The sequence below is a fragment of the Pelobates fuscus genome, chromosome 1 (assembly GCF_036172605.1).
Source record: "Pelobates fuscus isolate aPelFus1 chromosome 1, aPelFus1.pri, whole genome shotgun sequence".
Lineage (NCBI taxonomy): Eukaryota > Metazoa > Chordata > Amphibia > Anura > Pelobatidae > Pelobates > Pelobates fuscus.
The window spans coordinates 203,826,355-203,970,533 of record NC_086317.1 but is presented as its reverse complement, the minus strand read 5'-3'; the positions used below and the strand labels follow the sequence as shown (position 1 = coordinate 203,970,533).

The window sequence follows — 144,179 nt, the reverse complement described above, 5'->3', positions numbered from 1 at the left end:
GAAATGCCGACGGGTTATCTCGACAAACTGAACAAGTGATCTGTGGGTACTCCTCCAGACATCCCCAAGCCGATCCGTTGGGATCAGACTGTGTATGCTGGCTTGGTTCTGGGGGAGCATTGTGGCGGCAGCAGCCATTTGTAAAACTGTATTTTTCTTAAACATGTACGTATCACTTTAAGAACCAAGGGTACGCAAGTGTAATGTACTGCATGTCTATCGAGTTCGTATGCTGGCGGTATAAAAACCCGTCGGCATTCAGGTAATCGTTCCACGAACAGTGATTTCCATCTCTGTTCGTGAAACGAACAAACTGCCGGATGGAGACCACCCTCAGAGGGTCATGTGGCTCTCGTTAAAGATTGCAACATTGTTGCAAACGGTAAATTAAAAAGATTCCGGGTGGCCGTCGTTCGGCTACCGACCACGCGGCGGTCGGCCATCTTGGATCCTTTGTTAGCCCAGCGGTATTTGGTCGTCGAGCGCCTGGAACTAAAATCGGCTACTCGGCGGCACGAATGCCGCTGGACTTCCAAGCCGTTCGGGAGCCCCGGTCCTTCTGTGTCAGGTTCTATGGGATCCTTCGGTAGTTTGGGGAGAACTTAGAAAATAAATGTATTGTATGCGGCATTCGGTTATTTAAGCTGGGATCGGGGCGACACTTCCAGGGAATGTGCGCCCCGACCCCAGCTATCTGCCGAACAATATTGCAAATATGTATTTTAATGTAAAAACTTGTTTCTGCTGCACGAGGGGATAATGCACTTAACAGTATATGCTGGTGGGAGGGTCCCTCTCGTGCAGCAGTGTATTATGGGAGAAATGTCTCTCTGGTTTAGTCCCCCACGTAGTCCCCTGTTTCCTCACCCCTGAATTGTCTGTAGGGAAACCCCTTGCAGGGGAATTCCCATAAATACTGTGAGTGTGTGAATAAAACCTCAGTTGACCTCCAAGCTATGTGTCGTCTAGTTCTTGGAGGGAAGGGATTGTAACTACGCTGCCTTTATTGTACCTGTCTTGGATTACCTTTCCTGTCTACCAGCGGAGATACCTTGGATAATACCTCTACTCCGCTACAACCCCTATCTGTCTCTCTGTCTCAGTATATTAACCCCTATCTGTCTCTCTGTCTCAGTATATTAACCCCTATCTGTCTCTCTGTCTCAGTATATTAACCCCTATCTGTCTCAGTATATTAACCTCTATCTGTCTCTCTGTCTCAGTATATTAACCCCTGTCTCTCTGTCTCGGTATATTAACCTCTGTCTCTCTGTCTCAGTATATTAACCCCTATCTGTCTCTCTGTCTCAGTATATTAACCCCTATCTGTCTCTCTGTCTCAGTATATTAACCCCTATCTGTCTCTCTGTCTCAGTATATTAACCCCTGTCTCTCTGTCTCAGTATAGTAACCCCTATCTGTCTCTCTGTCTCAGTATATTAACCCCTATCTGTCTCTCTGTCTCAGTATATTAACCCCTATCTGTCTCTCTGTCTCAGTATATTAACCCCTATCTATGTATCTCCTTGCCCTCCTACTTGTGTCCCCGCATCCCTCACTTACCTGATCTGTTGGCTGATTACAGGCTGGAGCTGAACTTGATGCCTGATAGTGTTCAGAGCTGCTCCCCCGCGGAATCAGAGAGTATAGAGAGGGGGAGGTGATGTCACGTCCTATTCCTGCCTCACTCCATACAGCGCCACCTAGTAGCCGGAGCCGGTATTGCAGTGGAATTTCAATCAGCAGCGTCTGGGAAACCATGGCAACCGTGCTAGGCATCGGCTTCTCGTCACCATAGCAACCAGGGAGGAGGTGAAATGCTGATGTCAACATACGTCAATCAGAGTGCAGAGGCGGAGCTTAGTGGGGTCTGGGAGCTTTGCTGCTTTATATCGGGTATTAACTGATTGCCTTCCAGCAGCACATGAATGCTGCATACTGCAGGGAAGCACTTTTCATGCACTGCCCATCAGCAGGTGAAAGTGATCTGTGTTGGGGAAAACTCCCCATAAAGGGGGAGCTGAACTAGCTGTATTAATCCCCTCCTGCCCTGAAATATTTAGTTATTTATAGACTAAAGCAGGAAATGTGTGGAAGGCCAAACTAGCCGAGCAGGAATACTAGCCGAGAGCGCAAAGTACTAGCCCAGCAGGAATACTAGCTGAGAGCGCAAAGTACTAGCCGAGCAGGAATACTAGCCGAGAGCGCAAAGTACTAGCCCAGCAGGAATACTAGCCGAGCAGGAATACTTCAGAGGCCCCTTTGGAGGTGACCACAAGAAGGTATTTATTTGAGGAGGTTTTTGGAAAGTAATGTCACTTTTATTATAATTTTCATAGAGAAGATATATTATATGCATTGCGAGTATATACATCAGAGCACTATCACTTTAATTATTTAGTTTAGACACTGAATTGAATTGTGTTTAGCACATTATTATTGCATTATATATTCACAATGCTCTTACAACAGATTATTAAAATACACTTTAGCTTATTTAGCACTAGCGCTATTTAATCTGTCTCCACGTTGGAATCAGTATAGGACCCACCGATATTGGGGTACTGTGACGTAGTGGAGGGCTTAACACAGTATGGCAATACGATGGAACTGAATCTCCATATTTGTTCGCTAAGATGATTTTAAGAAGCCTTATAAAATGCTAAACATTATTTTTATGTGTGCGCTGTCCTAAATCTGTAATATAAAAATAATAATAAGAGCTGGAAAAGTAGCTGGTCGAGATTACTAGCAAAGCTGGAGTACTAGCCGAGAGCTGGAATACTAGCCGAGAGCCACATTACTAACTAAGCTGGAATACTACCCGAGAGCTGGAATACTAGCTGAGCAGGGGTACTAGCCTAGCATGAGTACTAGTCAAGAGCCGAATTATTAACCGAGTCGAAATACTAGCCAACAACCAAAGTACTAGCCAAGAACCAGAGTACTACTCGAGATGGAGTGCGAGCCAAAAGAATAAGTACTGGCCAAGAGCCAAAGTACTACTTGATCTGGAGTACTAGCCAAGCAGGAGTACGAACCAAAAATGGAAGTACTACTTGAGCTGGAGTACTAGCCAAGAGCCAAAGTACTAGCCAAACAAAAATACTAGCCAAGCAAAAGTACTAGCCAAGAGCCAGAGTACTAGCCAAGAGCCGAGGTAGTAGCCAAGCTAAGGTACTAGCCAAGCAAAAGTGCAAGCCATGAGCCGGAGTACTAACTAAGAGTCAGAGTACTAGTCAACAACCAAAGTACTAGCCATAATTAAAAGTACTAGGCAAGGAAGAGTACTACCCAAGAGCTGAAGTGCTAGCCAAGCAAAGTACTATCCTAGCAAAAGTACTAGCCAAGAGCCAGAGTACTAGCCAAGAACCGAGGTAGTAGCCAAACTAAGGTACTAGCCAAGAGCCAAAGTACTACCCAAGCAACAGTGCAAGCCATGAGCCAGGAGTACAAGCCAAGAGTAAAAGTACTAGCCAAGCAAAATTACTAGGCGAGCAAAAGTAATTGCCATGAGCCTGAGTACTAGCATAGAGCTAAAGTACTAGCCATGAGCAGAAGTTCTCGCCATGTGCCGAGGTACTAGCCAAGCTAAGGTACTAGTCAAGAACCAAAGTACTAGACAAGAACCAAAGTACTAGCCAAGAGCAAAAGTACAAGCCAAATGCAAAAGTACTAGCCAAGCTGGAGTACTAGCCAAGAGCCAAAGTACTAACCAAAGAAAGTACTACTCAAATTGGAGTACTAGCCATGAGCCAAGATTACTAGCCAAGGGCCAGAGTACTAGCATAGAGCTAAAGTACTACCCATCAGCCAAAGTACTAGCCATGAGCCGAGGTACTAGCCAAGCTAAGGTACTAGTCAAGAACCAAAGTACTAGCCAAGAGCAAAAGTACAAGCCAAACGCAAAAGTACTAGCCAAGCTGGAGTACTAGCCAAGAGCCAAAGTACTAGCCAAAGAAAGTACTACTCAAATTAGAGTACTAGCCAAGAGCCAGAGGACTAACCAAGAGCCAAAGTACTAGCCAAGAGCAAAAGTACAAGCCAAGCGCAAAAGTACTAGCCAAGCTGGAGTACTAGCCAAGAGCCAAAGTACTAACCAAAGAAAGTACTGCTCATATTGGAGTACTAGCCAAGAGCCAGTGTACTAACCAAGAGCCAAAGTACTAGCCAAGCAAAAGTACTATCCATGACTCGAAGCACAAGCCATGAGCCAGAGTACTAGTCAAGAACCAGAGTGCTAGCCAAGAGCTAAAGTACTAGCCAAGAGCAAAGGTTCCATCCAAGCAAAAGTACTAGCCGAGCAAAAGTATTAGCCATGAGCCAAAGTAATAGCCAAGGGCCAGAGTACTAGCCAAGAGCAAATGTACTAGCCATGAGCCAAATTACTAGCTGAGCTACAGTACTAGCCAAGAGCCAGAGATCTAGCCAAAATTAAAAGTACTGAGCAAGTAAGAGTACTAGCAAAGAGCCAAAGTACAAGCCATGAGCCAGAGTACTAGTCAAGAACCAGAGTACTAGCCAAGAGCTAAAGTACTAGCCAAGAGCAAAAGTATTAGCCATGAGCCAAAGTAATAGCCAAGGGCCAGAGTACTAGCCAAGAGCAAATGTACTAGCCATGAGCCAAATTACTAGCTGAGCTAAAGTACTAGCCAAGAGCCACAGATCTAGCCAAAATTAAAAGTACTGGGCAAATAAGAGTACTAGCTAAGAGCCAAAGTACGAGCGAAGAGCCAAAGTACGAGCCAAGAGCAAAAGTAGTGGCCAAGCAAAGTTCTAACCAAGCTAAGGTACTAGACAAGAGCCAAATTTCTAGCCTATAGTAAAAGTAATAACCAAGCAAAAGTACAAGCCATGAGCCATAGTACTAGCCAAAATGAAAAGTACTAGTCAAGCAAGAGTACTAGCCAAGAGCAGAAGTGCTAGCCTAGCAAAGTACTATCCGAGAAAAAGTACCAGCCATGGGCCAAGGTACTAGCCAAAAGCAAAAGTACAAGCCAAGAGCCGAAGTACTAGCCGAGCTGAAGTACTACCAAGAGCCAAAGTGCTAGCCAAGAGCAAAAGTACTAACCACATAAAGTACTACTCAAATTGGAGTACTAGCCAAGCTAAGGTAATATTCAAGAACCAAAGTACAAGCCAAGAGCCGTAGTACTAGCCGAGCTTCAGTACTAGGCAAGAGCCAAAGTACAAGGCAAGAGCCAACGTACTAGCCAAGAGGAAAAGTACTACCCATGAGTCTGAAGTACAAGCCAAGGGCCAGAGTACTAGCCAAGGGCCAGAGTACTAGCCAAGGGCCAGAGTACTAGCCAAGGGCCAGAGTACTAGCAAAGAGCCAAAGTACTACCCATGAGCTGAAGTACTAGCCGTGAGCTGAGGTACTAGCCAAGCTAAGGTACTAGTCAAGAGCCAAAGTGCTAGCCAAGAGCAAAAGTACTAACCAAAGAAAGTACTACTCAAATTGGAGTACTAGCCAAGCTAAGGTACTAGTCAAAAACCAAAGTACTAGCCAAGAGCAAAAGTACAAGCCAAGAGCCGTAGTACTAGCTGAGCTGGAGTACTAGCCAAGAGCAAAAGTACTACCCATGAGCCTGAAGTACAAGCCAAGAGCCAGAATACTAGCCAAGTGCCAGAGTACTAGCCAAGAGCCAAAGTACTAGCCACAGAAAGTACTACTTAAATTGGAGTGCTAGCCAAGAGCCAGAGTACTAACCAAGAGCCAAAGTACTAGCCAAGAGCAAAAGTACAAGCCAAGCGCAAAATTACTAGCCAAGCACCAAAGTACTAACCAAAGAAAGTACTACTCAAATTGGAGTACTAGCCAAGAGCCAGTGTACTAACCAAGAGCCAAAGTACTAGCCGAGCAAAAGTACTATCCATGACCCGAAGCAGAAGCCAAGAGCCAAAGTACAAGCCATGAGCCAGAGCCAGAGTATTAGCCATGAGCCAAAGTAATAGCCAAGGGCCAGAGTACTAGCCAAGAGCAAATGTACAGCCATGAGCCAAATTACTAGCTGAGCTAAAGTACTAACCAAGAGCCACAGACCTAGCCAAAATTAAAAGTACTGGGCAAGTAAGAGTACTAGCCAAGAGCCAAAGTATGAGCAAAGAGCCAAAGTACTAGCCGAGCTGGAGTACTAGCCAAGAGCCAAAGTGCTAGCCAAGAGCAAAAGTACTAACCAAAGAAAGTACTACTCAAATTGGAGTACTAGCCAAGCTAAGGTAATATTCAAGAACCAAAGTACTAGCCAAGAGCAAAAGTACAAGCCAAGAGCTGTAGTACTAGCCGAACTTCAGTACTAGGCAAGAGCCAATGTACAAGCCAAGAGCCAACGTACTAGCCAAGAGCAAAAGTACTACCCATGAGTCTGAAGTACAAGCCAAGAGCCAGAGTACTAGCCAAGGGTCAGAGTACTAGCAAAGAGCCAAAGTACTAGCCAAAAGAAAAAGTACAAGCCATGAGCCAAAGTAGTAGCCAAGGGCCAGAGTACTAGCCAAGAGCAAAAGTACTACCCATGAGCCTGAAGTACATGCCAAGAGCCTGAGTGCTAGGCAAGGGCCTGAGTACTAGCCAAAAGCCAACGTACTAGCCAAGGGCCAGAGTACTAGCCAAGAGCAAAAGTAATACCCATGAGCCGAAGTAGTAGCCAAGCTAAGGTACTAGCCAAGAGCAAAAGTACTAGCAAAGAGCAAAAGTACTAGCCAAGAGCAAAAGTACAAGCCAAGAGCATAAGTACTAGCCGAGCTGGAGTACTAGCCAAGAGCAAATTTACTACCCATGAGCCTGAAGTAAATGCCAAGAGCCTGAGTGCTAGCCAAGAGCCAGAGTACTAGCCAAAAGCAAAAGTACTAGCCAAGGGCCAAAGTACTAGCCAAGGGCCAAAGTACTAGCCAGGGACCAGAGTACTAGCCAAGGGCCAGAGTACTAGACAAGCTAAGGTAGTAGTCAAGAAGCAAAGTACTAGCCAAGAACAAAAGTACTAGCCAAGAGCAAAAGTACAAGCCAAGAGGCGAAGTACTAGCCGATCTGGAGTACTAACCAAGAGCCAAAGTACTAGCCAAGAGCAAATGTACTACCCATGAGCCTGACGTACATGCCAAGAGCCTGAGTGCTAGCCAAGGGCCAGGGTACTAGCTAAGAGCCACAGTACTAGCTAAAAGCCAAAGTACAAGCCATGAGCCAAAGTACTAGCCAAGGGCCAGTGTACTAGCCAAGAGCAAAAGTTCTACCCATAAGCCTGAAGTGCATGCCAAGAGCCTGAGTGCTAGCCAAGGGCCAGAGTACTAGCCAATAGCCAAAGTACTAGCCAAAAGCAAAATTACAAGCCAGAGTACTAGCCAAGAGCAAAAGTACTACCCATGAGCCGAAGTACTAGCCATGAGCCAAGGTACTAGCCAAGCTAAGGTACTAGCCAAGAGCAAAAGTACTAGCCGAGCTGGAGTACTAGCCAAGAGCCAACGTACTAGCCAAGAGCAAAAGTACAATCCAAGAGCCGAAGTTCTAGCCCAGCTAGAGTACTACCATGAGCCTGAAGTACAAGCCAAGAGCCAGAGTACTAGCCAAGGGCCAGAGTACTAGTCAAGAGCCAAAGTACTAGCCAAGGGCCAGAGTACTAGTCAAGAGCCAAAGTACTAGCCAAGAGCAGAAGTACTAGCCAAGAGCAAAAGTAATAGCCAACAGCAAAAGTACAAGCCAAGAGCCGAAGTACTAGCCGAGCTGGAGTATTAGCCAAGAGCCGAAGTACTAGCCAAGAGCAAAAGTACTACCCATGAGCCTGAAGTGCATGCCAATAGCCTGAGTGCTAGCTAAGGGCCAGAGTACTAGCCAAGAGCCAAAGTACTAGCCAAAAGCAAAATTACAAGCCAGAGTACTAGCCAAGAACAAAAGTACTACCCATGAGCCGAAGTACTAGCCGTGAGCCGAGGTACTATCCAAGCTAAGGTACTAGTCAAGAACTAAAGTACTAGCCAAGAACAAAAGTACAAGCCAAGAGCAAAAGTACTAGACGAGCTGGAGTACTAGCCAAGAGCCAAAGTACTCGCCAAGAGCAAAAGTACAATCCAAGAGCCGAAGTTCTAGCCCAGCTGGAGTAGTACCATGAGCCAAGAGCCAGAGTACTAGCCAAGAGCCAAAGTACTAGCCAAAAGTACAAGTCATGAGCCAAATTACTAGCCAAGGGCCAGAGTACTAGCCAAGAGCAAAAGTACAAGCCAAGAGCCGAAGTATTAGCCGAGCTGGAGTACTACCAAGAGCCAAAGTACTAGCCAAGAACAAATGTACAAGCTCAGAGCCGAAGTACTAGTCAAGTTGGAGTACTAGCAAAGAGCCAACATACTAGCCAAGAGCAAAAGTACAAAAGTACAAGCCAAGATGAAGTACTAGCCAAAAGCAAAAGTACAAGCCATGAGCCGAAGTACTAGCGAAGGACCAGAGTACTAGCCAAGAGCAAAAGTACTACCCATGAGCCGAAGTACTAGCTGTGAGCCGAGTTACTAGCCATGCTAAGGTACTAGTCAAGAGCCAAAGTACTAGCCAAGAGCAAAAGTACTAACCAAAGAAAGTACTACTCAAATTTAAGTATTAGCCAACCTAAGGTACTAGTCAAGAACCAAAATACTAGCCAAGAGCAAAAGTACAAGCCAAGAATGAAAGTACAAGCCCAGAGCCGAAGTACTAGTCAAGCTGGAGTACTAGCAAATAGCCAACGTACTAGCCAAGAGCAAAAGTACAAGCCAAGAGCCGAAGTACTAGCCGAGCTGGAGTACAAGCCAAGAGCCAAAGTGCTAGCCAAGAGCAAAAGTACTAACCAAAGAAAGTACTACTCAAATTGGAGTACTTGCCAAGCTAAATTACTAGTCAAGAACCAAAGAACTAGCAAAAAGCAAAAGTACAAGCCAAGAGCCAAAGTACTAGCCGAGCTGGAGTACTACCAAGAGCCAAAGTACTAGCCAAGAACAAATGTACAAGCCCAGAGCCGAAGTACTAGTCAAGTTGGAGTACTAGCAAAGAGCCAACGTACTAGCCAAGAGCAAATGTACAAAAGTACAAGCCAGAGGACTAGACAAAAGCCAAAGTACTACTCAAGGGCCAGAGTACTAGCAAAGAGCAAAAGTAATACCCATGAGCCGAAGTACTAGCCGTGAGCCGATGTACTAGCCAAACATAGTTACTAGCCAAGAGCAAAAGTACTAGCCAAGAGCAAAAGTACAATCCAAGAGCATAATTACTAGCCGAGTTGGAGTACTAGCCGAGCTGGAGTACTAGCCAAGAGCCAGAGTACTAGCCAAGAGCAAATGTACTACCCATGAGCCTGAAGTAAATGCCAAGAGCCTGAGTGCTAGCCAAGAGCCAGAGTACTAGCCAAAAGTACTAGCCAAGTACTAGTACATGAGCCAAAGTACTAGCCAAGGGCCAGAGTACTAGCCAAGGGCCAGAGTACTAGCCAAACTAAGATACTAGCCAAGAGCAAAAGTACAAGCCAAGAGCAAAAGTACTAGCCGAGCTGGAGTACTAGCCAAGAGCCAACGTACTACCCAAGAGCAAAAGTACAAGCCAAGAGCCGAAGTTCTAGCCGAGATGGAGAACTAGCCAAGAGCCAAAGTACTAGCCAAGAGCAAAAGTACTAACCAAAGAATGTACTACTCATATTGGTGTAGAAGCCAAGCTAAGGTACCAATCAAGAACCAAAGTACTAGCAAGGAGCAAAAGTACAAGCCAGGAGCCGAAGTACTAGCCGAGCTGGAGTACTAGCCAACAGCCAAAGTACTAGCCAAGAGCAAATGTACTACCCATGAGCCTGAAGTACATGCCAAGAGCCTGAGTGCTAGCCAAGGGCCAGAGTACTAGCTAAAAGCCAAAGTACTAGCCAAGGGCCAGAGTACTAGCCAAGAGCAAAAGTAATACCCATGAGCCGAAGTATTAGCCATGAGCCGATGTACTAGCCAAGCTAAGGTACTAGCCAAGAGCAAAAGTACTAGCCAAGAGCAAAAGTGCAAGCCAAGAGCATAAGTACTAGCCGAGCTGGAGTACTAGCCGAGCTTGAGTACTAGCCAAGAGCCAACCTACTAGGCAAGAACAAAAGTACAAGCAAAGAGCCGAAGTACTAGCCGAGCTGGAGTACTAGCCAAGAGCCAAAGTACTAGCCAAGAGCAAATGTACTACCCATGAGCCTGAAGTAAATGCCAAGAGCCTGAGTGCTAGCCAAGAGCCAGAGTACTAGCCAAAAGCAAAAGGACAAGCCATGAGCCAAAGCACTAGCCAAGGGCCAAAGTACTAGCTAAGGGCCAGAGTACTAGCCAAGCTAAGGTACTAGCCAAGAGCAAAAGTACTAGCAAAGAGCCTACGTACTAGCCAAGATCAAAAGTACAAGCCAAGAGCCGAAGTTCTAGCCGAGTATAAGAACTAGCCAAGAGCCAAAGTACTAGCCAAGAGCAAAAGTGCTAACCAAAGAAAGTACTACTCATATTGGAGTAGAAGCCAAGCTAAGGTACTAGTCAAGAACCAAAGTACAAGCCAGGACCCGAAGTACTAGCCGAGCTGGAGTATTAGCCAACAGCCAAAGTACTAGCCAAGAGCAAATGTACTACCCATAAGCCTGAAGTACACGCCAAGAGCCTGAGTGCTAGCCAAGGGCCAGAGTACTAGCCAAAAGCCAAAGTACTTGCCAAGAGCCAGAGTACTAGCCAAGAGCAAACGTAATACCCATGAGCTGAAGTACTAGCCGTGAGCTAAGGTACTAGCCAAGAGCAAAAGTACTAGCCAAGGGCCAGAGTACTAGCCAAGAGCAAAAGTAATACCCATGAGCCGAAGTACTAGCCAAGGGCCAGAGTACTAGCCAAGATAAAAAGTAATACCCATGAGCCGAAGTACTAGCCGTGAGCCGATGTACTAGCCAAGCTACTAGCCAAGAGCAAAAGTACTAGCCAAGAGCAAAAGTACAAGCCAAGAGCCGAAGTACTAGCCGAGCTGAAGTACTACCATGAGCCGAAGTACTATCCGAGTTCGAGTACTAGCCAAGAGCCACAGTACTAGCCAAGAGCAAAAGTACTAACCAAAGAAAGTACTACTCAAATTGGAGTACTAGCCAAGCTAAGGTATTAGACAAGAACCAAAGTACTAGCCAAGAGCAAAAGTACAAGCCAAGAGCCGAAGTACCAGCAGAGCTGGAGTAGTAGCCAAGAGCCAAAGTACTAGGCAAGAACAAAAGTACAAGCCAAGAGCCAAAGTACTAGTCGAGCTGGAGTACTAGCAAAGAGCCAGAGTACTAGCCAAGAGCAAAAGTACTAACCAAAGAAAGTATTACTCAAATTGGAGTACTAGCCAAGCTAAGGTACTAGTCAAGAACCAAAATACTAGCCAAGAGCAAAAGTACAAGCCAAGAGCCGTAGTACTAGCCAACTGGAGTACTAGTCAAGCGCAAAAAAACTAGCCAAGAGCAAAAGTACTAGCCTAGAGCAAACGTATTACCCATGAGCCTGAAGTACAAGCCAAGAGCCAGAGTAGTAGCCAAGGGCCAGAGTACTAGCCAAGAGTCAAAGTACAAGCCAAAAGCAAAAGTACAAGCCATGAGCCAAAGTACTAGCCAAGAGCAAAAGTACTACCCATAAGCCGAAGTACTAGCCGTGAGCCGAGTTACTAGTCAAGGTAAGGTACTAGTCAAGAACCAAAGTACTAGCCAAGAGCCAAAGTACTAGCCAAGAAGAAAAGTAGAAGTCAAGAGCCATAGTACTAGTCGAGCTGGAGTACTAGCCAAGAGCCAACGTACTGGCCAAGAGCAAAAGTACAAGCCAAGAGCCGAAGTACTAGCCAAGCTGGAGTACTAGCCAAGAGCCAAAGTGCTAACCAAAGAAAGTACTTCTCAAATTGGAGTACTCGCCAAGCTAAGGTACTAGCCAAGAGCAAAAGTACTAGCTTAGAGCAAAAGTACTACCCATGAGCCTGAAGTACAAGCCAAGAGACAGAGTACTAGCCGAGAGCAAAAGTACTACCCATGAGCCGAAGTACTAGCCATGAGCCGAGGTACTAGTGAAGCTAAGGTACTAGTCAAGAACCAAAGTACTAGCCAAGAGCAAAAGTACTAGCCAAGAGCCAAAGTACTAGCCAAGAAGAAAAGTACAAGACAAGAGCCATAGTACTAGTCAAGCTGGAGTACTAGCCAAAAGCCAACGTACTGGGCAAGAGCAAAAGTACAAGCCAAGAGCTGAATTACTAGCCAAGCTGGAGTACTAGCCAAGAGCCAAAGTAATTACCAAAGAAAGTACTACTCAAATTGGAGTACTAGCCAAGCTAAGGTACTAGTCAAGAACCAAAGTACTAGCCAAGAGCAAAAGTACTAACCAAAGAAAGTACAACTCAAATTGGAGTACTAGCCAAGCTAAGACACTAGTCAAGAATCAAAGTACTAGCCAAGCTGGAATACTAGCCAGGAGCCAAAGTACTAGCCAAGAGCAAATGTACTACCCATGAGCCTGAAGTAAATGCCAAGAGCCTGAGTGCTAGCCAAGAGCCAGAGTACTAGCCAAAAGCAAAAGGACAAGCAATGAGCCAAAGTACTAGCCAAGGGCCAAAGCACTAGCCAAGGGCCAGAGTACTAGGCAAGGGCCAGAGTATTAGCCAAGCTAAGGTACTAGCCAAGAGCAAAAGTACAAGCTAAGAGCAAAAGTACTAGCCAAGAGCCTACGTACTAGCCAAGATCAAAAGTACAACAAAAGACCCGAAGTTCTAGCCAAGCTGGAAAATTAGCCAAGAGCCAAAGTACTAGCCAAGATCAAAAGTACTAACCAAAGAAAGTACTACTCATATTGGAGTAGTAGCCAAGCTAAGGTACTAGTCAAGAACCAAAGTACTAGCAAGGAGAAAAAGTACAAGCCAGGAGCCGAAGTACTAGCCGAGCTGGAGTACTAGCCAACAGCCAAAGTACTAGCCAAGAGCAAATGTACTACCCATAAGCCTGAAGTACACACCAAGAGCCTGAGTGCTAGCCAAGGGCCAGAGTACTAGCCAAAAGCCAAAGTACAAGCCAAGAGCCATAGTACTAGTCGAGCTGGAGTACTAGCCAAAAGCCAACGTTCTGGGCAAGAGCAAAAGTACTAGCCAAGAGCCGAATTACTAGCCAAGCTGGAGTACTAGCCAAGAGCCAAAGTAATTACCAAAGAAAGTACTACTCAAATTGGAGTACTAGCCAAGCTAAGGTACTAGTCAAGAACCAAAGTACTAGCCAAAAGCAAGAGTACTAGCCGTGCTGAAGTACTAGCCAAGAGCCAACGTACTAGCCAAGAGCAAAAGTACAAGCCAAGAGCCGAAGTACTATCCAAGTTCGAGTACTAGCCAAGAGCCACAGTACTAGCCAAGAGCAAAAGTACTAACCAAAGAAAGTACTACTCAAATTGGAGTACTAGCCAAGCTAAGGTATTAGACAAGAACCAAAGTACTAGCCAAAAGCAAAAGTACTAGCCGTGCTGAAGTACTAGCCAAGAGCCAACGTACTAGCCAAGAGCAAAAGTACAAGCCAAGAGCCGAAGTACTATCCAAGTTCGAGTACTAGCCAAGAGCCACAGTACTAGCCAAGAGCAAAAGTGCTAACCAAAGAAAGTACTACTCATATTGGAGTAGAAGCCAAGCTAAGGTACTAGTCAAGAACCAAAGTACAAGCCAGGAGCCGAAGTACTAGCCGAGCTGGAGTATTAGCCAACAGCCAAAGTACTAGCCAAGAGCAAATGTACTACCCATAACGCTGAAGTACACGCCAAGGGCCTGTGTGCTAGCCAATGGTCAGAGTACTAGCCAAAAGCCAAAGTACTAGCCAAGAGCAAACGTAATACCCATGAGCTGAAGTACTAGCCGTGAGCTAAGGTACTAGCCAAGAGCAAAAGTACTAGCCAAGGGCCAGAGTACTAGCCAAGAGCAAAAGTAATACCCATGAGCCGAAGTACTAGCCAAGGGCCAGAGTACTAGCCAAGATAAAAAGTAATACCCATGAGCCGAAGTACTAGCCGTGAGCCGATGTACTAGCCAAGCTACTAGCCAAGAGCAAAAGTACTAGCCAAGAGCAAAAGTACAAGCCAAGAGCCGAAGTACTAGCCGAGCTGAAGTACTACCATGAGCCGAAGTACTATCCGAGTTCGAGTACTAGCCAAGAGCCACAGTACTAGCCAAGAGCAAAAGTACTAACCAAAGAAAGTACTACTCAAATTGGAGTACTAGCCAAGCTAAGGTATTAGACAAGAACCAAAGTACTAGCCAAGAGCCAAAGTACTAGTCGAGCTGGAGTACTAGCAAAGAGCCAGAGTACTAGCCAAGAGCAAAAGTACTAACCAAAGAAAGTATTACTCAAATTGGAGTACTAGCCAAGCTAAGGTACTAGTCAAGAACCAAAATACTAGCCAAGAGCAAAAGTACAAGCCAAGAGCCGTAGTACTAGCCAACTGGAGTACTAGTCAAGCGCAAAAAAACTAGCCAAGAGCAAAAGTACTAGCCCAGAGCAAACGTATTACCCATGAGCCTGAAGTACAAGCCAAGAGCCAGAGTAGTAGCCAAGGGCCAGAGTACTAGCCAAGAGTCAAAGTACAAGCCAAAAGCAAAAGTACAAGCCATGAGCCAAAGTACTAGCCAAGAGCAAAAGTACTACCCATGAGCCGAAGTACTAGCCGTGAGCCGAGTTACTAGTCAAGGTAAGGTACTAGTCAAGAACCAAAGTACTAGCCAAGAGCCAAAGTACTAGCCAAGAAGAAAAGTAGAAGTCAAGAGCCATAGTACTAGTCGAGCTGGAGTACTAGCCAAGAGCCAACGTACTGGCCAAGAGCAAAAGTACAAGCCAAGAGCCGAAGTACTAGCCAAGCTGGAGTACTAGCCAAGAGCCAAAGTGCTAACCAAAGAAAGTACTACTCAAATTGGAGTACTCGCCAAGCTAAGGTACTAGCCAAGAGCAAAAGTACTAGCTTAGAGCAAAAGTACTACCCATGAGCCTGAAGTACAAGCCAAGAGCCAGAGTACTAGCCGAGAGCAAAAGTACTACCCATGAGCCCAAGTACTAGCCATGAGCCGTGGTACTAGTGAAGCTAAGGTACTAGTCAAGAACCAAAGTACTAGCCAAGAGCAAAAGTACTAGCCAAGAGCCAAAGTACTAGCCAAGAAGAAAAGTACAAGACAAGAGCCATAGTACTAGTCAAGCTGGAGTACTAGCCAAAAGCCAACGTACTGGGCAAGAGCAAAAGTACAAGCCAAGAGCCGAATTACTAGCCAAGCTGGAGTACTAGCCAAGAGCCAAAGTAATTACCAAAGAAAGTACTACTCAAATTGGAGTACTAGCCAAGCTAAGGTACTAGTCAAGAACCAAAGTACTAGCCAAGAGCAAAAGTACTAACCAAAGAAAGTACAACTCAAATTGGAGTACTAGCCAAGCTAAGACACTAGTCAAGAATCAAAGTACTAGCCAAGCTGGAATACTAGCCAGGAGCCAAAGTACTAGCCAAGAGCAAATGTACTACCCATGAGCCTGAAGTAAATGCCAAGAGCCTGAGTGCTAGCCAAGAGCCAGAGTACTAGCCAAAAGCAAAAGGACAAGCAATGAGCCAAAGTACTAGCCAAGGGCCAAAGCACTAGCCAAGGGCCAGAGTACTAGGCAAGGGCCAGAGTATTAGCCAAGCTAAGGTACTAGCCAAGAGCAAAAGTACAAGCCAAGAGCAAAAGTACTAGCCAAGAGCCTACGTACTAGCCAAGATCAAAAGTACAACAAAAGACCCGAAGTTCTAGCCAAGCTGGAAAATTAGCCAAGAGCCAAAGTACTAGCCAAGATCAAAAGTACTAACCAAAGAAAGTACTACTCATATTGGAGTAGTAGCCAAGCTAAGGTACTAGTCAAGAACCAAAGTACTAGCAAGGAGAAAAAGTACAAGACAGGAGCCGAAGTACTAGCCGAGCTGGAGTACTAGCCAACAGCCAAAGTACTAGCCAAGAGCAAATGTACTACCCATAAGCCTGAAGTACACACCAAGAGCCTGAGTGCTAGCCAAGGGCCAGAGTACTAGCCAAAAGCCAAAGTACAAGCCAAGAGCCATAGTACTAGTCAAGCTGGAGTACTAGCCAAAAGTAAACGTACTGGGCAAGAGCAAAAGTACTAGCCAAGAGCCGAATTACTAGCCAAGCTGGAGTACTAGCCAAGAGCCAAAGTAATTACCAAAGAAAGTACTACTCAAATTGGAGTACTAGCCAAGCTAAGGTACTAGTCAAGAACCAAAGTACTAGCCAAAAGCAAGAGTACTAGCCGTGCTGAAGTACTAGCCAAGAGCCAACGTACTAGCCAAGAGCAAAAGTACAAGCCAAGAGCCTAAGTACTATCCAAGTTCGAGTACTAGCCAAGAGCCACAGTACTAGCCAAGAGCAAAAGTATTAACCAAAGAAAGTACTACTCAAATTGGAGTACTAGCCAAGCTAAGGTATTAGACAAGAACCAAAGTACTAGCCAAAAGCAAAAGTACTAGCCATGCTGAAGTACTAGCCAAGAGCCAACGTACTAGCCAAGAGCAAAAGTACAAGCCAAGAGCCGAAGTACTATCCAAGTTCGAGTACTAGCCAAGAGCCACAGTACTAGCCAAGAGCAAAAGTACTAACCAAAGAAAGTACTACTCAAATTGGAGTACTAGCCAAGCTAAGGTTTTAGACAAGAACCAAAGTACTAGCCAAGAGCAAAAGTACAAGCCAAGAGCCGAAGTACCAGCCGAGCTGGAGTAGTAGTCAAGAGCCAAAGTACTAGGCAAGAACAAAAGTACAAGCCAAGAGCCAAAGTACTACCCACGAGCCGAAGTACAAGCCATGAGCCAAAGTACTAGCAAAGGACCAGAGTACTAGCCAAGAGCAAGAGTACTACCCATGAGCTGAAGTACAAGCCATGAGCCGAGGTACTAGCCACGCTAAGGTACTAGCCAAGAGCAAAAGTACTAACCAAAGAAAGTACTACTCAAATTGGAATACTAGCCAATCTAAATTACTAGTCAAGAACCAAAGTACTAGCAAAAAGCAAAAGTACAAGCCAAGACCCGAAGTTCTAGCCAAGCTGGAAAATTAGCCAGGAGCCAAAGTACTAGCCAAGATCAAAAGTACTAACCAAAGAAAGTACTACTCATATTGGAGTAGTAGCCAAGCTAAGGTACTAGTCAAGAACCAAAGTACTAGCAAGGAGAAAAAGTACAAGCCAGGAGCGAAAGTACTAGCCGAGCTGGAGTACTAGCCAAAAGCCAAAGTACTTGCCAAGGGCCAGAGTACTAGCCAAGAGCAAACGTAATACCCATGCGCTGAAGTACTAGCCGTGAGCTAAGGTACTAGCCAAGAGCAAAAGTACTAGCCAAGGGCCAGAGTACTAGCCAAGAGCAAAAGTAATACCCATGAGCCGAAGTACTAGCCAAGGGCCAGAGTACTAGCCAAGAGCAAACGTAATACCCATGAGCCGAAGAATTAGCCGTGAGCCGATGTACTAGCCAAGCTAAGGTACTAGCCAAGAGCAAAAGTACTAGCCAAGAGCCAAAGTACAAGCCAAGAGCAAAAGTACTAACCAAAGAAACTACTACTCAAATTGGAGTACTAGCCAAGCTAAGGTACTAGTCAAGAACCAAAATACTAGCCAAGAGCAAAAGTACAAGCCAATAACAAAAGTAAAAGCCAAGAGCCGAAGTACTAGTCGAGCTGGAGTACTAGCCAAGAGCCAACATACAAGCCAAGAACAAAAGTACAAGTCAAGAGCCGTAGTACTAGCAAACTGGAGTACTAGCCAAGAGCAAAAGTACTAGCCAAGAGCAAAAGTACTAGCCTAGAGCAAAAGTATTTCCCATGAGCCTGAAGTACAAGCCAAGAGCTAGAGTACTAGCCAAGGGCCAGAGTACTAGCCAAGGGCCAGAGTACTAGCCAAGAGCCAAAGTACAAGCCAAAAGCAAAAGTACAAGCCAAAGTACTAGCCAAGAGCAAAAGTACTACCCATGAGCCGAAGTACTAGCCGTGAGCTGAGGTACTAGTCAAGGTAAGGTACTAGTCAAGAACCAAAGTACTAGCCAAGATGAAAAGAACAAGTCAAGAGCCGTAGTACTAGCCAAGCTGGAGTACTAGCCAAGAGCCAAAGTAATAACCAAAGAAAGTACTACTCAAATTGGAGTACTAGTCAATCTAAGGTACTAGCCAAGAGCAAAACTACTAGCCTAGAGCAAAAGTACTACCCATGAGCCTGAAGTATAAGCCAAGAGCCCGAGTACTAGCCAAGAGCAAAAGTACTACCCATGAGCCGAAGTACTAGCCGTGAGCCGAGGTACTAGTCATGCTAAGGTACTAGTCAAGAACCAAAGTACTAGCCAAGAGCCAAAGTACTAGCCAATAAGAAAAGTACAAGCCAAGAGCTGTAGTACTAGTCGAGCTGGAGTACTAGCCAAAAGCCAACGTACTGGCCAAGAGCAAAAGTACAAGCCAAGAGCCGAAATACTAGCCAAGCTGGAGTACTAGCCAAGAGCCAAAGTACTAAACAAAGAAAGTACTACTCAAATTGGAGTACTAGCCAAGCTAAGGTACTAGTCAAGAACCAAAGTACTAGCCAAGAGCAAAAGTACTAGTCGAGCTGGAGTACTAGCCAAAAGCCAACATACTGGCCAAGAGCAAAAGTACAAGCCAAGAGCTGAAGTACTAGCCAAGCTGGAGTACTAGCCAAGAGCCAAAGTACTAACCAAAGAAAGTACTACTCAAATTGGAGTACTAGCCAAGCTAAGGTAATAGTCAAGAACCAAAGTACTAGTCAAGAGCAAAAGTACTAGCGGAGCTGGAGTACTAGCCAAGTGCGAACGTACTAACCAAGAGCAAAAGTACAAGCCAAGAGCCGAAGTACTATCCTAGTTTGAGTACCAGCCAAGAGCCACAGTACTGGCCAAGAGCAAAAGTACTAACCAAAGAAAGAACTACTCAAATTGGAGTACTAGCCAAGCTAAGGTATTAGTCAAGAACCAAAGTACTAGCCAAGACCAAAAGTACTACCCACGAGCCGAAGTACAAGCCATGAGCCAAAGTACTAGCAAAGGACCAGAGTACTAGCCAAGAGCAAGAGTACTACCCATGAGCCGAAGTACTAGCCATGAGCCGTGGTACTAGCCCCGCTAAGGTACTAGTCAAGAGTAAGAGTACTAGCAAAGAGCCAGAGTACTAGCCAAGAACAAAAGTACTACCCACGAGCCGAAGTACAAGCCATGAGCCAAAGTACTAGCAAAGGACCAGAGTACTAGCCAAGAGCAAGAGTACTACCCATGAGCCGAAGTACTAGCCGTAAGCCGTGGTACTAGCCACGCTAAGGTACTAGTCAAGAGCCAAAGTACTAGCCAAGAGCAAAAGTGCTAACCAAAGAAAGTCCTACTCAAATTGGAGTACTAGCCAAGCTAAGGTACTAGTTAAGAACCAAAATACTAGCCAAGAGCAAAAGTACAAGCCAAGAGCCAAAGTACTTGCCGAGCTGGAGTACTACCAAGAGCCAAAAAACTAGCCAAGAATAAAAGTACAAGCCCAGAGCCGAAGTACTAGTTGAGCTGGAGTACTAGCAAAGAGCCAACGTACTAGCCAAGAGCAAAAGTACAAGCCAAGAGCCGAAGTTCTAGCCAAGCTGGAGTACTTGCCAAGAGCCAAAGTGCTAGCCAAGAGCAAAAGTACTAACCAAAGAAAGTACTACTCAAATTGGAATACTAGCCAATCTAAATTACTATTCAAGAACCAAAGTACTAGCAAAAAGCAAAAGTACAAGCCAAGAGCCAAAGTACTAGCCGAGCTGGAGTACTAGCCAAGAGCCAAAGTACTAGCCAAGAGCAAAAGTACTAACCAAAGAAAGTACAACTCAAATTGGAGTACTAGCCAAGTTAAGGTATTAGTCAAGAACCTAAGTACTAGCCAAGAGCAAAAGTACAAGCCAAGAGCCGAAGTACCAGCCGAGCTGGAGTAGTAGCCAAGAGCCAAAGTACTAGGCAAGAACAAAAGTACAAGCCAAGAGCCAAAGTACTAGTCGAGCTGGAGTACTAGCAAAGAGCCAGAGTACTAGCCAAGAGCAAAAGTACTAACCATGAGCCGAAGTACAAGCCATGAGTCAAAGTACTAGCAAAGGACCAGAGTACTAGCCAAGAGCAAGAGTACTACCCATGAGCTGAAGTACTAGCCGTGAGCCAAGGTACTATCCAAGCTAAGGTACTAGTCAAGAACTAAAGTACTAGCCAAGAGCAAAAGTACAAGCCAAGAGCAAAAGTACTAGACGAGCTGGAGTACTAGCCAAGAGCCAACGTACTAGCCAAGAGCAAAAGTGTAATCCAAGAGCCGAAGTTCTAGCCCAGCTGGAGTGCTACCATGAGCCTGAAGTATTAGCCAAGAGCCAGAGTACTAGCCAAGGGCCAGAGTACTAGCCAAGAGCCAAAGTACTGGCCAAAAGTACAAGCCATGAGCCAAATTACTAGCCAAGCGCCTGAGTGCTAGCCAAGAGCCAGAGTACTAGTCAAAAGCAAAAGGACAAGCCATGATCCAAAGTACTAGCCAAGGGCAAAAGCACTAGCCAAGGGCCAGAGTACTAGGCAAGGGCCAGAGTATTAGCCAAGCTAAGGTACTATCCAAGAGCAAAAGTACTAGCCAAGAGCCTACGTACTAGCCAAGATCAAAAGTACAAGCCAAGACCCGAAGTTCTAGCCAAGCTGGAGAACTAGCCAAGAGCCAAAGTACTAGCCAAGACCAAAAGTACTAACCAAAGAAAGTACTACTCATATTGGAGTCGTAGCCAAGCTAAGGTACTAGTCAAGAACCAAAGTACTATCAAGGAGAAAAAGTACAAGCCTGGAGCCGAAGTACTAGCCGAGCTAAGGTACTAGCCAAGAGCAAAAGTACTAGCCAAGAGCCAACGTACTGGCCAAGAGCAAAAGTACAAGCCAAGAACCGAAATACTAGCCAAGCTGGAGTACTAGCCAAGAGCCAAAGTACTAACCAAAGAAAGTACTACTCAAATTGGAGTACTAGCCAAGCTAAGGTACTAGTCAAGAACCAAAGTACTAGCCAAGAGCAAAAGTACTAGTCGAGCTGGAGTACTAGCCAAAAGCCAACATACTGGCCAAGAGCAAAAGTACAAGCCAAGAGCTGAAGTACTAGCCAAGCTGGAGTACTAGCCAAGAGCCAAAGTACTAACCAAAGAAAGTACTACTCAAATTGGAGTACTAGCCAAGCTAAGGTACTAGTCAAGAACCAAAGTACTAGTCAAGAGCAAAAGTACTAGCGGAGCTGGAGTACTAGCCAAGAGCCAACGTACTAGCCAAGAGCAAAAGTACATGCCAAAGAAAGAACTACTCAAATTGGAGTACTAGCCAAGCTAAGGTATTAGTCAAGAACCAAAATACTAGCCAAGAGCAAAAGTACAAGCCAAGAGCCGAAGTACTAGCCGAGCTGGAGTACTACCAAGAGCCAAAATACTAACCAAAGAAAGTACTACTCAAATTGGAGTACTAGCCAAGCTAAGGTACTAGTCAAGAACCAAAGTACTAGCCAAGAGCAAATGTACTAGCGGAGCTGCAGTACGAGCCAAGAGCCAACGTACTAGCCAAGAGCAAAAGTACAAGCCAAGAGCCGAAGTGCTATCCGAGCTGGAGTACTAGCCAAGAGCCACAGTACTAGCCAAGAGCAAAAGTACTAACCAAAGAAAGTACTACTCAAATTGGAGTACTAGCCAAGCTAAGGTATTAGTCAAGAACCAAAGTACTAGGCAAGAACAAAAGTACAAGCCAAGAGCCAAAGTACTAGTCGAGCTGGAGTACTAGCCAAGAGCAAAAGTACTACCCATGAGCCGAAGTACAAGCCATAAACCAAAGTACTAGCAAAGGACCAGAGTACTAGCCAAGAGCAAGAGTACTACCCATGACCCGAAGTACTAGCTGTGAGCTGAGGTACTAGCCACGCTAAGTTACTAGTCAAGAGCCAAAGTACTAGCCAAGAGCAAAAGTACTAACCAAAGAAAGTACTACTCAAATTGGAGTACTAGCCAAGAACCAAAATACTAGCCAAGAGCTAAAGTACAAGCCAAGAGCCAAAGTACTAGACGAGGTGGAGTACTACCAAGAGCCAAAGTACTAGCCAAGAATAAAAGTACAAGCCCAGAGCCGAAGTACTAGTCAAGCTGGAGTACTAGCAAAGAGCCAACGTACTAGCCAAGAGCAGATGTACTACCCATGAGCCTAAAGTAAATGCCAAGAGCCTGAGTGCTAGCCAAGAGCCAGAGTACTAGCCAAAAGCAAAAGGACTAGCCAAGGGCCAGAGTAATAGCCAAGGGCCAGGGTACTAGCCAAGCTAAGGTACAAAAGTATTATCCCAGAGCCAATGGAGTATTATCCAAGAGCCAACGTACTAGCAAAGAGCAAAAGTACAAGCCAAGAGCAAAAGTACTAGTCGAGCTGGAGTACTAGCAAAGAGCCAACGTTCTAGCCAAGAGCAAAAGTACAAGCCAAGAGCTGAAGTACTAGCCAAGCTGGAGTACTAGCCAAGCTGGAGTACTAGCCAAGAACTAAAGTGCTAGCCAAGAACTAAAGTGCAAAAGTACTAACCAAAGAAAGTACTACTCAAATTAGAGTACTAGCAAAGCTAAGGTACTAGTCAAGAACCAAAGTACTATCCAAGAGCAAAAGTACAAGCCAAGAGCCAAAGTACTAGCTGAGCTGGAGTACTAGCCAAGAGCCAAAGTACTGGCCAAGAGCAAAAGTACTACCCATGAGCCGAAGTACTAGCCATGAGCCGAGGTACTATTCAAGCTAAGGTACTAGTCAAGAACCAAAGTACTAGCCAAGAGCAAAAGTACAAGCCAAGAGCCAAAGTACTAGCTGAGCTGGAGTACTAGCCAAGAGCCAAAGTACTAGCCAAGAGCAAAAGTACTACCCATGACCCGAAGTACTAGCCGTGAGCCGAGGTACTAGTCAAGCTAAGGTACTACTCAAATTAGAGTACTAGCGAAGCTAAGGTACTAGTCAAGAACCAAAGTACTTGCCAAGAGCAAAAGTACAAGCCAAGAGCCAAAGTACTAGCTGAGCTGGAGTACGAGCAAAAGTACTACCCATGAGCCGAAGTACTAGCCGTGAGCCGAGGTACTAGTCAAGGTAAGGTACTAGTCAAGAACCAAAGTACTAGCCAAGAGCCAAAGTACTAGCCAAGAAGAAAAGTACAAGCCAAGAGCCGTAGTACTAGTCGAGCTGGAGTACTAGCCAAGAGCCAACGTACTGGCCAAGAGCAAAAGTACAAGCCAAGAGCCGAAGAACTAGCCAAGCTGGAGTACTAGCCAAGAGCCAAAGTACTAACCAAAGAAAGTACTACTCAAATTGGAGTACTAGCCAAGCTAAGGTACTAGTCAAGAACTAAAGTACTAGCCAAGAGCAAAAGAACTAGCGGAGCTGAAGTACTAGCCAAGAGCCAACGTACTAGCCAAGAGCAAAAGTACAAGCCTAGAGCCGAAGTACTATGCGAGCTGGAGTACTAGCCAAGAGCAAAAGTTCTAACCACAGAAAGTACTACTCAAATTGGAGTACTAGCCAAGCTAAGGTATTAGTCAAGAACCAAAGTACTAGCTGAGCTGGAGTACGAGCAAAAGTACTACCCATGAGCCGAAGTACTAGCCGTGAGCCGAGGTACTATTCAAGCTAAGGTACTAGTTAAGAACCAAAGTACTAGCCAAGAGCAAAAGTACTAGCCAAGAGCAAAAGTACTAGCCAATAACAAAAGTACAAACCAAGAGCCGTAGTACTAGTCGAGCTGGAGTACTAGCCAAGAGCCAACGTACTGGCCAAGAGCAAAAGTACAAGCCAAGAGCCGAAGAACTAGCCAAGCTGGAGTACTAGCCAAGAGCCAAAGTACTAACCAAAGAAAGTACTACTCAAATTGGAGTACTAGCCAAGCTAAGGTACTAGTCAAGAACCAAAGTACTAGCCAAGAGCAAAAGTACTAGCGGAGCTGAAGTACTAGCCAAGAGCCAACGTACTAGCCAAGAGCAAAAGTACAAGCCTAGAGCCGAAGTACTATGCGAGCTGGAGTACTAGCCATGAGCCACAGTACTAGCCAAGAGCAAAAGTACTAACCAAAGAAAGTACTACTCAAATTGGAGTACTAGCCAAGCTAAGGTATTAGTCAAGAACCAAAGTACCAGCCAAGAGCAAATGTACAAGCCAAGAGCCGAAGTACCAGCCGAGCTGGAGTACTTGCCAAGAGCCAAAGTACTAGGCAAGAACAAAGGTACAAGCCAATAGCCAAAGTACTAGTCGAGCTAGAGTACTAGCAAAGAGCCAGAGTACTAGCCAAGAGCAAAAGTACTACCCATGAGCCGAAGTACTAGCCGTGAGCCGAGGTACTAGTCAATCAAAAGTACTAGCCAAGCAGGAGTATTAGACAAAAGCTGAAGTACTACTCGAGCTTGACTAGTAGCTTAGAGCCAAAGTACTAGCCAAGACCAAAAGTGCAACTCAAGCTGAAGAACTAGCCAAGAGTCAAAATACTAGCCAAGAGCAAAAGTACAAGCCAAGAGCTCAAGCATAGAACAAACGTGCACTGCCTTACCCAGGTAACAAAACTGGGGAAGTCCCACAACCCGGTCTGCAGGTACACCGTATGCATGGTTTGCATGGAAAGACCAGAGTCCCCGGTCGATTTTTGGGGTCCCTGGTCGTTAACAATCGTGGGATAGAGGGCAGGTCTACCTCTACTCTTCTGAGAACATATCTGGGGAACATGATTCGGATATGGGGGGCCCTCCTACTGTGCACTTATTCCTCACGGGAACCCTCTTGGTTTTGGTTTCCGCTAAACCACCAATTCAACTACTGTCAAGAGACATACTTGGCGACACACAGGGTTCCCCCGTAGAGCCCAAGTCCAACACAGATGTCACAAAGCCGGGACACAACCTACCGCTGGAGTACTGCTCAGGATCTGTAGCAGGCTTGGATATGACTGCCGCCGCTCTCAAACTAGATAGCCCCTGCTTCTGGAATCACCTGTCATTAGTGAATGGACTTTACGTCTTACCGACTTATTGGAGAACACTATGAGTTTGCGGGACTCCAGGCTAAGAAGGGAGGTATTCCTCTATAGGGATACCTTGACTTCGGTTCTTGAATTCACATTCCTGGGTCCCTTGGCTTGGGACCTACTCTTGGAGATATGTGCCCGGACAGTCAGGCATACAGGGACCTAAAGGCCTCACTATATTATACCCTATCTGGAATGTGGCGTGCAGATCATGAGTTCCTCCACGAATTTTGACAGGTCGGGCATGGAACTGGATCGTACAGTTGATTAATAGGATTATTCACTCTCTCCCTAATCAGTCGCCAGTCTCACGGATGGATGTCCTGCTCCAGACCCACTCACCAGGGCCGACTCATTTTTTTTTCGTCAGCCAGCCTACACTTTGAACCGCTTTCGAAGCCTTTGTGGTCCACCGCGCAAATACAGCATGTGAGGACTCTTCTTCATCCATTCAGGGCCCTATTACCCTTGGATCCGGACCACTTATCACTACTTGACGAGGATATATTTGGATGGAAATCTCAACCTCTAGTTTCGTTTCCCTCTTTGGGGTATATCCAGGATTCACAGTCCCCAGAGTAGTCGATCACCGTTTCGCTACACAAGCTCAGTGTTGGGACTTTGATTGGACGTCCCTTAAGAATACCTTGTTCTACCACAGTTGCGGGTTACGCAGTCCCTTTGGGGTACTGTAAATATTCTTGCCTGCATAATAGATTCATTCTCAGACGAGTTCACTCACCGGGCAGGTTATGAGGGAACGATAAGGCCCTATTCGGTTCGGTTACGGAATTGGTGGTAGACTCGAACGCATTACCTGAGGTTTGAATTTTGCCTACAAGGCCACATCACCTGGTGATTCTGGCACGATTGAAGAAGCCACCTTCCACACCAAAGGTCGAGACCTGGTGGCAGTTTTTTGCGCGATCCTAAATCCACGGATGACCTTCGGTATTTTACACCTACAGGAAAATGACTAATAGGTCGACTTTGCAGTTCATGGACGTCTGCTAGGAAACAGGTCGCAACCCCACGTACAGTGGATCTAACAGCAGATTAAGTGTTTCCCGTATTTTGGGGTACATCGACAGCTGGCATCTTCATTGATCCGCCTACTGTTAATTCTCGTAGTTGGAAGGTCCATTACCTGGGGATTACTCTGTCACCTCCCGGAGTAGGTACCAGCGAAACAAACAGCGTTGGATTTGTTGGCTGAGCGTTAAAACAGCAAATACGAAGCTTCCTGTCATGTTATAAAATTGTAGATTATGCTAGCTTTAGTGTACCTATAATCTTAATTTTATTAATGACAGGAGGCAAATATTTCCCGCCCATTCTTATCTCTCTCTTGTTTAATTTTATAGTTTGGGTTCATCAGGTACATATGCAACTCTGCGTGTTGTCTCTGCTACCTGCCACTTGTTCTAAGTCTATTTTTCATAAGTAGGGTTGGGATATCTACATACTAGGGTATTTTGGGTTGCTACATTGGGTACCTACATGTTTGTTCAGAGTACATTTCATTGGCTAACCAACCTGTTCGATTCTGTTTTTTCTCTTGTTTCAGTTTACAGTCCATCAACGCTATCTGGTTTGGCAATCTAATCTATAAAGGATTTTCCCAACTTGAAGCCTCATTCGGTGCATAGCCCTTGTGGGGTGAAGTTGAGCTTATTTTTTTTCCATTGCAGTTTTTCATTTCTCCGACTTTTTATTTTAATTTTTTTTTGCAATCTGTTTTTTTATTTTTATTTATTTTTTAATTTTTGCAGTGCATATAAATGTTACAAGCAGGCTTGAGGTGCCCCGAAAGCAGTCCTCAGGCAGATCCCTCGCTGAACATGCGGGGTATACGATAAGCAAGCACAATTTTCTGGTATTTTCAAACTTAGGTTAGATCAGTATAGCTTTGCCTTTAAGTGAAGGTATATAACACAAACAGGCTATGTCAATGCACATTCTAGTCTAGCAATAGCACAGGTATTTTAACATTACTAATGTGTCTCCTTTAAGAGTATGGTTATCGCTCAGTTTAGGTAGTCACACTTAACCCACGGTAGTGCAATAGATAAGACAAATGGGAACACATAAATATTTAAGAAAAACAGGCTGGTATTAGAAGCTAAAAGTAGAGCACAGAATCACACTTTACGCTGCCAAATGTCATATATTATACGAAAGTGTGTCCATCTAGTGTGGGTCTGTGGGAACTGGCCAGGCATATCGGGCTGTGCTAACCCGTGTTTTGCGTTACGGTCTGGAGCTTCGAGAGAGAGTCACCAAAAGCCTCAGGATGTATTGCCTCTCGAAAGTGTGTCCACATGTCTGTGTGATATGTCCATGGGTGCGAGTAGCGGAGCACCAGAGACCCGGGATGGTACGTGAGCAGCTGCCCCTTTCAGCCCACTCCTTCTGCTGGGATGCACTTAGAGTCCGCCGGTGGGCCTTGGAGTGCCGCAGCTGTACGGTGTGGGTGTCCCTCCAGCCCTGGGCCGGTAAGAAGACCTGCATCTCGATGCCACTAACTCGGTTCCTCTTAGAGTCCAAGTTACCTCCACTTGCAGACGCTGGGGGGCCTGATGGTCTGCCGCCGTTTGCGGCGCCGGCACCTCCATGGATGTGGATGATGCTTCCGGGTCCGAATCCGTGTGACCTTCAGCCCGGGAGGGCCGTGAAGAGTGAGGGTGGTCGTTGATACAAGCGCTGCGCCCGAGGGTGACACCTTCCTTCCCCGCTGCAGGCGGCCACGCTCACCCCCGTCAGTCGGAAATTGCGGTTTAATCTCGGCACTCTCTTCGCGCTCCCAGAGTTTCTCCCAAAAGCGTAGAAAAATTGCCCCAAGCGCTGCAGGTCTGTTGTCTCCTCGTGTGTAGGGCCTTGGCTGTGGAGCAGGCTGTGTGTGCTAGTTGAGTCGGCAGTCGCCATCTTGAGTCGCATGCGTTGCGTGTGCAGCTGAGGACTCGATCCAAGCAGGTTCTCCAGACGCTTTATGGTAGACCGGGATAACCCCCACCGGTCCAAAGGAGGGGTGGGGGGGGGGGGGTAGGATGCAAGGAGGCTGAGGTACCTCTGCACGATCCCGTGAGCGGGGAGAGCGTCCATCTCACCCCGGCTCTGAGAACGGTGGGCCTCAGGAGGGTATTTTGGATCCCCAGGTGGTGATTAAGGCAAATCGGGTAGCGATGGGTTCGCCCTGGTGTCCCTTTCTTGCTGGTAGCCCTCCAGAAGGCAGACGGGTCAGGTTTTGGGGGTTATTTTGCCCTTATGTCACAAGTTTTCCAGGAGCTCAGTCCATGCACGTCTGCTCTGTCTGGCTGCTAGTGCACCCCTCTTGCAATCTGTTTTTAATGGATTTTTATTTTAACTTTTTTGGGTACTGATGATAAGAAGATTTAGGAAAAACTTCTAAAAGACTTAAGATGGTGATTCTTGAAATTATAATTTATTTTTTTTCAAGGTGTTAGTTAAATACCCCAATCTCATTAGTATGGGAATTAGTTTATTTAAGGATGCCAAGTCAGGGAGTCATCCACTAAACAGCTGAAAGATCAAAGTTTATAAAAAAAAAACCTTTCTTAATTTTTCTCTTTCACATGTTTAGTAGATGACTTTCTAATTTTCTATCCTTATGTGGGCTTGCCATATTTACAGATACCAAATTAGGGACCTATCTATTAAACAGCTCAAAGATCAAAATTAAGAAAACTTTTTCTTTATTTTGCTCTTTTAGTTGTTTAGTAGATATCTTCTAACTACTAATAGGAAAATATATTTACTATATTTAGGGAAGCAAGAGAGGACTAGGAGGGCTAGATGGTGGCTTTAACACTATAGGGTCAGAAATATGTTTGTGTTCCCGACCCTATAGTGCACCTTTAACTTATCAAATTAGTTTCATTTGTCTGCAAAATATCAAACTTGTGGAGTCTCAAGGTACTAGTGTGTGTGGCCTCCACGTGCCTGTATGACCTCCCTACAACGCCTGTGCATGCTCCTGATGAGGTGGCGGATGGTCTCCTGAGGGATCTCCTCCCAGACCTGGACTAAAGCATCTGCCAACTCCTGGACAGTCTGTGGTGCAACGTGACGTTAGAGGATGTCCCATATGTGCTCAATTGGATTCAGGTCTGGGGAACGGGCGGGCCAGTCCATAGCATCAATGCCTTCGTCTTGCAGGAACTGCTGACACACTCCAGCCACATGAGGTCTTGCATTAGGAGGAACCCAGGGCCAACCGCACCAGCATATGGTCTCACAAGGGGTCTGAGGATCTCATCTCAGTACCTAATGGCAGTCAGGCTACCTCTGGCAAGCACATGGATGGCTGTGCGGCCCCCCAAAGAAATGCCACCGCACACCATTACTGACCCACTGCCAAACCAGTGATGCTGGAGGATGTTGCAGGCAGCAGAACATTCTCCACGGCGTCTCCAGACTCTGTCACGTCTGTCACATGTGCTCAGTGTGATCCTGCTTTCATCTGTGAAGAACACAGGGCGCCAGTGGCGAATTTGACAATCTTGGTGTTCTCTGGCAAATGCCAAACGTCCTGCACGGTGTTGGGCTGTAAGCACAACCCCCACCTGTGGACGTCTGGCCCTCATACCACCCTCATGGAGTCTGTTTCTGACACATGCACATTTGTGGCCTGCTGGAGGTCATTTTGCAGGGCTCTGGCAGTGCTCCTCCTGTTCCTCCTTGCACAAAGGCGGAGGTAGCGGTCCTGCTGCCTGGTTGTTGCCCTCCTACGGCCTTTTAGTTATGGATGCTGTGTTAACACCGAGGGGCGGAAGGCAGGTTGGTGATGTAGCGAAAACACACACACTTAGCAAAGGAAGGTTTGATTTTTAGGAGGAAAACGATTTCTATCTTTAGGACACATTTCTATTGAAAACTCATTTAAACAGTAAGAATATTAATGAGTTGTTAATAGGATCATTAGGGTCCCTAGGGCCACCTCTCCATTAAATGCTTCTCAATGCTCACATCTTGGAAGATCTGTTTAAGATTCATGCTGTTTTAATGAGGATAATACTCTAATTCTCTGTCAAGGAAGTAAAATGTATCTGGGAAGCTAGTGTTCTAAGAGTGTGTATAGAGATGCATGTAGCTGTGTGACTGTCTCTACCTCCACCTTCCTGTGTGATATCACATTTTCTCCTTTTGTAAGTGAATAAAGAGATGATGATAATGGGTTAAAGGTGAGAAAGAGAACGAGAAACGAGAGGGGGAGAGGGAGAGCAAAATCGATTGAATTCCTGATAAATAACAAGGCAAACAAGAAAAAATGCAGAGACCGCCATCTTGTGGAGAAAAGTGGCAGCCTGCCACCATTACGTTCCCTGTTTAATCATAAAATGTCTATTAAATTATAATGGAGACAAAAAAAAAATAGAGTAAAATACAAAACAGGAGCCCTAGCATGATAGTGCCAATACCGAAATTATTTTTTTAATGCAGTGATTCCGGATAAAAAAATAATGAAGGTATCACAGAATAGACATATGTGGATCAATTGCTGCCTCTGTCATTTTAATATCTGCAAATTATTCAAAGAAATTCTAAAGGGAATTTGTTTTAAACTCATTTAGTTATAAATCCTTTTTTTTTTTTTTTTTAATGATCTAGAGACTAATTCTATCCATATGGCCATATCTACCTTCTGCATTGTCACATGGAAGTCTCTTTACCTAGACTGAAAAACTCATGCTAAAATGTAAAGATGGACATGAAAACAAACTACCTCCTATACCTCCTTATAGGGTTCCTTGAGGCTACACCATTATGACACATACAAGCAATCTGCTTCAACCAGCACATCCCAAAGCACTGTGCCTTCACAGTTCACCAACTGAGCTCTGATTCATATGCCAGCTTCAAAAGAGACTTTAAGAATCAAAATTCCTGCAGCTCATTGTAATGGTTATGGTTTATCTCTTTTTTTCCTGCTCCTTGCTGCCCCTTGCAGACCCTTCCTGCTCCTTGCTGACACTTCCTGCTCATTTCTGTTCCTTCTCCTTAACTTTGTGCTCCTTCTGTCCCTTCCTGCTCCTTGCTGCGCTTTCCAGCTCTTTGCTGACCCTTTCTGCACCTTCTACTTTACCTTTGTGCTGCTTTACCTTCAAGCTCCTTGATGATCCTTCCTGCTCCTTGCTGACCCTTCGTGCTCCTTGCTGACCCTTCCTGCTTTTTGCTGCCCCTTCCTGCTTATTTCTGTTCCTTTGTGCTCCTTCTCCTACTTTACCTTTTGTGCTCCTCACTGTCCCTGCCAACTCCTTGCTGCCCCTTTCTGCTCCTTGATGTCTATTCCTGCTCATTTCTGTTCCTTCTCCTTTCTGCTCCTTCTCTTACTTTACCTTCCTGCTCCTTGCTGACCCTTCCTGTAGGCTGTCTCCCCCATCCCCCACTTCCCTGATCTATAGGCTGTCTCCCCCCACCCACTATCCCTCACTTCCCTGATCTATAGGCTGTCCCCCCATGCCTCACTTCCCTGATCTATAGGCTGCCCCCCATGCCTCACTTCCCTTATCTATAGGCTGCCCCCCATGCCTCACTTCCCTTATCTATAGGCTGCCCCCCATGCCTCACTTCCCTAATATGTAGGCTGCCCCCCCAATGCCTCACTTCCCTAAACTATAGGCTATCTCACCCCCGATGCCTCACTTACCTGATCTGTAGGTTGCCCCCCCATCCCTCATTTACCTGATCTGTCTCTGCAGTCTAGGAGTTGCTGGCTGCACTCTGTGCTGCTCCCCTGTGGATTCAGTGAGGAGAGAGAAGCAGGGATAAGCTGTAGCTTCCTATCCCTGTCTCTCTCCATACACAGCGTCACCTACTGGCCGGCGCCGGTATTGCACTGCATTTTCAATCTCACACGAAAAATAGCAGAACAAGCTGAAAAATCCAGGGGGGGCAAGTGCCCCCCCTTAACCCCCCTGCGGACGCCCCTGACTAGGAGGTGGGCAGATGGATCTGGGGGGTATTTAAGGGAAGTATAATAGGGTTGGCCTATAGCCATATAAATATTGGCCATTTTAGATAAATACCCTTTCTAACTTAATCCAGACTTGCCTGTTGTTGCATCACGTGGGTGTGGAGCTCTCTCTTTTGTTTTGCAGGTCCCATGGATGCAGAATTTGAAAGGTTGAGACCTTCATTGTTGGCGTCCAGGTGGTCGTAGTGGACCACGGCGTGGCATGGACACAGGACCGTTGGAGGACAATGATGGAAGCAACAGGACCGGCGCAGACCCAGGCACGATGGACTGCCAAGGAGAAGACCGACTGCCATGCCGCAGAGCTCCTTCCAGAGTGAACCCTGCATCCAGGATAGAGAGTGGAGCCACCCGGGTAAATCCTTGCCGACCTCGTGGACGAAACGAAAGTGAGGCTTGCGGCCTGGATCAAGCGAGACACCACAATTTCCGGCAGTCGCAAAATAGGACTGCAATGCGGCTACCGGACGGGGGGGGGTGCTCCAGGAAGGTTGAAGAGGATATTGAAGCGGTCAGTGGGCAGAAAGGGAAGCGGACAGCAGAAATCACAGTGAGAAGGGGTGATGAGTTGGGGACAGGTAATGAGAGCGAGTATTTAGCATCTTCATCAGCATCAGTTTTAGCAGACACAGCAGCCAAAGGGGTGTTGCTGGTAAGAGATATTCCTGTGGCGGTGCGCCAGAATGTGCATGTTTCTTTTGCGGGTCATTTGGGCTGCCACCTGAAGCCCAAAATAAAAGATTTGGAAAGGGGAGTTTGTGGAATTTTTTTCCCTCCTCCCCCTAGAGGAATATTTAGATTTGAAGGAGGAGGATAAGAGGGACGCCAGGAAGGAGAAGGAAGAGAAGATGCGTAAGTATAGAAAGATTCTGAAAATATTCGGAAACTGGTTGAGGGCTTTCAGCATCTTGGCTAGCGTGTTGGGAGAGAAATCACCAGAGAAATGCTCTGGATGAAATGAATGATGGCGCAGAAAGCTGCTCCCTTTCAATCAGGAGCTGGCGCCGGTTCCTCTTCCACCTCGTCGGTTATCCATAGGAAGGGATTCTGTTGGCTCTTCAACGAGGGACAGTAAGTGGGGGGCAACATGCCATTTTAAACCCGAATGTTCAGGTTGTGGTGGTGGGCACGCCTTTACTTGTTACTTCAAACGAGGAAAGAACGCATAAGCAGGAGTCACTGGAGGTGCCACGGCACCATCCATTGCCACTGGGGTTCTCGCTGGTGAGGGTTGCTGCGATGCTCCCATGGCTAAATAAATATGTTAACCGCAAGGATGCGGTGCTTCTTAGGGACGGGTTCACTATGGGGTTTGTGATTCCATTCCAAAAGCGTTTAGTGTTTAGTCAAATACATAATCTGCGTTCGGTGGAGGACTTCCCAGAAGTTGCGTGCAACAAATTTAGGAAGGAGGTGCAATTGGGACAGATGGCGGGGCCTTATGGGGAACCGCCAATCCAGGATTTACGTATTTCACCCTTGGGCGTGGTGCCCAAGAAGGAAGCAGGGAAGTTCTGCATTATTCACCACCTTTCTTATCCTAAAGGGTCGTTATTGAATGACGATATCAATGGGGCGCTCTGCTCTGTTTCCTATGCGTCGTTTGACCAAGTGGTTGAGCTGGTTAAGAAGGCGGGTCCGGGGGCACTGATAGCTAAAGCGAATGTTGAATAGGCATTCTGCCTGTTGCCCATTCATCCTGCATGTCACCATTTACTAGGTTGTTTCTTGGAAGGCAAAAACTACATTGATCTTTGTCTGCCCATGGGTTGTTCCATCTCATGTGCCTACTTTGAACAATTTAATACCTTCCTAGAATGGGTGGTTAAGAGGGAGACGGGCACAAAATTCTTGGTCCATTATTTGGATTACTTTTTATGTGTCGGACCATCAAATTCCGACACCTGCAGAATCGGTTTAAGAATGCTGGGCAATGGGTGGCAAACGTCTGCAGGGTACCATTGGCGATCGAAAAAACAGTGGGGCCTTCGACGTGCCTGAGTTTCTTGGGGCTCAAGATCAACACTGTGGCAGGCGAATGCCGTCTACCCCAAGAAAAGTTGGTTGCTCTCCGGGAATTAATTGCGAAAGTTCGGGATTATAAGAAAGTGACCTTACGCACACTTCATTTGCTGATTGGGCACTTGAATTTCACATGTCGGGTGATCCCGGTAGGGAGGGTGTTCAATAGGTTCTTGGCTAAAGCCACCGGTGGTATACGGGTGAGTGATCACTTTATCAGGGTGTCGAGGCCCATGAAGGCGGCGTTTGGGAATGTTTCTTACGCGATCTTTTTCTGGATAAGGCAGTCTCGTCAACGGAATAGGAGCTGTTCACGGATGCGTCTGGCAGTGTTGGCATTGGCGCCTACTTTGCCGGACGATGGTGTGCGGAATGGTGTCCTTCACCTTGGGCGTTTAGCACGCTCATTAGGAACTTTACATTTTTGGAGCGGTTTCCATTAGTGGTGGCCCTGTCGCTATGGGGGCCCATATTGCGGAACAATAAAGTTGTCTTCTTCACTGATAACATGTCAGTAGTGGACGCGGTAAATAACTTGACGGCCTCATCAGTACCAGTGGTACGGCTGCTTTGTTGTTTTATCCTACAGTGTATGCAGTTTAATATTGTTTTTTGTGCAGGTCACGTGCCTGGCTTCTTGAACGTTATCGCTGATTCGCTTTCTCGTTTCCAGAGGGCAAAATTCTGCGTGGAAGCTCCAGAAGCACAGGCAGAAGGTTTATCTTGGCCGAGCGAACTGTGGCATCTCGGGACTTCATGCTTGGAGGACTAATCAGAGACTCATTGGCACCAAGTACATGGATGGCGAACAGTAAAGTATGGAATTCATTGGATGCGGCGTGCGCCTGTATTGATGAAAATCAATTATGTTATGGTTTCTGTGTCGATTGTTTACGATTGGTGCTTCCACGGTGGTGGTGGATCGTAATCTAGCTGCACTGGCATTCGTCTTCAAATTAAATGACTGACAGGATTGGACAAAGCACTTTCTGATCTGTCAAGCCCTTAAAGGTCACAAAAAAGGTAAAAAAGCTCCCGACACAAGGAGAACGGTCTCCCTTAAGTTACTCCTCCGGCTGCTTGAGGCACCGCAGGGACTTTTTATTTCTCAATACAAAGTTTTGTTGTTTTCCACGGCACTTGTTTGGGGATTTTTGCGATAGTGAACTGGTGAGTAACAGCCGGTATCAGACGGGGGGCATTCTGATTTCGGATGTGGAGGTATGGGGAGATAAGGTCTCCGCCGATTGAAAACGGATGTGTTCACTAAGGAATGCTTGGTTAAATTGTCTTATTTGCCCAGCTCAAGAGCATGTCCAGTGGATTGTGCTTCCCGTTATATGGCAGTTCGCTCGCGGGTTGGTACCTCATTTTATATCCACAAGGATTGGTCATCTCTGTCCAAATATCAGTTTTCGCATGTCTTTCACTTAAGCTTGGGTCATCTGGGCCTGATTTCGTCACAGTTTGGGATACATTCTTTTCGGATTGGGGCTGCAACAGAAGCGGTACGGCTGGGTTTGTCTGATGAGCTAGTTAATAAGATTGGACGGTGGGAATCGTGAGGTTCCCACCGTTCGACCTGATTGGTAAGTGTAAGGCGGTAAGGGGGAAAAAAAGGGGTGAAAAAAGTGCTTATGTATTGGTGCTATCTGTTTATTTTCTATTTGATGTCGAGTTTCTTGGATAATAGGACATTCGTTTGTCTACTGGGCGGGACAGAGAGTTCGACCAAAAAGCATACACCTGGGGTTTTCGCGGGATGTACTCGATATACATTGGTTTGGTTACCGTGGTTTTCCTTGGGGTGACATCTGCACCGAATTGTTTAAGAGAATAGGGCAGGGTATTTCTCCAGATGTTATTTTAATACATGCCGGGGGTAACGACGTAGGTCAGGTACCCCAAAGGGAATTGATCCGGATGATGAGGAGGGATGTGGATAGGATGAGAACTATGGTCCCAGATGTACTTATTGTGTGGTCAGAAATGGTGCCGCGTATGCACTGGCATTTTGCAATAGCGGTCTACGTTAAGAGATTAGGGGGTGTTGTGATTTGGCACAAGGAATTGGAAGACCTGCTTCATGGCTATTACAGATATGATGGAGTGCATCTTTCGGACGTGGGTGCGGACTTCTTGAACTTGGGTTTTCAGGAAGGACTAAGGCAGGCTCTTTGTAGGCATGTGGTGCGCCCCAGGTAGCTTGAGGGGTCAATCTCTGAGCTGTGGCGGGGGATGGAGAGGATGATTGGCTTATGTTGACTTAGTAAGGTGGGAAAGTTCAGGAACAACAGTTACGTTTTCATTTGTTTTGGTAGGTTCGAGCTCATCGGTAGCTCCAAGCCTGGGTATGTAGCGGTATCTCGGTATACCTCTACAAGGGGTTGGACAAGGCCTTTGGTGGCTGTGAATAAGATGCCCTTGGTGGCTGGGTTAACTTGTGTGTTTTATGATAAATGTTGTGTTAAGATTGCTGTAATTTATGTGGGGGTCAGTGTCTAGGTGTTAAAGTATTGGGCTTCGATGTCTCTAAGTGTGCTTGACTCTGACCCCCTTATTTTTTACAATTATGTGTGAACATTTGTATACTAATAAAAGCTGTGATGTTTTTCTAAGAAATATATTGTCCGGATTTTATTGGTGGGATGGTGGTTTTATTAGGAATATGCTTAGGGGACGACTATGCGCATGTCATGAAGCCCAGGGAACAGTGAAGTAAGTGGAGTGGGCCTTGACCTAGCTAGGAGGCAGGCAGATGGATCTGGGGGAGTATTTTAGGGAATTTTAGGTAAACCCGCATTTTAGGTAAATCCCCTTTATAAATTTAATCCACACTAACCTAATGTTGCCCACTCTCCCTCCCTAGTTATAGGTGTTGTCCGGTAGGTCTATCCCTTCTTTTTTCACGGCAGCGAGGGATGGAGAGGGTTATTGGTTTACGTTGGCTTAGTAAGGTGGGGAAGTTCAGGAACAATAGTTACGTTTGTATTTGGTAGGTTCGAGCTCGTCGGTAGCTCTGAGCCTGGGTGTGTAGCGGTATCTCGGTATAGCTCTACAAGTGGTGGACGATGCCCTTGGTGGCTGTGAATAAGATGCCGTTGGTGGCTGGGTTAACTTGTGTCTTATATGATAAATGTTGTGTTAAGATTGCTGTCATTTATGTGGGGGTCAGTGTCTAGGTGTTAACATTATAAAGTATTGGGCTTCAATATATCTAAGTGTGCTTGACTCTGACCCCCTTCTTTTTTACAATTATGTGTGAACATTTTTATACTAATAAAAGCTGTGATATTTTCCCAAGTAAAATTGCGTCCGGATTTTATTGGGGGGATGGTTTTATGGTGGTATTATTAGGAATATGCTTAGGGGTCAGGAAGTACCTCTAGTACTTCTAGAATATGCGCATGTCAGGAAGTACCTCTAGTAGCCATCTGAGGAGTGGCCAGTGGAGTCATTCTTAGGCTGCAATGTAAACACTGCATTTTATCTGAATAGAAGGGAATGATTATACTCACCAGAACAAATACAATTAGCTGTTGTTGTTCTGGTGATTATAGTTTCCCTTTACATTTCTCTCTCTCTTTCTTTGATTTTGCTCCATAAGTCCACCTGTCCTTACCCATGACCTGCAATGTTTGCCTTTTTTTGTCCAATAATTTAGCTATATGTGACATTTAGAAATATAGAAACATTACCTTCAAGGCTTCGCAACAGGAGTTTGTGCAAGATGTTTTGAAGAAGTCAGCCTTGATTGAAAACTGTACAGTTTGCAATTACCTTCAGTTATATTTAAGCTGAATACAGTCTGTGCTTCAATTACTATAACCCTCTGATATTCCCATACAATGCAGTGCTTGAGTCACTTCTAGCGCCAAATGTTTAAGCACGTATCACTATGGTGTAAGCTCACTGATATCTCACTACAGAAGCTAATTAATAGCAAAAAGTACTTCTGTTTTATCACGTTTTAAATACATATATATTACTTTATGTATCTATATTGCACATATCGCATGCAGAACCTATAGAAATCGTAGAATGGGAAGGATGCATTAAGCTCTCTGTACCTTATTACTCTGGAGCAGTTAAATTGGCAGGACCCTTCTCATAATTATAACCATTGGGGTCCATCAACAAATTATGCAGTGTTTGTTGCACCACTGTCTGTCATTGAAACTTTCTGTACTACTGTTTTTCGTGTAAACCCTTCAAAGTAGGAAACGAGTCTTGAGCAGTTTGCGGTCATGTAACTAATGCCAGAATAATTTCTCTGCCAGGATTCTACAGAAATTGGCAGTGCATTAATTCCCTGCTAAAGAATAAGGGCTACGCAAAATGTGGTTTTAGAGAGTCGCATGCCAGCGTAAGCAATTCCCAGTGAGAGTGCTTCAGGTAGTCATGTCTCAGTGACGGTAAAAAAATGAGAAGTAATTTAACCCTGGACTGTCCAAGCAAAAATCTCTATCAATGTAAAAGAAAGACAGCAATCCAATACATTTACCCAAACTCTCTTTTATTACCTTATAGTCACATCGATATCAGAAATAATTTTGACTATTGTATTTTATTACAATCATTTATTTTGCAGGACCATGAAAAAGCAGATGATGTCACATAATTGTGAGTTAGGATAAAGCTTTAACTATAAATGTAAATGCATGCATTATTATACGAGAGCCAAGAGTAAGTAGGTAATGTTTTCCTGGAGAGATTGAAGTGAATAAGAAAGGGCATGATAAAGAATCATAAGTAGAACACTGAGATAAGAAACGTGAATCAAGGGGTAACACTAAAAGCCTGTTCCTTGAGATACAGTATGTCACAGTATAGCATTTAGTAGCTAATGCTGGAAGTCATGGATCAGCAGAACTGCAAAACAAAGAGAAATAGAGGTCAGAGTCAGTGTAAATAGAACAAAGGTTTGAGATTGATCACAAAAGCGAGAGTGGGGATAATTAAAAAGCAGCTGTCAAATTAAAGTATGAAAGGACTGTAGGCAAAGCTGAAAGCTCTCAAGGACAATGTAATTCCCATTTACCAGGATTTTATAGTAAATATCCAGGCTCATAGCTAGACGTCATGGTCTTCTAACACTCATAAGTACATTATATATAGTAACTAAAATGCACACTCCAACTTATGAGATTTGCCATGTTGCAAGCCACTGGCACAGCCACACACACGGCTTGAAAGGTTTAATTGCAGGTCATGATACTGATCCTGATCCCATTTGGCATCCCATTTGAGATGCCAAGGTCAGTATTCCTAAGTTGTCAACTTAACCTGGTTCTTTCACAACAGTCTTTAGACTAAACAGTAAGTGCTCTTTATAGGCCAAGGAAGCTGTTCAATATAATGTGTCTGGTGTGATGGCAACCCTCTCCTCATCAGAAGCAAGATGGTTTTAATCTAAATGTCTCACAATAATACTTTGAACTGTAGGGACTTTAGGTACATTAGTTACTGCTGCTTATGGTTTATATATGCTGAAGCCACTATTGTCTCCTATCATGAACAATGAAGATAGTTGATAGATTATATTATTATAGAGTCTAGATTATTCTCAAGTCCTCCTGTATTTCTTTGTCAATTTTTGCTTTGTATTTTAGATGTATCCTACCAATTGTGGAATGTATAAAAAGATATAAATACCCTTAATCTCTAACTATGATATCTGCCAATACAATAATTGATAGTGTTACTCCATAGTATCAGTTGTATACATAAAAAGATACAAAGAAATAATTAATAAACCTTGTAGTGACACATATTCATAAGATGCAATCCAAAGTGTGGTTTGTTTTCATAATTTGTATTTAATTTTATCACAATTTTTAACATGGAAAGTGAATACTATCTTCATCAATGTAAAAAGAAAATACCTAAAGGGAAGGCAGCTGCACAGACCATTATTGGACTTTATTATTTAGTCTATTGCATTCAGTATATGGTACTTGCCATTCATTTTTAATTTGATTTTAATTTTTTCAATTGTTACTTAAAGCATTTTTATTGTTTGGCTATCCTGCAGTGATATCCTTATCTGAATTATTGTATTGGCAGATATCATAGTTAGAGATTAGGGTATTTATATCTTTTTATGTATTATAGTGAATAGATTGTTAGGTTTCCTATTATATATACCCTCCTCTTAATCTCACACACTTATTTAGTGCTCCACTTCTCAAGTATTTTAATTGTGGAATGTGTTTGCACTTTATAAATTAAATACAAGACTATTATCTAATGGTTCATACGGTTAGTAGTTTCACCAACTGAAAATTACTAGCTTTTCAATGCTTAGAAGATAGTGTGAAGACAAAATAGAGTTGGAAAAAGGGGGATAAAATTTCTTATCGAATAAAAGAACAATTATTTGAATGTACTGAGATCCTGAAATAAACCACAGATTGAAAGCAAGACAAACAGAAGGTGCTAGCCAAAGGAGAAAGGAAATAAAATAAATTGCAGACAGCAGAATTACAGGAGAGCAAACAATGGGTTATTTTACCTTCCAACGATTACCACACTCATTACACAAAACAAATGTTGTCATTGGCTCATCAGCACTGCGGGTCTGCACCTGTGGAGATTACAGGAAAGATAATTACTAAAAATAACAAGGCTTGTGCATGGCGAAACCACCCATAAAAATTAAATCTGCAGAATTTTGTGTATGCAGTGAGTTGGGACTTCAGAATTTTGTCCACCAACAAAGATTCAGTGAAATGAATCAGACAAACCAAAAGGGTGAGAAAATGGGCCAACCAATGTACTGCAAACTATGTACATAATATAAATAGTATGTATATAATTTGTAGTACAATAATAGGATAATTTTCCCCACCAACTGGTTTCGAAATCAAGTGAACAAAAATAGAAACAGTAATAAATCTACATTTTTATATATAACATTCAAGATCCAGCCCACTCACGTATTCACTAAACAGCAACTTCAAAGCTCACAGATTGTAATAGTTTTTCGAAAACACCCAATCTATGCAAAACCGGTGGGGTTCAGCTACAGTACATTATCAGAAACCTCATAAGCCTGACACAAAACTAATGCACATAATTTTTGCCAGGTCCTATCCTATTGCCTGCTCTTATGAAATTAACCCACTTACTTTGGAAAAACATACTTCTGGCGCTCTTTGCAGTGCAAGGTTAAATAGGTCCCTGGAATTAGTCATCTGTGACAGGGAAGGGTGCTAAACCAGAGAGTTGGCCTGAACTCCTAAATATATTTACATATGAAACCAATTCTACAGGGGTGTATATATATATACTGAGCAGCCACAGCATTAAGACCATCTTCCTAATATCGTGTAGGTTCCCCTCATGCTGCCATAACAGTTCTGATGCATTGAGGCTTGGACTCCTCAAGACTGAATGTGTCCGGGACATTTGCAGCAGATTCTTTAAGACATGCAGGTTGTTGCAAGGTGCAGCCCCAATGGATTGAATTTGTTATTCCAGCACATCCCACAGATGCTCAATCGGATTGAGATCTGGGGAATTTGAAGGCCAAGGCAACACCATGAACTCTTTGTCAAGTTCCTCAAACCATTCTTGAGCATTTTTTGCGGTGTGGCAGTGTGCATTATCTTGCTGAGAGAGGCCACTGCCATTAGGCAACACCATTGCCATGAAGGGGTGTACTTGGTATGCAATAAACCCTAGGTAGGTGGTACGTGACAAAATAACATACACGTGAATGCCAAGACCAAAGGTTTACCACCAGACCATTGACAAGAGCATAACAAACAAACACCTGGCTATCTACCTGACCTAAAAGAAAACAACGTCGTGATTTGATGTTGGGTCATCAGTTGTCCTTTCTTGCACCACATTTGGTAGGTACTAACCACTTCATAGCAGGAACACTCCATAAGAATTGCTGTTTTGGAGATGATCTGACCCAGTTATCTAGCCATCACTATATGGCCATGACTAAAGTTACTCAGATATTTTTGCTTACCCATTTTTCTGCTTCCAGCACATAAAACTGATTGTTCTGCTTCCAACACATGAATTGATTGTCCACTTGCTGCCTTATATATCCCACCACTTGACAGGTACCATTGTAAAGATTTAATCAATGTTATTCACTTCACCTGCAGCACTTTTAATGTTGTGGCTGATCAGAGTATATAGCCCCTAATCACCAATCATTTCCTTTTTTTTTTGGGCTCTCCAAATCACAAATCAAATGAACATGCTCGTCCATTGTGTGAGTCGTTTGTTTTCGTAATTTAGTCTGCATGGTGGCTGGGAAATCGTGAATTTTGATGATCACCCTATCATTTCAAATTCAGATTAATTGCAGTTCATAATGACATGAATCTCTAAGTCTATATATAAAATATCTGTAAACATCTGTAACCTGCTGTTATGAATGCTGGTATATCAGATACCCATTCATAGTCGGTTCCTCCTGAACTGCTAAGAGCTGAGTGGTTAGAACTTGCAGTTCAGGTATAAAGACGAATATTCTCCAGCTAGAATGTAGCATACAAGAAGTCTTCCCCAGCAGTCAGTCATATACCCAAACATCAGCCTGAACTAGATGAAGGGTACAACAGGAATGATTTTATTCAAGCCAGCTGGCCGACGTTTTATGCAAGTCTTCAGGAATGGGATTTATAATTACATATTCCAGGGGCATTCCCCACTGGACCTGAGAGGACACAGGGACAAAGTACATACTAAAGTTACATTGGCTCTCAGGTCCAGGACACCCCCACATAGAATACAACAAATCCTTCCCCTTTACTTAGGAGATACTTGAGTCAAGTATTGTACTAAACTCAAATATCTCCAAACACAAAAAAACACATTTTCACATAACCCCGAAAGGGCCTTGAACCCCATGGGAACCCCACAAAAGTCACATTCTCTGATAGCCCCGATCTGGGGGACCAACATATCCCAAAATCACCCAGAACGGTTCAGGGGTTTGAGAGTTCCATGGAAGTCATAATTTGACCGACCGCACACGAGGCTCCTGCCCAGAAAGAGTTCCATGAAATCAGGCTGTGCAGTCGGTCTCTTTTGGGAAGTCTAAAAACCGAACAAATCCACGAACGGTTCCCCTGACTCATAGGTAGCGTTTGTCTTCCTAGTTCGTGGGAACAAACCTACCGAACAGCGCCCTCCTGGCTGGTCAGGGAACAGAAGCAGGCTTTCGCAACGTTTGACCAGCGTTCAGGAAGTAGTGTCCGATTTTAGTTCCAGACATTCGACGACCAAGTCCCACTGCCTATGTTCATGCGACAAGATGGCCGCCATTTTCTCCAACACATGGCATTCAGTTATGCGAACAGCGGCCACACAGAGAGAGCCCTTAATTCACAGTTTTCTTTGATGTTAATGAGCCATAGGTTGGTCGGTGTTCGGTAGTTTTAACTAACGAACTGGGAAAATCCAAAATACCGAACCAAACAGGGTAGATTCTTCACACCTGCCTAATGTAGAAGGTGGTTAATAACAATGGTGCATCTAGGGTACATGGCACTTGGGGTGTAATTGTCTGTTGGAATCACATCCAAATTAATATTCAATTCATGAGACAAGTGAAGGAGCCACTCTGGTGGTTTGGTTATATTTAGTAATAAAGAAACATGTTTAGTAATAAAGAAAGAGGCAGCAGAGATGTTAAGTACTTTGCAAGCCAAGGTCAGTAGTTTAACTTGTTTTAAAGTTGTAAAGTCAATAAAGGGTGGAGTGGTAGATGAAAAATGATGAATGAGGAAGATGAATCAGTCAGGAGCATTTTTGTTTATATGGAATTGAGATATCAATTTGTAAATAATGACAATTAGAAGAAGGATGCAATACATGAGACAGAATCAATCAGCTTGCTTTGTTTTGACCTATAGGTGGTTGGGTTCAAGCAATGCTTTACTTAAAGGGAGGCAGCTGTACCAGTGTTATTATATGTAAGTGATGAAAGAGTGAATTGAATAATTTATTGTGACAAACGCTCTTTTCTACGGACGTTTGCCACGAACTCCTGGAGAAGTGTGGAAGCTGGCCTCCTGCACAGCGACTATGATCCAGGTCAGAGACCCCATTCGGAAGTTACCCGGCCCAGCCACCACTAGCAGCTTTCCCTTGGTGCCCCTGGTTCAGCACTTTCCCTTTATTCGATGTTTGGGTATGTATGACATATGGGGTTATTATATGTTTTTATGATGTTTTGAGGTACTTTTATGATTGTATGTTTTGTGTTTGGCTTCTGTTCCTGGGAGATAATCAGCTTACCGGTCTTTAACTCAATTATATCCCACACCTAGAGATTCTAGGGAGGGGTTTGTATTGTATTGTTTTGAGAGCCCCTGCTGGGGTCTGTGCATAAAAGGCAGAGTTTGGCTCATTAAAATCAATTCTACTCCCAGAACTATGTGTTATCTAGTTACTGGGAGTGGAATGGGCTATTCACTACTCAGCATCTGGTTCCAGCTCGTGGAAGATTCAGCGAGAAAAGTCCTTGTGGACTACAGCTCCCAGGACTGTGTGTTGTCCAGTCTCTGGGAGGAAATAGAGCTAGTCCTCTATCCTGTTTCAGGACAGAGAGGCTCCAGGAGGTCCCCAATCAAGCCATGGCGACTCGGGCAGAAGCACTGAGGTTTTTCCTGGTTCCAGCTAGGACTCTATCCTTGGCGGTGGTATCCAGGGAGCTCTGCTACATACATGACTAAAACTTGGATAGTCATCAAAATAGTAATGCCATCAATGATACAAATGAAATTTGGAGCCTGGTGGAAAGGAATGCATGAAAAATAGTAATGCAATAAGTAAGATTTTCATGTTAGAGAGTGTAATGAAGGACAATGGATCCCTAAAGGCGGAACAACTGGATAGGTATGATGTTAGTAATCAAGATCTATCATAAATACACGTCACAGCACAGCTGGTTTTCTGTAGTTTTAAAAAGCAGCATAGAAGCAGGTCACTGGTTATCTTCGTTAAGGTTCTGTACAATATCAGAATTGAACACCAAAATGAAGGTTTTCAGGAATATCTTTAGATGAAAGTAATTTTACCAAGATGTTATAGAGCTTTTCAAAAAGTAATTGTAATTAAAATGAAGAATTGGCCAATAGCTTTATGGGATAATTTAATTATGTTGGGTTATGTTGGGTTATGTTGGGTTGAGACTGAGTTAACCAAATTGGGTCAAGGTGAAGGTTGGTGTGTATGATAAGGATTGAGGGCAGATACCACTTTGTCAGCGAAAAAGGCAAAGCAGTGGAGTCTGGTTTGTCATAGAAAAGCTGACAGAACTGTCTTTGTTTTATGAAATTTGGTTCTGGAATCAGTGACCTTCATATATATGACATGATCTTGGCCCCTAAAGGAGGAGTAGAGCAAAGGTGTGAGTGGATGAAGAAGAGTTTATTCTTATTGGAATTCAAGTTTCATATTCATTTACTAGCAATACTCGCTATAGTGTGACTTGCTGACACACGTTTTCAATTCTACTACATGACAGGAAGCTTCATAACATGCTTAAGTGTCTCTTTACTGTACTCCACAGCAGCAAGCAAAACAACAGCATATTAACCAATCAGAAAGGAGGATATAAGGCCCTAACAGCAAAGACACAACTTCTTTATGTGCTGCTCCTGGACATCAGCACAGGTCAAAGTAATACTGTGTTTGCACTATTTTTGACCCATCCTCTCTACTGCGTTTTTTTTTTTTTTTTTTTTTCATTCTTTATTTTGTAAAATTTTGTTGTAGGGGGAGGGGTACAAAAGAGAAGTGGGGGGTCAACGTTTGTCATCCAACTTTCATCACATATACATGAGCTAGTGATTCATCTCGTGATAGGCATTAAACATCGGCCTAAAGGTGTACATAGCAGGTCGCATGGCAGCATTGGCCAATTCAATAAAGTATACATTTTGCTGTAATCTACGGGTGCGTACAGTGTGCATTATAGGTCGTGCAGAATGCATTTCTTGCTGTGTGTAGCATTCCCGTACTCTACTGCGTTTTATGTCATCTTATCATACTCTTACTGTTACTCTTACTGTTCACTACCTTATTTTGGCATCTTCATTTTTTTCCCTTCTTTTTGTCACAGTTCTAGGTCCCTTTCTTTCCCTTTCTTCACACCGTGATTGTCTCTGCAGCTACTGTAATGATTATTGGGAATTCACCATCACAGATCAGGACTTTCAAGTCAAGACTTTCAAGTACCGGTTGCAGATTCTGTGGAGAATGCACTCTTCAAAGTTCTAACTCAGTTTCCTGCAAAAGCCCCAAAAGAGGAGGAAGAATCAGTGGGTTCCATTACTCTCCCAAGGGAGCAAACAAAGTCAGCCAAGCTGTTTTAGAAGGGCTCTGTTCTGGCTCCTCGCATTTTGAAAGTCAAGGCTCTGGCTAAGTGTTCCAGAGGTTTAGGCAACCAGAACAAACTCGCCTTTCCAGTCATATCCTCCACCTCTGTAACCCAACTATTTTGCCTCTGAGGAATGATTGAACAAGGACCATCACAGAGAGACCCAATATATCAAGGAGTCAGTTGTGGTTGAACACCAACTTCCCGATGAATATCAAACTCCCTTTCCTTCCACGGATGATGAGGTGTTCTTGGATTCCAGTGATAATCTGCTCTTCTACCACAGGAACATATAACACCCTTGATGCTTTGAGTGGTCTTTTCCTAAACATTCAGCAAAATGTAAAAAAATAATTCAACTTAAGTTTTTGGGTACAGAAAGGAAGAGGGGAGGGGCATCTTTTCACAGAAACGGCATATACATCACCATAACTGATACTGACATAAGAGTGAAGCATCATAGGTTGTCACCGCCCTTTCTGCAGAGATACAACACATGTTTATGTTCATGTCTGATGGACTAACATATATTACATAATGTCCACCACATTCAGAAGTTGCTAACAGTACCAATATATCTACATGTATTACAATATGGTATGGCATGTACATGGATCTGAGGAGTTGGGCTTGTGGTGATGTGTATAATCGCTGTCTTCTGGTCTTACCGATGCGGAAGGTTGTAACCGTCCGCGCTTTGGATGCTGGCTTTGTGGCAATAGGCCACTGGGGAAGGGGCGGGGGGATTACAATAATTAGTAGATCAGCTTGTGAATTGATGTAGGTAATTATATATATATTTATTTATTTATTTTTTTCCCCGTGACCAAAAACAGGACAAAGAAACTCAATATAGCAGAGTAATAAACAAGAAGCCAGAAGGGGTATTCTCCCCTGTCTTAATTATCTGTAGGTTTCTGTGAGCAGTAGTAGTCCTCCCATATATTTCTGGCCTCTGTGGTGGTCCTGTTAGGTTTCATATGTGTGTGACATGGTTTAGTAGTCCCAGTTCGTGGTAACCTGGGTATGTAGTATCTTCCTGTCTGGTGCTTGTGGTGCTTTCAATGCACACGCTATGAGAGTATTTGCTTCAATTAGGAATTAAACGTGACATTTGAGTGTACACGGGACATATGTTCTAAACCTGTGAACAGTAAACATAGTTCTCGTGCAAGGTGTTGTGGGATCTGGAGGAGGTCAGAGAGATCTTGTTCGACCATATCACAGAATGGTTTTATAGACGGGCATGACCACCATATGTGGAGCATTGTGCCAACTCCTCCAGCAAGTGTTAAGGGTGTTTGGGTATATGCGAGACAATCTGTCTGGTACATAGTACCATCTATAGTGCAGTTTCCTAACTAGTTCCAGGTGTGCTGTGCAGGTTGTGTTGCGCCTGTGTGCCACACAAGCCCCCTCCCATTGTTTGTTTGTGAGTTTGTACCCCAGTTCTTTGTGACATGCGTCCATACATTCCCTTCTCCCACACGGGGAAGAAAGTATGAGTAGGTTGTAGATGGTGGATAGGGTTTTCCTTGGTGGGGAGAACAGGCACAACTTTTCAAACTTTGAGATGTGACCCGCAGTAGGCGCCAATTTGCAGTTACTATGTATGTAGCATTTCAGTTGGATATAAGAAAAAAAATTCTGGGTGGCAGATTGAATGTGGTCTACGTATGGTCTTATCCTATTCTTACCCCACAATTTATAGAGCTGTGTGCAGCCATGCGTAACCCACAGTGTACTGTAAAAAGTCGGTATGTGGCTGTCAAGGCCAGATATTGGAGTAGCTAGTGAGATTGGCCAACCATGTACATGGTTAGATCCCATATTTTAAATATAAGTTTTGTCGTAGGAAGAAGTGTCTGAGAGACTGGTCGATGTGTCCTTGGGAGCCAGTAGAGCATTTTTAGATCATGGGTTGACTCTGTATCTACCACTGGGGTCAGTTCACAGTCGCTTGCACTGTTACAACTGCCAATGCTATTGCTGTCTTTGTAGTATAGCTTGACATTTGGTACCCCAAACCCGCCCTCCATCATAGCCCTATTTAGTGTGGAAGTATTTATTCTAGTTTTGGGATTATTCCATATGAATCGTCACTAATCCTCTGTAGTCTGGCTAGGAATATTTTGGGTAGGTGAATTGGCAGAGATTGTAATAGGTATTGATATTTGGGGACTGTAGCGGATTGGTACCGGGCTGTCCCACGACATGTATGAGAATAAGTGTATTTGGTCATATGGCTGGTTTAATGTGTATGTACATGTATAGAAAGCATGGTATCCGGGTATAATGACAGTTAAATGTATGTAAAGAATTGTATTCCTCTAGTTGTTCGATAGAATCATTCAAATAAAACAAGGGAATGAAACTACCGAACAACCAGACCACCCAGGAATGAGTGTGCCTCCAATTACCGTTTGCAACAATGTTGCAAACAGGTAATTGGCAATCAGTGCAGTGTGGTCTTTGTCCTCTGGGTGGCCGCCATTCGGGAAACAAAAACGTGGCGGCGGCCATCTTAAACTACCGAACAGCGGTGTTTTGCCGTCGAGTGTCTGGAACTAAAATCGGACACTTGACTAGGCAAACACCGCTGAGACCTCCATACTTCCAGAAATTTGTATGGAAACTACCGAATGACCCGCCGTTCGGTAGAAAGAGCCCCATAAACAAGGGAATTCATTCAAACCCTCTCCAGGCTCTATAACACAGGCAATTCGCCTGTTTTCATTCCCTTGTTTGTGACCGACCGCAGGGCCAAAATGCATGGAACTGTTTTCGGATACTTTACCCATGCGGTCGGTCAAATCTTTGGAACCCCATATCTCACGAACCATTCATCCGAATGGGCTAATTTTTAAGTATGTTGGTCCCCCAGAATAGAGCTATCTGGGGATGTTGGATTTGTGGATGTACCCCAAGTATTTAGGGTACATCCAAAACTCGGGGAAAACTGTGTACACAATAAGGGGATTATGATGCTAGAGGAGGGGAGGAGATCTGTGGGAGGTTACTACTTAGAGATTGGATAATGTCTTAAGTGTTAGAACCTCCTCCCTTGCATGGGAGAGGGCTTTATAAGGAACTGTGGAATAAAGCTTGTCAGTCTACTCCTGAAACTGTGTGTCGTCCAGTTATTGGGATTGCGATGGGGATACTGCTGTATTACTTTACCTGCTGGAAACCTTGCCTATGGACTTAACATCACCTTGTTCCTGAGCCTCACTGGAATCTCTAGTGGAGAATAGCTGTGCAAGATCGGCTCTCCGCTACAGGGACCAATACCATTTTCTCCTCCCACTGCCGGTCATAATTATATTTGAATAAATCGAAGAGTTTTTTTTAAAATGTAATCCCTAGAAACGTTAGGTAATCCTCTCTCCTGTCGAATGGGAAAGATGGGAGCATGGCTTCCAACTGAGCAGCCGGAATGCCAATGCTCATATTTATTTGATAGTATGATTGTTTCCCATATTTTCTATGGTGGCCAGAAGGTTAGGGAGGGAAACCTGAGGCTGTGACAAAGTTATTAAAACATTGTCGGCAAATAGATTGGTGGTGTACGCTCGTTCCCCCACCTGTACTCCAAGTATAGAGCTGTGTTGTATTAGCACTGCTAATGGTTCCAGCGCCATGACATAAAGCAGTGGCGACAGCGGGCACCCCTGCCTCGTGCCATTGGTTATGTGGTAGGGGTCCAAAAGAAACCCAGCGCTAAGGACCTATGCTGATGGTCTGTGGTATAGCGCCTCGACCGCTGCCATGAAACACCGTGGGACCAGAATATTCCTAAGACTCCCGCAAGAAACCCCTAGTGCAGATGGTCAAATGCCTTCTCTGCGTCTAGCGAGAGTAACAGCTTGCCTTGATTTGGAGAGATTGTGACTGTATAAGATGTTGAGGACTTTTCCAGTGTTATCTCCACCCTGTCTTCCCTTAATGAAGCCCACTTGATCTGCATGTATAATGTGGGGTAGTATATGACTAGTCTTGTCACTAGGACTTTGACGAACAATTTAGCATCAGTATTCAGGAGCGGGCAAAAATTTTGCAAGTGTGTAGGTTATTTCCCTGAATTCGGGAGGGTAACTATATGTGCTAGAAGGGTCTCAGGTGTCATTGTGCATGAGAGGATGGCTTTGTTGAAGGTAGCTATTAAGTGCGGAGCTAACAAGCTACTAAACCGCTTGTAGTAGCAATTCGAAAAGCCATCTGGGCCTGATGCTTTATTTCTTGGTAAGGAATGGATAGCTAAATTGACTTCCTCCTCAGTTATTGGGAAGGATAGGTCTCGCTGTTGGGTCATTGTCAGTGTGGGCAGGGGAATTGAGTCTAGGTAGGTAAGTATGTCAGATTTTGTCAGTTCATAGATAGAGGTGTCTTCTTGGAGGTTGTATAATTTGGAGAAGTATTGGGCAAATGCATTGCTAATATCCCTCGGGGCTATCATTTTGTTCCCGAGGTATGAATTTTTTTGGTTACTTTGTCGTTTCTGAAGTTGGGAAGCCAATACTTTGCCCTTTTGTTGCCTTGCAGGTAGTGTGTAGCCTTAAGTCGTTTGAGAGTATAGCCTGTCTTTTCGAGCGCCTGCTGATTGAGCAGTCAAGTGACTTGGGTCTGCAGTGCATCGGTCGGGGATATTTGGTTTGTCCCGCCAGGTAATAAAGGCTTTTCTGCCATTCTGTGATTTTGGATTGGGAGCGTTTCTTAAGATATGATGCCTGTAACGGATCATGTGTACTCCCACCGAGTACCTTCCGTTGACGGACGCTTCCTAGCTTGCGCCGAGGACCACAAGCACCGCACCGGAGACCACAGCCACCGCAGACTCAACAACCGTCGTAGCGTAACTGGAGTCTCGCCATCTTCCTTCCACCCTGGATCAGCTTCTGTCCTCCAGGACCGTGTGGGAAAGGCCTCTTCTCCAGGTGAGCGTATCAGGAACAGCTCTTAAAAGAGCTAAGTGATTAGAGCTCAGGGGAGTATACAAAGTATAGCAATCCCCAGTGTGAATATAGCAGTTCCCTACAATAACGAGACAAGGCTACGTATTGTGGGTTAAGCAGATCTGAACAGAACAGACTGAACTGGGGCTTTATTGCTTCTTATATACAACTTTTCCCACAAGGTTACCACCCACGTGGACCTTGTTGGGCACTGAAAACACAAACTCAACAACCTATAGTTTACAGTCACACAGTTAAACACTCCCACTCATTACAGTAAATTCCTCCCCTCTGCTTTGGAGATAATTGAGTTAATTGCTGTATCAACTCAATTATCTCCAAGCGAAAAATATACTTTTTACACAATTTTTATAACTTTAAAACTATATATGCAATTCCAATAAAAGTTACATTTTCTGAACCAGCATAATTAGGGAACCAACATATCCAAAAATCATACGAATTGGTTCAGTGATTCAGGAGATAGCTGGAAGTCTCATTTGACCGACCACACGCACATTTTCATGCCCAAAACAGTTCCACAGATTTGAGCTGTGCGGCTGGTCTATTCACCATAGTTCAAATACTGTTCAAATTCACGAACAGCGACCATTGCAAATAGGCAATGCTAATGTGGCGTTCGTATTGTCGACTGCTGTTCGACTGCTGTCCAAGAGTCGAAGTTCCAGAGAAGGTAAAAGTTCAGCGGTATTCTGCGCATTCGGCTAAATTAAGATGGCCGGTGCCACATGCATGAACGGTGGCCCCTTCGACTACTTCGGCACTTTGGCTGCATCCGAAGTGCCACTTCAAGAGTGCAGAACTGTACCAGTACCATTTAAAGAGCCAGAAACAGTGCTCCAAAATACAATAAATACAATAAGGGCACAATGCCCTACGTATTAATATACCTCTTGCAGCTGCCTTGTGTGCCTGCCATAGGGTGGCATAAGAGGTGTCCTGTGTCAGGTTTTCTGAGAAATATTGCATCGTTTGGGTCAGTAGGTTATGGGTGTACTCAGGATCTCATAATAGAGGCTCATTGAATCTCCAGGGACCGCGATGGCGAGTGTCAAAAAGGTCTTTAGCGTTAGCATCAACGGTGCGTGATTGAACCATCCGGCCAACCCAATCTCACATTGCATTATTTGATCTAAGTCTGCCACACACAGCAGGAATCCATCTATTCTTGAATATGAATTGTGGACAGAGGAGAAATAAGTGTCTTCTCGATCGCTTCTCTGTTGGACTCTCCAAGCATCTTATAGGTGGTGTTCATGAAGCAGTTTTTGCACTGCCGTTTTAGGGGATGAACTCTAGTTGTATTGTGGGACAGAGTTGTGTCTAGTGAAGGATCCATTATGTGGTTGAAGTCTCTGCATATGATCGTTATACCCGTCTGCATGGTAGATAGTTTGTGTAGAATTGTGCAGGAAGTTTCTTTGTTCTTTGTTTGGGGCAAATATTGTCAGGGTATTTATATCGGCAGACATTTTGCGCTATGATAGAAATACAAAGTGTATATTCTGAAGTCACTTTGAACAGACCAGACTCCATTTTGTTATTTTCAAGTTAACAAAAGACACAACATTTCTATCCTTTCTCTAAAGCTTGGCCAGAGCTAATGGAATGTATAGTATAAACAAACCAAGTGATAAGAGACTGTCTAAAATGCTAATGGAATAGAATAAATTCTAAACCCAGACATAGGTGACAGAGAAGATTAAATAATTTAATTTTACTTTCTATATCTAACAGATTCCCATTGTATTGAAGGGGTCAGAAATAGTTCACAAACTGTCATATTAGAAAATACTACAGAAAATGGAGACACATAGTCTGAAGAAAATTCAAGAAACCATTTGATCTGACGAGTAAAGTTGAGTTATGGCAACATATAGATAAGCCAAAATGAAGTCAAAATAGCTACCAGGAAAAGTTAACTCTTTCCTGGATAGGTATGTTTAGTGGGATGAGACTGCCCTCTAGAGTTCAAATACTAAAATGGTTATTTAGAAGGAGCCACACCCCTAGTGTTGTGATTGGTTCATAAACTAGTGTGAATAGAGAATCTCTTCCTTTAAAAGTTAAGACAAAGGGAAGAGAGGGGGATTCAAAGAAATTCAATCAGCAATAAGGCAATCAAAGATCAAGAGCTGAGAAAGCAGTCGGGGGCAAAAGAGTCGGAAGCAGGCTAAGAGAGAAAGACAGAAAAACATTCCTGGACACTTAGCTACTTGAGAACATCTGGTGAGAATATATATTAACTGGTAAATATACTGGCTTCCTTTAATTAATTTAAATTAATTAAGATTTTCTAATAGCATGATATATGACTGGATAAATCACGATTATATTTCGATATTTAGAAATCTTAGTAATAAGAAATACATTATTAAACTTTTATTCTGCAGATAAAACACTAATTCTGTATTTATGTGACATATCACATGTTAGCATATCATGATATTTATCCAGCTGTATTGATTTGCTTTAAATAAGATAAAATATCTGTTAGGCAAATTAAAATATCAGCTTATAGAACATGTTAGATTTCTTCTCATTGGATGAATCCAGGAAATGGTTAATGACTGGTTAAATGTTATGTTAATTAAAATTACATAAGAGTAGATCTTAATTACTTAGGAGGTCTAGCCAGCATTGAAAGGGTTACTCTGTCAGCTAAGTTGTTATGGCTTTACGCTGCAGCTCTGTCTCTATGTGAAACTTTCTTTGTCTCTGTGAAGCCCATCATAAATCTTCTTGACGGCTAATGCTGTAGATTCTAAACTATGTTAACCATTAGGAAGTTTATATTACCATATTGTATTGCATACTCATGTTATACTGAATTTCCATTGATTATTGTCATGCATGTTACTCATTATTATTATTGAAATTGTTAAAAATAAATGTATCTATTTTTATAACAAATTGTGATTTTATTATATGGAATACATTTCACTTATAATGATAACGATCTTTGGATCTGAGAATTAAAATAGTGGGTAATTTTTTTACTATTATGTAATGTTTACTATTATTATCCCATAAATATCCCCACAATATATTGGCCACGGTATACTGTATTTTGTTAAAAGTGCCTGTTATGATAGTGTATCTGATCTCCCCGTCGAGGAGTTGGGAATGGTGCCTAAAGGCTTGGTTTTTGTGGGGGCAGTGGCGTGTAATTGGTGTGGATAGTCCAATATACATCACATGACCTATTCTAATTTTTAGTGGTCTAATTGTTCTGTCTTGTACTGGAGGCCGCATGGGCATTCAAATAGATATATAGTATTTTTCTAAAAATGTTTATGTTATATACTTTGTTTGAATGTGACGGACCAACTGCACCCCAACCGGGTACCTCTGTCAATCGCTGCTTCCTAGTACTGGTGAGTACAATAAGCACTGCACTGGAACACCATAACCACCGTAAACCCCATGAACCGCCGCAGCTTGGTTGGGGTCTCGACGTCTCATTCCCACCCTGAACCTACGACAAAGCTCCAGGTTCCAGTGGGTGAACCTCTCTCGCTCCAGAGAGTCAAGCAGGAACAGCTCTTACTAGAGCTTAGTGATTATACTAAGGGGAGTATAGTGATTTAGTGATTATAGCAATCCCAAGAGTGTAGTTCTCCAATCCCCCAAACATGACCCGAAACTTCATGAAGGTGCAAGATGATCTGAGTGTTTAATTGTAAAGGTCGGATTTTTATACAACTTTTCAAGCCAGAGGAACACCCACTGGACCTGATGGGGCACAAGGCACAAATTGTACAGACCAATAGAAACAATATAACAATGCTTAATTCACTAGATAATGAATTAACATAATTATCCCCAAGCATAAAAAAACACATATTTTACAAAACCCAAAAGTACCCCAAAACACAACATCCCCATAAATGACATCCCTGATGGCCCTCATCTAGGTGAACAACTTATCTAAAAATCACCCAGGTCAGAGCAGGGGTTCAGGAATTTCCGGGAAGTCTTATTTTGACCCACCGTGCACATGGTCCCATGCCCAACACAGTTCCAAAGAATTAGGGCTAACGGTCGGTCTCTCTGTCCGGAGTACAAAAGTACATACTTCACATGAACAGAGCCTTTTAAAGTGCATTGGGCAAGGTATATTGCAGGGCCCATAGTCCTGAGGCAATAGGCTGTCCAGCAGGCCCCTCAAAGAACCCTTGACGAAGTTCAGTTTGTCACAGGGCCATAATCAGGGCCATAATCACAGGGTAGGAGGCTAGCAAACAGGCCCCTCCAAAAGCCAGTGACGAGGTTACTTTCGTCACAGTATTGTTTGATTTAAAACTTAGATTGTGCTTTTCTATTTTCTTTGTTTTTTTACAAGCTACACAACAATTGATATAGATGCCTTAAATATCGTTAAAAAAAGATTTTTGTGTTGTACATTTAGTATGTGTATAATTTTTGTTAATTTCATTTTTACATTTGGCAACTTTGGAATTTTTACTTAAAATGTTGTCTTCTTTTAAAATATGCCAGAGTTTTTTGAGGATTTGTTTAATATATACATTTTCATTATTATAGTCCAGAACTATTGGTAAATTAAAATAATTTCCAACTTTTTTATTAAATTTTTTGGTTTAAAAAGGTTTCTTCTGGGGGGCGGAGCTAGCAGCGCAACGGAGCAGACACGCTTTTGTGAGCTCTTACTCTCAAACAATCTACAGTAACACTTTTCATGGTGGAACCAGACCCAAAAGAGCCCACACAGCTGCCTAAACCTCACTGCAGACCATGGGCCGAAAAACTAAAAAGGAAAAGGCAGAAAAAGGCACTCACGGCAGAGACATCGGCGACATGCTGAGAAACACTCAACAGGCCGCGTGGTCCAAAATGGCGGACGACCTAGCCTCATATTCCTCAGAGGAGTTTGACACAGACCTCATGGAGGGAGCGAGCGTTGGCCCCGTACCGGACCGTAACACTGCACCTAATGCGTCTGGGGATCCGGTCACAGCAGACCAACTAAAGAGTATGCTGGCAGACCTGCACAGGGACCTGGCGGTGGACATGGCCCACTATAGACCGGTCTCTTTCTACCGGCTGAGCCCACCCTGAAGCACACACATATAGCCATCCTGTAGGGGGGACCCCCCAAAGTGTCCACCATGACCCTAGAGTCACACTTAACTCACCCAGGTGAGGCACAAGAGCTCTATGCAGCTCGTGTATATAATCCTGCAACCTAAACCATATACATGTGCAATATACACTGAAGCCCAATATTGTCTTGAAATGTTGACACTCTGGCTGGTACATGCTGTTGCGACATCACTTGCAATTACGTATCCTATGAGTACAATAAAACAGAGAACTAGAAGGGGAGGGAGGGAAAGACAAAAAGCTAGATGTACAATGTGATGGGTTCACATCCCATGCCTGATGTACTAATCCTGTGAATGCTCAATTTACTCACTAAATATCTGTTATATCTGAGATTTTTCAGCTGCATGCGGGCTTATGATATGAACACTAGACAGCATTTTAAAACCTTGAGGTGAGCTTGGGGTTAACCAGTTGCTAATTACTACCAAACACATTAGTTTCCAGGACACAGCACCACAGAATGATACAAACACGTATGCCATATCATGAGATTACTTCTTATGTTCAATTCTGAGTGCCAATATTGTTAGGATGTTGCAAACATGATCTTTCTCAAATAGACTTTTACATTTTAGGCATTGCTGCCTACCTTGTTATGTTCTCAATACAAAAAAATTGCAATTTTCTATGCCACTGTTTACCCTATCTATGCATGAATATGATTGTACGCCGTTGTGGCGTATGGCTGTGATTTGTATTACCCTGCACAATAAAAATAAAGAATTAAAAAAAAAAAAGGTTTCTTCTTTCTGTCTTTACAGTTTCTTCTATAATTGCATCCTTTTTGTATAATCTTTTCTTTTATATTAAGTGCTTGTTTTTGGAACATAGATAGTTCCGAGCAATTTCTCCTCAACCTTAAAATTTGACTTTTGGGGATGCTGTCAAGCCATAGTTTGTGTTTGTTATGGCAGCTTTTTACATCTAGAAAATTATTAGAATTAACTTTTTAAAAATGGGTCTTAGTATGATTCTTCTTATCTTTTATATATATATATATATATATATATATATATATATATATATATATCTAAAAAAAGGATTTCTGTATTATTAAAATTAGCTGTGAGATTAATGCCATTATTATTGTTGTTAAGAGAACTTATAAAATCTTGTGCTTCTAAAATAGTGCTGTTCCATATAAAAATATATATCTAAAATAGGACACCAGGTTGTCCACCCAGCCATGCCCCCTCCAGACAGACAGCTCTCCCCATTCTGCCATGAAGAGATTGGCATAGCTGGGTGCAAACCTGGTGCCCATCATTGTACCAGTATTCTGGAGATAAAAAGATTCTCCAAACCAAAAATAATTGTTCTATAGCCTCTATAATAAAATTTATTTGTATTTGGTGTATGTCATTGTGTCTCTCTAAGATATTTTTAACAGCGGTACAGCCCTTATCACGTGGAATGATGGTATAAAGTGACTGCACATTGCATGTAATGTGGCAATAATTATTATTTCATCTTATATTGTTAAATGTATTTATAAGATCTATTGTATCTCTCAGATATGATCTGACTTTTTTGACATATAGTTGTAGTATTATGTCTACGTACTCCGAGAGGTTACGTAAAATAGACCCAATGCCGGAGACGATAGGTAAAAAATATATAACTGGTGTTTTTGGATATTAATTGAATTCCTATTGATCTAAAATATTTAATTGTTTTCCTTTATCAAGGAGTTTGGTTAGTTTGATTTTAATATTGGAGATATGATCTTTATCTAATTTTATATAGGTGTTAGTATTATCAGGCTGTCTATATGCTTAATTTTTATAAGATTATTTAGATAAAATAACTAATCCACCGCCTTTATCGGCCGGTTTGATTATTATAGTCTCGTCATTTTGTAAAGTTTTTATAGCTTCTCTTTCTCTTCTATTGAAATTATAGTTATTGTGAATTTTTTTTCTATTTATCAATATCTTTAAGAACTTTTTTTTCAAAAAATTCCAAAGCTCTAGATTTAAAATAGGATGGATAAAAAGTAGATTTCCTTTTTTTTAAAAAAAAACAACCTTTTTTTTATATTTAGTTCTTCTTTAGTATTATGTATAATTTCTCTCGTATATTTGTTATTTTTACTTATAAAGTAACGTTTTAAAGTGGCAGTTCTCACAAACTTATTTATGTCAGTGTATGCTAAAAAAGGATTAAAAGGTTTAGTTGGGGCAAATTTTAGCCCTTTTCTAAAAACATTCAGTTCTGTTTCATTTAAAACTCTTTTTGATAGATTAAAAATGCCGGTATTTTCTTGATTAGTATTTTCAGTATTATTTAAAACCTTCCTTTTTTGATTTCTTCTTCCCGATCTTCTACATCTAAAATTATTTTTTTAGCTCTTTATTGGAGTGAGGGATAGAGGATCCAATTGTCTCTCTCTGTTCGGTGGGATCTCTAAAAAAGAGGTCTCGTCAAACTGTTCTGAAAAAGACAATACATGATATCTGTTATTTCTAACTGGATCTTCTGATGTACTGGATTTTTCATTATCTTGTCTGCCTAATGTTTTAATATGTGTTCTCTCCTTTTCGTTTCTCCCATGCATAATTGCTATCATGATTATCTCTTAATTTTGGATAGACTTGATTGTAAGTGTGTTTGTAGGTCTTACAACAAGAGGTGAATCGACTTAATTTGCATGACAACTGACTTTTTCTATTGTTTTGGGGTTTTCGTAATTGTGTGATCTATTTACTCTAGTAGTTTCGTGTGTGGTAAAGTGTATTTTATCGTTTGGGAATACAACCTTTCTTTGTCTCTCATAGGGATTCTACCTATTATCCAAATGTTTGGGGGACTTGATGGTGTACTTATTATTTGGTGAATAATGTCTACGTGGTTAATGTCTTTTTGATGAATATGTTTTTGGTGAAAAGTGTTTGTGGTTTATGTATCATGGAGGACGTCCCACTCTCGTGAAGCAATCTTTTCTCTGTTGAAAATTTTGGCTAAGTAAACGTTAATGGAAAAAAGTGTGTGACAGTGTATTGGCATCATAAGTTTTTTTGTGATCAAATCTGTTCGTGGTTTGAACATTTATCCAATCTTTTAAATATTTTCTTTTGTGTGTTTTGTTAGTGTCATAAGATTGTACCTGGTTGTAAGCCTGGTCATACTTGTCCCTATTATATTTATTAACTTTAATTTTTTTGGTTTAAATCTAAATTTTTTCCAACTGTTTTCTTTATATTTGATGTTGAATCCAAAAATGATTTAGTGTCTCCATATGGGGTGAGTTGTTCCTTTAGTGAATTAATCTTCCTATCAAGGATAGTAAAAATTTCAGTTTTTACTTTAACAAGACTTCTCTTTAGGCCAATGTACAATTTTCTAGGTGATCATACCATTCACTCATAAAGTTGGTATTGTCAGTATCTGATGTTGGCATTTTGAAAAGTCTAAGGCCTCTTGGTGTTATGTTGTCATCAATATATTTAGTAAGGATGGCTATCTCCCATCTCAATTTAATTTATTTTGTTAATGCTATTTCTAGTTCTTTTAATAGCTCTTGTAAATTGTCAACGATAATTAATTCTATATTGTAAAAAATCATTTACATCAAAGTTGTTAAAGACATCATTAATATCTATAGTGTATTTCTCTCTAAAAACAAATAGCGCCATCTTTAAGAAAATAGGGCAACCTAGTGGGGAAAAAAGGATGGAAATAAACAAATATAGGGTATAGGTGCTCACTATAATTTAAGAGATGGGTGGGGGCAGCAGATTATCACACAAGATTTCACCAACCTTGTGATGACACAGATAGAACAAAACGGAAGAAAAAAAGAGATAATCCGCGCCTGTGGTTTACAGAAATATACATACATGGCTACAACAGAATCTTGTTGATAGGGGAATCTCTTGGAGATAACACACAATCTAAATGTAATAATTTTTTATTTTCGTTAATTTTAAAACATGTAGGGTGGTAAATCGAAATGAAAGTTTGACTATAAGGTTGAATGACTGCATGCCTTGCGAAATACCATCTATTTTACTTGAAAATGCTTGTGTATCTGTAGCTATGAAAAATATAATACAGTGTTTATGCTCTACCGTATCATTTCAGGAAAATTACAATATTGCATTAAGAACCTGTTATTGTTCATAACACTATTTTCATATTAAGCCAGGGCCCCTATGAAGTTCTCTTCTGACTGTTATGAATAGTTTTTTCTCCTTGCTTTCCACATGGTGGAATACTTTTTTTATGTACTACAGGGATTGCTTTCTATTTTGTGACATACTGAAACAGACAGAGACAGATGGTATGAACAGTCCTTGCTAGAACTTACAATCAAAACTACGGGACAGGCAAGAGCAGATGGTATAGATCGTCCTGTTGCAATTTACAGTCAAGAGCCAGGATAAGGAAAAGGTATCTCTATAACTGTTCTGAACTGCAACTCAAAAGACCTTTAGCCAGCTTCTGGTTTTCAAAAAAATTAGCTTGTAAACATGGAAATGAAAAACTGCAGCTAAAGAGCTTCCCTCAATCTAGGAGGTATAGCTGAAAACCCCAGTAAATTAAGAGAATAAAAAGGGGAATATGATTGAAAAAAAAGAAACATTGTGTAAACCTAAATTCTATTCTACAATCTCTAGAATCTGAAATTAAGAATAAGGATGAGTATATAAAATTGGGAATGGGAATATGAGCTAATCGGTTCCTATCTTTGAGCTGAGCAAAATGATGAAGGGAGACAGGCAGATGGAAAATACAAACAGCGGGAGAAGGGTGTGATGGGCAAAGCAGCAAATAGAATAGACAACCGAATGATAAGGGAGCCAGGAGCAGCAGGAGAGAAAGAGCGACACTGAACAGGCGGAGTGACAGCTGCAGGAAAGGCAGAGTAACACGGGGATGAGAGAAAGATATAGATAACACAGAAGGAAAGAAATGATGACTTGCTTGTGCTATAAAGTATACAGTGACAGGACTGAGTGACATTACAGACAGTTGGCAAAGGCCATTTCACATGCTGTCATTCATGACATAAAAATTATACAGGCAAAACAAGACTGACACAGAGAGATACGTACAATTAAATAATAAACAAATAAAAGGCATTAATGTGGCGGAACCAACCTCGCCACTGGCCACTGGAGGAGCCTGGTTGCTCGCCTGCTCCCTTTAGACTATGGCCCTGCATTAAAAACCTTTTATTTTCCCTATATGAGCAGTGTTACCCCAGATAGCTATGCCATGGAGCCCAGCCGTATACTGAAAGACTGTATGAAAGACTTTGGCTCCATGGCGATTGAACTGTATGTATGTGATCTGAGCGCCATCCGGTAATAATGTGCGCTCAGATCTAAGCTATCTGGGGATAGGTAGAATGTATATGTTCTATGTGATAAATGTAACAGTATGTATTTTTATGTCTTTTATTGTCCTTTGTCTGCCATGTGGTTAATGGAGTTTTGCCTCTGTCCTTGGAGATAATTGGATTACTTCCCAATTATCTCCAGGACAGAGAGGAGGGATTGTGATGCATTGTGGGATTGTAAGCTTGTGATTGGTCAATGTCCAATATGTTTCCCAGTCTTCCATCTGGTCCCCTAGGGGAGTGTCCACCAGGTCGGAGACCTGCATAAAAGCCGGGCAGCTATCCCCAGTAAATCAGTTCTGCTTGACCCTCAAATGAAGTGTCGTCTTGTTCTTGTGAGGAATTGGATTGTGTGCTGTTACAGTGCGACTGCCAGGAGTGTAAACTGTTCGTATGCTTTTTCCTGTTCGGCTGTTTACAGCATTCGTGTGTTTCCTGTTCGGGGTTTGGAGCATTCCCCTGGTTCCAGTTCGGGAAATTGGTGAATTCATGTGTGTGCAGTTCGGGAGATTAGTGAATTCATGTGTTTGCAGTTCGGGAGATTGGTGATTGCAGTAGCTGTCTGTGCATCTGAAAAGGGGAATATCGCCTAAACGGTTTTTAACCTCTTGTGTGCAAAACGGTCCGTTACAATTAATGTGGTTATTTACTAAACTAGGACATATGGAGGATTATCTGGCCAATTACACAAGCATTTTAGGAGTTTAATATATTTCAGTTTTTATTTTAACCAAAAATGTTGGAATCGTTTTAAATTCTCTCCTGTTCAGTGAATACCCCCATATTGTAAAGTCAAATGCATTGGACACTTCTTTCTGCATTAGGATCATCATCCAGTGCTTCTGAATGGCCATGCCTTGCATAATGTTCTTTTAGCGTGTCACATTTTGCACCGTTCTTGCTTTTTTAAGGGTTGGAAAATACAGAGAGTATGCATACGATACATGCTGAGACAGTATACCTTTGTTGCCATAGCAGCAAAAATAAAAGCTTTTAAACCCCCAAAGAAGAAAATGCGTTAGGACAATATAATGATAATATGAGTCTTCATAATCATGAAAGGGTTCGAAATTTCTCGGTTTATATTTGTGAATTAAAACAAAACAATTTTTTATCTTAATAAAACTAGTGACTACAATATATATTTACATATTTCCTTTATACACAAGAGAACTCAGTTACTGTTTTGTGTAGGTGGCAAAGCACCTTTAGAGTACAGATTACAGTGGCATGATTATAAAATTATCATATTTGTTTGTAATTTCCTGAAACGTTACACAGAAATACACAGTCAAGGCTTTCTGAACATTTATATCTGGCCCAGCCTCAATCAATAATTATTAGACTTTATTTTGGGCAATTGTGAAGAAAACATGTTTCTTAAATAAAATAAAATGAGGCTCAATGACCCTTTTATGCCCGATCAATCACAGGTTGATGAACTTTACATTAAATGTGAATGTTTGACGCAATTTTCTATAATTGCTATGTGCTCTTTCTATGAGTGGTATTAACTCTGTGGTCTAATAGATGGTGTTCATTGACCTTTGGCATAAGTAACCACATGGAGTTACATTATTACACCACTGATTATCACATAGGGGACTTACTCTGTCTGTTAATAGCTGATGCTTGAGTATATAAGTAAGCAAAGCCTTATTTTATAACAATACTGCAAATTGTAGAAATAATAGATGCATCCTTGCCAAATACAACTGATCTAGTTCTACAATACCTGTCATTCTTAGTGAAATGTAAACTGAATTGCAATAGCTAGAGATATATAGAGGCAGACACACACACACACACAGACACAGGCAGACAGTCACACACACAGAGGCAAACAGTCACACACATACACAATCCCGCCCCAATGGTATTTGCCCCCACACCCACAGCATGGTAATCCCCGCCCCAGCTGCAATGTTTTTTTTTTTTTTTTAATAATCCCGGGTGGAGAATAATGAAGTCCTCCACCTGGGTAGCTGGACCTGTGTGAGATGTGCTCGCACACTCCTTTATACATTTGGCCCTGCATTTGGGTCCTATGTCCCGACCCTAGCAGAGAATCCTGCCTTCCACATTAGAGTGGAAAGGAAACAGGCAGGGGATGCCTGCAAGATGCCGCTGCAACACAAATCAAATCAGAATTTTATTCATTCAAATTAAATTTCGAACCGAACAAAATGCGAGTTACATCATCTCTCAAAGGGATCACACAGTGTTCCAACCATATAGAAAATCACCACAAAATTAAATACCAATGGAAACTGGCACCTTCAAGACGCAAAATATTCAGATAGGCGTTGAAGGGGTTGTGGAGGCCTTGGTACTCTTTCACATATATGGTGGCATTGTGCAAAAAACATTCTCTCCAGAGGTGGGTTTATTAAAAATGTTCCCTAAGACATCAAGTAAATTAAATAGAATCATGGTAGACCACATTCTTATTGCGGCGACATCGATCATACGTTGTTATTGGAAGTCTACTACTTTACCATCAATTAAGGAAGCACTGATTTTAGTGCTTGATAACATAAGGTATGAACTGGTGTTGCGGCAACCCTGATCTTAAAAAGTGAATTTGCAGTTTCATTGGGACGCCTGGGAAAGTGATATAAGTAAAGAATTTCTCCTGTAGATAATTCCACACGCCCTGTTACATATTGATATACAATATTTCATGGCTAATCATGGCAGCATATACACAGCTTAATCTCTTTTCAAATTTTTTTATTGAAAAGTATTTTAAAAAACATATTTCACATTAATTTGGTATATAAAGAAATCAACATTTAACAATAGAAACGAGTAGAAATAAGAAGGGAAGGTGAAAAACTAATGATCAAAATGAAATAAAAAAAAGGGGGGAGGGAGGGTACTATTCAAATGTATAATAATACAATAGTGTATTTGCATCTGTTAAAATATAATACAGAGATTAATATAACCAATTCTATGTCTAAATAGTGGAAAATGTATTCATACTTACCGCCTTGGCGTGTGCCGCTAGTTAACCTCGGTGATCTCGAAACTGCCGAAAGAACTAACGAACAGCAGACCACCCCGCTACAGGAGTATGCCGACAATTAACCGCCCGGGAGTTGAGGTTTGTGGTTAATCACAACCTAGTTGGCTGTCATCAGGGTGGTCACCGTTCGCGCACAGTTGCCCGAACGGAATACCGAACCATGCACGAAAGAACTGTCGAACGACGACCACCTAGACCCTGGCGTGTGTCACCAATTAAGTGTCTGTCCTCCAGTACTAGGAGCCTTATTTTTCTGATCAGACATACATGGGCTCGTCAAATTCTGGAGACTTGGGTGGTATCCATAGTCCAGATTGATATAGACTGGAGTTTTTCTTCAGACACAGGAGTCTCTATACCTACAAGAGAATTCAGACAGATGAATCAAAAGGTATAGCACTGAAGGAATATGTAACAAGCCTTCTGGACACAGGTGGTTCCATAACAAGAGCGGTTCCAGGGACAATATTCGCCCCTCTCTTCTGGTGCTAAAAGAAAAGGCACATGGAAGCCTAAACTGGACCTAAGAAGGGCCAACAAAAGGCTGAATGACAGAGCCTTCTGAGACAATCAGATCCATATCTCAAGCAATTTGGAAGGATAATTTCCTTATCGCTAGATTTCCCATGGATGCTTACTATCACATTCCAATAGCCCTAGATTTTCAGCATTATCTCAGAAGAGAACTTCCAATTGAGTGCCCTATCATTTGGCCTCACTGCAGCCCCAAGAACCTTATATATGCTTATAGTGATATTGAGAGTCCAGAACACCACCTGGTTCCATTATCTGGATGATCTACTTCTGGTAGCCTCAGACCCACAGAAGGCAGGCACACAGAGGGATACAGTTATTTTAGAATGCCTGAAGTTTAGCTGCTTGATGAATATCAAGAAAAGCAGTTTCACACCAGCTCAGAGGTTGACATTTCTGGGTGAAAAATGCTATGCTGTGCTTTTTCCCTATCTCAGGAACAGTTCCACAGATTGTGTAAGTTTTCTCTTCCAGTTTCTTCATTTTCGATTGGTAACTGCAAGAAAGTATATGCAACTACTAGGAATCCTGGCTTCCACCATCAGACTTGTCAGATGGGCCCAATGGCATCTCAGGTTTCCTCAAAGGTCCTTCCTATCTTGTCTCAACAAGAGAAAGATGAATTGGAGCCAGCCACTGATGATGTCACCATCAGTGGAGTTGCACCTTACCTGGTAGCTGAAAAGGGTTTCTCTGGGTTTCTCTGGGTGTCCAGTGAACAGAACCTCATTGGTCAATTATAAGCTCGAATTCCTATTTTCAAATATTGGTTGCACAGTGTTTGGATCATGTTACACAAGGGCTGTGGATAAGGGAAGGCACAATATTACCATTCAATTGTATGGAATTACAAGTAATTTTCAGGGCTCTTCGTCATTTTAGAGGAATGCTGAAGAACAAGTGGGTCCAATTTTGTTTAAATATCAATGCAACTGTATCCTATATGAATCATCAAGGTGGGTCTCACAGCCACTTATTGATGAGGGAATTACAGCCCATGATGATCAGGGCACAGAAGAACAATCAGGAGCTCAGAATACAATGACTGATTACCTGAACCGAATAACTGTGGGCAAGGTGGAATGGCAACTATGTCCCGACATATCCTCAGGCTTGAATTACCCTCCCTACATAGACCTGATGACCATTTCTCCGAGCTACAAGGTCCAGAAGTATTTTTCTAGATTTTAGGACCAGAATGCTCAAGGTCAGGATACGCTTACTCAAATTTGGAATTTTAATCTGTTGTACATATTTTTCCTGTTTTCAACTTTCCTAAAAGGTAATTCAAAAGTAGACAGTGGAAGGCCACGAAGACTCTAAATTCCTATGATGAGTAAGATGAATCTGGAACCTCCGAGGGAAATTCCAGTACGTCTAGACCGATTAAAAGGTCCATTGACACACCGAGATCCTCAAGTTCTGGTGTTGATGCGGGAGTCTCTATGTATAGGCATCCCTGAGACGGTCATTGAGATGACGGTCATTGAGATCCTCTTACAGTCCTAAAAATACTTTACAAAACTTGGCATGCACTTGTCTGTTGGTCTCAAGATTAGAGGTTGGAATTACTCCTCAATCAGGCCTAGAAAGGGTCTGAGTTATAACAGTCTAGAGAAGCACATATCTGCACTTTCCACATCGATAGGTACCCATTGAACATTGGAGCCCCTGGTGCTTTGCTTCATGTAAGCAGTGATTAAACTAAGCCTCCACTGAGGTCTCACGTGCTCTGACTAAACCATCATTCGAACCTCTAGCAGGAGCTTCCATGGTGGTAGCACAGAAAGTGCTGTTGCTGGTGACTGGTACCTCAGCAATTTGAATGTGTGAACTCCAGGCTTGGTCCTGTGAACCCCCATTCACTAATTTTCAACAGGATATGGTTGTCTTGCATTTAGCACCAGAGATCCTGCCTAAAGGGAAAGCTTATTAATGCCATTCTCTAACTGTGCCGAAAGGAATCAGGGCACTCTTCACTCTGGGATTTCATATTGGACGTAAAAGCAATCAATGATGCGCAATTGGACGTCAAGTACTTAACTCAGTTCAATCTTCTAATCTATGTTGAATTGTTCTAATTATTTGATTGGCAGTTATTTAAGTTTCTGTGCCTCCCTTTGTTAGCTTGGGTATTCCCATGATGTATATGCTGCCATGATTAGCCAGGAAAGTGGAAAATGTATTTACTTACCGTAATTTTCTTTTCCTGGCTATTATTCATGGCAGCATATACTACCCACCCATCAATGTCTCTATTTATCTACTGTAGAGCTTGTTACTGACTGAGGACCTTAGGAATGGAGCCTCCTTTTAAAGTCTTTGGTGTTTTTCCTGTCCTATCGGCTGTAAGGGGCGGAGCTAACACATTATGTATATGCTGCATGAATAATATTCAGGAAAAGAAAATTACGGTAAGTATGAATACATTTTCCACTATTTAGACATAGAATTGGTTATATTAATCTCTGTATTATATTTTAACAGATGCAAATACACTATTTTATTATTATACATTTGAATAGTACCCTCCCTCCCCCTTTTTTTATTTCATTTTGATCATTAGTTTTTCACCTTCCCTTCTTACTTCTACTCGTTTCTATTGTTAAATGTTGATTTCTTTATATACCAAATTAATGTGAAATATGTTTTTTAAAATACTTTTCAGGGGGGGGCGGGGCGGCCCGCCATGCTGACCGGTCGCATGCAGGAGAGGCTCTGGAGCAATCTGGCCTCTCAGGCTACTAACACAGCCCGGACACTCGCAAAGAGCCCAGGAGACCTGCCCACGGCTGTGGACGGGGTGGCGGACCCCGAGATCGGGAGCTTCAGGACCCCAGAAGGGGGTAAGAGGCTTTGGGGGCCGCGGCCTACTCGGGTGGGATGCAGGGTAGACGGCCGCTGCCCTGTCTCCCTTCCCGGACACCGCAAGCCGACATCTTGAGACGCCTGCCGGCCCCGTTTCCCCCCCCCCCTTGGACCGGGGGGGTCATCCCGGTCCCCACTACAAGGGGCCTGAGAGGTATGGAGGATGGACAACGGAGCGCACCAGAGGCCTACCCCTTAAGATGGCGGCCCCGCTGAGACCGGCTCCACCAGCTCCTACGCGACGGGGCTCCAGAGGAGAGCAATCAAGCCGTTCACCGAAACGAACAACCACGCGGGGAAGACATCAGCGTGATGGGAGCAGCAGATCTAGGAAGAAAATAAACAAGCGGCACGAGCAAAGCAAGGCCTGTCGACTAACAGCCCTGCAGCAGCCACACAGAGGCACCCCTGAAATGGCGGCAGAGGGCTCACATCAACTTCCCACCTCGGTGTCTGCTGTACCAACTCTAAGTCCCCAGAGACTCCCTTAGCATTCTGATCTGGCAACCCCGACTGCACCGACACAGGGCATGGGCTGACTCACGATACCAGGGGCCCGTAGCCCACTTTCCACGAGGACTTACGCCACTTCACAGCTGCTGTCACCGCTGAACATATCATCTGCTGCGGACTGCTTGAATTAAATAAGTTTTCTTTTTATGCCTAATGCTGACAACCTAGTACGCTCCACTCTGCCTGGTTGTACCTTACCTGCACACTTACCTTAGCTAAGCTTGCTACCCTATCGCTCCACAAAATGTCAGTAAGTAAATCTGCAGTTACACCTCATGTACCACAATGCTAACCTGACACATACGATTAACTCTAGACTACACTACTCTACTGATGGTTTGTACAAACAGTTAAACATACATCCCAATACTCGCTTAAGTAATCCTATGGAGATCCTGAACCACTACATAAACAAAATGTGCAAGTTAGATCTCACCTGAAATCTACATTATACAAAAAAAAAAATGTGCTACATACTTAAATGCCTTCTAAATGTTACGCTATGTCTAATAATCACTTGTTTGTCACTGCTGTTGGGGCATTGACAGAATGTCTGTGAATCATATGCACGCAAAAATAAAGAATTAAAAAAAAAAAAAAAAAAAAATACTTTTCAATAAAAATCGTTTGAAAAGAGATTAAGCTGTGACCTGAAATAACTATGTATAAAACAGCAAACTGACTTTAATTTACCTTCAGATTTGTACAGTAGCTGGGTTTTTCACTAAATATTTTTATGGAATTATATCTGAATGGCAAACTTTAGGCAAAAATAACTGCACTATTTCCACCATTAAAATTCTATATTTAGTGAATATTCCTGTAGGAGATACAATTTGACTGTGAAAGAGCACAAATTCCAGAAAGTGCATAAAGGCTGCACAGTCACTTGACAAAGGAAGAATAAATGAACAAATAAATGTGTGTTCTTTGTATTCTTTTTTCTTTCATTCCATAGGATGCAATGTGAGAACTAGTAAAAAGATTGAAACCACTCGCAAATGATGCTTATCCTCTTGGCTGTGTAGTTAAACAAAGAAGAAGACTAGTATGCATACAGAGGGACTTGGTCAGTGGCCCCCCTCCCCTATATTGAGCATTAGTGATGTCCCGAACTGTTCGCTGGCGAATAGTTCCTGGCGATTGGCGAACATCGCTTGTTCGCGTTGAGTAAACTTTGAGTAAACTTTGTCATCATTGAGTAAACTTTGACCCTGCCTGTACCTCACAGTCAGCAGACACATTCCAGCCAATCAGCAGCAGACCCTCCCTCTCAGACCCTCCCACCTCCTGGACAGCATCCATTTTACATTCATTGTGAAGCTGCATTCTTAGTGAGAGTAGGGACAGTGTAGCTGCTGCTGATTTGATAGGGAAATTGATAGCTAGGCTAGTGTATTCAGTGTCCACTACAGTCCTGAAGGACTCATCTGATCTCTGCTGTAAGGACAGCACCCCAAAAAGCCCTTTTTAGGGCTAGAACATCAGTCTGCTTTTTTTTTTGTGTAATGTAATTGCAGTTGCCTGCCTGCCAGCCTGTGTGTCAGGCTCACAGCATATACTGTGCCCACTTGCCCAGTGCCACCACTCACTCACTGGTGTCACAATAGCTTGCATTTAAAAAAAAAACAAAAAACTTTTTTGACTGTAATATAATAGCAGTCAGTTTCCTTCACTAGTGTGCGTTTCAGGGCCTGCCCAGTGCCACCACTCACTCACTGGTGTCACAATAGCTTGCATTTAATAAAAAAAACTTTTTGGAATGTAATATAATAGCAGTCAGTTTCCTTCACGAGTGTGCGTTTCAGGGCCTGCCAGGGCACAGTGTCACACCAGTGCCACTCATATCTGTTGTCACAGTAGCTTGCACGCATAGTACCACTAACCAAAAAAAAAATGACAGCTAAAAGCAGGCCACCCCGCAGGGGCCGTCGTGGTCATGGTGCTGTGATTCCCTTTGGCCCTAGAATAATGCCCAGTGTTCAGAGGCCACGTACCCTGAACTTGAAAATTTCTGAGGACATAGTTGACTGGCTAACACAGGACACCCAATCTTCTACAGCTTCCGCTCGGAACCTTAACGCACCATCCTCCTCCAGCTTAGCTACGGGCACCTCTCAAGTTACCACTCGCCCGCCTGCCGCCACCACCAACACTAGCACCACAGCCGCTTCACTTGATCTGTCAGAGGAGTTATTTACACATCAGTTGGAAGAAATGAGTGATGCCCAACCATTATTGCCAGAGGATGTAGATAACAGGGATATGTCTCAGTCAGGCAGCATTACACACGTACGGTGTGATGATGATGATGTTGTACCCGCTGCTGCTTCCTTTGCTGAGTTGTCACGTGGGTGCCCGCTAGAAGAGAAGAAGAACAGGGGGAAAGTTCAGATGGGGAGACAGAGAGGAGGAGGAGGAGACGAGTTGGAAGCAGAGGGAGGTCGTCGCAAGGAGCTAGTGGCACAGTCAGACAGCATGCATCGGCACCCGGGGTCAGCCAGACAGCACGCCAATCAACACATGCTGTTGCCACCACCAGAATGCCGTCATTGCAGAGCTCAGCAGTGTGGCATTTTTTTTGTGTGTCTGCCTCTGACAACAGCGATGCCATTTGCAACCTGTGCCAGAAGAAACTGAGACGTGGGAAGTCCAACACCCACCTAGGTACAACTGCTTTGCGAAGGCACATGATCGCACATCACAAACGCCTATGGGATCAACACATGAGTACAAGCAGCACACAAAATCAAAGCCGCCATCCTCCTCCTGGTCCAGCATCTTCAGCCACGTTAACCACTGCAGTCCTCCTTGCCCCCTCTCAACCATCTGCCCCTCCGTCTCTCGCCTTGAGCAGTTCCTGCTCATCTGCCCACAGTCAGGTGTCTGTTAAGGACATGTTTGAGCGTAAGAAGCCAATGTCACAAAGTCACCCCCTTGCCCGGCGTCTGACAGCGGGCTTGACTGAACTCTTAGCCCGCCAGCTTTTACCATACAAGCTGGTGGCGTCTGAGGCGTTCAAAAAATTTGTAGCTATTGTGACACCGCAGTGGAAGGTACCCGGACAAAATTTCTTTGCACAAAAGGCAATCCCCAACCTGTACTCGATTGTGCAAAAGGAAGTAATGGCATGTCTGGCACACAGTGTTGGGGCAAGGGTCCATCAGACCACTGATACCTGGTCTGCAAAGCATGGTCAGGGCAGGTATATCACCTACACTGCGCATTGGGTAAACCTGCTGACGGCTGCCAAGCATTGAATGCGTGGCTCTGCAGAGGAGTTGGTGACACCGCCACGACTTGCAGGCAGGCCTGCTGCCACCTCCTCTACTCCTCCTACTCCATCCTCTTCCATAACCTCCTCGGCTGAGTCCTCTTCTTCTGCTGCGTCTTGCTCCACATCAACGGCACCTCCCCAGCTCCCCAGGTACTGTTCCACATCCCGAATATGGCAATGTCACGCCGTCTTGGGTTGACTTGCCTGAAAGCAGAGAGTCACACTGGACCAGCACTCCTGTCCGCCCTGAACGCACAGGTGGATCAGTGGCTGACTCCGCACCAACAAGAGATCGGCAAAGTGGTTTGTGACAACGGAAGAAATTTATTGGCGGCATTGCATTTAGGCAAGTTGACACATGTGCCGTGCAGGGCACATGTGTGTAATCTGATCGTACAACGCTTTGTGCATTAGTACCCAGGCTTACAGGACGTCCTTAACCCCTTAAGGACACATGACATGTGTGACATGTCATGATTCCCTTTTATTCCAGAAGTTTGGTCCTTAAGGGGTTAAGCAGGCCAGGAAGGTGTGTGGCCATTTCAGGCGTTCCTACACGTCCATGGCGCACTTTTCTGATATCCAGCGGCAAAACAACATACCAGTGAGGCGCTTGATTTGCGACAGCCCGACACGTTTGAATTCAAAACTCCTAATGTTCGACCGCCTGCTCCAACAAGAAAAAGACGTTAACGAGTATTTGTATGACCGGGGTGCTAGGACAGCCTCTGCGGAGCTGGGATTTTTTTTTCCACGTTACTGGACGCTCATGCACAATGCCTGTAGGCTCATGCATCCTTTTGAGGAGGTGACAAACCTAGTCAGTCGCACCGAAGGCAGCATCAGCGACATCATACCATTTGTTTTCTTCCTGGAGTGTGTCCTACGAAGAGTGCTGGATCAGGTCGTAGATGAGCGTGAAGAGGAAGAGTTTTGGTCACCATCACCACCAGAAACAGCCTTATCAGCATCGCTTGCTGGACCTGCGGCAACGCTGGAAGAGGACTGTGAGGAAGAGGAGCCAGAGGAGGAATGTGGCTTTGAGGAGGAGGAGGAAGACCAACCACAACAGGCATCCCAGGGTGCTCGTTGTCACCTATCTGGTACCCGTGGTGTTGTATGTGGCTGGGGGGACGAACATACCTTCAGAGAGATCACTGAGGACGAGGAACAGGACATGAGTAGCTCGGCATCCAACCTTGTGCAAATGGGGTCTTTCATGCTGTCGTGCCTGTTGAGGGACCCTCGTATAAAAAGGCTGAAGGAGATCGACCTGTACTGGGTGTCCACGCTACTTGACCCCCTGGTATAAGCAGAAAGTGCCTGAAATGTTACCGAATTACGGCAAGTCGGAAAGGATGCAGCAGTTCCAAAATCAATTAAAAAGTATGCTTTACACAGCGTATAAGGGTGATGTCACAGCACAACGGGAATCTAACAGGGGAAGAGGTGAAAGTAATCCTCCTCCTCCTCCCACGACCACGCCAGCAAGGACAGGACGCTTTACAGACATGTTGTTGATGGAGGGCTCCACCCTCAGAGAACGACTCGACCGACAGGTAGCAGACTACCTCGCCTTAACTGCAGATATCGACACTCTGAGGAGCGATGAACCCTTTGACTACTGGGTGTGCAGGCTTGACCTGTTGCCTGAGCTATCCCAATTTGCGATAGAACTTCTGGCCTGCCCCGCTTCATGTGTCCTGTCGGAAAGGACCTTCAGTGCAGCAGGAGGTATTGTCACTGAGAAGAGAAGTCGCCTAGGTCAAAAAAGTCTAGATTACCTCACCTTTATTAAGATGAATGAGGGATGGATCCCGAAGGGACTAACAGTGGGCGATACATTCGACTAAAAAAGGCCTGATGAGGGGGACTACTTAACACACCACTCCTATCTGGTGGCACATTAGATTGCACGCGCAGTGCCCCAAATTTGAAGTAGGAGGACCGACCAAGCATCTTTTTCCATCTCCCGCTTCCTAAAACCGATGCCTTATATACACGTCCCCTGATAGGGGACGTAACAGGCATTAAACTGATAAGAATAGTTCTACTTAACACACTACTCCTATCTGGTGGCACATTAGATTGCACGCGCAGTGCCCCAAATTTGAAGTAGGAGGACCGACCAAGCATCTTTTTCCATCTCCCGCTTCCTAAAATCGATTCCTCATATACACGTCCCCTGATAGGGGACGTAACAGGGATTAAACTGATAAGAATAGTACTGGGAATTAAAAGCAGCCCTGGAAAAAAATTATTTACCAGCCCCATAATGCGTCACGCCAGCATAGTGTGCAAATACAGCGTTAGAAAAGATAATTTAAGATTAAAAATTATTACTCCAACGTGAAAAACAGCACATATAGGCTTCAAAAAAACCAAGAGTGCAGATTTATTTTAAGCAGAAGTGCCTTTGCAAATAACCAATGTTTCAGTCCAACTACGTTGACATATTAAGAAATGCTTGGTGATGGGACGGAAATGGTGAATGTATGTAGGGCACAACTGTAAAAAATGACGGTATCTTGTTTATTTTGAAGTCCTGTGGGTGCGCTCTTCACTTTAAATATGTTATTGTGCTGTAGTATGCACCTAGCAACAAGACTGGGCCAATATCTGCTCATTACATATGGTACATATCAATTACATTTCTCTGTGTATTACGTATATATATATATATATATATATATATATATGTACATTAATATATGTGTAAATATAATAGGCATAATTATATATATATATATATATATATATATACACACACACACCCACACCAGTGGCGGATCCAGAGCCTGATCTCGGGAGGGGCACTTATAGATTTAAAGAAATAATCCATGCACAATAACCACTACTGCTCTGTGTAGTGGTTATGGTGCCAGGAGTGCCGGGACCCGCTCCCAGAGTAATTAGTCAAACCGTTTAAGAACAGTTTGACAACTTACCTGGGGTCTGCTGGGATATGGGGCTGTAGTAGGGTATAGGAGCAGTGGTGCAATGTGTGAGGGGTGCAGTTTGCGTGAAAGGTTCAGTGTGTAGGGTGTGTGGGGCAATTTGTGTTTGGGTGCCTGTGTGTGTGTGTGGGGCTAGAGGTCGCAGTGGTGAGAGTGAACTCTAGCCCGTTGCTCCAGCGCTAGAGTTCACTCTCGCGAGAGCTGGAGCGTTGCCACTGTAACCGCGGCATCGCTCTGTACTCGCGCAAGAAGGACCCGGAGGAGCTGCAGGCTGAGCTCCTGGGTCCTCTCTTCCTCCCTCCCCTGCCGGCTGCCTGCATGGTGCCTCCAGAACAGGGAGGGAGACCTCTGATCTCCCCTCCGGTCCGTGAAGGCACATGGTGCTTGGACAGTGCCAGCCTGGGGGGGAAAGGGCAATTGCCCGTTGCCCCCCCCTGGATCCACTATATATATATGTATATATATATATATATATATATATATATATTTCTTTCTCCCCCTCACTGCTCCTCTGTGTCCATGTCTCCCCTCTCCTTCCCAGTCACTCTCTTCCCCCTCTGCCTCTTTCCCCCCTCCCCTTGTGTATCTCTCTCTTCCCCTCTGTTTCTTTTTCCCCCTTTTCCCTGTCTCTCTCTCCCTCTCTAACATCTCTCTATCCCCCTCTTTCTCCCCTTGTGTCTCACTCTCCCTCCCTCTCTGTCTCTCTCTATTCTCCCACTGTCTCTTTCTTCCCTATCTCTGTTTTATTTCCCCCCTCCCCTTGTGTCTCTATATTACAACCCTTGTGTCTCTATATTACACCCCCTTTGTGTCTCTATATTACCCACCCCTTGTGTCTCTATATTACCCCCCTTGTGTCTCTATATTACATCCCCCCTTGTGTCTCTATATTACACCCCCCTTGTGTCTCTATATTACCCCCTTTGTGTCTCTATATTACCCACCCCTTGTGTCTCTATATTACCCACCCCTTGTGTCTCTATATTACCCACCCTTGTGTCTCTATATTACCCCCTTGTGTCTCTATATTACATCCCCCCTTGTGTCTCTATATTACACCCCCCCTTGTGTCTCTATATTACCCACCCCTTGTGTCTCTATATTACCCACCCCTTGTGTCTCTATATTACCCCCCCTTGTGCCCCTATATTACCCCCCCTTGTGCCCCTATATTACCCCCCTTGTGCCCCTATATTACCCCCCCTTGTGCCCCTATATTACCCCCCTTGTGCCCCTATATTACCCCCCTTGTGCCCCTATATTACCCCCCCTTGTGCCCCTATATTACCCCCCCCCCTTGTGCCCCTATATTACCCCCCCCCTTGTGCCCCGTCCCCTCCATTTACCTGAAATTAGTCAGAGGGGGCCGGCCGCTTTCCAGGCTGGTGCCGTCGGGCCGGGTGGCAGCCTCGCCGGTCCGGCGGCACTTCTAATGCTGAGGACGGAGGAGCATGAAGGAGGAGGGAGGAGCATGTCTCTGTACCATGCTCCCTCACGGTTCATGTGCTGGGAATTGTGGGAACCGCGAGGGAGCATAGTACAGAGACATGCTCCTCCCTCCTCCTTCATGCTCCTCCGTCCTCAGCATTAGAAGTGCCGCCGGACCGGCGAGGCTGGCACCCGGCCCGACGGCACCAGCGTGGAAAGCGGCCGGCCCCCTCTGAGTGTGCCACCGGACCGGCCACCCGGTGGCACATACCTCTGCAGCCCCCAGGTGCCGCGGCCCACCGGGAAATTTCCCGGTATCCCGGTGGGCCAGTCCGACCCTGCTACTTAACACACTACTCCTATCTGGTGGCACATTATATTGCACGCGCAGTGCCCCAAATTTGAAGTAGGAGGACCGACCAAGCATCTTTTTCCATCTCCCGCTTCCTAAAATTGATGCCTTATATACACGTCCCCTCATAGGGGACGTAACAGGGATTAAACTGATAAGAATAGTATTACTTAACACACTACTCCTATCTGGTGGCACATTAGATTGCATGCGCAGTGCCCCAAATTTGAAGTAGGAGGACCGACCAAGCATCTTTTTCCATCTCCTGATTCCTAAAATCGATGCCTTATATACACGTCCACTGATAGGGGACGTAACAGGGATTAAACTGATAAGAATAGTACTACTTAACACACTACTCCTATCTGGTGGCACATTAGATTGCACGCGCAGTGCCCCAAATTTGAAGTAGGAGGACCCACCAAGCATCTTTTTCCATCTCCCGCTTCCTAAAATCGATGCCTCATATACACGTCCCCTGATAGGGGACGTAACAGGGATTAAACTGATAAGAATAGTACTACTTAACACGCTACTCCTATCTGGTGGCACATTAGATTGCACGTGCAGAGCCCCAAATTTGAAGTAGGAGGACCGACCAAGCATCGTTTTCCATCTCCCGCTTCCTAAAATCGATGCCTTATATACACGTCCCCTGATAGGGGACGTAACAGGGATTAAACTGATAAGAATAGTACTACTTAACACACTACTCCTATTTGGTGGCACATTAGATTGCACGCGCAGTGCCCCAAATTTGAAGTAGGAGGACCGACCAAGCATCTTTTTCCATCTCCCGCTTCCTAAAATCGATGCCTTATATACACGTCCCCTGATAGGGGACGTAACAGGGATTAAACTGATAAGAATAGTACTACTTAACACACTACTCCTATCTGGTGGCACATTAGATTGCACGCGCAGTGCCCCAAATTTGAAGTAGGAGGACCGACCAAGCATCTTTTTCCATCTCCCGCTTCCTAAAATCGATGCCTTATATACACGTCCCCTGATAGGGGACATAACAGGGATTAAACTGATAAGAATAGTACTACTTAACACACCACTCCTATCTGGTGACACATTAGATTGCACGCGCAGTGCCCCAAATTTGAAGTAGGAGGACCAACCAAGCATCTTTTTTCATCTCCCACTTCCTAAAATCGATGCCTTATATACACGTCCCCTGATAGGGGACGTAACAGGGATTAAACTGATAGGAATAGTACTACTTAACACACCACTCCTATCTGGTGGCACATTAGATTGCACGCGCAGTGCCCCAAATTTGAAGTAGGAGGACCGACCAAGCATCTTTTTCCATCTCCCGCTTCCTAAAATTGATGCCTTATATACACGTCCCCTGATAGGGGACGTAACAGGGATTAAACTGATAGGAATAGTACTACACCACTCCTATCTGGTGGCACATTAGATTGCACGCGCAGTGCCCCAATTTTTTTCATCTCCCACTTCCTAAAATCGATGCCTTATATACACGTCCCCTGATAGGGGACATAACAGGGATTAAACTGATAGGAATAGTAGTACTTAACACACCACTCCTATCTGGTGGCACATTAGATTGCACGCACAGTGCCCCAAATTTGAAGTAGGAGGACCGACCAAGCATCTTTTTCCATCTCCCGCTTCCTGGGTGGAGGAAGAGAGACCTTCAATGACATCAGTGAGGACAAGGAACGGGACATGGCTAGCTTGGTATCCAACCTTGTGCAAATGGGGAGTTTGCGGTTGTGCAAATGGACTGTTTGCGGTTGTTTGCGGTGCGTTAAACGAGGAGTTTGGTCTGTCACTGTGAAGCGGGCGTAACCCTTACACTACCTGATCGATACAACATCATACCTGATGTTTTAAAGCACGTTATTCCAAACAATTTAGGAATGTTAGGTGATTTATGCCCTTTATGGATTAAAACCAGACTCTGCATCAACTATGTAATTTTCCATGGGGGTTTTGCCATGGATCCCCCTCCGGCATGCCACAGTCCAGGTGTTAGTCCCCTTGAAACAACTTTTCCATCACCATTGTGGCCAGAAAGAGTCCCTGTGGGTTTTAAAATTCGCCTGCCCATTGAAGTCTATGGCAGTTCGCCCAGTTCGCCCGTTCGCGAACATTTGCGGAAGTTTGCATTCGCTGTTCGCGAACCGAAAATGTTATGTTCGCGACATCACTATTGAGCATGTGATTGGATACTTGTCGAAGCACTGGATAAGTGGCACAAGGACTCTTTAAAGGGATGACAGGACATTGCCAGCTGGGATCAGTGCTCTATATCTGTTGCATTTTTACTCAACTGGCTACCAGCCAAGGTGGGGTGATCAATTTCCAAGGGCAGTAGAAGTGGCCAGCTGTATAGGTTGCAGTTGCCAAAGACACTACTGACAAAGACAGACTGAGCACTTTAGCTAATTGGTCATGGACCGAGGCCCTGAGGCCCCTGTGGGCCAGACTGTCTCTTCTGGACAACAATACATTCCTATTAGCAAACAAACAGTTCATTTAATATCCATATGTCATACTACAAGCAAGCCTTTAAGTCCCACAATACTAGTCAGGCCTTACAAGTTACTGTCCTAACACTCTGGCGTTCTGTTTGAGATGTTAAACTGTCGGAGGGCAACATGATACACATTTGGTGGGAATATTGGGGAATCAGACTGCATGGGAGGAAGTGTGCACGCTCATACCTGCACTGAATATTAAAGATATTCCCCATGACACACTTACATACCTATTTTTCTTGTTCCGCCAGGGTTTAGTCAAAACCTCTAAACAGGTGGTGACAATAATTGCCTTGGCAGCGAGAAACGTAATAGCAGTCCATTGTAAACAAACACTATGTCCCTCTAAGATCAACAATTTTTAGATTTACGAAAGTATGACCACTAACTTACTCACAAAAAACAACCTCTTCACAGACACCTGGAAACCATGCCTACCCCCATCAGACTCTCCCCTAGTCTTCAATCCTTTAAGAAGTGCCTTAAAACCCCATCTCTTTAGGAAAGCTTATGGCCTCCCAAAGTAACCTCTACCTCACACACCTGTCTCTTGCTCTCTCCTATAGAGCAGCGCTTTACTCTCTCCTCCAGCCCTGCTTCACTCCCACCTTATTTGACTGATATTCCTGTCCTAATGTGTCTTATACCCAACCTCCTATAGACTGTAAGCTCGTTTGAGCAGGGTCCTCTTCAACCTATTGTTCCTGTAAGTTTTCTTGTAATTGTCCTATTTATAGTTGCATCACCCCTCTCATAATATTGTAAAGCACTATGGAATCTGTTGACGCAATATAAATGATAATAATAATAATAATAATAATAATAATAACTATATGTCCACCAATCATTAACGACACAATGAGATAAAAAATGTAAATAACACACTGCACAAGTATAACAGATTATTCCCCACATAATTCACGACCACTACCCTCTACCCAGCAGGAGACAGTCCGTGGCTCTATATACCTATGTGAAGATATCTTATTGTTAGGTTATGAGTAGTACTCCATTTTTTCCCTCCCCCTACTCCACCCCAAAGACATTGGAATATCCAACCCAATAGAATGTTTCGACAGGCTAGTGACAAGAATGAGCCTTGCTGTTTGAGTATTGTTATACTTACCCGCATTGGTCGATGATGTCTAAATATTTCTCATCCTGTATGTGAAATACTTTGCTTGCCCCATGCATTGTACCTCTTGCTATGACAAGCTCAAAAAAACATTGATACAATGTTTTTTTACTGTCCACTGCAAATCTGAAGCTTCCATGGCACACTTACCGGGGGTATAATTCTACTCACCAGGGCTTAATTGCCACTTGCCAATGACTAGTAGACAAGTGAAAATGTTGAGCCCTACTGCAAGGATTATATATAGGTTTATGTATGTATGTATATATATATACACACAGATTAATAGATGGATGGCAAATGGAAAGATAGAGAGATTAATAAACAGATACAAACAGGGTTATATTGGCAGAGAGAGGGGCAGAATCAGCTGAATAAAGGATAAATTGATGCTTACATTATAATAAAAATAGACATATCAATCTTTCATTAGAGTTAATAGAAAGATGCTGTTCGATTACTAGATATAAAGGTGGTCACACACCTGATTGTAGGTGCAGTTCTTCTTTTTGCACTTGTCACACTGTAGAAAGTCTGTTTGTGTTCCACCAGTTTTTGCCATTTGATGCTCCCTAATGGCTTCTTGTGTTAGAGTGTTCCTGAGTTCCCGCAGCTCATCACTGGCCATCTCCTGGCAATTATGGAAAAATGGCATCAGGCATCAATGAACAGAGGACACATCAAGGGCATTTAAACCAACTTTAATGAAACAACGACTCTGTGATTACCTAATATAATGGAGGGAAGGAAAAAGAGCAAATAAAGGATGGATTATCAAATGTGTAGTTACCACAGATCATCATTGTTCTTACCTCTGCTGTCATTATTGCAATTCTTTGGGGGGTCACCACTCCACAAAGAACATTCCGTCTGAGATTTGGATTCTTTGGATCCTTTAAGTTGCTGATGCGACTCCTGACCCTGTTCCTATATTTCATGTCAGTGACCTTCATCTCATTGTATATACGTAAGAAGGTTAAGGACAATGACCTTGTATAAAAACAGTTGCAGAAAGACACAATGGCAGAGACAAAACATGTATAAGACGTGAAGAATGTTCCTCCAACTCATGGGAAAAACAAATAAAAAGTATATAGAAGATGCAACTCACAGATGTAACATGATATCCCTTATTGATGTTAACATATTATTTCTCGTAAAATGGAACAGGAGAGCGCAAACGTAGTAATATAAAATTGCTTCTAATAATAATAATAACATGGTCTAGCAGCTATACACAAATAAAGTTCCTTAAAAGTCTTTATCTAAGGGGCGGAGTCTGACCGCCAAGCTGAACAGACGTGCAGGGAAGGAGCTCCTGTCAGGCAGCTAGAATAAGCGGCAATACCGAAGGCTACGAAGCCCAGAGACAGATTGGAGTGCGCTACTCACATCGGGGGTGCACCACAGAATCGACAGATACCCTTCTGGAGCCTGTCGGAACCCAAAACCCGAAAAGCTGCCTGCGGCCTGTGGGGGTTGGTGCCGGGGAGAGGCGGCCGCTCTCCTCGACTCCAGATCCCCTTAGAAGCGCTCCTGATCTCCCTCCCCCCCCCCCTCTGGACCGGTGGGGGTTATCCCGGTACCCATTAACAAAGCGGACCGAAGCAGATAACGAAGGACCACAGCTACACAGCCAGCAGAGGCACAAGCCTGCCAGGGCACATCCAAGATGGCCGCCCAGCAAGGGCCTAAGAGAGGGAACACTGGCGACTATCTACATGCTCACCGACTGGAAGCTCTGGACCTACTCTTCCTGAGCTTCCACGAAACCTTGTGTGCCAGGGGAGTGTCATGTCTTCAGGCGGCTCGAATGGTGGCATCGTGGATCCGTCCAGAGATCCGTCGCCGCCATTACGGACTCCCAAGACAAACCCTCAGAGCGGCCATCCGGCCAAACATACAGCGGCAATCACAAGGGCGGGAAACCCTGGGCGCCGGCACTCGCGCCCCCACACACAAAAACGAGAATTGCCGACAAACACAGCCTGCCCCACATATAGCGGTCTCAGCAACCTCGGACCCGCAGACCGCAACACATCACGAGAGAAACCCGGGTACCTGCCACATGTACAACCGGGATGCAGCAAAGCGGGCCACCAACAACCGCAGCATGCAGAGAACCCCGACAAGGATCACCGGAGACAGAGCTTTGAAGGGGCACCGGCCCTACTCTCACCATTGGCGCACCTGGCAAACCTACATATACCACCTCTACCGGGGAGTCTCTGCGGTCCCAGCATCCGATGTCCGGCACCCAGCGGCGGAACAGCCTTACACTCCCACACACAGCAGAGCGCAGCTGGAAACCTGCCGGCTCCAACAGGGACAACAACCGCCCCAGAGACAAGGCATTGGCTGAGGAAAGGAGGCGACCCGATCAGCCGGATAGCGCCCTCATGGGCCCCCGCCGAGGTCATATCACCCTGTATTCAGGGATGGGACTGCACTTCATCTTTATTTTCAGTTATGATTATTGCCCTGATTTATAATGTGACTATGGTAACTGTGAATCTAACGTCCCTCAGTCCCCCCGCTTTACTTTAAGTGCCTCTGTAGATAATCTATGGGTATGCCTGAGGTTATCTTTTCTTTTCACATCTACATAGGTCCCATGAGTTGAATGTGTGATTAATCTTTAATAGTTTATTTTTTATTTTTATTTTTTATTATCCTATGATCTAATATTTTGCAATATGCCAGCCGTCAAGCGACTATTACCTGCTCCTCCTAGTGTTAACACAGATAGATACTCTTGTTTATTATATTTCATTGTTGTGTCTTGCAATTTCACTAAGCGAAGTTCATTATTACTGTTTATCTCCTTACTTAAAAAAAAAATTGTGTGCAAGGTCTCATGTCTACCCCTATGTACAAATGTGCCTAACGTGCTAGAGGACTGCCTTTGGGGTACCTCATTAGCAACTGTTATCACTGTGCGCACTTCAAAAATAAAGAATTTAAAAAAAAAAAAAGTCTTTATCTAAAAATGGTTCATAAAAATAAGTGTCAGCGCTATATGTGATAGCCTTGCAGTAGGCAATCAAATAAATGTGCAAAATCAGCAACTTAACACTGTGAATTAATAGTAATATGTTAACCTCTATATATCACAATAAGTTAGATTATACACATAAACTGGTAAAAACTTGCTTAAAAAGTCCAAAAGTTCAGAGTTAAAGTCTTTAGGGGGTTAATCTTTTGTGGCAGCAGTATTGTAGCATCCGTGGATACACTATAGCTCAAAGTAGCTTGTGCCTTAAAAGGATACAAAAAAGCTTTCCATAGTGTAAAACTGCTTTATTCATATAAAAAGATACCCTTGCTCCCAAATAGAAACTTGCAGGGAATTTCTAAAACAAATAGTGTATAAAAAAACCTAAAAAAAAAAACTAAACGCACAGCCCATTAGAAAATATCCCACAAACTGGAATAACGTTGCCCTTGCCGTGCAAGATTATCAACTTTTGAGATTTAATATCATCTGCGCTGCGATGTGTGATTATGATGACCCTGTATGCACGCACCCCTGCCCCAATTATAATCATCACCCATGCCAGGACTACCATCCACAATCACATCATTCATTCCAAATTTGATTTCTGAACTTCAAGCCAAAATGTATGAATCAACCAAATCACTCAGTGGCTGAATTTCCTGAACCAGTGCTCTGGTCTGGGTGATATTTGGATATGTTGTTCACCCAGATCAGGGCTAACGGGGGTGTGGTGCTTTTATAGTTTGGGGTACTTTCTGAACTTTTGTAAAAAAAAAAATTTTCTGCCTGGATATAATTGAGTTACTTACAGGACTTAACTCAATTATCTCCCAAGCAGAGGGGAGGGATTGTGTGCTGTACATGGGCGTGTCACAAACTGTATGTTTGTTCTGATTGGTTTGTGGCCTTTGTGTTCCTGTGCCCCATCAGGTCCAGGGGGTGTTCCTCTGGCCTGGAGAATTGTATAAAAAGCAACATGAACCATTAAAGCTCAAATCATCTTGCACCTTCATGAAGTCTTGGCTCATGTTTGGGGGTTTGGAGAACTACACTTTGGGGATTGCTATAATCACTATACTCCCCTGAGTATAATCACTAAGCTCTTATAATAGCTGTGCCTGCTACGCTCTCGGCACTAAGAGAGGCCTACCCACTGGTCTTGGGTCCAGGGTGGGTGGAGGATGGCAAGACCCCAACCAACCTGCGGCTTTTCGTGGGGTTTGCGGTGGTTATGGTGTTCCAGTGCAGTGCTTATGGTAGTACGCCAGTACTAGGAAGCGATTGACGGAGGTACCCTTTCGAGGAGCAGGCGGTCCGTCACAGTTAATAACTTCTTCAGTCATTTACCTGGGTCCAGCGCCGATGTCTCTTGGCGCTGGCTCAGCTCCGCCCACTCTACACCCCCGCCACCAGCTGCTGGCGGAGGAGACCTAATGCGCATGAGCGGCAATGGTCGCGCGCACATTAGACCATCTCTATATAGGAAAGCATTATTCAATGCTTCCCTATGGGGATTCCGGCGGCGCTCGATGTCCTCATGCAGACTTTTCGTGCTCTAAGAACACGGAAGCACCATCTAGCGGCTGTCTGAGAGACAGCAACTAAAGGTTGGATTAGCCCAGTGGTTTCTCCAAAACTGCAGTGTTTTGACTAAGAGGGCTAAGGGAAGAGGGGCAAGGCACCCAGACCACTCCAATGGGCAGAAGTGGTCCGGGTGCCTACAGTGTCCCTTTAAATGTAAAGTCAGAATAAATAAAGTTCAAAACTTTAGTGAATAACCTTGTGTGTTTCAGCAGACCACTGCTACCCCTATCAGTCCATGTTTCTCATCTCTCCATTAGTATAATTTTTTTTGTGGTTTGCTGCCAAAAATGACAAGGCTTCAGTTTGAATTTGCGTGTAGGGGATTGTGGTGGCAACTTAAAGAACCACTGTTAGTAACAGTATGGAATATCATACATAAAAGCATCTCACCTCAAGTTATATAAGAAAAAGGATATTTTCTTCAATTTCAAATGCAAGTAGATCACAGTTTGTTCCAAATTGTTTAAAATCATCTAAAAAAAAAAAATAGCAAATTTAAAACAAAACGTTATAGTCTATTAGATCATATCTGTGTAGCGTTTCAGCTTTTACTTTGTAGCAAGCCTCCATATTTCTAATGAAAACCCCATTTATAACTAAACCACAATTAAAATTGTATTGCCTCCTTCACCTGAGAGTACATGTTCTGTTTCCATTCCATAAACACAAAAACATGCATATAATCATACTACTATAATCTGCTCATTGTATTTTGTACTTGTTCTCACCATCGGTCTTCAGAGCAGCTGTTATCATTTCCACACACTTGTCCCTCACAGAGTCTCCTGTCTGGTAACAAGACAACATAAAACAAGAAGGGGGAGAGCTGCTATCACCTAGGGGACTCAACATCCCCCCACAAATTCTGCAAAAGAAAAAATAGCTCATACCATGTAGGACATTTTACCAGAAAATTTGCTTAGATTTTATCCAAACATTACCTCTCATCCCGCATATCATTCTCTGATTTAATGGAATCATTGCGAGAAGCAGGTGTGGGGGATCCAATAGATTTTCTCCTTTAGAAAGAGAGACTACAGTGAGTGTCAGTGAAAGTACACAATACAACAGGTTTTTGTTTTTGTTTATTGAAGACTGTTTTAACCGTTACCACATCTACATTCTCCTTTACACACCTGCTAGGAACCAAAATATTTGAGAGAAAATAGAAATTCAGTGCTTGTTGGAATTCATTTCTAATTAATTTAATAGATTTAAACATTTTAATTTACATGGCAGCATAAAAAGCTGCACTGGTCAAAAATCTATTTAAAGAAATTTACTGTCATTGCTCAGAGGCTGTCTTCCGAGTGTCCGAGCCCAACGTCATCATGCACGCCAGTCGAAAGCCCCATTCCCCGAAAGAGTATAAGCGGTACTGGTTCCCTGGTTCATCAGAAGCCAGTTTTTGACCAGAGGATCACAAGCTGAAGGAGGGGGTACCCAGCCTGAAGAGGGTTTACCTACCTGCATGCCCGTCGCAACAAGGCAAGCAAACCAAGCAATTGCTTGGGGCCCCGGACTGGCCTGGTGCCCCAAGACAAGGACCAGGGACGTATAAGCCGCGAGGCAAACAAGGCATTTGCCTTGGGCGGCACTTTCCAGGGGGCGGCAAAAAAAAGCCGCCCCAAAATGCCCAGGGCAAATGTCTTGTTAGCCTTGCAGTTAACTAACAATCCGGTCGGTCAGGCAGTGCTGGCGAGGGAGCACTTTCCCCTTAGCGCTCTGCTCAGCTCCCTCGCGCACCGCAGAGTGATGCCTGGAGCCGGAATATGCCGGGAGCCCAGCAGTCCCACTAGACCCCAGGGAGAGGGAGAACTTTTTTTTTTTTTATTAAAAAAAAAAAGTGAGTGTGTTAATATGAGTGAGTGTGTATGTCTGTTAGTGTGTGTCTGTGTGTGTCTGTTAGTGTGTGTGTCTGTTAGTGAGTGAGTGTGTGTCTGTTAGTGTGTGTCTGTCTATTAGTGAGTGAGTGTTTGTTAGAGTGTGTGTGTGTATGTGTGTGTGTGTCGGTTAGTGAGTGTGTGTTAGTGAGTGTGTGTCTGTTAGTGTGTGTGTGTGTGTTTTAAGTATGTTGGATTTAGTTATTGTGCACTTTTTTAATGTATATTTGATTTTATGGTACAGTGTTTTTTTTTGTGCAAATGTTCAGTTGTTGAAAATGTTCAAATTTTATGCACATTATATGCAACAGCAGTATTTGCACTGTAAACAATTTTTTATTTATGCACAGTATATGTAACAGCAGTATTTGCACTGTAAGCCTTTTTTATTTATATAAAGTGTGGGTGAACGTAAACTGTATGGCTATGCTGTGGTTCCTGTAGGCTTTGCGTGCGTGTGGGGGGGTCCATTTTGTTCATTTTGCTTGGGGCCCCCAAATTCCTTCAAACGGCCCTGCCTACCTGCGGCTGTTTTTATTCAGTTTGAAATAAAGGTTTCTACAAGTTTATTCCAATTTCTATACCTTAATTGAATAATATATTGAATATTTAATTGCTCTAACCTTGTGAGTGATACTCCTATTTTTGCACTATTATTTATTATCATCAGTACAGCCCTATTTTTTTTCTTACATGTTATATGCTGTATGAAATTGCCTGCAAGCATATGAACCTATGTACTTTATGTAAGTAAAGTGCTAATTGTATATTTGCACAAGATTGGTAGCACTTTATTATTTTTGGTTTTTCGCAGTGTTGAAAATTATAAGTTTTGAATAAGGCACATTGCACTTTAATAGACTTTAAGTATAAGTCACTTTATGTAATTCACTTTTGTTTGTAGCACATTAGCACATATGCACTTTCATATAGTTCATGCTACAGCTGATATACATTAATAGTTTGTCTTCAAGACACTGCTCACTGTATTTTTGTTTTTGTTTTGTACCAATATGGGATTAACATCTTTATACTCAGGATAAGAATATTCCTATAGATTATTTTCCCCATTATATTATCTATATGCCCCCTTTTGTTGTCTCAGAGTATCCTATTCTTATCAGAAGATAATTAGCAGGCAGTATTGTATATTTTATATATTGTATATATGTTGTATATATTTTGTTTTGTGTTGCACTTGAGACTGATTCTATAGGTTTATCAAGCACTGTACCTTCTTTCTTGTACTTGAGCTGTGTATATGTAGACTATATTTTTTGGTGATCTGTCTCAACACTTTTATAGTTGTGGGCAAACCATTGAATAGGACTATCATCATACCTGTAGTGTCTTTACACTGAAGTTTTGATTGCGCTGCTGCACATGCGTAGGCCGTATCTTTGAATAATTTGGCGCAAAATTCTAAATATTTTTGTATAAAAGCTGTGCAGGACCTGTCTGATCCCAGCGGTGGTTGGTCAAAACAGGTAGTCCGTGTCACCAGAGGTAGGAATTTAGATTAAATCTCCATTAAAAACTTCATCTTTATATGCATGCTTTCTAATTTTAGAAAATTAGTTTTTTCTTCTCATTTGTCTTTAACAGAATATGTCCAGTCCTATTTCCAATTTTATAAAGTTGTGGCAATAAATTTATATTGATATACACTTTATTTCTTGAGTGCAGTATTATTTGTTGGTTTAATATATGATGATGTCTAGTCTCTTGGTCCAATATTGTCTAAAGCAGGGCTGCCAAATGGGTAGATCGCTAGATGTTGTAGAACTACAACTCCCATTATGCTTTGCTTGCCTTTAGAATGCATTTAGAATGACAAAGCATCATGGGAGTTGTAGTTCTACAACATCTAGGGATCTAGTCTCTAGTCTCCTGTCCCTGTATTGTTTCAGTATGTCTCTCTCAGCTCCTTTACTGAGAGAGTTAATTATATTAGTGCAGATCACCTAATAACCTTGTAGAGTTTACACTAGAAAACAGGCTCTTTTTCAGCCAGTGAACCTAAAATATCATTAAGTAAGTAGCACATTTCTTGCTTTGGTCAGAACCGTTTATTAATTGATTTTTGCAAAGTTATGTCAGGTTGCAAATTGCATTTTTTTTCTAAAACTGGCAAAGTTATAACATCGACAATTTTTAAAGCTTCTTGTTCTAGTACCCCAATGTGACCGAAGGTGGAGTAAAAAAGATTAACAAAGATTTTGTAAAAGTTCTCCTTAGAGAGCAAATTTGTATTTTACTAAAAAAACCTTACACTCTTACCTCTCCTCTTTGCTATTAGCCACAGGTTTGCTGGCTCCATTGTGAACTGTAGAGATGAGGGACTCAACAGAGTGCTTCCTGAAGCAAGCAAGATGAAGTGAAAATAGTGCTATTTCTGCTTTAAAATCTACAGACATTTTTGAGGGCACTGAAAGGGTTCATTATACTGGTGCAGTGAACTAGAAATAACATTAACACACACAGACACACACACACACATACACAAAGAGCTTACTGTCAGCTCCTGGAACTATTAATACGATTTAGTAAACCAAATTTCTATGAGTTTCTATGAAGCTCACTTACTTCCTTTTGCTAACTGGTGTTGCAGCAAGTAACTCCAGCTTGCCAACTATACTTATGTTTAAAGCTTTGGGCTCTAGTAAATCAATGTTACTTAAGGTGGACTAATAAATATTACTATGTAGTTAAAATTTGTATCTTACACTCTTACCTCTCCTTTTTGCGGTCAGTTCCATGTTTGCTGGATCCATTGCGAACTGTAGAGGTGGGGGACCCAACAGAGTGCTTTCTGGAACAAGTGAAAATAAGAGCGTTTTTTCAGGTTGCAAGAAATGAAAATGAGAGATTATTTTCCCCATGAATAGTGGCAGTACTGAAACAAGTGGGTTGTGTCTTCTGCTGTGAACAAGAAGTTCCCCCCAAAATTTGGATATTTAATAATTTAATTGTTATATCCTGCCTAGTGTGCCCTTATAATCCTTGTTCCTGCAAGGTTCACCAGTTCTCCTTGTCCCGGCAGATGGGATGGACAGGGCTCCTTTGGATCCAGGATTCTAAACATTGGTGCTGACCAGCGAGGTTAGTACCCTAAAGCTCCCCGGGTGGGAACTGGGCTGAGAAGACTTCCGTTCCACAGCGTTACGGAACACGACTGAAAGCTGACTTTTGTGGCCATATTTTTGGAGGTCCTGGGAAGACCTCCCAAAATACAGGATGGATGAATTCACACAGCAGTGGAACGCATGCCCAGGAGACGGTGCTTTCCACTGAAGTTTTGATTGCGCTACTGCACATGCGTAGGCCGGATCTTTGAATAATTTGGCACAAAATTCTAAATATTTTTGTATAAAAGCTGTGCAGGACCTGTCTGATCCCAGTGGTGGTTGGTCAACACAGGTAGTCCGTGTCACCAGCCCTACTACACATTGGTGAGGTTTTTGAGGTAGGAATTTAGATAAAATCTCCATTAAAAACTTCATCTTTATATGCATGCTTTCTAATTTTAGAAAATTAGTTTTTTCTTCTCATTTGTCTTTAACAGAATATTACCAGTCCTGCTTTGCTGGATAAAACTCAAAAGGATAAGATGTCAGCTTCTATCCCTAAAAAGTCCACATACAAAACAAAACACTTGTGTTGTTCAGAATGTTCGGTTCCTCTTCCTGACGGTGTAGGAAAAAGACCTGTAATCAATGCTTGGCGTAATTGCTGGAAAAATCCAAGCAAAATGAAATTGACTCATTCCTGAGCTGGTTCCAGAAGAATTTATCACAAACCTTTGAGTCATTTAAGGATACAGTTAAAAAAGACAGCGGGTCTGTTAATATTCAAGAAAGACAGGTAAAGAAACAAAAGAGATAAAGATCCCCATCCCTGTCTGAGCTCTCAACAGGTGAATGTTCAGGTTTTTAGAAGTATCCAGTCTGGACTCAAGTGTGAATGAGGGATTTCTACCAGAGGAAATGGAGAAGTTTATCAAGGAAGTAACCGCGGTTGTTTAGAAAAATGAATCTACCATGGGTAAGGTAAAGGTTTTCCTATACAATCAAGGGTTGTGAAACTACTACAGAGAGAATGGAAAAACCCAGAAAGGCATGCTTTTATTTTGAAACATTTCAGGCAACTTTTTTAAGCTACAGACTGAGGAAAAGTGAGAAGACCTTCCGAAAGTCGATATTCAGGTAGCACAATTATCAAAGAAAACCACGATCACAATGGGTGAGTTCTGGTTTAGAAGATCACATGGAGAAGCGGGCCGAAACATCAAGCAGAATAATTTTTCAGGCAGCAGGTTATCAGTGCAAAGCTGAAATCTCTGGTTTAGCAGTGCTAAAAGCCCAAAGCAAGTGGCTACAAGCCTTAGAAAAGGCCCTTATGGGAATATCAGAAAAAGACCCAGCTCAGCTGCTATGTCTTCTGAAACTTTCCAATGTCTTTCTTTTGGATGTCTCTGATGCGATTCTGTTTTATGTAAACTGCAATACGAGATGAACAAATTATTTGGCACTCCACTGGAAGAAATAATTAAAGAAATGTCAGAAACAAAAATGGCATTGCCTCAGGATTCGAGATATGCAGGACCTCAATCAAACAAAAGATATCAGTTCAGTGGGCTGCGTTTCTTTCGCTACCAAGAGAAATTTCATAAATTTTGCAGACGGAATAGAGACACCATATTCAGGGATCCAAACAAACAAGATAAAAAGAAAAGATATTGACACCAAAAGAGTGGGAGGCTGTCTTCGGTTCTTTACTCAGAAATGGAAGGAGACGACATCAAACACTTGATAATAAAGACCATTTCAGAATTATACAGAATAAGGTTTTAAACTGCGCCAGACCCGATTTTACTTCTTTCAAAGTATCAATCCCCCCAAAAAAGACAGAGGCCCTTCTTCTTTTACACAAGGGCATTATAGAAAAAGTGCCCAGATGCCCAGAAGAAGTTTACTCTCGCTTCTTTTTAATTCGAAAGCCAGACAAGTCCTATCATCTTATCCTAGACCTCAAAGAAGTAAATGCATGGAAATGTATGGAAATTATTTTGTCAGTAACACACATCCTGCAGAAAGGATAATTTATGACAAAGTTGACCTGAAGGATGCGTGCCTTCATGTTCCGATGTCCGTATTTTCACCAAAATTCATAAGGCTTGCAATACAAGCTGGAAGAAGAAATATTTTACACTTTCAGTTCAAGGCCCTACCTTTCGGCCTCTAATCGACCCCTTGTATCTTTTCCTTTTGGCTCCTCTAGCAGCAACCTCACGTCTGAGAGGTATGGTTATAATTCCTTACCTGGACTATTGGGTTTTAAAGGCAGAATCAAAACATTGTCTTCTGTTAGACCTCAAAAACACAAGGAAATTTCTAGGAGATCATGGTTGGTTTTTAAACCTGCAAAAATCTCAGTTGAGGGGGGCGTGGCTTGGACACGGAGCGAGCTGGACGTGATTGCCGACCGCACCGCAAAACAGCTAACTTCAGCACAAAAACACATCTGAAAGAAGCCGAAACTGCTCCCGGGGATGGATAAGAGGCCCCAGAAGAAGAACCCTAAAAAGGGCCAAGACTCCGGTACCTCCGTGGCAGAGTTCTTCACCGCACGAGCTGCGACCACAGACCGCCAAGATGGCGGCGGCGGCGGGAAGGAGGGAGGTGAGGAGCCGGCGCACTGGACTGGTGCTGCGGGACCCCAGAGCATTGCAGACGCAGCCCAAATACTCACCACACTCGCAGAGGTGAAATCATTCCTGGCTGGAGAGATAGACCGCGCCGTCAAGCTTCTCCGGGATGATATCCAGGCCCTGGGAGACCGCACCACGAGGCTGGAAACGAGGCTTGAAACCACGACAAAGGCCCACAATACGGCCGTCGCTCAAGTCAATCAATTGACGGCTAGAATGGTGGCGGCTGAATTAACCATCGAAGACATGGCAAATAGATCACGCCGCAATAACCTACGACTAAGGGGCCTCCCAGAAAACGCGGGAGAGGGCCCTGTGGCGGCCATAGTGTCTGCAATTTTGAAGCCTCTACTGCCTGATATCCCTGACCACCAATGGCACATTGAAAGAGCCCACAGAGCTCTGCGGGCAAAGAGGCCAGACGCCAACTACCCAAGGGACATTATTATAAGGTTCCTGCATTACCAAACAAAAGAAGCAATCCTTAAGAAAAGCAGAGAGGCCCGGATCACCTTCCAGGGTGCTGAGCTGTCTATATTCCAGGACTTAGCGCCTACCACCCTGCAGAGGAGACGGGAGTGGAGGCCCATCACAGAGTCACTGCGAGACGCAGGTATCCGCTACGCCTGGGGGTACCCCTTCAAGCTCCTAGCGTTCAAGGAGGGGAGAACGCACGTCCTTCACCCAGGAATGGATGCACGATCCTTCTTCACGGCCATGGAGTTGCCGGCCCCAGAGGGGATCCCTACAGTGGCGGCAGAGTCTGGAGACCTACAGCCCCTACCAAGAGAATGGCATACCATCGGAGAGTAAGGTACAGGGGCACAGTTTACATCAAGGGACAGTGACTGTCCACATAACGTTCAACGGGGGTTGAGGAGAGGCCCGGGTCGACCAACTTGGGGGGGGGGGGAACTGGGAGGGGAAAAAACACTTCAGCAATGGGTATGGGAGAACATTTTCAGTTAACCAAGGGTGGACATTGAGCGCTGAACATACCATATAACAATGTTTTTCGTGGGGGATGGGGAGGGGGGGACTGGGTCACTGAGATTGGGTGCCGGGGTACTGGTATCTGAAAACTCAACCCGGAATTATGTATAGTATTATATTCTATATATTATATGTGTTTATTTGTAGATTCAGATCTTAGCCCTACTGCTAAGCCCCAGGTTTTTTCCTGCGCTCTGCGATCACACACAAAAAAAAAAAAAATCGTGGTAAAACTATGTACCACTGACCCCATTGACCCCAGAGCCCCCTCTATAACGGGTTACCTATGAGAGGTCGCGCCCGGCGACTGCCCTCCCCTGAGGGCTCAGGGGCCCTGTCTCCGTGTTCCTGACTCCCTCAAATACACTAGCACCCGACAATAGGGGTATTTACCAGCCGAGCTGGGGACCACAATAGATGTACTAGGGTAGTCGGGCCTAAGTGATAGAGCTATGGCTCGGATGTTTGGGAGGGGGTGGGCGGATGGAATGGGTTCTGGGGTAGCAATGTGTATACCATATTTCTGTTAAGCGTATGTATTCGCTATATGTGATCTGCCTGCATGGGAGCCAAACCGTATTGCCTACAAATATACACTAGGTAACCCCATAGCGGCCAAGCGCCCCACCCTAATGTATAAGGAGGGATGACCCACTGGCCAGCATAGACAAACCTGAGGGACCGCAATGTATATCTCCCACCTTAATTGACTAACTGGTTTATCAATGTTCAAATGCATATACTGATTGTACAGCGCACCCCCACTGGGTAAATGTAAACGTAAAAGTTACTACTAGGTCAATGTTCCACTTCCCACACATGCTTTCCCTATCCCTGAGACCCAGTTCCTATGCGGAGGGATTGAACCCCCCTCCCCCCCCCCCCCGGCTCCCTTCAATACCCTTGCACCCGGCAGTACGGGCATTTACCAGTTGAGCATGGGACCACAATAGGTGTACTAGGGTAGTCAGGCCTAAGTGATAGACCTATGGCCCGGATGTGTGGGAGGGGGTGGCCGGATGGTATGGGTTCTGGGGTAGCAATGTATATACCATATCTCTGTTAAGTGTATGTATTCGCTATACATGATTTACCTGCATGGGAGCCTAAATGCATTGCCTACAAATATACAATGTGTAACCCCGCAGCGGACAAGCGCCCCCACCCAAATGTATGAGGAGGGATGACCCAATATGTTACTCGACTAAATGGTTAATTAATGTTCAAATGTATATACTGATTGTACAGCGCACCCCCACTGGATAAATGTAAATGTAAAAGGTCAATGTTCCACTTCCCACACATGCGTTTCCTCTCCCTGAGACCCAGTTCATATGCTGGGGTTGGGCCCCCCCCTCCCCCCACCCCACCTCCCGCATCAAAGTTACGGCTTCTCGCCTTTTATCCCCACAGAGTCACGCAACCTAGTCCCTCCCTGGGACGCACATACACGTACAAGTGACGCACACACCAAACCGACATATAGCGATTAACGCGGTGCGGTTCCGCCACGGCTTTGTAACCCGAAGTCCATATAGTACCCGACTGGGTACAGGCTGTGGACGCGAGGACGACACCCCAAATAGAACTGGCAATTAGTAAGTCCAGTCTTTTTTATTTTTCCTTTTCTTTTCTTTTCTCTTTAATCTTATCTCTCTTCCCCCCACCCCTTATCTTACCCCCTCCCTGCCCCCCCCCCCCCCCCCTCCTGTATGCGATGGTCTCAGAGGCAGAGGCACACTTCATAACACCAGTAATCGGTAGCTATTATAGCAATAGTGACAGTCAGAGAGGGAGCCCACTAACGGGTAACGAGCGACAAACACCGCAACAGATATGGCTCTAAAACTACTTTCCATAAATGTCAAGGGCTTGAACGCCCCTAGAAAGAGACGCCTCATGCTCAGGGAAATCAAAAGACACAACCCTGATGTAGCGCTCATTCAGGAGACACACATCTCTCAGAACACGACGTTCCGCATTAGAGACCGTACGTACCCTACATCCTATGAGGCTAGATCTCACCGCAAACACAACGGGGTGGCTATCCTTGTACATAGCAGGTGCCCGATACAAATACAATCTAAGGACATAGACACAGACGGCAGGTACATCATACTGTCAGGGACACTGTACTCCCATCCAGTGCACTTAATCAATGTGTATGCCCCTAACTCACCAGACTCAACATTCTGGGGGACAATGACGGACAAAATTAAGGCCATTCCATACGGTATGTTAATCATGGGGGGCGACTTCAATGCCGCACCTTGTCCAGCGGTTGACAGAAGCACCAGGGCAGGTATCCAGAGGTCACAGGGCAGGGGGGGTCAGGACAGAATGCTTCATGGTTTTCTCCAAGGCACCGGCCTGATTGACGTGTGGCGGGCACAGCATCCCGGAGAACTCGATTACACCTTTTACTCTGCACCGCATGGTACCTACTCGAGGATTGACTATTTCCTCGTTAACGACACAAGCATGGCAAAGGTAAAAGAGACCGCAATTGGTTCAATTACATGGTCAGACCATGCCGAAGTCACCCTGACGCTGGATCACCTGTGCGCAGCAGCGCCATGGAACTGGAGGATGAGCCCACACCTGTTACGCGACGAGGGTTTCAAAGCTGAAATACGCGCCGACCTACAAAACTACTTCAACGAAAACGAAACTGATGATATTGCCCCAAATACAGTGTGGGCGGCCCATAAAGCTGTGATCAGGGGCACATGCATTAAACTAGCAACGAGAAAGAAAGCACACAAGGCCAAAGAGGTGAACAACCTACTGGAAGAGTTGAGGAAAGCAGAGCAGAGACATAAAACCGCTCTAACCCCCCAACTCACGGAGTAAGTGCAAGAGATCAGGCGATCCATAACCGCTGTACTGATGGATGACACCATAAAAGCCCTTAATTGGACCAAGAGAACGTATTATGAACACTCAAACAAAATGGACACCTTATTGGCCAGAACCCTAAGACCAAGACAAAACCGTGCCCCGATCACTACGATCAAACACAGTGACGGAACGATAAAAACACCCCAGCAGAGGTGGCACAGGTCTTTACCGACTATTATAAAAAACTTTACAACCACACGCCCCGATCTCAAACGTCTCAAGAAGAAGCTAACATGCACATGCGCAACTTCGTGCAGGACCTAGACCTGCCAAAACTCTCGACAGCGTCGGCACAGCTCCTTGACGAAGCCATAACGAGGGAGGAAGTAGATAGGGCTATAGCGGGCCTGAAAGGCAACAAGGCACCGGGACCAGACGGCTTTGATGGGACGTACTACAAGGCCTTTAAGGAGGAACTATCCCCACACCTAGCGCGAGTATTTAACGACCTCATGGAGGGCGGTGACACAGAAAGCAGTATGTCTCTAGCTAACATAATACTCCTCCAGAAACCTGGCAAGGATCCACTACTCCCTGACAACTATAGACCCATATCGCTGATTAATCAAGACATTAAGATACTGGCGAAGATATTAGCAGACCGACTGAACCCCGCGTTAAAAACCCTGATCCATCCTGACCAAGTGGGGTTCGTGCCAGACAGACAGCTATTTGAGAATACCCGGAGAAATATAGACCTCATATGGCGACAGAAGGCCTCCAACACTCCCACATTATTGGTCTCGCTTGATGCGGAGAAGGCCTTTGACAGGGTCGAGTGGCCGTACCTATTCAACCTCCTGAAACACCTGAACTTCCCCGAAAGGTACGTGACATCAATCAAGGCCATGTACAACCATGCTTCTGCACAGGTCAGGATGACGGGAGCAGGACCCCAACCCTTTTTTCTGAGGAACGGAACCAGACAAGGCTGTCCCCTCTCCCCCCTCCTGTTTGTGCTGTCGCTTGAGCCACTCATGCAAGCCATGCGACGACACCCTCTGATTACAGGGATCAAAGTAGCGGGACAGGAGTTTCTCGCCTCCGCCTACGCGGATGACGTTCTGTTGACCCTCACGAATCCCACAGCATCCATGGCAGCACTCAGAGGCCTACTGACACAGTTCGGGGCCTTCTCCGGCTACAAGGCGAACCTGGATAAATCAAGTGCCCTCCCACTCGGTATGACAACAGAGGACATAACGACCATACAGGAAACTCACAATATTCCGATAGTACGTGACCATCTAAAGTACCTAGGAGTACGCCTGTCTGCTGACCCCAAAAATTTACACCGCTTGAACTACACCCCCCTGATTAAGACACTCATACACGACATGGACAATTGGCAAGACAAACCCATATCCTGGATAGGGCGCATCCACACAGTAAAAATGAACATCCTACCAAGAATCCTGTTTCTCTTTCAGGCACTGCCTGTCAGACTGCTCAAATCAGACCTGGCACACCTCCAGAAAGCAATAGGCGATTTCATATGGCACAACCGCAGGCACAGGATCTCCAGGAATATACTATTTAGACAGAAACAAAGAGGGGGCTGGGCCTGCCGCACCTCTACTCCTACTACCTAGCGGCGCAATTGGCACAGATCGCTATGTGGCATTCTCCCCTGGAGGTTAGAAGGTGGGTAGACCTGGAGTCGCTCATGACAGGGACCGACCTCCCGCAGTATCACATGTGGGTACGCAAAGAAGACAGGCCTATCCTGAGGACGACTTGCCCAGCCATACTGAATTCCCTAACCATATGGGACACATGTGCCCACAAATATGACTTAACATCTAGACACTCACCCATGACCCCTATACTGAGGAACAGGGCATTCCCCCCAGGCATAGCAGCTAGGGACTTCGCTAACATAGAGACAGCAGGGATTCAGAGGATCTGCCATATGTATGAACAAAAGAAACTAGTCCCCTTTGACATACTCCAACAGAGAACACACCTCACCCCAGCTGACTTCTTCTGTTATATACAGATAAGAGACTACGTTCAACAGACAGACGTTCGACAAGCAGCAACCACCCCCCTAACATTCTATGAAAAAATGTGTCTGAATGAATATACACAAAAAGGCTTAATTACCACGATGTATGCACACATATGCTCAGAATCAAAAGAGTGGGGACCATTGACATACACGGAGGCGTGGGAAAGAGACCTGGGAGAGGTACTAGAGGGTGAGGAATGGAGGGACATCTGGGAGGCAAACAATAAGGTATCTATAAGTGTAACACTACAGGAGCAATCCTACAAAACAATGTTCAGGTGGTACACTACCCCAGTTACACTACACCGCATGGGTCAGACACCCACTGACGACTGTTGGAGGGATTGCGGACATAAGGGTACATACCTTCACATGTGGTGGGATTGCCCCAAAGCTCAAGCATTCTGGGCTAAGATACACCAGGTAGTCAATGGGATTTTCCACAAGGCACCCGACCTAAACCCATGGACATACCTCCTGAACACACCCGTAGATAATTGGACGAGAGTTGAACAAACATTACTCCATAAAATTACACTACCAGCTAGGAGATCGATAGCACAAACATGGTTACAAACAGACTTACCCACCACCCAGAGAGTAATAGGTAACTTAAAAGAGGTACACCTAATGGATAGTCTAACGGCCAGATTGAAAGGCACCTCACCTAAATTTGACAGAGTGTGGGAACCATGGCATGACTATGTACTCCCGGTCACCGCATAGAACAACACATACCGATAAGAATAACGAACATTACCACACTGCGCTGGGACGTCGCATACGACCCACCCCATCTACCCCCTACCCCCTTTCCCTGCCCCCACTTCTTGCCCCCTTTTTCTTCTCTCTTTACTTTTTATTCCCTTCCTAATCCCCCCGTTTCTCGGTAAACGGAGACGGGGTGAGCACGGAAGTTCTACACATACGCTCTAAAACAACGGTGCATAACCACGCAACATGAACCAAAACGTACTTTACACTCAAATCGTGTTGCAAGATAGGTACACGGTAAGGTGCGCCAGGGTGAACCCCTATATTACGGGACGAGGCAACCCTATCAGGTTACAATACATAAGGTTATATGTTATATTTTATGTTCCACGATTGTTTTTTCCAATGGTTTCACCAGCACGATGTAATGTGGATCTCTAAAAAGAAAAAATCCCCTGGTGGACAGAGACAGTGACGACATCAAGCCTCGTGTGAACTAGTTTGAAGTATCTATGTACAGTTAACATGGATGTTATTCCTATATATATGTTTCGTGGCTTCTGCGTAAGCCCATGAAATGTTATCATTCCTCTTTGTCCGGCAGGATGCAAAAATAAAGTACTTTAAAAAAAAAAAAAATCTCAGTTGATATTTAGCAGACCAACCCTTTCTACTAGGGTTTTTTTGGGGGGGTTTGTTTTTTTATGTTGTGATACTGGAATTATATTTTGCCCCACTTTTTAGTCCCCCTTTTTGTCCCACTTTTTAGCTTGCCTGGGTTAAAGGTTAAGTTTTATTATTGGTTCAGTACAGTCCTGACTGAATTAGGTATCTTTCCACCAATACATTTTTTGTTCAGTCCAATCTTTACTGAATTAGGTATCCTTCCACTACTACATTAGTACCACAATTTTTATACCGTTTTTTCATTACTTTTTTGATACTTAGACATCCTCCTATTTTTTCTTTCTTCTTTTGTTACAGGCTGAAGATGGACATATTCTATTCCTCTGAAGCTGCTTTCAGGCGAAAGGTGCTTCAGGCAGTGGCCTACTGATTTTCCCACCCTATTTTTGTTAGAAGGGATATTACTATATATCCCACTTGTTTCAGTACTGCCACTATGTATGGGGAAAAAATGTTATTTTACTTACCGTAACATTATTTTTCATTAGTATAGTGGCAGTACTGCTTTTTTACCTCCTCTTGTTTTTGTATGGATTAAATTTTATTTGCAGTATATGGTCTCTGTTTGGTTCTTGGAATGACTGGTGAATCTTGCAGGAACAAGGATTATAAGGGCAGAGTAAGTGGGATATTACAATCAAATTATTAAATATTTAAATTTTATGGGGAGCTTCGTGTGTACAGCAGAAGACACAACCCACTTGTTTCAATACTGCCACTATTAAGGAAAAAAGAATTTATGGTAAGTACATTATTAGAAGATATTAAAATTACCTTTTAAGTTAAATTTGTATATATGCAGTTATCTTTAGGCATTTTTTGAGGGTGCTGAAAGGGTTAACTATACTGTTGTAGCTCACTAGGAATAATAATTACACCAAAAAAGTATTGTTTTTTTTTCAGCCTGTGAAAGCACAATGTAATTTAATAAATAGACAATTTCTACATTTTCCTATGGAGCACTCTCGCTGTCTTTTACTAATTGGTGTTGCAACAACTTATCAGCTAGCAAATTGCATATTTAGCGTAATTGTGCCACAATGCTGTTTTTTAAAGCCTTAGGCTGTAAAAGAATTGGTTGTTTTACTAAAAATCTTACACTCGTACCTCTCCTCTTTGCTGTCAGTTGCATGTTTACTGGATCCATTGCGAACTGTAGAGGTGGGGGAACCAACAGAGTGCTTCCTGGAGCAAGTGAGACAAAGTGAAAACAAGAGCGTGATTTATGGGACCAGAAAATGGAAATTAAAGATTATTTTTTATCTTTGCTGTAAATCCTGAAAAGAGATTGCAATCACTTTTTAAGCTACATTTTTATACAGAGAGTCATCTACATACATTCCAGAGAGAAGCCAATTGGATATAAAATATCCATGTTGTATTATCATGTACAAATAAAATTAAAAAAAAAATTATAGGAAAGTAAGGGAGGATACAGAAAATAAAAGGACATAGAATTGGGGGTGACACCACATAGTAATGGTCAGCTGGGTATAAACAAAATGGATACATTGGGAGGTGAGGATGCAATGGCTCTGTACTACAATCATCTAGCTTGTTTCCTGGAATTCACTATAGAAGACTTGGAAAACAAGTAATCTGAGGGTTGAATGTGCAATTAAATAATTCCTAAGTTATATATTAAAGTATTATAATCATTTATGTGATCCATAAAGCAATATATAAACACAAAACATTGAATGCATTGTGAAGCATATATTTCTAGAAATAAGCTAGAGAAATTGTTCATTTCTCATTTTGATCCCAATCAGATAACATTGTTACCTGTCCTCTTTGGTGTAATTTACTGTTTTGCTAGATCCGTTCCGAGCTCCATGACTGGGGGACCCAAGAGAGTGTCTCCTGCAGGAATGGGGAGAGATGGTTAAACTAAGACCAAGTGGGAAGCCTGATACATAGCAAGTGATTACTAGATTTGGAGATTTGTTATGGTATGAACTGCAGTTCATCAAATTCTTGAAATCCGGACGAAATGTAGCTGCATCATGAACCAACCGATTGATGGCTAGGGGACCAATTTTATTCACAGATCAAGTAAGGAATTGCCAATATAGTGAAATAAGAGGAAAAGTGAAAAAAAATATATATTTAGATTATATATTGAAAAAACATCAAAAATAGATAAATATTGATTTTGTTTTACTGCTCTTCCTGTATTTCCCTATATTTGATCTGTGAAACATATGGTTAAAAATGTTATAAATATTATTTATATACTTTGCAGTACACTGTTTGGTCATTTTTGTGACCTTTCGGTTCATCTTCTTAATTTCCCAAATCAGTTTTTTGTTTGGCTGAGTCGAACCAACATATAACCAAAATATGGCCTGCCCCCCCCAAAAATAATTTTTTATAAAAATGGTTTGATTGAACCAAATATTCTCTCCATTCACAAGTCTAATGATCACACTATAAGGTAAGTGTCCAGTGGCAGATTGCCAAACATGTTTGGACACCAGCTTGTGGGTTGTTCCAGGCTGCATTAACCAATGGATAACGTGAGTGAGATATTGAACATGGACTGCTCTGAATAGTGGATTAGTTTGAGGAAATGAGATTCAAGAGTAAAAATTACTGTCGGCCAACCATTTTAGTGCACTTTAGTTTATAAGGCAATTAAGACTATTGCATACTTGTGCAAGTAACAGGTTTACATGGATTAGTTCTTACACTCTATTTCTTCTCTTTTTGGAAGTAAAAAGCAAAGGAATTGAGATGTTTATGTTTGCTGGCACTTATAGCATTACTTCATTAACCCATATGAGCCTTAATCATGAAAGGGGTAAGAATATGAGGACCTTATAAAATAATCAGGACTTTTAAAAGAGGACCATATAGATACCTGCCAGAAAGAACCTTGCCAACCTTCCACATCACATTCTTTTAGATAGGTAAATTGGTCAGGTATCTCAAAACATGGTTTCTCTTTTTTATGAATATTGGAGGTGACTTAAGAAAATGCAGAGATAAGAGTAACATCCTGCACATTTTAGAGATTGTCGGAATGTTGTAAAGTAAAACTTTTTCAAGTGAAGCTTAATCTATATTTGTACTATTTAACCAACAAATTCAGCAAATGTATGCTACAATGAGTAAAACGTATAACAAAAACTGATCTGGTTTTGAGAACTACACTTATAAGTTTTCATAATGAGATTTCCAGCATAGACTAAAGAGGAAGGTACCCAGTTGGACAAGCACTCATGTATATGTTCAATGTTAAATGGCATTAACAAAACATATAATACATATACAATGATTAGTTAGACCTACCAGACTATTTACTTTGATAGTGTGGTAGGATAGGCAAATTGGGAGAGGTATGTCCAGGAGATGATCAGAGTAGAGGCATGACTTCAAAGATTGTCTGTCACCAGTATGCATTGCATGCAGATGACAGACTTCCAATATGCATAACAGCTACAATCTCACCAGCAAACCTGATGTACAGCATTTTATATTGAAACGCTGCACAAAGAGACTCCAAGCACCATTACCACTTCAGAACACTTTAATGGTCACGGTGCTTGGAGTAACCCTTTATAAAATAAGCTTGCAATCTAGTGGATGTGGGAGTTCCCAGCACCTTACACTCTCTGTGCTGGGGACGTCATATGATGTTCAGTGTGCACTCTGGAATGCCAGTTCTGTCTGCTGTAAACTAAAATATACAACTACACACATCCTCTTCCTTTCAATCAATATCACCCTTCTGGCTCTCACTGGAAAATGGTTGCCCTCTCTGATATTGCTATTTCTCCTTTTTTATTGCGTCAGTAGCTACTTCTCTCAAAGGACACCCAAAGGAGTACCATTCAAACAATGCCCCCCTCCACCCTGGAGGGCCTGTGTGGAACCCTGCCTGGTCTTGGACCTTCAGCTGTGTTTGTGAGGAGGCACTTTTTGAGCTAGGAGGGAAATCAGTAGATCTGATCTGCCCTGCTCCCCCTCACTCCATCAAGGAATCATTGTGGTGTGCAGCTCTATTGAGTGAAGATAATTTTAAGACCACTTTAAAAGCTACATGTTAGTCTTTCTGTTAACAAAGTTTAAAATGCATGAAAAGTTAGATCAAACTAATGGCACTTAAATTTTCTTGTTCATCTCGGATATTCATACTTTACTGCTTTTCTATGCTGCTTGCTCTATTCTCTGCACTTTATTCCCAACCACTATGTAAAAACAAATTATTACTCCAACAAAGCAAAATCAGTTTTTAGTGTTCACCTCTTATCCTCATCTAACACTCTTACCTTTCCTCTTTGTGGCCTGTGACTGGTTTGCTGGAGGTAGTGTGTGCTGTATTAGTGGGAGAACTAACAGAGTGTCGTCTGTAGAGAGAGTATCATAGAAAAACATGTTTTATGAGACTCGGATAAAGGAATAAAAAGTAACAAAGCAGACTGTATGAAATGTTGTTTCTTTTACCCTGTTACCATGCATATCAACCCATATATCTTCTTTGATTAGATGTAAGCTAACCATTACGTAAAAGGAAAACTTTAAGTACTAAAACAATGTTAGCCTGATTAAGCAGTTCTGGTGCACAGATCATGTCCCTGCAGTTTCGATACTCAATTCTTTGCCATTTGTAGTTAAATCACATATATGTAGCCCTAGCCATACCTTCCATGTCTGTGACTCACACAGCTTCAAAAAAAAAAAAAGAATAACTAGAAGTTCTTATCTCCTACTCTGGTAGTTGGACTATACTCACACACAAAAGGCTCTAGCGGGCTATTAGCACAGCAGAAGTTAAGAAATTCTAAATAAACACGCTGCACAATAATGGAAGTTAACAAATAGACTACTTTTTCAGTAACTGTGTAGAGAGGAAGTGTGTAGGTGAGACTGTGTGAGTCACAGCCAGGGGTGGTGTATATAGGACTGCTTAAACAAAGTAATTTTAGAGAATTGAGCAGTGAGACTTCAGGGGCATAACCTATACACAAAAAAACACTTTATGAAGATAAAGTTATTATTGTGCTTAGAGTGTTTAAGGTTTGAAATGTGTCCACATTTGGTTGCTTCAATGACCTCAAAAGTGTTTCAGTATTTGCAAGATAAATCAGGTCACTGAACCATTTGTCTTAAATGGCAGTATCCTTCAATTTAAACCCTTCACTAATTTAGTTGGAAATATTTTAGTAGATAGGCCTCTGAACAGTAAAAGGCAAGATGTACATTGATTTAATGCATCTTTCATTTTAAAAATTCAGTGTTATTTACTAAAGTAAGAAATTAAAGTGAAGTCAAAGCAAGTATATAAATTTGCTGAACGCAAATGGGAGAAGATCCATCTCCAAGCCCACCAAGGAACACTCAGAGCCAAAAAAAACAAGAACTCAATTGTAAATAAATCACTTGCTGGTACAGAACACTGGCAAAATCTGTGACATGTTGAAGATGCGGTTCTGAGGTTGGTACTGATTTGCAGATTTTAGTGGACTTGTGTCTTGAGATCTTGTAACATATGCAGCTAGGGATGGAGAGGCAGATTCCTTTTTGATAACATCATGAATGGAGTGTGGCAGTCTCCTAAATCTTGGGCTGGGGGGTTGAGAAGGGAGTAGCTTGTCTCTTTTGGGGAAGGGGGATCATTAAGGTCGAATTTACAGCAGAAAGCAAGTATCCAGAAATAACCAACTGGTTACCTCTCTCCTCATCAACCCCCTCCATAGCTTTACTTATGTTTTAGATTGCCCTATTGGAGAGGTAAGAGGAAGGTAACGAATAGACATAAAGAAAGTGAGGGTGAGTTTGCCTGCCATAGAAGGCTAAGCAAGTGAGGTACCCTCAAGAAACTGAGGCTGTACATAACGACTGCTGCCTTGGCACTGATATTTTTACTGAAGCTTTTGATTTTGATATATGTATCACATTAAACCAAACCAATACCTTGAAATCTATCTGTAGAGAGATGACTGTTATTACCACTGTTTCTATTGTATCTTAACTGGAAATACACGATAAATAATACAAATAAAAGTACAGAGTCACAGCGTGTTACCCAAATAGATACCAAAAACACTCAAAACACCCGTGTGGTAACCTCTCTATCCACACTAAAAATCACAGCAAATCATATACATACAGTGGGTGGAATGATTCGGTTCAGGGTTAAATATGATGGTATTGAGGTAGATGAAGTAACTGTGGAGATAAAAGTGTACAAGCACCTAGTGCAATATTGTACTGTGTAATAATACTTCAACATACAATGTATAACTCAGTACTCACAAGGAGGGAGCCAATTGGAAATGGCTCAGTCCAGACGCCTGTGGGATAGTTAGAAGGGATCCCACTCCCTTCCAAAGTGCAGGTGATGTTCTACAGCTCTCAAAAAGGAATGTCCACACCAATATAGAATTGGGGACTAAGTCCTTTTATTGATGAAGTTAAAAGTGGATATACAACACAGTAAAATAAAATCAAAACAACAAACTTGATAAAATCCACTAAAATCGTACTAAAGTAAATGAGTCCACTGTGGGATAAAAAGGATTACTTGCAAAACGCGTTTCGCCCAAGTCCTGGGCTTCCTCAGTTGCTAAAAGTGTCCTTCGGATGCTTTGTTTATATACCCACTTCAGAGGGTGCTTGTTTCCGGGTTCGCGCCGGTATCTCCATTTCCGGTCGCATGTCCATGACGCACTTCCGGTCCGCGGTCCTGTTGTTGGAACGCATATGCGTTCCAAATCATCAACAACTTTATTGTTCTTTTGTAAAGTCCAATGAACATGGGGGATATCTAATCAAATGTCCACTTAGTAAAATGCATAAAGGAGAAAACGAAGGGTTAGCAATCTTCATAGATGAAGCATCTAAGTGACCAGAAGTACATAAATAAAGTCAGTAATGGAAATGTGTGGCAATAGGGAAAAGAGTAGACCTATTGAAAAGATGATTAGCAAGTGTCATCTTTCATAGGTAAAACATTCAAAAAAATGCAGCATTTAAAGATACATACATAAAAATAAATAATGTGGTAGGAAACTTGTAATAAAAGCATAAATGAGAGTAAATGATTTTTAAACGGAATTTGAGGCATAATTTAAAATAAAACCTTTTTAACGATGCATGTAGGCATAAACATATATCTAGCATTTATAAAAATTAATAGTTAAAATGTAGGTTGCAGAACGTCCCAATATATCCAACTAGTGCTAGTGCTAGCAGAATATAGGGTAAAAGATGTTATAAAAAATGACATATTTCAAAATCTGCATTGAGGCCGTTGGGTATGAGGGTATTGAAGTTAAAAATAAATCTCATCTCTTCTTTACCCAGTTTATTAATATAGTTGCCTCCCCTCCAATCCTTTTTAACTAATTTTATTGCACAAAAGAGTAGTCCTGTAGGGTCCTGGTTATGTCGAGTTTTAAAATGTTGAGAGACAGAATGCGTTTCCAGACCTTTTTTGATATTGCGGACATGTTCTGCAATCCGTACATTTAGGGGCCGTATGGTTCTTCCTATATACAGGAGATTGCATGGGCATTTTAGGACGTAAATGATTCCCTTTGAATGGCATGTGAGGTGATCTTTAATTTTATACGATCGACCTATTATTGCACTTATGTCTATGAGGTGTCTTTTTCTGTTTTTAGTGGCTCTACATGGTAGGCACTCTCCACACCCGTAAAATCCTATCAAGTTGTTAATAAAGTGCTTAGGTGTTGTGGTTTCTAAATTACTTCTAACCAGCACATTTCTCAGGTTGCTGGTGCCTCTAAAAATCATTCTTGGTTTGGGAGGTAAAATATCCTTAAGTATGGGGTCGTCCTTCATGGTGATGAAGGATATCAATAAAATTAAGAAAACTACCCCTTACCAGCAAAACATATCCCGGAAAGAACATAAAACAATTAAAGAGATGAGTAAAAATAAGGACATCGTAATAAAACCGGCGGATAAGGGGGGAGGGATTGTCATTTTTAACAAAGAGCACTACATTAAAGAAGCGGACAAAATCCTGTTGGACCCACTGACGTATCGACAGTTACCATCAAATCCAATGAGTGAAATACAAAAAAAGTTTGAGAAATACATCCTCAAAGGAAAAGAATTAGAGATTATTAATGAAAAAGAAGTTGATTATCTGTCCATTGACTATCCCAAAGTTCCGGTGTTCTATCACCTACCGAAGGTGCATAAAGACCAGCACAATCCACCAGGCAGGCCGATAATATCGGGTATTGACTCGGTATCCACACGGGTATCTGAGTATATCGATATCATGTTACAACCCTTAGTGGTGAAAACGCCGTACTACCTGAAAGACACCATCAATGTGCTGCAAATATTAGAACAGACTGAGTGGCAAGAAGGGAATTTCCTAGTCACGTGTGATGTCAGCTCGTTATATAGTGCAATCCCCCATAACAAAGGACTAGAAGCAGCTAAATACTTTTTAGAAAAGTCATCTTTTAAGAAAGAACAAATAGAGTTCATTTTAGAAGGGATTTTACTTATTTTAACCAACAATTTTTTTTGGTTTCAGGATCGTTTTTATCTACAGATCTGCGGTACAGCGATGGGCACCAAGTTCGCCCCCAGTTATGCCAATTTGTTCATGGCATACTGGGAAGAATCCTTTATTTCTAGTGGCCATGAATGGAGGGCGAACTTGGTGTCCTACCGCAGGTATATAGATGACATATTTTTTATCTGGACAGGCAGTAGCTGTGAATTAACAAGGTTTTTAGAATTGCTTAACACTAATGATTGGGGCGTTAAATTATCCAGCGATGTGAGTAACAACAACATCAATTTTTTAGATTTGAATATCTATATAAAAGAATCGCGTATTTTCACTAGAAACTACTTCAAACCGGTGGACTCTAATAGCTACATTAATAGAAATAGTTGCCACCATAAGCCCTGGCTAACTAATGCCCCCAAAGGGCAGTTTAAAAGAATCAGGAGGAACTGTAGAGAAGAAACGGAATATATCAAACAGGCCGAGTATATAAAACAACAGTTCATAGAGAAAGGGTATGATGAGGACGCCCTGAGGAAAGATATGGAAGAAGTTAGACTCCTGGAAAGAAGCCAGCTTTTAAAATACAAACCTAAAACAGTGACACACAATTACGATGAAGTTCCTTTCATTAGTAAATATAATGGAAACACTAGAAAAGTACAGAAAGCCATCAACAAACACTGGCATATTCTGAAGGACGACCCCATACTTAAGGATATTTTACCTCCCAAACCAAGAATGATTTTTAGAGGCACCAGCAACCTGAGAAATGTGCTGGTTAGAAGTAATTTAGAAACCACAACACCTAAGCACTTTATTAACAACTTGATAGGATTTTACGGGTGTGGAGAGTGCCTACCATGTAGAGCCACTAAAAACAGAAAAAGACACCTCATAGACATAAGTGCAATAATAGGTCGATCGTATAAAATTAAAGATCATCTCACATGCCATTCGAAGGGAATCATTTACGTCCTAAAATGCCCATGCAATCTCCTGTATATAGGAAGAACCATACGGCCCCTAAATGTACGGATTGCAGAACATGTCCGCAATATCAAAAAAGGTCTGGAAACGCATTCTGTCTCTCAACATTTTAAAACTCAACATAACCAGGACCCTACAGGACTACTCTTTTGTGCAATAAAATTAGTTAAAAAGGATTGGAGGGGAGGCAACTATATTAATAAACTGGGTAAAGAAGAGATGAGATTTATTTTTAACTTCAATACCCTCATACCCAACGGCCTCAATGCAGATTTTGAAATATGTCATTTTTTATAACATCTTTTACCCTATATTCTGCTAGCACTAGCACTAGTTGGATATATTGGGACGTTCTGCAACCTACATTTTAACTATTAATTTTTATAAATGCTAGATATATGTTTATGCCTACATGCATCGTTAAAAAGGTTTTATTTTAAATTATGCCTCAAATTCCGTTTAAAAATCATTTACTCTCATTTATGCTTTTATTACAAGTTTCCTACCACATTATTTATTTTTATGTATGTATCTTTAAATGCTGCATTTTTTTGAATGTTTTACCTATGAAAGATGACACTTGCTAATCATCTTTTCAATAGGTCTACTCTTTTCCCTATTGCCACACATTTCCATTACTGACTTTATTTATGTACTTCTGGTCACTTAGATGCTTCATCTATGAAGATTGCTAACCCTTCGTTTTCTCCTTTATGCATTTTACTAAGTGGACATTTGATTAGATATCCCCCATGTTCATTGGACTTTACAAAAGAACAATAAAGTTGTTGATGATTTGGAACGCATATGCGTTCCAACAACAGGACCGCGGACCGGAAGTGCGTCATGGACATGCGACCGGAAATGGAGATACCGGCGCGAACCCGGAAACAAGCACCCTCTGAAGTGGGTATATAAACAAAGCATCCGAAGGACACTTTTAGCAACTGAGGAAGCCCAGGACTTGGGCGAAACGCGTTTTGCAAGTAATTCTTTTTATCCCACAGTGGACTCATTTACTTTAGTACGATTTTAGTGGATTTTATCAAGTTTGTTGTTTTGATTTTATTTTACTGTGTTGTATATCCACTTTTAACTTCATCAATAAAAGGACTTAGTCCCCAATTCTATATTGGTGTGGACATTCCTTTTTGAGAGCTGTAGAACATCACCTGCACTTTGGAAGGGAGTGGGATCCCTTCTAACTATCCCACAGGCGTCTGGACTGAGCCATTTCCAATTGGCTCCCTCCTTGTGAGTACTGAGTTATACATTGTATGTTGAAGTATTATTACACAGTACAATATTGCACTAGGTGCTTGTACACTTTTATCTCCACAGTTACTTCATCTACCTCAATACCATCATATTTAACCCTGAACCGAATCATTCCACCCACTGTATGTATATGATTTGACACGATAAATAAAGATTGTGAAAAACAGAAACAATCTATACCCGAGCACACAGTAAAAAGAAGCAAGGGCTAAATGTATCAAGCAAGGGCTTTCAATTATATGATATAATTATTATTAGTTTGCAGGCAGCCAGCTCATCACACTCTCCAGGATGAGATAGTAGGATCTAACAAGCAGAGCAGTGTGCTGCCATTCAGAATGGAAGCAATACCCTTTACAGTCACGCTCTTTTGACTGTGTGATTGCTTCAGGATTGGGCTGACAATGCAACATTGAATCTTGTATCCTGAGCAGTTATTCCTATTGTTAAGAGTGTCTGATAAATAAGATCAACTTACTGACAGATTTTATTAGTTGTATAAAATAGTGCACTAAATAGTTCTTCTTCTAGCCTTCTCATTCCATAACTGTCAATGTATTTTTTGTTTCTTATTTCCTAGTGTTTTCACTCTGATATTATCCTCAGTAAGGTTCACCAGTTGTTACTTTCCACTTCTAAATTGGATGAAGTTTATCACTCTTACCTTTCCTTTTTGTGGTCTGCTGTTGGTTTGCTGGATGGATTGCTAGCTCCAGGAGTTGGACATGTCAGCGTATGTTTCCTGCAAAGAGATTATCAAGGCAGATAGTTGTGAAGATTCAGGGGAGAAAAAAAAAAGTATATAAATAATAGTTATCCAACCTCCCAAATATTTCTCATTTATTAAGTGGCGAGCAAGCTATTATGTGAACGTTAGCAATCTGCCCAGATATGACTGTTTTATGGAGGTTTGTTCATCTCTATGAACTGGGAGGTTTTCTCTAATTATAACAGTTGGTGTTCTCACCTTTCCTCTCTAGTGTCAGTTCTTGGTTTTACATTTGCTTTATGGACTGCTTGGTTGGGAGAATTTAGAGAAAGTATCCTGAAAAGAGAATAATATTGGCAGAGAATGTACAAAGAACAGTTTAGTAAGGAGGTTAGTTTTAGGATAAAACAATCATCTGCATGCAACATATTACTACTCTGACAAACATGCGGATGATTATGCAAACCCATATCAGGAAGTACTATTTATTTATTTCTAAAATATTTTACCAGGAAAGATACATTGAGATTTCTCTTGTTTTCAAGTATTACCGTTCATCTTTGTCGTCAGTTGGTTTGCTGGGTGTTTTAGGAATTGTCACAGTGGGGGAACCAAGAGATTGCCTCCTTCAAATGATCAAAGATAGATACTTAGTTGTAAGAATTTACCCTTGCATTCTAATAACAAAAAAACTGAGCCCTTACCTCTCCTCTTTGTTGCTGAAAATCTTAGAGGAAGAAGAGACTGGGGCTGGACTCCTATAGATTGAGAAGTATTTAAAAAAATAACATTGCGAGGCAGTGTAAAAATGAAATGTACCTCCATTTCAGTGGAGGGTCATCCATAGAGACATTTAGGAAAGCGCCCAATTAGATTTTACATAAAAAAAAAAAATTACTGGCAGTAGTTAAGGATCACTAAGATATATATATTTTTTTCCAGTGGGGTACCTCAGGGATCTGTACTTGGACCCATTCTCTTTAATATTTTTATTAGTGATATTGCAGAAGGTCTTGATGGTAAGGTGTATCTTTTTGCGGATGATACTAAGATATGTAACAGGGTTGATGTTCCAGGAGGGATAAGCAAAATGGCTAATGATTTAGGTAAACTAGAAAAATGGTCAGAGCTGTGGCAACTGACATTTAATGTGGATAAGTGCAAGATAATGCATCTCGGACGTAAAAACCCAAGGGCAGAGTACAGAATATTTCATAGAGTCTTAACCTCAACATCTGAGGAAAGGGATTTAGGGGTGATTATTTCTGATGACTTAAAGGTAGGCAGACAATGTAATAGAGCAGCAGGAAATGCTATCAGAATGCTTGGTTGTATAGGGAGAGGTATTAGCAGTAGAAAGAGGGAAGTGCTCATGCCATTGTACAGAACACTGGTGAGACCTCACTTGGAGTATTGTACGCAGTACTGGAGACCGTATGTACAGAAGGATATTGATACCTTAGAGAGAGTTCAGAGAAGGGCTGCTAAACTGGTTCATGGATTGCAGGATAAAACTTACCAGGAAAGGTTAAAGGATCTTAACATGTATAGCTTGGAGGAAAGACGAGACAGGGGGGATATGATAGAAACCTTTAAATACATAAAGGGAATCAACACAGTAAAGGAGGAGACTATATTTAAAAGAAGAAAAACTACCACAACAAGAGGACATAGTCTTACATTAGAGGGACAAAAGTTTAAAAATAATATCAGGAAGTATTGCTTTACTGAGAGGGTAGTGGATGCATGGAATAGACTTCCAGCTGAAGTGGTAGAGGTTAACACAGTAAAGGAGTTTAAGCATGCGTGGGATAGGCATAAGGCTATCCTAACTATAAGATAAGGCCAGGGTCTAATGAAAGTATTTAGAAAATTGGGCAGACTAGATTGGCCGAATGGTTCTTATCTGCCGTCACATTCTATGTTTCTATGTTTCTATGAAGCAGTAAACTAAAAAATATGGACAAAAGTAGATTAAGGTACTTCAGTCATTACCTATTTGTGTGTAAAAAACAATATGTGTCTCTTTAATTTTGTAATAGGGTTTCGTTTTGCAGGGTTCCTCACTTCAGATGCTGTCTGTAAAAGCTTTCTTGAGAGCAACTGGGCATGTCAAAAGATGGGACAGATTTCAAATTTGTCCTGTTTCAGCGGGTTTTGAAAATGTGTAGTCTCCTTTAAGAAGGTTATGCAGCGGCCTCCCATTGAATTGTCTTTTAGGTAGCAGTGCCAGCTACCCATGACTAGAGGCATGCTATTAGCCTCTCTTTTCAGGTGGCATCAATGTACCAGGGAATGAAGCCATCTTGGAAATACCAGAGAGAGAGCACAGCAATAGCAGCTCTGGGATCCTTCCAAATGTAAGTGTAAAATGTTCTAATTTTTCTCCCCCATTAACCCATGGGGTTGATGATTATGCAATCCCATATCAGCCAATACTATTACCTGTAATCTTTGTCATCAATAACTGGTTTGCTGGGTGTTTTAGGAGTTGCCACAGTGGGGGAACCAAGCGATTGCCTCCTTGAAAATACGAAAGATAGAAACTTGGTTGTAAGAAAATTAATATACCCTTGCATACTAATAACTGAGCCCTGAAAGAAAAACCTTACCTCTCCTCTTTGTTGCTCTTAGAGGAAGAAGAGGATGAGGCTGAAGAGCTGAGTGATAACCTCCTAAAGATTCAGGAGTGTTAGAAAAAAAAAAACACTGTGAGGCCAGGCTGAGATACGAGATAACTACAAGTGTAGAAATTATATGTACATCCATTTCAGTGGAGGATCATCCATAGCGGTATTTAGGAAAGTGAAGATCATCAACTGAACTTTGAATGTTAAAGTACACTTAGACTGAAATTTTTTATATATATACTGTATATATATATAAAACAAAAAACACCGCCCTGCACTCACTCTTCAGTTTTACTGCCAAGGTGCTCCTCCAACCTTTTAACAATACATACACTCAAAGAAAGGCACTCACTGGACTTCTTATTCTGCAAACTTTATTCACAAATGTTCAGTAACTTTACAGGATTCTGATGAAAGTCTAGATGAGGAATGAAACATTGATGATACTGTAAAGTTACTGAACATTGATAAATACAGTTTGCAAATTAAGAAGTCCAGTAGGATGCTTATATAAATAAAATTATATATAATCATCAAAGTGCATTTTGACGCTAATATTTATGATTACATATCTGGGACCTAATTGACAAGCCAAGCAGTCCCCCTGCAACCAATCCAGCCATTCCGAGAAATGTGATCATGGTGTCACATCAATCACATTACTCAGCTTGGCTGGATTGGGTGCAGAGGACTGTTTGGTATGTCAGGCATGATGACCCCTGATCGCGATCAGAGCAGAGGGTAAGTATTTGGGCTGGAGAAAGGGTCAAACCTTTAGGGCGTTGTTCCAAGGTGCAGACTCTTCAAATAGGCCTCCTAGACAATTCAGCACATAGTTGCCAGGTGCAAGATGCTAGAAGGGACACCATACACTGAGAGGCACAACCAAATTGCTGGTATTGTGAACCCTGCTGGGATCTGCACAGAATAATCCCAGGTGGGAGATACCACAAAGGATAGTTTAGAATGACAGGTCTAAGATCCTGTGGGAACCTGTTCAGACCAGCAAGTACTGGTCTAGCATCACAACTTAACGTTGTGATGCTAGACAAAGAACGAAAGACTGCAGTGGTAGTGGATGATGTAGTACCCAGTCACCATTGCATCAAGAAGAAGAAACATGAGAAGGTTGACATATACCAAGGACTAAAAGACGTGCTAGAATGGATTTGGGGAGTGAAGGCAGTAGTAATCCCAGTTGTGAAAGAAGCACTCGGGCAGTAACTCCCAGGTTGGGTGAGTGGCTTCAGCAGATTCCTAAGTTCTCTATCCAGAAGAGTGCCATTCTAGCTAACATACTGCGCAAAAGTCTCAGACTTCAAAGCCTCTGATAGAGGACCCGATAATGAGGATTATCATATATGTATATATGCCTGTCATTAATAGTGTTAATACGTCCTATGGCATATTGCATAATGTAAGCTCAGCTGCCCAGTGCCCATAATCTTCTTTGATGTGCTCAGGGACTCTTTGTAGTAAGAGTCCAGAGTGGCTTATGTAAATTCTATGCATATTCCTATGCACATGTCAGGCTCCGTGTGGAACCTAAACGTGCAGACTATAACAAAATAAATAGACAATTCATATATCGTTTCTTACAGTGACCGGGTTAACTTTAGAGGAGTCAGAGAAAATACCGAGGTCAAGGACAGGAGAAATACGGATAAACGTTATAACAAGCAAAGGTCAAAGGATACCAGAGATCAGAAGAATCGAGTAAATGGACAAAATTAGAATGCGCTCTTGGGCTAATAGAACCACAACAGGGCAACAAGGCGTGGGAGAAATAAGTATATATAGGTATAACTTAATTTGTATTGGTCCACGTCATAAGTGAATTCCTTATAATTTGTGGATGGTAGAAATCTTTATTAGCCTATTTGTAAACATAATTTTTGGTCCGAATTCAGTCTCTTTATACCTAGCTCTGAGTTTTGTAAGGACAACTGTGTATTGTATGCAGCTATGTGTATTGTATGAGTACTACTATTACCGATTGAGTAAATTATTTTAAGAGGACAGATCACAGAGGCCAGAAGATGATGGTTACAGAGCTAAGGGGCGGAGACTGGCACCCCACAATCTTAAAACCCCACCAGTTGCAACTGCTTCATTTTCATGTATATGCTCACCTTTCTTGTTTCTTTGGTGTGGACTGAATATCAGCAGAATGTCTCCTACAAAACAGAGCCACTGTAAACAAAACTCTGTAAGATATATACTTGTGTTATGTGCCATACTTACATACTTATTGTGTCAGTACACCATATGTATTGCTCCTGAATATCAAACACACTATGCAAAACATATAGCTTCAAAGTATGAAACCTACTGCCCCTATGTACTATTCATACTCCGTGCCACATCGTGCTGTGCATGCATACTGTTATATTGTAGTGTGTTACACCACACTATGTACCATTCTATTCTTAAACCAGACTGTTATTACTACTCACAATGAATCAATAATGTATGCTCACTGGAAAAGTCATCTAGTACTAATCATACTGCTACTGAGTGAGCTATAAGAATGCAATTTCTTTCTGAATATTGTAACAAGCAGTCGACGTGCCGACCATTGGCTGATGATTGTCTTTTCTACATTGTTTAAACTGATCCCACCTCTCACTCCTCAATTTAATGTGTATGTATGTTATTTGACAGGGAGAAAACAAATGTTTTACCATTATATTTGTAATATTCTTGAATGTTGTGCTTTTGTGGTTTTAAATGATAAAATTACATGTTTAATATCAGTTTCCAAATACTATGAGAGTGTATCTAGCAAATTCTGTTCACAATATTTAGTATGATAGCCTGCATGCTGAATGTATCATAAAAGCTCATCCCTCCATTAGCCCATGGCATTTTCTGTTGTAATACATTAAAACATTTACATTGATATATTTAGTGCATCTACTCTCTGCTTTTCTCTTTGTACCTTTTACGTTTTGCATCCTTAGAGATGAGTGGTTTATTTTCTGGTTGGAGAAAGTTGTCAGGGAATCCACTGCAAATGAAATTAGGAATGAAGTTCAGTGACATCATCCTAAATGACATATAATAGTTTTGGCACACTTCATTATAATGGTATAAGCAAGATTAGCAGTAATGTCTGTGGATTATCTGTGGTGTGTTTTAAAGCATTCTGATAACAAAAATGAATGCTTCGAACTGATAACTCATTTCTCCATTAAGTTTTTTGTTGCAGTTCCATGTCATTAACAGGATTAAAATCTCAGAAAGGAGATTCTAATGCTTTCAGTGAACTATTTCCCATTTTCTCAGTGAGAAAATGGCCTGCTAGTGCAAAAGAGGTTTTATGGTGTCTGACACCATATGGTCTGACATCATATGTTTTCCCACATTCATATGTACGTATGTCCACCACTAGGAAATGTTAGCAAAGTAAAGGAAGCATTACCAAACTGTTATAAAATAAACAAATAAAAACTAAAAAATGTGATGCCTAGAAGTCCTCATCTATTGCACATGAAAACAAGGTTCACAATATGAAACAAAAAAAAGTCTATAATGCAACTGTAAAAACAAAAACAAAATTTCAGGCTGGCAGATGGGATACAAGCTTTCAAGCTAATGTACAAACTTTTGTGTTACTGTCTCAGCTATCAAATACAATTTAACTGGCCATATACAGTAGTATGCGATACAGTAAGATTCACAAATTAAATCTACTTTGCTTAAATTATGAGTTTCAGTTGTGCCAGGGGATTTCTAGAGAGGGAGGGTACCTTATTCAGGACCCTTCTATAATCATGTAGACATTGACTGCCTTTTCTCGGGAAATGCAACGTTTACATTGCTGAGCCTGCAGGGACAGACTATAGACACCAGAATCAATGTATTGAGCCGTGGTGGTTCTGGTGACTATAGTGCCCCTTTGACCCCTTAAGGACCAAACTTCTGGAATTAAAGGGAATCATGACAAGTCACGTGTCCTTAAGAGGTTAAGGGTACCAATTTATGGAGGGAGTTGTGTTTAGCAAATAGCTCCCTATTCTGGTATATTTCCATGTATAAGACTATGTTTTTTCTAATTTTTTTTAGTCTACAATTTGGGGTCGTATTATACATGGAATGTCATTGCAGGGGTTAAAAAAAACATGTGTGCGGGGCCTAAGCCAAGATGACGCCTGCTGCGTTTCAGTGTGCCACAGCCCACACACATAAATGGCCTCCCAGCCCCACAGCCCCACAGTGAGAGCAGGTCTGTATTATAGAAATACTGAAGATGGAGAGAGATCCTGCCATCTTATAATCTCAGACCATGTTGCACTCGCTCCCAATTAGAACTCCATCTGGATCCAGGTCATTGGCCCAGAGTGACATGAAGCAGGGCCTGTAGACCTCTGAATGCTGTGGCAAGGAGCAAGAGGTCCCTACATGTGTGGGAGCTGCAGCAGATGTCAGCACTAACCACTAACGGAGCTCCAGAGATATGCCACAGAATAAAAGGAGCAGCCATATTAAGGTATGCTCCGCCTCAGGTAGGTCTTGCTTTCTTATTTATATTTATGGGGTTGGAAATGGGGATCAGGGAGCAGAGGAAATACTGCTGTGATGTCCCAGCATGCCGATTTTTTTACATTACAGTCTAATGATAACTCCACTGGACACTCATCAGATGGCTACTAGAGGTGCTTCCAGGGGCAGTGCTGCACTGCCCTTCAGTGTCTCCACCCTCTGCATGGAGACACTGAACTTTCATCATAGAGATGCATTGATTCAGCCAGGGCTGTGTTTGACTTGTGCTGGCTCTGCCCCTGATCTGCCTTCTTGACAGTCTCAGCCAATCCTATTGGGAATCATTGGGATTGTCCACTTCTGATGATGACAGGTCAGAGGCAGACAGACAGGTCAGAGACAGGTCAGAGGCAGAGGCAGCAGCTACAGACCTGAATACAAGTGAGGTTTTACTTTATTTAAGGAGGCAAGGGGGGGACATAAGGCTAGATGGTGGTTTTAACAATATAGGGTCTGGAATACAAGTTTGCGTTCCTGACCCTATAGTGTTCCTTTAAAGTTTGTTTGTTCTAACAACCCAAAGCAAACAATAACTAATCATGTTGTGTTATTTCACACATCACCTGCAATAACAGAGCCATAGAAATGTTACTTACTAAAGGCTGGACAAATTACAATATTGACCAATTTACTTCCTTTTGCCTGAAAGTCAATTTATTTGCACAAAATGAAAACAAACCAACTTGTTCATGACCTTCAAAGTGTACCAACTTCATTTTGCATTGCAATACAAAACAAAACCTATTAAAATAAAGAACACATCTCCAGTGCTGATTCTTATCTATCTGACAAACAATTTCTCAGAAGGAGCTCAATTCAGTCATCCTCGTGCAGACAAACTGTAAATGGCAAAACTTCCTTTTCACAAAAAATTGTATAGGAGTCAGCAAGGATCAAAATGTGAAAAGATCTTAAAGAGAATCCAGCAGGACGATGTTCATGAAAAAACCTGATGCTCAAATTATTTCATACTATTTTCAGCCTTTCATTCCCTTTGAGATACTGTTGTATTCTGCTTCAACATGTACATTACCAAAAATGCCAGTAGATTTGTTGCAAATACCCTTAAGTAACATTTTGGCATGCCTGTATGCAGGGCCGGATTAACATAGGGGCTGATGGAGCTGCAGCTCCAGGCCCAGGCCCATGGAATAGGCCCATTGGTTTAAAAAAAAAAAAAAAAAAAAAAATTTTTTTTTACATTTTTTTTTTTTTCACACACTACTCTTAGGGTTGCCAGGTATTTCTCATGTATTTCTTAGGGTTGCCAGGTATTTCTCAGAAGTATTTCTCAGGTATTTGAGGCTGCCTAGCCGGTGCCGGTATTGCAGTAATTGCAGTATTGTCTCAGTATAAACATAGATTATTCTGCAATACCAGCGCCGGCCAGTAGTGGTCGCTGTTTGTGTGGAGAGAGGCAGTGATAAGAAGTTACGGCATCTCCCTCCCTGCCTCTCTCTACTCACTGATCCGCGGGGAGCAGCTCTGCACAGAGAGTCCAGACAGCAGCTCCGAGACATGGGGACGCTGAGACATTGGGACACTGGGGAACATGGGGACCCTGAGCATGGACGTCCGCAGGAATTTTTCTGGGGGGAGGGGGGGGGCATAATTGTAATGACACCCATGCTTGGCCCCTTTTTGACAGTGTCATGAAAGGGAAGGAGCATAGTCATTTTCACATTTTCACATTTTCCCAAAGCATGGATGAATAGCGTTTTCACAACTATGGTGTCAGGAATATATGTTTGTATTCCTGACACTATAGTGTTCCTTTCATCAAATTACAGGAACATTCTGGTCACCATAACAACTTTATCTAAATTAAAATGCTGTGATGCAAGGAGGCCCCTGGGTGCTCTTTCTTTGAAGTGGTGAAACCGCTCTCAAATGGTTTACCCCCAAAGGCTTCCTTCAGCTCCAGATCTCCAGGTCGCTCAGTGGTATTCGACTTCTGAAACAGAGTGTCAGGAAGTGCAGATTGACGTTGGGCATGGGTGCCGCTGATTGGCTAGAGTGGTCAGCTGACACTCTAAGCCAATCGCTAGTTCCCGATTCATAAAAATGTTTTACGTTTTTATGAATGGGGAGCTACTGATTGGCTTAGTGTGCTAGCTGACCCATCTAGCCAATCAGCGGCACCCCTACCCAGCGGCCCTCTGTGTTTCCTGACACTCTGTTCCTTCTGATTCTTCCTGCCTCTTATTTATCCTTGCTGACCCTTCTTTATCCTTGTTGCCCCTTCCTACTCCTAGCAGACCCTTACTACTCCTTGCTGACCCCTCCTGCCCCTTGCAGACCCTTTCTACTCCTTGCTGACCCCTCCTGCTCCTTGCTGCCTCTTCCTACTCCATGCTGCCCCTTCCTACACCATGCTGCCCCTTCCTACTCCATGCTGCCCCTTCCTACTCCATGCTGCCCCTTCCTGCTCCTTGCAGACCCTTCCTGCTCCTTGCAGACCCTTCCTGCTCCTTGCAGACCCTTCCTGCTCCCTCTTCCTACTCCTTGCTGCCTCTTCCTGCTCCTTGCTGCCCCTTCCTGCTCCTTGCTGCCCCTTCCTGCTCCTTGCTGCCTCTTCCTACTCCTTGCTGACCCCTCTTGCTCCTTGCAGACCCTTCCTACTCCTTGGTGACCCCTCCTGCTCCTTGCAGACCATCCCTACCCCTTCCTGCTGCCCCTTCCTATTCCTTGCTGACCCCTCCTGCCTCTTGCAGACCCTTTCTACTCCTTGCTGACCCCTTCCTGCTTCTTGCTGCCCCTTTCTATTCTTTGCTGACCCCTCCTGCCCCTTGCAGAACCTTTCTACTCCTTCTACTTTACCTTCCTCTATGCGGTCTCCCCCACCCCCCATCCCTCACTTACCTGCTCTGTAGGCTGCCTCTGTGCTGCTCCCCTGCGGTTTCAGTCATGAGAGAGAGGCAGGGATACGCTGTAGCTTCCTGCCTTTCTCCATTCACAGCCCATTCACACCTACTGGCCAGCGCTGGTATTGTACTGTATTCTCACACTGAAACGAAAAATAGCAGCACAAGCTGAAAAATCCAGGGGGTGGGGGGGGCAAGTACCCCCCTTTACCCCCCCATTCAGATGCCCATGACCCTGAGACACTAGGGACACAGTGGCCCCATGTCTCCCAGTGGCCCCTAGTCTGTGTCCCCATGTCTCCCAGCCACTATCCCTAGTGTCTCAGTGGCCCCATGTCTCCCAGTGTCCCCATGTCTCTAAGTGTCCCCTAGTGTCCTAGTGACATCAGGACACTGGGAGACATGAGGACACAGACTCTAAGGGACACTGGGCGATACAAACACTACAAACACACAGGGATACAAACACTAGGGGACACTGAGCGACATGGGGACACTGAGAGGCATGGAGACACAGGGAGACATGGGGACACTGGGCAACTTTGAGACATAGGAGACATGGCAGTGTCCCCATGTCTCCCAGCCAGTGTCCCTAGTATTTCAGTATCCCCATGTGTCCCTGGTGTCTCTCAGTGTCTGTAGTGTGCCAGTGTCCCTAGTGTCTCAGTGTTCCCTAGACTCCCAAAGTCCCCTAGTCTCCCAATGTCTCTGTGTCCCCATGTCTCCTAGTGTCTCAGTGTCCCCTAGTATAAAAGTAAAAATCTCAGGCACTCACTGTGATAGATTAAGGCAGGTTTATTGGACACCGCAACGTTTCAACCTGTACCCAGGTCTTTATCAAGTCTCCAATGTCCCCTATGTATCAGTGTCCCCTATGTATCAGTGTCCCCTATGTAACAGTGTCTCAGCGCCCCATGTCTCTCAGTGCCCATAGTGTCTCTGTGCCCGTAGTGTCTCTGTGACCGTAGTGTCTCTGTGACCGTAGTGTCTCTGTGTCCCCTAGTATAAAAGAAAAAAATCTCAGGCACTCACTGTGATAGCTTTAAGCAGGTTTATTGGACACCGCAACATTTTGACCTGTACCCAGGTTTTTATCAAGTCTCCAGTGTCCCCTATATATCAGTGTCTCAGTGCCCCATGTCTCCCCGTGTCCCCACGTGTCTGTCACCCAGTGTCCCCAAGAGTCTCAGATTTCCCAGGTCTCCCAGTGTTTCCTAGTATCTGTGTCCCCATGTCTCCCAGTGTCCCAATGTCTCTCAATGTCCCCTAGTGACATGGGGACACTGGGAGACATGAGGACACAAACACTAAGGGACTGGGAGACATAGGGACATTCCCCCTTTTTGTGTATGTTCGCCCTTTCGGCCGTTCTGGTTATGTGATTTGTGTCAGTAGCCCACCCTTTTACCGCATCCATAGACTTCCTGCTTTACTGGACACTGCTGTTAGGGGATATGGGTTTACTTGAAAGATGAAGGCATGAGATTAGCAAAGGGTATGTGTTTTCTCATAGTTGCATCCTATAAGTTTCCCTACAGCATCATCTCATCAGATACATGACGCTTAGGAGGTAGGACTGTTTTAGTGTTTTTGGTCAATAAGATTTTGTAATTAGGCCCATCATAATTATCAGCACCAGGCCCACTGGGCTCTTAATCCGGCCCTGCCTGTATGTTCTTTGTGCTTCTGTGGAATATTGTAAAATAAGGCGTACAATATTTTTATTTCCACCAATTTGTAGCAAAGGATCAACAGCTAAATAATTTCTTTAACAAGATAGCCCTGTGTGAATATACTATGTTCATAAATAGGGTTATTATATACTGTGTTATGTGATGACTATGAAAACTGACCACATATAATGGTATGTATTAAAGACAGATATTTTCCCATGCAGAACCCAAGCATCATGTAAAAAAATCTATTGATTGCCGCCTGTTCTTATGAGGCACACCACTAACTGTGGTACTGATATACTGACCACAGTCTGTCCATGCTAAGCCTTCCATAAGATTGCTGTTGGCATATGGTCAAATTTGGGGAAGATACCTGGGATTTTCTGGATGCAGCTTGTTTTGTGGAGATGTATGAGGCCTGTCATGGAAAATAAGGTAAAGAAAGGTAGTCTTATAACAGGACAACAAGACACAAAGAAAAGATTACAACCCAGGATCAATATTAACTGGTTTATAAGTATCACCAACCTGGTCATTTCTGCACGAGGGGGAGATTCCAGTTGGGTGTTTGTCTTATTTGTTTTTTCTTTGTATGAGGAGTCTAAAATGTCACAGAGAAAAAGTAATATGTGCATTTTGATGAACGTTTTGCCAGTACATTCGTTTTCACTCAATACTATTCCCAACACCTATCAATACAATTCCACCCTACCTGTTGGTGCATGTACCTACTTGCCACTTGCCATACCTAACCACTTTACCATCTTCCTCAGTGCATATAGGTACAAATACTAAAAAAATGTATGCAGCATTAAGGATGATAGTTTACTTAGTTCTTTTCTAACATTAACAGTGCCTTAGATACTTGAAATTACAAGATCTTGTTTGCTTCAAATTAATTTACATCTCCCTTTCCTATTTTCATGCCTTCGTTATTCATACAGCTAACATGCATAAATGTATTGACATGGGACACATAGAATATAGTCATTCCTTGTAGAATGATATCTAATGATATCATATTTGGGACAGAGTTCAATTATAAATATTTAAGAGTCTCTTTAGTTTAACGAGCTAATCATCCTTCACTTCATCAGTACAATTATTAAATTCTCGCTATATTACTTAAGAACTAGACTAAATGCACACAAACCACTAAATTTGGTACAAACAGTATAAACATTTAATTTTTTCTAGGATAATTGTTACTATTTAGGGCTTTAGCCAGATTTTTACTTTTGTTTTCAGATCTTAAAATCTAACATTTTCTTCTTCCTTAACACTTCTCACATCAGTCTAAATTGGACTCACCGAGCAGTTTCTTCCAGGCCTTGATGAGGTTTTTGGCAAGATCTCCAATTTCCCGCTCATCATGCCTCTTTTTCAGCTTGTTCACAGTCACGCCAATCCTAGTGCTCTGTAAGTAGAGAGTCATTGGGCAGTTTAGTTAAATTCCACGCAAACAATTGTCCTCTTACATCTATCTGTTAATTAAAATACATCATGGAAGAAGTTGCTCTTACCCGCAAAAGAGGAACAGTCATCTGAAATCTCTGTAGTTCCTTTAGCAGATCCAAAATATGGTCCTTAGGGGAAAAAAGCAAGTGAATTTTCTCCACTGCTTCTTTTGTAACATATTCTTCAACTATTTCTCTGACACTTCTTCTCACTAATTCTTTCCTGATCATTTTCCTTTACATACATTCTTCATAGCATTCATTTCTTAACCCTCACTGTCTATTACCTGTCATTCTCCCTGTCTCCCTTCCATACAGTGCTAAGTCCCCTTATGTCACCTCAGCCTCATCATCATCTTCTATTGTTTCCTCCTTCTGGTATAAATCACCTCTTCTTTACTACTCTCTCACCAACTCTATTTCTACTATTTCCTCCTTACCTACCCCTTTCTTTGCTTCCCTCGTGTTCCCCAAATGGATAATAATTTTTTTTATGCAGCCTGTTACTGGGTCTTAAACGAGTGTCATTGTTCTCCCTTATTATCTATTATGTCTACAATCTGCACTCTACCTTCCATGCTTTGCAGTACAATCTACTCAGTTCACTTTAAACTCTACTCATGAATTACCATGTTCTCTGGCTCTTGTCTCCCCGTACAATTTCCTCACTTCTTCACAAGTTTCTTACTGTGTTGCCACTAATTCTACATAATTCTCTATACACTTTGCACATTCAGTGCTAAATGCACCTCCTACTTTCCAACAATCTCCCCCCAATACACGATGGTGTGCCCTGCAATCCTATTTTTAATACTAAGTCCTTATAAAGAAGCCTCCTTCTCAATTCACCCCCCAGCCATCTAGATGCTTTCTTACTTTCATTGTACAACCGTAATTTTAAATGCCGCTCTGCTTATCATGACTACCACCTGGTAATTTTGCCCCTCTCCCCCCCCAACGCCCCCCTAACCCCCCCCCCCCCCCAAAAAAAAACAGACTCCCACAGATTCCTATCATCTCACCGTACTGCCTCCATTGACTCTCTTCTCCAGCTTTCTTCCAATTTTCAGTAGTTCTTCTTCCGACCCCATATCCTCATGTGGAACATCAGCAAGTGAATAAGTATAGAAATATGTATGTTGAGTGTTTGTTGATAAACATATAAGAACAGGTGAAGTAGGTGTGGCTTTATGCCTAAAGACTATTGAATTACTTAATCTAGCTTTGTGTGTTTTTGTGTCTCTATAAGACTATAAATATAGTACATTCAAGTACTTTGGCTATGTTTATGCCACTCATGTGAAAAGTTACAAACTCTGTGTGTTACTCCTGTGTTTCTATACAAACTTGCCGTGTAAATAATGTCACGCGTTACCAGTATATACAAGTTCAAAGTATATACAAGCTGCTCTTGCTTGCTGTCAGTAAGGAGGTGTGTCCCAAAATATAAATAGTCCAAGGTCTTTCAGCCAGACACAGGAGAAGGGGGGTAATGACAGCTGTATATTTAAACTGCAGGGCTTTATACACACAGAACATTGACTAAAACATCTTACGCACATGCTACAACACAAACACATGCTTTTTCACAAAAGGTCCACTAATGTATTTACTATGAAAAAAATATATATATTTTTTCAAATATTTTGACTTTGTCCTTAAACATTTCAGCTGGTAAAGAATCATACGAGGCACTCTTCCCAGATTAAACCAAGCAAGCAACATTAAGTAAACAAAAAAAAAAAAAAAAAAGAATTAATGCTGATAATTCTTATCTGGTTTCTGTAAACTCCTTGAAAACCTTGTCCTGTAAAAGGTCCCCAACAAAAACCCCATGCGTTAACCCTTCTTCTGCAGTAACAGATGCTTTCATGCCCAGACAACTTAGTTGAAATATGCAGTCACAATAATAAAAAAAATAAAAATACATAATAGATACAGTGATAATATCTGAGCCTTTGGATGGATAAAGTTCATGTTAACATTTTATTACACTTTATTTTACTAGAAGATAAACAACCTAAAGTAAATAATTAACTTCTAAAGCCTTACAAGCTTCTTTCCAGAAAATAAAACAACAAGTGTAGATTATTTCAAGACTTGGTGTAAAAATAAGGAGAATTTTAATACTGACAGGAGGCGAATATTTTGCATATTTCCTTTACTGATATCTCCAATAGCAGCAAACAATAAACCAACCAATAGAACAATAATAATACAAGATTTATCAATACCAGGCCATCTCACAGACTTCCTCTTTCTTCGATGGAAAAAAACGAACAGGTTAAACAACAATGGAAATCCGAACAACTTCAATGAACGGAACAGGAAGAGAAATACAGGCCATGAGCACATTACACTACGAAAAAGAACAGAGAAATCATAAAAATGTAACCGGGAAATAGACTTATACCCAATCTACAAGTAATATTTATGCAATTATCAAAAATAGCTGGTCATAAAAGCCAATAAATATACATACTGTACTGTATATACAGTACAATGAAAAGAACATATCAACAAAATAAGCAAAGGAAAAAATAAAACAGATGAGAGAAACCAAATGGAGATGGTCCCATAAAGTACAAAAGGGAGGGAGGAAAAATATTTGCCATCTGTCATTATTAAAATTGAGATTAATTTTACACCAATGCTTGCATTTTAACACAGGACAGGAAGCTTCAAATTAGAATTTTTGTCTCTTAGAAAGTAAATCGAAAGCAGTATGAGAAATAGAGCGAAAATAAAAGGTCCAAAAGGTTGAATCCGAATACAGTGAATACAGTGAAGAATGTCAGTGAGACTAACTCCTAATGCTGCACCAGTGCTGCCATGCCCTGAACTGTATAAGCTCAAAATGAGCAAGCAACACCCGCCAACAAAAGCATCCAACCGTGCCAAAGAAGCTGACAACACAGGAGAAAAAGGACGCACATAGGATATCAAAAGTTGGCTAACAGAAGGAGACTGTAAAAGCGCAGTCATGACCGGATCTTGAAACAAGCAACCCACAATGCAAAGTTTAGGTTCATCAGAAAATAATTGGTGAAAAATGGAATACAATTAAGAATTAGTACGATGAGATAACATAAAGGTGACGCCCATAGGTCAAGAAAACAAAGGGATCCATGTCCAAATCCCGAATATCCGCAACTTGCCAAAAATAAATTAAACAGAGGATCAGCGATAACTTGTCGTGCAATTATCAGAGAGAAAGAGGCCTTTTCATTTTGAACACTGCAGCTGTAAGTCCCAAATGACCATCCATGCCTGCTACAAGGCCTTTTAATTTTGAACACTGCAGCTGTAAGCCCCAAATCATCATCCATCCCTACTACAAGGCTTTTTAATTTTGAATACTCCAGCTTTCAGGCCCCTATGCTCTGATGAAGACCTGCATCGATCCTCTGTTCGCACTCCCACCTCTGATGCTCGCTTTCAAGACTTCTCTAGGGCTGCATCGTTCCTGTGGAACTCTCTGTCATTTTCCATTAGACGCTCACCCAGTCTCCACTCCTTCAAAAAATCCACTCCTTTGTGCTCCTTCTGCCCCATCTAGCTCCTTGCTGCCCCTCTCCAGCACCTTGCTGGCCCTTTCTGCTTCTTCTCCTACTTTACCTTTGTGCTCCTTCTGATTCTTTCTGCTCTTTTACCCTTGTGCTCTTTCTGTCCCTTCATGCCCCTTGCTGACTCTTTCCTTTCTTCTCCTTGCAGACCCTTACTTCTCCTTGCTGACCCTTCCTGCTCCTTGCTGCCCCTTTCTGCTCATTGCAGATCCTTAATGATCCTTGCTGCCCTTTCTGCGTCTTGATGCCCCTTCCTACTACTTGCTCCCCCTTCCTGCTTCTTGCAGCCCCTTCCAGCTCCTTGGTGACCCTTTCTGCTCCTTGTAGACCATTTATTTTCCTTTCTGCTCCTTCTCCCACTTTACCTTTGTGCTCCTTCTGATTCTTTCTGCTCCTTTGCCTTTGTGCTCCTTCTGCCCCTTCCTGCTCCTTGCATACCCTTCATGCTTTTTGCTGACCCTTCCTGCTTCTGCTGTCCCTTCCTGCTCCTTGCTGACCCTTCCTGTAGGCTGCCCCCACCCCTCACTTACCTGATCTGTAGGCTGTCCCCCATCCCCCACTTACCTGATCTGTAGGCTGCCCTCTATCCCTCACTTACCTGATCTTGGGCTGCCCGCCCCCCATCCCTCACTTACCTAATAGGTAGGCTGCCCCATGCCTCACATACCTGATCTGTAGGCTGCCCCCCATGCCTCACTCACCTGATCTGAAGGCTGCCCCTCCATGCCTCCCCATCAAGCCTCACTGACAGCCGCTAGAGGCGCTTCCACGCTTCTCACTGTAAAAATCACAGTGTGAACACGCTGACGTACATAGGAAAGCATTGAGAAATGCTTTCATATGGACTGTCTGAATTGTGGCGCATGCACATTCAGCGCTGACGTCGGGAGGAGGAGGAGAGACCCCAGCGCCGAGGGAGCCCGGCGCTGGAGAAAGGTAAGCGTTTAACCCCTTCAGCCCCTGTGAGCCCAGCAGGAGTGGGACCTTGAGGGTGGGGGGATCCTAAAGACCCTATAGTGCCAGGAAAACTAAGCTTTTAGTTCAACTACTTTGACCTCATATTTCAAATTAATGTAAAGTGCCATTTTTTGTTGTATATAATGTACATCATTATTCTATTCATGTATGGGTGATATATAAATCAGAATGTAAGCCCCAATAAACATTCAAGATTCATTCAAGAAACAGTCAACAGAGTAAAGACTTACATAGTTAATTACATAGGCTGAAAAGAAACATATGTCCATCAGGTTCAGCCTTCAAGCTTGATCTGGAAGACCAACTGTCTCATCAAGCTCTAGTCAGCCATGCCCCGACTTTTGCTGGGTCAGTGTGACTCTGTTAGCCTAGGATTCAGTTTAATAATATCGAAAAGAAATGAAAAGAAAAAGGGAATGGAGCCAGAAGTTGCAGAACCTCCTGATTTGGGGGTTAACCCCGGTTTAAATGTACAAAAAGAGAAAATATGGAGGATACAGCTAGGTACAGATATAAATGAAATACAGTTCAGTGAAAAATATTTGTTTGTTAAAACTTAACATTCAATAGATTGGCTAAAAAGTCCGATTGGTGGACTATGAAGAACAAGAAAACCCAGAGGCAAAAAAAAGTATAAAAATAGTACTATACACATAAAAAAAAACGACACACATAAAAATAAATATCGCTAAACTGGCACCTTAATGCATTCTTGTAAAGAAACGGGATTTGCAAAACATAGTTAGAAGGTAGAAGGCTCTATATCTATGGTAGTATGGTGCAATGAATAGTGATGTCAGTTTAATCCCTGTTACGTCCCCTATCAGTATATAAGGCATTGAATTTAGGAAGCGGGAGATGGAAAAAGATGCTTGGTCGGTCCTCCTACTTCAAATTTGGGGCACTGCGCATGCAATCTAATGTGCCACCAGATAGGAGTGGTGTGTTAAGTAGTACTATTCTTATCAGTTTAATCCCTGTTACGTCCCCTATCAGGGGACATGTATATAAGGCATCGATTTTAGGAAGCGGGAGATGGAAAAACATGCTTGGTCGGTCCTCCTACTTCAAATTTGGGGCACTGTGCGTGCAATCTAATGTGCCACCAGCTAGGAGTGGTGTGTTAAGTAGTACTATTCCTATCAGTTTAATCCCTGCTACGTCCCCTATCAGGGGACGTGTATATAAGGCATCGATTTTAGGAAGCGGGAGATGGAAAAACATGCTTGGTCGGTCCTCCTACTTCAAATTTGGGGCACTGCGCGTGCAATCTAATGTGCCACCAGATAGGAGTGGTGTGTTAAGTAGTACTATTCTTATCAGTTTAATCCCTGTTACGTCCCCTATCAGGGGATGTGTATATAAGGCATCGATTTTAGGAAGCGGGAGATGGAAAAACATGCTTGGTCGGTCCTCCTACTTCAAATTTGGGGCACTGCGCGTGCAATCTAATGTGCCACCAGATAGGAGTGGTGTGTTAAGTAGTCCCCCTCATCAGGCCTTTTTTAGTCGAATGTATCGCCCATTTTCAGTCCCTTCGGGATACATCACTCATTCATCTTAATAAAGGTGAGGTAATCTAGACTTTTTTGACCTAGGCGACTTCTCTTCTCAGTGACAATACCTCCTGCTGCACTGAAGGTCCTTTCTGACAGGACACTTGAAGCGGGGCAGGCCAGAAGTTCTATCGCAAATTGGGATAGCTCAGACCACAGGTCAAGCCTGCACACCCAGTAGTCAAGGGGTTCATCGCTCCTCAGAGTGTCGATATCTGCAGTTAAGGCGAGGTAGTCTGCTACCTGTCGGTCGAGTCATTCTCTGAGGGTGGACCCCGAAGGGCTGTGGCGATGCGTAGGACTTAAAAAGCTCTGCATGTCCTCCATCAACAACACGTCTGTAAAGCGTCCTGTCCTTGCCGGCGTGGTCGTGGAAGGAGGAGTATTACTTTTACCTCTTCCCCTGTTAGATTCCCGTTGTGCTGTGACATCACCTTTATACGCTGTTTAAAGCATACTTTTTAATTGATTTTGGAACTGCTGCATCCTTTCTGACTTGCCGTAATTCGGTAACATTTCAGGCACTTTCTGCTTATACCGGGGGTCAAGTAGCATGGACACCCAGTACAGGTCGTTCTCCTTCAGCCTTTTTATACGAGGGTCCCTCAACAGGCACGACAGCATGAAAGACCCCATTTGCACAAGGTTGGATGCCGAGTTACTTATGTCCTGTTCCTCGTCCTCAGTGATCTCTCTGAAGGTATGTTCTTCCCCCCAGCCACGTACAACACCACGGGTACCAGATAGGTGACAACGAGCACCCTGGGATGCCTGTTGTGGTTGGTCTTCCTCCTCCTCCTCAAAGCCACATTCCTCCTCTGACTCCTCTTCCTCACAATCCTCTTCCAGCGTTGCCGCAGGTCCAGCAAGCGATGCTGATAAGGCTGTTTCTGGTGGTGATGGTGACCACAACTCTTCCTCTTCATGCTTATCTACGGCCTGATCCAGCACTCTTCGCAGGGCACACTCCAGGAAGAAAACAAATGGTATGATGTCGCTGATGGTGCCTTCGGTGCGTCTGACTAGGTTTGTCACCTCCTCAAAAGGACGCATGAGCCTACAGGCATTGCGCATGAGCGTCCAGTAACGTGGCAAAAAAAATCCCAGCTCCGCAGAGGCTGTCCTAGCACCCCGGTCATACAAATACTCGTTAACGGCTTTTTCTTGTTGGAACAGGCGGTCGAACATTAGGAGTGTTGAATGTGTGGGGCTGTCGCAAATCAAGCGCCTCACTGGCATGTTGTTTCGCCACTGGATATCGGAAAAGTGCGCCATGGCCGTGTAGGAATGCCTGAAATGGCCACACACCTTCCTGGCCTGCTTAAGGATGTCCTGTAAGCCTGGGTACTTATGCACAAAGCGTTGTACGATCAGATTACACACATGTGCCATGCACGGCACATGTGTCAACTTGCCCAAATGCAATGCCGCCAACAAATTTCTTCCGTTGTCACAAACCACTTTTCCGAACTCCAGTTGGTGCGGAGTCAGCCACTGATCCACCTGTGCGTTCAGGGCGGACAGGAGTGCTGGTGCGGTGTGACTCTTTGCTTTCAGGCAAGTCAACCCCAAGATGGCGTGACACTGCCGTATCCGGGATGTGGAACAGTACCTGGGGAGCTGGGGAGGTGTCGTTGATGTGGAGCAAGACGCAGCAGCAGAAGAGGAGTAGAGGAGGTGGCAGCAGGCCTGCCTGCAAGTCGTGGCGGTGTCACCAACTCCTCTGCAGAGCCACGCATTCCATGCTTGGCAGCCGTCAGCAAGTTTACCCAATGGGCAATGTAGGTGATTTACCTGCCCTGACCATGCTTTGCACACCAGGTATCAGTGGTCAGATGGACCCTTGCCCCAACACTGTGTGCCAGACATGCCATTACTTCCTTTTGCACAATCGAGCACAGGTTGGGGATTGCCTTTTGTGCAAAGAAATTTTGGCCGGGTACTGCGACCGGGTACTGCGGTGTCCCAATAGCTACAAAGTTTTTGAACGCCTCAGACTCCACCAGCTTGTATGGTAAAAGCTGGCGGGCTAAGAGTTCAGTCAAGCCAGCTGTCAGACGCCGGGCAAGGGGGTGACTTTGTGACATTGGCTTCTTATGCTCAAACATGTCCTTGACAGACACCTGACTGTGGGCAGTTGAGCAGGAACTGCTCAAGGCGAGAGACGGAGGGGCGGATGGTTAAGAGGGGGCAAGGAGGACAGCAGTGGTTAATGTGGCTGAAGATGCTGGACCAGGAGGAGGATGGCGGCTTTGAGTTTGTGTGCTGCTTGTACTCATGTGTTGATCCCATAGGCGTTTGTGATGTGCGATCATGTGCCTTCGCAAAGCAGTTGTACCTAGGTGGGTGTTGGACTTCCCACAAAGTTTCTTTTGGCACAGGTTGCAAATGGCATCGCTGTTGTCAGAGGCAGACACACAAAAAAATGCCACACTGCTGAGCTCTGCAATGACGGCATTCTGGTGGTGGCAACAGCATGCGTTGATTGGCGTGCTGTCTGGCTGACCCCGGTTGCCGATGCATGCTGTCTGACTGTGCCACAGCTCCTTGCGACGACCTCCCCCTGCTTTCAACTCATCTCTTCCTCCTCCTCTCTGTGTTCCAATCTGAACTTTCCCCTTGTTCTTCTTCTCTTCTAGAGGGCACCCACGTGACATCCACGGACGCATCGTCATCATCAACCGCTTCACTTGTATCTGACAACTCAGCAAAGGAAGCAGCAGTGGGTACAACATCATCATCATCATCACACCGTACGTGTGTAATGCTGCCTGACTGAGACATATCCCTGTTATCTACATCCTCTGGCAATAATGGTTGCGCTTCACTCATTTCTTCCAACTGATGTGTAAATAACTCCTCTGACATACCAAGTGAAGCGGCTATGGTGCTAGTGTTGGTGGTGGAGGCAGGCGGGCGAGTGGTAACTTGAGAGGTGCCCGTAGCTAAGCTGGAGGAGGATGGTGCGTCGAGGTTCTGAGTGGAAGCTGTAGAAGATTGGGTGTCCTGTGTTAGCCAGTCAACTATGTCCTCAGAACTTTTCAAGTTCAGGCTACGTGGCCTCTGAACACTGGGCATTATTCTAGGGCCAAAGGGAATCACAGAACCACAACCACAACGGCCCCTACGGGGTGGCCTGCCTCTGCCTGTCATTTTTTTTTCGATTAGTGGTACTATGCGTGCAAGCTACTGTGACAACAGATATGAGTGGCACTGGTGTGACACTGTGCCCTGGCAGGCCCTGAAACGCAAACTAGTGAAGGAAACTGACTGCTATTATATTACAGTCCAAAAAGTTGTTTTTTTGTTAAATGGAAGCTATTGTGACACCAGTGAGTGAGTGGTGGCACTGGGCAGGCCCTGAAACGCACACTAGTGAAGGAAACTGACTGCTATTATACTACATTAAAAAAACGTTTGTTTTTTTGTTTAAATGCAAGCTTTGTGACACCAGTGAGCGAGTGGTGGCACTGGGCAAGTGGGCACAGTATATGCTGTGAGCCTGACACACAGGCTGGCTGGCAGGCAGGCAACTGCAATTACATTACGCAGAAAAAAGCAAACAAAAAAGCAGACTGATGTTCTAGCCCTAAAAAGGGCTTTTTGGGATGCTGTCCTTACAGCAGAGATCAGATGAGTCCTTCAGGACTGTAGTGGACACTGAATACACTAGCCTAACTATCAATTTCCCTATCAAATCAGCAGCAGCTACACTGTCCCTACTCTCACTAAGAATGCAGCTTCACAATGAATGTAAAATGGATGCTGTCCAGGAGGTGGGAGGGTCTGCTGCTGAATGGCTGGAATGTGTCTGCTGACTGTGAGGTACAGGCCAGGGTCAAAGTTTACTCAATGATGACGAATAGGGGGCGGACCGAACAGCGCATGTGTTCGCCGTCCGTGGCGAACGCGAACAAGCGATGTTCGCTAGGAATTATTCGCCAGCGAACAGTTGGGGACATCACTAGCAATGAATAATAAACTCCTTAATACTAGCAATCAAAGATTTACTATAATGTACATAGTCTTGCAAGGTACAGAGTGCAGAACTAGTGTAGGTTAGCCCAAATAATTTCACAGTCTCGCACGCTTACTTTTTCACAGCCGTGGTATATTGCTGTGTATAGAGAGTAGAGTGCAAAATGATATTGGCAGACTTATCGCAGCGTCACTTTATTACAATGGTGCTATGTTACGGCAATAGTATACTGATCTGGCTGCCATTAAGATCTAGTAATAAGCCCACATTGAGTGGAGATATTAATATCGCTATGTCCCCTCATGCATACCCTATGTACTATACGTAAATCATAAACTGTCCTTAATATCAGTAGAAATGTGGGGTAAGTATAAGCACACTGTGGCTGTACAGGGTTAACACACGTATCACTAGATAAACTGCTACAGTACTCAATAAAAGGTTACAAACCGAAAAAATAATATTCCACAAATAAATATTTTTCACTGAACTGTATTTCAGCCATATCTGTACCTAGTTGCATCCTCCATCTTTTTTCTTTGTGCAGGTTTCAGTTTATCTCTGTGCAAGTGTCTCCTTACAACTGGAAAAATACATCTGAAGTGATCAAACTGGCACATGTCAAGGCACAATATATATTTTCCTTGTGACCTTACCTTAAATTGTGCCAGTAATTTTATTACTGACATTTTCTTTACCGTGACAATGATCCAACTTATTCTTACTAGTTCTAATAATAATACAAAAATAATTGTAATAATAATAATAATAATAGTAAGATAATTACATCCCCCATAGGGATTAACTTTCATATCCAAATGTAGATTAAGTGACTGGCTGATACAGCACACTCACACACTTGGATTACTTGACACAACTTTTAAGATAGCAGACAAAAAGTTCACAAACATTTCCCTTTAATCATATAAATACCACAAAACTACACTTTCAAACTCTTAAGCATGTGTGTGAAAAGAGAGGAACAGGTTTCCCAATGTAACAGAGACAGGAGACAGATCACCTTGTCATGATGGTCTGGGTCAGAGGTAGGCAACCTTTGGTATTCCTGATGTTGTGGACTACATCTCCCATAATACTCTTACAGCCAATATGCTGGCAAAGCATCAGGGAGATGTTGTCTACAACATCTGGAGTGACAAAATTGACAATCTCTGTTGTAGTTACATATATTTAAATGAATATGTTATCTTCTCCACAAATCTTTTAATACAGTTTAATTTCTACAAAAATAAAGAAATACATTTAGTGCAATAAGAGCTTTTAAAATAATGGCATTACTAGAAAAATATATCTAGTAGAATAACTGAAATTTATAGCATATTTTTTAATCAATTATTTATGTCTGTTTATGAATAAATACATTTTTACTGATGCATTTTTTTGTTGAAATCGACTATATAATGCATTCAGAAAGTATTCAGCCCACTTAATTTCTTTAAATTTTTAATGTTGCAGTCTTATGCTAAAATAGTTACCGGTAATTGATTTTTTTCACATCAATCTACATTCAATTCACATAACAAAGCAAAAGAAAATCAACAACAAAAAAAAACGATTTTGGCAATATATTAAATTTATGAAAAAAAAATTACATTGTCTTTGCTATAACACCTAAAATGCCCTGATCAACCTAATTTTTAAGATCATCTCTGTGATGTTTCTACACTTTGTAGCCCACCATTGGCGAACTTGATTCTTTGGACATGATTGAAAAAAACACACATGCCTGTCTCACAGCTAATCGCAGCAAAAAAAAAATAAAAAATTGTCTGCATTGAAAGTATCCAAAAGCACAGCTGCCTCCAAAATTTTTAAATGGAAGAAATTTTGGCAAATCAGGAATCTTCCTAGAGCTGGCTGACTGGCCCAGCTGAGCAATCAGGTGAAGGATCTTGGTAAAAGAGGTGACCAGGGATGGGGGCTCAGCCAGCTCTAGGAAGATTCCTGATTTGCCAAAATGTCTTCCATGTGGGGCAGGGGAGAGCACTACAGGGGGCAGGGGAGAGCACTAAGGGACAGGAGGGGAGATCACTAAGGCACCGGAGAGCAGTGGAGAGCACTAAGGGGCAGGGGAGCAAGGAAGAGCACTAAGGGACGGGTGGGGGGGGGGGGAGAGAGTTCTAAGGGACAGGAGGGGAGACCTCTAAGGGACAGGGAAAGAAGTGGAGTTGAGACCAGGGCCGGACTGGGAATTAAAAGCAGCCCTGGAAAAAAATTATTTACCAGCCCCATAATGCGTCGCGCCAACATAGTGTGCAGATACAGAGTTAGAAAAGAGAACTTAAAATTAAAAATTATTACTCCAACATGAAAAAAAGCACATATAGGCTTAAAAAAAAAAAGAGTGCAGATTTATTTTAAGCAGACGTGCCTTTGCATATAACCAATGTTTCAGTCCAACTACCTTGACATTTTAAGGAATGGGACTGAAATGGTGAATGTATGTAGGGCACAACTGTAAAAAATTACGTTATCTTGTTTATTTTGAGGTCCTGTGGGTGCACTCTTCACTTTAAATATGTTATTGTGCTGGAGTATGTACCTAGCAACAAGACTGGGCCAATATCTGCTTATTACATATTGTACATATCAATGACATTTCTTAGTGTATTATGCATATATAAATGTACATTAATATATGTGTAAATATTATAGGCATAATTATATATATATATATATATATATATATATAAAAAAAATCAGTGGCGGAACCAGAGCCTGATCTCAGAAGGGGCACCTATAGATTATTTAAAGAATAATAATCCATGCACAATAACCACTACTGCTCTGTGTAGTGGGTATGGTGCCAGGAGTGCCAGGACCCGCTCCCAGAGTAAATAGTCAAACCGTTTAAGTACAGTTTGACAACTTACCTGGGGTCTGCTGGGATATGGGGCTGTAGTAGGGTATAAGAGCAGTGATGCAATGTGTGAGGGGTGCAATGTGTGTGAAAGGTTCAGTGTGTAGGGTGCATGGGGCAATGTGTGTATGGGTGGCTGTGTGTGTAGAGCAATGTGTGTATGGGTGTGTGTGTGTGGGGGGGGGGCAGTGTGCGAATGTGTATGGTGTGTGTGTGGGCAGTGTTTGTATGGGGCTAGAGTTCACTCTCACCACTTGGACCACCAGGAATCCCTGGGGATATGTGAAACTACCAATATGTGAAATGTCTGTGTGTTATGGATAAAAAGTAACTTTCTGTATTTTAAAGTGTTTTATGTCTTTCTGTAACCATGTGGTTAATTGAGTCTGCTTCTAACCCTGGATAATTTGATTACTTTCCTCTTTGTCTCCAGGATAGAGGCCTATGTAAAACCTTTCTAAACTGGTTTGCCATGCGGCTAGTAAGAGACAAAAGATACTTTTAGTAACTTTTGAACCCCTGGTCGGATTCATGCCATTTTTTAATATGTTGTTCCCCTGAATGGATTGATTGGATATGTATTTTTATGTGAATGTGATGTATGGTTTTAGAGTTATGAAAGTTGTGTAAAAGTATATTTTTAAACTGTATGCATAATGGGATTATGTGTCACACTAAGGGGAGGGGATGTGTGGGATGTAACATCTATGTCATTGGTTATTTTATGCCTCCCCCTGGGTGTGGCCTGTATATGTACTCATGTAATAAAAACCAGGCTGGGTGCCCCAGCACCTCAGACCACTGCTTGACCCTCAACACGGAGCCTTGTCTCGTTCTTGGGGGGGGATTCACTGTATGCTGCTGGAACATTGATTGCTAGGAGTGTAAGCTGATGTCTGCTTTTCCTGTTCGTCTGCTAGCAGCTATTCGTGAGGTTCCAGTTTGGAGTGCTACTTTGTATCCAGGTCGGGAGTTTGATGCATTCACCTATAGCCAATTCGTGAGTTTTGATGTTCTGCAGTAGCTGTGCCTTTTTGTGAAAAGGGGATTATCGCCTAAACTGATTTTTCCCCTTTTATGCTGAACGGTCCGTTACACAAACAGTCTCCAGAGAGCCTCTTCTACACCAGACCTGTGGAGCCAGACTGCAGCCTGAGCCCATCATCATCCTCTTGTCCTCATCTGGTGGTAAGTAGGCAATCCAATATATTATTAGTGGCACTAATTTACCTCACATTAAAGGGCCACTATAGTCACCAGAAGCACTACAGCTTAATGTAGTGGTTCTGGTGTCTATAGCCTATTCCTGCTTTTTTTGTAGTTTATTGGTTTTCCCCAACTGGTAATTATTGGGTGGGGGGAGGGTAAATACAATGACACTTTGTTCAGAACTGGCTTGGCACATATGGCAGAGCATATGGGCGGGGCATTGTGATGTCACATGGTGGGCAGGACATTTGGGGGCGGCAATTTATTTTTATTTTTTTTGCCTAGGGCGGCAAAATTCCTTGCACCGGCCCTGCACATGCCATAATGCTTTGCCAGCTGTGTAGCGATTATTTACCCATCCTTGCAGGATTCTATGTGCATGCAGTGTCTGTGAACACCCTTTGATTCCGTAAAAATCTCTGTCCACACGAAAATAGAGAAACATAGAATGTGACGGCAGATAAGATCCATTCGGCCCATCTAGTCTGCCCAATTTTCTAAATACTTTCATTAGTCCCTGGCCTTATCTTATAGCAAGGATAGCCTTATGCCTATCCCACGCATGCTTAAACTCATTTACTGTGTTAACTTCTACCACTTCAGCTGGAAGTCTATTCCATGCATCCACTACCCTCTCAGTAAAGTAATACTTCCTAATATTATTTTTAAACCTTTGTCCCTCTAATTTAAGACTATGTCCTCTTGCTGTGGTAGTTTTTCTTCTTTTAAATATAGTCTCCTCCCTTACTTTGTTGATTCCCTTTATGTATTTAAATGTTTCTATCATATCCCCCCTGTCTCGTCTTTCCTTCAAGCTATACATGTTAGGATCCTTTAACCTTTCCTTGTAAGTTTTATCCTACAATCTATGAACCAGTTTAGTAGCCCTTCTCTGAACTCTCTTCAAAGTATCAATATCCTTCTGGAGATATGGTCTCCAGTACAATACTCCAAGTGAGTTCTCACCAGTGTTCTGTACAATGGCATGAGCACTTCCCTCTTTCTACTGCTAATATCTCTCCTTATACAACCAAGCATTCTGCTAGCATTTCCTGCTGCTCTGTTGCATTGTCTGCCTACCTTTAAGTCATCAGGAATAATCACCCCTAAATCCCTTTCCTTTAGATGTTGAGGTTAGGACTCTATCAAATATTCTGTACTCTGCCCTTAAAGGACCACTATAGGCACCCAGACCACTTCAGCTTACGAAGTGGTCTGGGTGCCAGGTCCATCTAGGATTAACTCTGCCTGCTGTAAACATAGCAGTTTCAGAGAAACTGCTATGTTTACAAATGGGTTAATCCAGCCTCTAGCGGCTGTCTCATTGACAGCTGCTAGAGGCGCTTCCGCGCTTCTTACTGTGATTTTCACAGTGAGAAGACACCAGCGTCCGTAGGAAAGCATTGAGAATGCTTTCCTATGAGACTGGCTGAATGCGCGTGCGGCTCTTGCCGCGCATGCGCATTCAGCAAATGAAGTCAGAAGAGGAGGAGAGTCCCAAGCGCCGAGGGAGCCCGGCGCTGGAAAAAGGTAGGAATTTAACCCCTTCCTCCCCATAGAGCCCGAGTTTGTTTTCCTGGCAATGTAGTGGTCCTTTAAGAGTGCTCTAAGAACTGCTGATATAAATGTTGTGGCAATATAGTATCGTGAAATACTGATAAATAGCTTAAATATGGGTTTTGCCGCAGAGCTCCTCCAACCTGCATCCTATTCGTTCTGTAGGCAAGCCCTGCCCCAGGTTATTTCCATTTTTATCAGAATTTGTTTGAATTTTTTATTTGCTTTACATTTCATTGATATACAGATTTATAATACCTAGAGTTACAAATAGCAATATTTTTGCAAAATACATATGAATGCTTCTAGTGCTGTATGTAAAAATTACTCTGGATGAAAAGAATTCATATGCTGTCAGAGTATAATTTATTAATTATGAAAAGGTTCCCAAGGGTTTATGGTTACGTAAAAGAACCCTCCAAGCACTAAGCGTTCTGTAGTGGTTATGGTGTCAGGAGTGCCCTGGCACCATAACCACTACAGAACGCTTAGTGCTCGGGATAAGTATTCAAACCATTTGCGAACTTCTAACTCGCTCCAGAAGAGGCTGGGACTAGTGCTCAGCAGTGCCATCTTAACAGCATTATGGGCCTTCAGACAAAGCAGTGCACTTGGGCCCTGCCTACACAACAACTCACAGGAATAAAATTTTTAATTATCGATAAAATTAAGCTTATATTTATTGGTACCTCCAACAAATACAATACATACATGCAGACTGCTAAATACACGCACACAGACTGCTTTATACACGCACACAGACTGCTGAGTACACACACAGACTGCTAAATACATACACAGTCTGCTGAATACATACACACACAAACACACACACACAGAGACTGCTGAATACACACACACAGACTGCTGAATATACACAGACTACTGAATACACACACAGGCTGCTGAATATACACAGACTGATGAATATACACAGACTACTGAATACACACACACAGACTGCTGAATACATACAGACTGCTGAATACCCACAGACTACAGTGAGGAGTGCAGTATATGTGAGACGTGCTGTGTGTGTGAGAGGGGTGCTGTTTGTGTTGGAGGTGCTTTGTGTAAAGTGTGCTGTGTGTGTGTGAGATGCTGTGTGTGTGTGTGTGTGTGTGAAGGGTTCCGTGTGTGTAAGAGGTGCTGTGTGTGTGAGGTGCTGTGTGTGAGAATGCTGTGTGTGTGTGTGTGTGTGTGAGGGGTGCTGTGTGTGTAAGGTGCTGTGTGTGTAAGGTACTATGTGTGTGTGGGGGGGTGCTTTGTGTGTGTAAGGGGTGCTTTGTGTGTGTGAGGGGTTCTGTGTGAGAGTGGCGCTGTGTGAAAGTGACGCTGTGTGTGAGTGGCGCTGTGTGAGAGAGGCGCTCTGTGTGAGGGGTACTATGTGTGTGTGTGTGTGAGGTGCTGTGGGTGGGTGGTGTGTGTGTTGCAGAGTGTGAGGGGTGCATGGAGCAAATGTTTTCTTGAGAGCAGGGCCGACTCTCCATGGGCCGGCAAGGGAGATTAAATGATCTCCTCTGCTGGCCTGGGTACGCTGGACACCTGGTACATATTCTTTCTAATATTGTGAGCAACACTTTCAGGTAAATGTACTACTGATGGCAGAAATCATTATTGTCCCAAAAAAATTGCAAAGTGACATCCTTTAGTGTATATATTAAAATTAATGTTGCTCCGGTCATCCCACCTATTCCTATTTCATAACTATTGCTGAGTCTCGGAAGAGCAGAAATATTTTACAATGTGGTTCATGGATCAACATAATACATGCTTTCACCTGAAATGCATGTACCATAAGACATTGCATTAGCCGGGACTGAAACTGCTTTCTAAATATATTCCTTACTGTACTGTGAAGGATGGCGGAAAGGAATGAATCGTTCCCGGGAAGCTGCATATTGGAAAACCCTCTTGTTATAGCAGAATTAAATCTGTGACTTTTCCCATACCAATTGCTGGGCTCGCATTACACATACAAAAGATTAACTGGGAGCAACTCGGGGACCAAATCCAGGATTGACTATATATGTGTTGCTCAGCAACAGAAAGTAGTTCAGTCAGCTAAAATTTAACTCCTTATCAGCACATAAAATCGTGAAAATCTATTAAACTATGTACAGGAGGACAGGAAATTATGAAAATATGCTGTTTCTTTTTTGCTAAATGGGACCCCCCCTGTGCTGGATACTTTTGTGATATTTGTACAGTGGATAATTACAGTTAATTGTAATAAGGTGAAAAACAAACTGTAGAATTTAGGGAAAACTACCCAAGCTGTAGCCATAGCTGAGGCCAAGGCAACAACTTGAACACTTTGTCATGTTTCTCCAAACATTCCTGGACATTTTTTGCTGTGGCTGGGTGCCTTATACTGCTGAAAGAGGCCATTGCCATCAGGAAACACCATTGCCATGCAGATGTCTATGTGATTTGCAAAAGTCTCAAGGTAGGTGGTAGATATCAAAGTAACACCCACATGAAAGCCAGGGCGTAAGGTTTCCCAGCAAAAAAATGTCCAGAGCATTACACTGCCTTCTTCCTATAGTGCATCCTGCTGCCATCTCTTCTCCAGGTAAATGATGCACAGGCACCTGGCCATCTACCTGCGCTATAAGAAAATGTGATTCCTCACATGCATCCCTCTACCATTGTTCAATGGTCCAGCTCTAATTCTCACATCTCCAATGAAGGCTCAGTGGTGGACATGGGTCATCATGGCACTCTGCAGCTATGTTGCATGATGGGAAATGAATTGTTTTACATATGCAGTGCTTAGTGAATATTCCCCTAGACATACAGAACTATATAAATACATGTATTAAGCTGTTCTCGCTGCCAGACTTTTTATATGTGATAGCTGGCTCTTTTGTCAGACCCCCCCCCCCAAAACCAAGTAATACATAAAGATTATCCCTCGACCCATCCACCCCCTCTCCATCCCTCGACCCATCCACCCCCTCTAACTACCGTCCCATATCCCTGCTCCCTTTTTCCTCAAAGCTTCTGGAAAGACTTGTCTTTACCCGTGTGTCTCATTTCCTCAATTCCAACTCTCTCCTTGACCCCCTTCAATCTGGCTTCCGCCCTCTCCACTCTACAGAGACTGCCCTTATCAAAGTTACTAACGACCTAATCGCAGCTAAATCCAAAGGCCACTACTCCATACTAATTCTTCTCGACCTCTCAGCGGCCTTTGACACCGTTGATCATGCTCTCCTTCTTCAAACTCTTCAATCACTTGGTCTCTGTGACTCTGTCCTCTCATGGTTTTCCTCTTATCTCTCCCAACTCTCATTCAGTGTCTCCTTTTCTAATGATACCTCCTCCCCTTGCCCTGTCTCGGTTGGAGTTCCCCAAGGCTCCGTCCTTGGTCCCCTTCTATTTTCTCTTTATACTGCCTCTCTTGGCAAACTTATTACCTCTTTTGGATTTCACTACCACCTGTACGCTGATGACACCCAGCTATATCTCTCCTCCCTGGACCTCTCCCCTGCCGTCCTGCAATGTGTCACTGCTTGCCTTTCTTCCATCTCTGACTGGATGTCATCCCGCTTTCTGAAACTCAATCTCTCAAAAACTGAGCTCCTTGTCTTTCCTCCTCCTAATACTGATCCTCCTCTTTCGCTCTCCCTCCAAGTTTGTGGTACCAACATCAGTCCATCCTTGCAAGCGCGCTGTCTTGGCGTCATACTTGACTCTGGTCTCACCTTTGAGCCTCACATCCAGCATGTTGCCAAATCCTGTAGATTCCATCTTAAAAACATAGCCCGCATCCGCCCCTTTCTTGCACCAGATACTACCAAGGAGCTTGTCCATGCTCTAGTAATTTCCCGCATGGATTATTGT

General features: G+C 43.0%; 1 protein-coding gene across 6 annotated transcripts; it reads right to left on the bottom strand.

Annotated features, from left to right (window-relative positions):
• Positions 1–38,724: 38,724 nt before the first annotated feature.
• LOC134610691 (transcription elongation factor A protein 3-like) lies at positions 38,725–126,033 on the bottom strand. 6 transcript variants are annotated; one of them, XM_063453810.1, is made up of 25 exons: positions 125,627–126,033; positions 124,671–124,733; positions 124,459–124,564; positions 123,676–123,748; positions 123,521–123,565; positions 117,004–117,072; positions 116,195–116,239; positions 114,045–114,107; positions 113,878–113,955; positions 112,137–112,190; positions 111,984–112,058; positions 111,691–111,768; positions 111,388–111,465; positions 104,227–104,304; positions 101,738–101,815; positions 101,060–101,137; positions 89,671–89,748; positions 89,217–89,294; positions 85,995–86,072; positions 85,782–85,918; positions 85,470–85,526; positions 81,284–81,438; positions 80,956–81,102; positions 40,570–40,641; positions 38,726–38,927 (listed from the first exon to the last, which is right to left on the bottom strand). In XM_063453810.1, exons 1-25 carry the CDS (start codon positions 125,693–125,695, stop codon positions 38,919–38,921), a joined length of 1,941 nt encoding a protein of 646 aa, XP_063309880.1. In that variant the 5' UTR covers positions 125,696–126,033; the 3' UTR covers positions 38,726–38,918. The 6 variants fall into 6 exon arrangements, with proteins under 6 accessions (XP_063309898.1, XP_063309908.1, XP_063309926.1 ...); XM_063453828.1 differs by lacking the exon at positions 104,227–104,304 and having other exon boundaries at positions 38,725–38,927; XM_063453838.1 differs by lacking the exon at positions 124,671–124,733 and having other exon boundaries at positions 38,725–38,927; positions 124,459–124,556.
• Between the last annotated feature and the right edge of the window lie 18,146 nt (positions 126,034–144,179).

Coding starts and splice junctions, on each gene's coding strand:
- LOC134610691 (XM_063453810.1), bottom strand. CDS start 125,695: ATGGGGTCGGAAGAAGAACTACTGAAAATTGGAAGAAAGCTGGAGAAG. Junction 113,956..114,044: donor AAGAGCAACAAAGAGGAGAG/GTAAGGTTTTTC, acceptor CGTATTTTCAAG/GAGGCAATCGCTTGGTTCCC. Junction 101,816..104,226: donor ACAGGCCACAAAGAGGAAAG/GTAAGAGTGTTA, acceptor CCATTCCTGCAG/GAGACACTCTCTTGGGTCCC.